General features: G+C 43.6%; 6 protein-coding genes across 13 annotated transcripts; 2 read left to right on the forward strand and 4 right to left on the reverse strand.

The window, feature by feature from the left end:
* Positions 1-2134: 2134 nt before the first annotated feature.
* Positions 2135-9508, reverse strand: LOC106586300 (putative methyltransferase DDB_G0268948). 3 transcript variants are annotated; one of them, XM_045707303.2, is made up of 8 exons: positions 9307-9481; positions 7870-7995; positions 6576-6791; positions 5477-5637; positions 4771-4984; positions 4392-4492; positions 3925-4062; positions 2135-2496 (listed from the first exon to the last, which is right to left on the reverse strand). In XM_045707303.2, the coding sequence occupies exons 3-8, from the start codon at positions 6684-6686 to the stop codon at positions 2406-2408; spliced, it is 816 nt and encodes a 271-aa protein (XP_045563259.1). In that variant the 5' UTR covers positions 6687-6791; positions 7870-7995; positions 9307-9481; the 3' UTR covers positions 2135-2405. The 3 variants fall into 3 exon arrangements, with proteins under 3 accessions (XP_045563259.1, XP_014028916.1, XP_014028917.1); XM_014173441.3 differs by lacking the exon at positions 7870-7995 and having other exon boundaries at positions 9307-9508; XM_014173442.3 differs by lacking the exon at positions 7870-7995 and having other exon boundaries at positions 6576-6773; positions 9307-9484.
* A 6705-nt stretch (positions 9509-16213) lies between these two features.
* On the reverse strand, positions 16214-19476 carry LOC145850257 (putative methyltransferase DDB_G0268948). The gene is made up of 6 exons (XM_082968972.1): positions 19268-19476; positions 18282-18442; positions 17644-17846; positions 17253-17367; positions 16794-16931; positions 16214-16575 (listed from the first exon to the last, which is right to left on the reverse strand). The coding sequence occupies exons 1-6, from the start codon at positions 19376-19378 to the stop codon at positions 16485-16487; spliced, it is 819 nt and encodes a 272-aa protein (XP_082825098.1). The 5' UTR covers positions 19379-19476; the 3' UTR covers positions 16214-16484.
* Positions 19477-21755: 2279 nt separating this feature from the next.
* LOC106586297 (putative methyltransferase DDB_G0268948) lies at positions 21756-25019 on the reverse strand. Of its 2 annotated transcripts, none has more exons than XM_045707305.2 (6): positions 24805-25019; positions 23819-23979; positions 23170-23383; positions 22786-22886; positions 22335-22472; positions 21756-22116 (listed from the first exon to the last, which is right to left on the reverse strand). In XM_045707305.2, exons 1-6 carry the CDS (start codon positions 24913-24915, stop codon positions 22026-22028), a joined length of 816 nt encoding a protein of 271 aa, XP_045563261.2. In that variant the 5' UTR covers positions 24916-25019; the 3' UTR covers positions 21756-22025. The 2 variants fall into 2 exon arrangements, with proteins under 2 accessions (XP_045563261.2, XP_014028908.2); XM_014173433.3 differs by having other exon boundaries at positions 23807-23979; positions 24805-25009.
* Positions 25020-27289: 2270 nt separating this feature from the next.
* LOC106586299 (putative methyltransferase DDB_G0268948) lies at positions 27290-37552 on the reverse strand. The gene is made up of 6 exons (XM_014173440.3): positions 37535-37552; positions 29356-29549; positions 28703-28916; positions 28316-28416; positions 27867-28004; positions 27290-27648 (listed from the first exon to the last, which is right to left on the reverse strand). The coding sequence occupies exons 1-6, from the start codon at positions 37550-37552 to the stop codon at positions 27558-27560; spliced, it is 756 nt and encodes a 251-aa protein (XP_014028915.3). The 3' UTR covers positions 27290-27557.
* Positions 37553-41659: 4107 nt separating this feature from the next.
* Positions 41660-51576, forward strand: LOC106586295 (uncharacterized). Of its 3 annotated transcripts, XM_014173430.3 has the most exons (13): positions 41660-41816; positions 42009-42317; positions 42519-42779; positions 43018-43335; positions 43448-43753; positions 43946-44041; positions 44390-45745; positions 48498-48821; positions 49059-49322; positions 49487-49786; positions 49974-50274; positions 50467-50562; positions 50937-51576. In XM_014173430.3, the coding sequence occupies exons 1-7, from the start codon at positions 41738-41740 to the stop codon at positions 44446-44448; spliced, it is 1428 nt and encodes a 475-aa protein (XP_014028905.1). In that variant the 5' UTR covers positions 41660-41737; the 3' UTR covers positions 44449-45745; positions 48498-48821; positions 49059-49322; positions 49487-49786; positions 49974-50274; positions 50467-50562; positions 50937-51576. The 3 variants fall into 3 exon arrangements, with proteins under 3 accessions (XP_014028905.1, XP_045563538.2, XP_082825100.1); XM_045707582.2 differs by lacking the exons at positions 41660-41816; positions 42009-42317; positions 42519-42779; ... (1 more) ...; positions 43448-43753; positions 43946-44041 and having other exon boundaries at positions 45596-45745; XM_082968974.1 differs by lacking the exons at positions 41660-41816; positions 42009-42317; positions 42519-42779; ... (2 more) ...; positions 43946-44041; positions 48498-48821 and having other exon boundaries at positions 45596-45745.
* Positions 51577-52573: 997 nt separating this feature from the next.
* Positions 52574-61012, forward strand: LOC106586294 (uncharacterized). Of its 3 annotated transcripts, XM_082968973.1 has the most exons (11): positions 52588-52729; positions 53843-53919; positions 54004-54327; positions 54565-54828; positions 54993-55292; positions 55473-55772; positions 57674-57775; positions 57894-57968; positions 58677-58760; positions 58852-58883; positions 60532-61012. In XM_082968973.1, the coding sequence occupies exons 3-11, from the start codon at positions 54099-54101 to the stop codon at positions 60565-60567; spliced, it is 1422 nt and encodes a 473-aa protein (XP_082825099.1). In that variant the 5' UTR covers positions 52588-52729; positions 53843-53919; positions 54004-54098; the 3' UTR covers positions 60568-61012. The 3 variants fall into 3 exon arrangements, 2 of the variants coding, with proteins under 2 accessions (XP_014028903.2, XP_082825099.1); XR_001324168.3 differs by lacking the exon at positions 53843-53919 and having other exon boundaries at positions 52574-52729; positions 58604-58760; XM_014173428.3 differs by lacking the exon at positions 53843-53919 and having other exon boundaries at positions 52574-52729.
* Positions 61013-144179: the final 83167 nt, after the last annotated feature.

A 144179-nucleotide genomic window follows, 5' to 3' on the forward strand; every position in this document is an offset into this window, starting at 1 on the left:
TTTAGGTTTTTTGTTGTCCAAGGCTACCTGGCTAATGCTTGCCCGCTAGCCTATCTTCCATCAATGGGCAACATTAGCTAGTTAAAGTTAGCCTTCTACATCGAGCTACATATTGAACTTCCATCCTCTCAGGTCAGTAGTACAACAATGTATGAATTAATGTTTAGATCAGAATCGCCGTTATAAATCATTGGCCAGTACGGAGAATTAAGTAAAACCACAAGTCCAAATCCCTATCTACATCCATGGCTAATTTAGGAAAGGCCCACATTTAGCTAGCTAGCGAGACACTGAAGAACAATAACACAACGAGATGCAACAATTCAAGTTGTTTCTGTCAATGACGTATGCGTTCAATTCGATTTGAAAAATACGACAAATCCAAGCTCGCTTCCCTTTTCTTCAGCCAGGACCATTCACACGTAGACAGGGGGCGCTGTTTCGCTCGCTCGGATCTTTCTTTTGTGAGATCCATTCAGCCTCTTGCGAATTGAAGGACAATTATGAGAGGCGAAATATACATTATTCTATATTTAGATTATTTTCTAGGTACATTTTTGGGGGAAGCTTGGCTTCCATTGGCATCCATGAATTCACAACTGCTCCTACCTTTTATTCAGAAAGGACATGAACTCTTTATTGAGCTGAGGGAGACTATTTTAAGTAGGAGGCAGCATGCTCCATACCTTCAAACAGACGATTGGCCATGCCACTGAGCTATACTACAGGAAAAAAAACAACAGGAATAGGAAATGTATTCCATGGTGATTGCCTACGGAGCTGTGAAGGGAACGGCACCTCCATACCTTCAGGCTCTGATCAGGCCCTACACCCAAACAAGGGCACTGCGTTCATCCACCTCTGGCCTGCTGGCCCCCCTACCTCTGAGGAAGCACAGTTCCCGCTCAGCCCAGTCAAAACTGTTCGCTGCTCTGGCACCCCAATGGTGGAACATGCTCCCTCACGACGCCAGGACAGCGGAGTCAATCACCACCTTCCGGAGACACCTGAAACCCCACCTCTTTAAGTAATCCTTCTACCCCCCCCCCCCCCCTTTAAAAGATTTAGATACACTATTGTAAAGTGGTTGTTCCACTGGATATCATAAGGTGAATGCACCAATTTGTAAGTCGCTCTGGTTAAGAGCGTCTGCTAAATGACTTAAATGTAAATGTATTCTCCAACCCAGAAATACACCTGCTATTCATAAGGTTTTTACACAAATTCAGGCAAGCTCTCTTTCTCACTGGGGTGTGGAGGCCACATTAAGGAATGTGATCACCAACACACTAATTTCAAGAGATTCCCTTACCTCACAAGGCCAGTTCCAGGGAAACCACTAGGCGCTTGGCCAGGCTAGTATGAGAGAGATAGAGAAAGGGGCGGTGCAGCGGCTTCATAAGGAATGTGGGTTGTTTGCTAATGAGGATGTTTATGAAGGGGACCAGGGTTACATGGGTTCAAAGAGAGCTGTGTAGTGTGTCAGAACCAATAAGAAGTCCCCTGGAGACAGGATGGGAGAGGGAGGGATCAGAACCTTGTTTTCCTATGAGGTGTTTTCCCTGTTGTGATTGATGTGGGAAAATACAAAAGCCGGATGAGTTCAGTTTCCTTACTCAGATAAAAACCCTACTACAACTGATCACTGAGCCATAAATCAACAACAACAGGCTTTGTACTGAGCTGCACTACCACTAGCTCACTGAAAGAGTTAATCATAAACAGTCAATATCTGATGGACTGGTCCAAGAACCAACCAAAGGTCTTCTTTCAGTTGGCATAATGTGATGAATTTGGTTGAACCCATGCATACAGCATATTAAAAGAAACCAACAGAAAATCTGGGGCAGTATGGCTGCGTTTAGACAGGCAGCCCAATTCTGATATTTTTAACAATCCCAAACACATCTTTTTCAGACCTGATCAAAAGACCAATTAGTGAAACAAATATCAGAATTGAGCTGCCTAAGTATCAAGTGTCTCACATTAGGAGTGCTAATCTTGGATCACATACCCCCTTGACCATGTTATATTTTTCATTGTGATCTAAAAGGAAAAACTGATCCTAAAACACACACTCCTAATATTACTCTGAAACACTTTATACAGCCCTGAAGTTAAATAATGTTCAACATTTACAATTGTGTCTGCAGACACATTTTATTGTCAATCTCAGGCAAGGAAGATACTAAATGTGGCAAGCATTTTGGTAATGATATTACTAAGGCTAATAGTTTGCTCTACATTACAATGTATAAAAGAAATGAGACAAAACCAAAGGGACTTCAATGACATCTTATGTGAACAGAATACTACTACTTCTATTAACAACAGCTTAAACATGATTGACACAAGCTAAAGACACATCTGTCTCCACACAAACACATTCACACTATAAAGAGTGTTCACTCTGGTTTAGACGCCAGGACACAGAAATACTCCAGCGTCACTTCAATGAGTGTGTCTGGTGATGTGACTCCCATCTCCTTCAGAAACCTGCAACAATATGACATCAATACATTTTATAAAATAATTCCATGTGGGATGGACCAGAAAAGTGGCATTAAAGTAAATAAAATAATTATTTGTTCATTTCCTCATACATTTTTTTGTTCATTTAATCTTTAGAGTCTAAGGGGGGGGGGGGGCTAATCTGACAGATGGAATTGTTTTAAATTGGTCATACCTATGGATCATTTAGCTATTTGATTGAGAATTTTAGGACCCCTTTAAGTATATAAAAAAATTATATGAATATGATTTGATAAAATATTTATTTTTGGAATTGTCTACTTAAACCGATAGAAACGCATTGAACAACATTCGTAAATGGCAAAAAGGACTGTCAAAAAATGTAGCAGAAGAAATAAGGTTTTGAAGTGTTTGTCCTAAATCTAAGAGATATAAAAAAAAACTCAGGTATTGCGCCTCCTGAGTGACGCAGCGGTCTAAGGCTGGAGGCGGACTCCCGATCACGGCTGTATTGACCCAGCGTCGTCCGGGTTAGGGGGGGGTTTGGCCGGCGGGGGGTCTTTACTTGGCTCATCGCGCTCTAGAGACTCCTTGTGGCGGCCGGGCGCCTGCAGGCTGATCTCGGTTGTCAGTTGAAAGGTGTTTTCACCAACACATTGGTGCTTCTGGCTTCCGGGTTAAGCGGGCGGTTGTAAGGAAGTGCGGTTTGGCAGGTCATGTTTCAGAGGACGTGTGACCCGACCTTCGCCTCCCGAGTCCATCGGGGAGTTGCAGCGATGAGACAGGGGAAAAGGGTGTAAAATACAAAAACCAGAATAATAATACAATAAAATAAAAAAATTAAATCTGGATTTTTTTTCTTATTTTTTACACATATTTAACCCATTTTTTGGGGTAGGTACAAAACTACCTGCACACTTCCATCCGTTTTTTTAAACCGGTACTGGTTACCTTCAGACGAGTCCCGTGACACTTGTGGGCGTCCATTAGTTTGTAGCCCAAACAGTCCGGACGTTATCAAACAGAATTTAGCACAGACGGTACTGACTTCAGGACGAGTCTCCTGGCACTTGTGGGGGTCGTAGAGCAAAGCGTAGAACACCATCGTGAGAGTGAGAGTCTATCCATACAGTGGTCAATAGTTTGTAGTTCAAACTGTTTGGACGCTACAGATTATTTTCGGGATGTCTCATGGTCTGACAAACACCGCTCTAGCTCTGTCACCTTTCACTGCAGATGCGGAAGTGTGACACTGGCGGATGCGTTGGATTGAGACGCATCCAATGCAAAAAACAGACACAGTATCTCTAGCTGCAACAGACTGACACACCGGTTTGTCATTCGACTCCACCGGGTTAATTAGTTAATTAGCTAATTAGTTCATTAATTCATCCATTCAGTCATTCATCCATTCATTCATTCATTCATCCGTTGATTGACCAGGGTTGTTACCTGTCGAGTGTTCTCTGCAGCAGTGCGGTGGCAGCATCAGGCTCGGCCCTCTGGAAGGCCTGGTACGTGGAGAAGGACTCCATGAAGCCCACTATGTTCCTCACTGAGATCTGCTGCTTCAGTGGGATACACTCAATCCTGAAAGAAGAACAGATACCCACACTGTTGAACTGAGAGGAGAGTCATAGTGGATACCCAAAGCTCCCAAGGGGGCCAAGAGGTTTAAGTCAAGTAAGTCATAATATTGAATACTCCTGCAGTTTATTGAGTACAACATTTGATTTTGACCACCTGAGAGTCACTAGGTGTGAGTACATTACTTCTGTATGTATGCATGTATGTACAAATGTATGTATTTCATTCTCAAATAGAAACTCGGAGACACAGGGTCAAAGTCACACCATGAGAAATGTTTTAATGTGTAACAGGCTGTTCTACTGGGTTCCCACAGAGGCTGTATGAGTTACCTCTCTTTGTCAGGGAAGGGGATAGCAGCATAAAGCTCCCTTAGTTTGGTGTTGGACACTGCTACCTGTGTGCTGGTGTATGGTAACAGCACCTTCTTGAACTGGGGATAGCAAAGTAAAATCTCAGTCAGGAAACAGTCAGGAAACATGGTACTTATATCAAACAAAGAATTGTGAGGGTGATCCCATGGAAATTAAACTATTTTTCACAAGAGAAATGTGTCAATATGGCAGCAAACAAACATTTTGTAAGCATACTGTATATGAAAACAATTGTACTTAATACCCAATGAAAATAAATATATGACACACTAAACCGATTAAGTGGCATTGGTTTGTCACCATAAAAATAGAATATCATTCTAGTTCTGTTTGTCACCTCATCACAGATGTCAGTGAGTCTGTCCCCACATGAGCAGTAATGGAGTCTGAAGTTATCAGCAAAGCCAAGCAGAGCCATGCAGCCGCAAGGCTTCAGGACCCGGCCTGCCTCCAAGAGGAACCGCTGCTGATCAAACCAATGGGCTGCTGAGGCTGCAGTCAGTAGGTCCACAGAACCATCCGGAAACGGCAGCTCCTCTGCTGTCCCTTTCCTGTACAGTAAGTATTAAGACACAGCCACAAAATGGAGGATTTCTACATAAACTAACGTATTAACTAGGGGCCTATTGAAAGTGGGGAGATACTGCTGACCTTTGTGCTGAGTGTAATTGACCGTCTCTGCAGATTGTCATCAGTTTCTTTTTAAACAACATACACATTGGTTTTACTAGCCATACACGTTGGTTTTACTAGCCATACACGTTGGTTTTACTAGCCATACACGTTGGTTTTACTAGCCATACACGTTGGTTTTACTAGCCATACACGTTGGTTTTACTAGCCAAGTGTGGACCAAAACATTTATTCCCATTCAAAATCCTATTATCCCTAAATCTAACCAAACTCTAAAATAGCCGTTTTTGTTAATGTATGGGGAATGGCAAAATGTCCCCACTTGTCACATTTTCCTTGTTTTACTATCCTTGTGAGGACTTTGACCTCAAAAGGATAGTAAAGTTAAACACACACATACATTCAAATACCTGTAGGTGATGTTGTTGAACCCTGCCACTGCCCTGGCCTCCTCCAGTTGGCACTCACTAATGTCGATGCCCACCACCTCCTGGAAGTGTGGGGCCATCAGGCGTGAGTTCTGCCCCGTCCCACAGCCCAGGTCCACAGCTAGAGCATGAGGCTGGGCTTTCTGAAGAGAGGGGACCAGTGAGACACTATATAACTAGCCTTCACTAAAGGAGAGTGATAGAGTATATGTGATGATCAATACAGATAATATACACAACTGTTCTAAAGTTTGGGGTCACTTAGAAATGTCCTTGTTTTTGAAAGAAAAGCACATTTTTTGTCCATTAAAATAACATCAAATTGATCAGAAATACAGTGTAGACATTGTTAATGTTGTAAATGACTATTGTAGCTGGAAACGGCAGATTGTTAATGGAATATCTGCATAGGCGTACAGAGGCCCATTATCAGCAACCATCACTCCTGTGTTCCAATGGCACGTTAAGTTAGCTAATCCAAGTTTATCATTTTAAAAAGGCTAATTGATCATTAGAAAACCTTTTGCAATTATGTTAGCACAGCTAAAGGGTTTTCTAGATATTCCCTAAAACAATATGCCGTTTCATGCTACATTAGTCATTTACAACATTAACAATGTCTTCACTGTATTTCTGATCAATTTGAAGTTATTTTAAAATGGACAAAAAAAATTGCTTTTCTTTCTAAAAACAAGGAAACTTCTAAGTGACCCCAAACTTGTGAACGGTAGTGTGTGTGTTATTATATAACACTCTGGTCTTTGCTAAATAGGTATTTCAAGCTTACGGTAATAACGTAAGATAATGGATGACAGTTTAGTGACCTATTGTCGCAATACTCAAAAGCATTTAGAAACAGGAAATGGTTTAGATAATGTTTATATCTGATTTAAAAATGTCATAATTCTGAAATATTTTGCAATAAACATGAAAGTAAAAAATGCCCTCAGACACTGTGTGGAAGCATTACACCAAAGACCTATCTTAGACAACCTAAGATTTGTCTTAGCTGCCAACTGTGCAAGTCTAACGTCATGTAGAAGACAGTCTATAACAGTAATATTATCTTTTCTTGGCACACCTTCCTTTCCAGGTACTGCAGGATGATGTCTCTGATCTCCTCTGGGGGTACAAAGCGGTACCTCTGGTAGATGGAGGCATGGTGTTTCTCCTCAAACAGCCGGTGGGTCATGGTGCTCTGCTGTCGTCTGCTCCGCTAGCCTAGTGCTCCTTCCAGCTTGCAGTGACTCAGCAGAGACACAGAGACACAGACACAGATCTGCTCCTTTACTAGGATCTGTCAATCATTACATGGAAGGAGGAGAGATACTGTATATAAGGAGTAGGACAGAGGCGTCTACTGGTAGTAGTCGCTCAGTCACATAGAGGAGAGGTTTAAAGAGACACCTGGGCTGCTAAGATCAAATAACTTGTCACCTCTTGACAAATTGCAAAACACTGATTTGTGTGTGATGTTCTTGTGTGGAACGATGTCCGATAAGGGCCACATGCGGACATGCCTATAGATAAACTAGTGGTTTAAAACATCTCATACATATTTCCATTTTATAAAAACAGTCAAAACGCCTGGCAAAGGTTTTATGCATGTACTGCATGCATTTATACTGAACAAAAATCTAAAAACACGCCGTGCAACAATTTCAAAGATTTGACTGAGTTACAGTTCATAAGGAAATCAGTCAATTGAAATACATTTATTATGCCCTAATATATGGATTTCACATGATTGGGAATACAGATATGGATCTGTTGGTCACAGGTATCTTACAAAAAGGTATGGGCGTGGATCAGAAAACCAGTCAGTATCTGGTGTGACGACCATGTCTCATGCAGGGTGACATCTTCGCATAGAGTTGATCAGGCTGTTGATCGTGGGATGTTGTCTCACTCTTTAATGGCTGTGCGAAATTTCTGGATATTGGTGGGAACTGGAACACGCTGTCCTACACATCAATCCAGAGCATCCCAAACGTGCTCAATGGGGAACATGTCTGAGTATGCAGGCCATGGAGGAATTGGGACATTTTCAGCTTCTAGGAATTGTCTACAGATCCTTGCAACACGGGGCCGTACATTATAATGTTGAAACATGAGGTGATGGTGGCGGCTGAATGGTACGACAATGGGCCTCTGGATCTCATCATGGTATCTCTGTGCATTCAATTTGTCATCGATAAAATGCAAATGTGTTCATTGTCCGTAGCTTATGCCTGCCCATACCATAACCTCACCATGGGGAACTCAGTTCCCAAGGTTGACATCAGTAAACCACTCACACACACGTGGTCTGCGGTTGTACAGCCAAATTTTCTAAAATGACATTGGAGGATTATGGAAGATAAACATTAAATTACCTGGCAACAGCCCTGGTGGAAATTCCTGTAGTCAGCATGCCAATTGCACGCTCCCTCAAAACTTGAGACATCTGTGGCATTGTGTTGTGACAAACCTGCACATTTTATCGCCAGCACAAGGTGCACCTGTGTAATGATCATGCTATTTATTCAGCTTCTTGATATGTCACACCTGGCAAGTGAATGGATTATCTTGGCAAAGGAGAAATGTTCACCAACAGGGATGAAATCAAGTTTGTGCATTTGGAAAATGTCTGGGATCTTTTATTTCAGCTCATTAAACCAACACTTTACATGTTATGTTTACATTCTTGTTTAGTGTAGATTATGCATTAAGACCAAAATTGTCAAACTAGACTGGGTCCTATGATGCAGCAATTAGGTTATCGAACAGAACATTGTCTAAACAATAGCAAAACAGAAGAACAAGTACAGACATTTAATTCGTCTTCTGAAAGTTTGCAATGAAGTTATACGCAATTGTAATGTCAAATATAACAAAATCACCTTACACAATGTAATGCAGCTTGTAAAGCTGTTTCTCATCTGAAAATTTCACCACAAGCAACATTGCCAGGACTGGTTGGTCTTTTAGCAGGTAGGAATACGAGACAATATATCCACAGGAAAGTAGAATTCAATAATATTTTCAAACCACTGGTAGTGCCTGAAACATGCAAACAGGATGAAAATGCATGTAACCCATGCATTGACATTTGCCGAGATGGTGCACGTGTTCACATGGTTCTGCACATCCTTCAGATGATAGAAATGTGAATACACTACCAACAACTTGAAAAGTTGATGTCATTATACTTTCCTGCGGATATATTGTCTCACATTCATACTGGCATAACTGATACATTTACGAAAGCTCAACACCCCTTGAATATGGCCGGTGTCAGTAAACCTCGGTGAAAAGTCGCAATTAAATTGTTGCCAGCAGCACAGTAACCAATGCTCTGGATAACATGAAAACAGCCTAGCCAGTCTGTTAGGGCAAGTAAAATGGTCAGAGTGAGGTGTTCTCTCATGTGTCTGTAAGTAGCGTTAGCTAGAAAGCTAGCCAGTTAGCTTGGCTACTTGACTGCGTTGTTTGGGCAGAACGCCCAGATCAACATTACTCCTCGGCCAGAGCGTCCACTGTGCACTCTGAACACATAGAGCGAAATGCTCTGAATTTACGAACCGACAATATGATAACATTCTGAAAATTAGAACGTCAAGAGCGCACTCTGGCACTCCAGATTGAATTTACGAATACACCCTCAGTTAGGTGGACGTAGGTACAGTAGAGCGTGGCAAGGATAAGGAGACTTGCAACAGATAGCGAAAACAATTGCTAGTTACATAGCTAGAAGATACTTAACGTTGATGAGGTTAGTTATGCGATATAAAAAATCACATAAACTAGCTAATGTCTGCACGGTTGTTTACCTGCTGTCTCACAGAAAGCGCTCCGTCCACACCCTAAGCAACGACACTCGGAAGCAAGCCTCTGGAAGTAAACTTCAGTCGCCAAACAACCTCACGAATATATAAAGACAAATGTTAATATTGAAACGTAAAAAAAGCTGCCAAGCAGCTGTAACAATTTCTTATTCGATGAGGTTTAACGGCGATTGGCATCCAACAAATGTTGCATTACCGCCACCTACTAGACTGGAGTATAACTCATAATTTTCTTTAAACATACAAATACCCTACCATCTAACGCTACACTCACAACAAATAATAAATACCATACTCCACTATTTAGTCCTACAACTACAGTCTTCGAGGGCCTGATTGGTGTCAACCCACTGTTCCCCGGGCGCCGAAGACGTGGATGTCGATTAAGGCAGCCCCTCGCACCTCTCTGATTCAGAGAGGTTGGGTTAAATGCGGAGGACACATTTCAGTTGAAGGCATTCAGTTGTACAACTGACTAGGTACCCCCTTTCCCTACTCACACCATTATTTTCAGGATCCCTCCCCCTTGACCCATCTTCCTCTACTTTCTTCACTGCCTCAGCATATGACGACTTCTGCACTACTCTAACCCTGGAAACCTCAACCTGCCTCTCTCTCACAGGACATTTCTGAGCCCCAGCCCCACGAGCACCCCTACAATTAACAAATACCACTACTTTTCCCAATGCTACACATTCTTTTGTCTCACGCCCTTCTGCACACTTCTCACACCTAGGAACCTCCCTCCTACACAATGCTGCCACATGCCCATAAGCTTGACACCTGTAACAACGTAATGTATTCAGCACAAAAGCTTGTACAGGATTATTGCTATATCCTAACATCACTTTGTCGGGCAAAGACTCAACATCAAAACTCAAAAGAACAGACAATAACTATTCTGTTTCTCCACTCACGCCACCCTTTCTGCGTTGCACCAAACAACGAGCATCACAAACACCGGGAATCTTCCCCTTCAGTTGGTCAGCTTTCACATTTACTTCTACCCAGTAATCACGCCTTTCAATGGCGCCCTTTTCTTGAGAGCAAAACAATTCTCATCTCTCGCCCGCATTCGTTTAACACGGAGCACCTGCTACCTCTGACCAGCAGAAACACAAACAATTATCACAAGACCACTTCTGGTTACCTTTACTGATTCCACATTACCCAACTCTGTTTTCACCCACCCTGAAACCACACATGGATCAGCCAAAAGGCAAGGATATACTTTTTCCACAACTTCATCTACTGTCACAGACTCATCTTTATCCTGACCCTCAGTGCAAGCCTCGGGCTCTGAGAACTTCACCACACCTACCACCTTCGATACTTCACCCTCCCTCTCTCTTAGACCTCCTCTGCCGCTCTTGCCTCCATTCCTCCTCCGTATTCCAAGTATAATTCTCCTTATGATAATACTGCACTTCTCCTGACATACATCTTGTTCTTGCCTTGTCAAGAGATGCGATTTAACCAGCTGTCACAATCTCCGTACAATCAGCGTGAAGCCCTTGGGATGTAGCGCTCAACAGTGCATCCCACTTGTAAAGCCAGCTGTAACAATTCTGCTGCCAGTGTCATTAAAGGAGGTGCAGGAATTGTTTCGTTCAATACTGTTGTCCGGCCAAATATCAAATGAAAACATTAGTTCTGCTAGACAAAGCAAAGAAAATAGGCAACACAGTTGGTCAAAATAAGTAACACATTATTATGTTAAGTTACGTGAAATCGCCCTAAGAATTGTTTTGGAAATTATGGTTTCTAGTTACATACCATGTAAAAGTTCCTATTAGACTAAATCAAAAGCCAAACCAAAGAGACAACATTTTACTTTTTGTTATTAGAAAAAGAAACCTTGCTTCTCCCCACCCATTCACAAAAGCTTACAGCCTCAGCTAACTTTCACACACTGGAAATTAACCAAACCTCACAATGCTACATAAGCCCTACTATATTCACACACACTGACACAAGACTTGCAGTGTTTGGGTTTCTGTACCAATTAGCCTATGTCAGTTCTGATGCCCAAGCAACAGTGCCCTCTTGCTCTGCCTGTCAAGGCCCGCATTTGGTGTCTCATGAATGGTGCTTCACTGTCTGTTAGTGCCAAGTGATACCTTTTTTGTTTTACCCAAGTGTTACAGGCAGCAGAGCTAAATAAAAACTCTGAGATTATGAGCATGAGACAATGGGAGCAATCCACGATCCAAAATAAACCTAAAAATAAAAAGTTCCGCGAGCCAGCACTGCTTTTCTATGTTGTTTTTGCCACTTGTTGGAATCAGATGAAGATGTTGGAGAGCAGTGTTGTTACACTTGGAAAGATGTTATCAGGAGGCTGGCCAGCCAGTTCCTCTTTGCATTTCATATCATAGGGCATCTGGAGCAGAGAATCCCTCAATCCTGAACCGCTCGTTCTAACAATGACACAATGGTCTTCGGCTACCCACCCTTTCCAAAGGGATAATTTCTTCAGCAAGGCTGCCACCCTTAGTATTCATTTTGGGAATGCTGATAAGAAGGGCCTCAGGGCAGTAGCTGAAATAACTTATTACTTCTTATCACTAAAATCCCTATTTTTCCATATCTGGCATGTGAACATTTAAGCATCTATAGGGTTTTCAGCAGTGTTCAGGCATTTCAGTCATTGCTGAAGTGAGGAATTTTTGTCAGTGTCTGATTAATTGCCATCCACTTCCATGATATACAGCCACAGAGCAGGCTAGGGGTCAGATTTATTATACATCTTTTGTTTTTATGTGTTAGCATTATTCTGTAGACTCTGAGGCCCCAATGACATTAAATATCCCAGAACTGAGGGTGTATCTATACATTCTTTACTCCTGTGGTCTGGTCCTGGTCTGGACTCATTCTGATCACCTGGTGTGACTGTGGCTCCAGAAGTGATGTGGGACTTTTGTCCCAGCTTGGCCCCCTTATTCAGAGAAAGTATGGATGCGAAACAACCCGCTGTTCCCTGCCCTATATCACACACAAACACACAAGCACGCGCACACACACTTTCCATGCTTTGAGTGGGTGGACATCCGGCACAGCACACTACTTATTTTGGTCCAGGAGTGGAACCCACTCTCTATTGAATGTTCTGGTTGACTATATTTTACCAAACATTGTGATGGACTCAAGGGGTATGGAGAGGCATATTTTCCTAAGGCAATGTTATTTACTGTTTCTTCTGTGAATGTTTCTACAGATGGAGGTAATTATGTCCCCCGCTATGCCCATACAGGTAGGACAAGCTCCTGTGAAATCCACTCTCTCTACATCTTACCACACACACAGATACACACATGCAGGCTTACACACACACACACACACACACACACACACACACAAAATGAAAACCCATGCTGGAAAGTAATCTAAAGAAGCTTGTATCCATGAAGCAAAACCTCTAGAGACTGAAAGTGCTATGCTAGGTACTTTTCCCAGTATATACTATTCCCTCTGCTTTGAGGCCCAATGTAAGGAATCAATGTCCTCCTGTCTCAGTGACAAACTGGGTCATTTGGTCTCTCGAGATTACTCCTCCGAGGGATCCTATTCTATCCACACACACACACACACAAACACACACACACACCTCATATCACAGGCTGTGTTTGTCTGCTTGTGAAGTACGTAAAACTGGAGCCAGAAAGACAAACTATATTAGATAAGATACCACTCATTGGCAAGCTTTAGTAATATAAATGTACACAGTAATAACAACTTCCTTAATTGTTCCTCATTAACTAAATATTGAAGTTTCCACAGGGGACACATCATAGTCTCAGTCATCTGTAGCTAGTCCTCTGGCTTGCAGGCTAGCAGGTAGAAATACCTGACTCCGACCACAACCTCAGTCTCTGGGGAGGTCACCTCCATCACAGCCAACAGTCTGAAGAGGACAGAGAGAGATGTTAGATGTAACGTTAAATGATGCCTTTACATTTCATATTATTCTGTACATACATCTGGGGAAGTTCCATTTAGTAAGATATGTTACGTTTCATATGGTATGTATTAATTTGTGGATGTCCATCACCCATTTCGTATTATATGTTACAAATTACACTTCTTGTTATATGTTATGAATTTACAAAACGTACAATAGTTACGAATTTGCAAATTGTATGATATGTTACGAATTCTAGCTAGGTTGCTAGGTTGCTAACATTAGCTAGCTGGCTAACGTTAGCTAGGCTAGGGTTAAGGAAGGGTTAGCTGAAAGGGTTAAGGTTAGGGTTAGGGGAAGGGTAGGCTTACTGTGTTATGTCTAGTCTATGAGACCTGGCTGTTCATCCACACACACTCTTGCCTAGACACAACTGTTCAACACAGAATGAGCAATGAGTTGGGGCCCAGGCAGAGGTTACGATAGGACACGAGGGCAGCATAAAACTGATGAGATAAAAAAAGACAAATGCTGTTGAAAAACACACAACAAATCTACTGTATGAATTGAGAATTTGTACATAACAATCAGGGCTACATAATACAGGCTATACTGAAGTTATTTGCTAGCCTAGTCTCAGATCTGTAGTTATTTGCTAGCCTAGTCTCAGATCTGTAAAGTTATTTGCTAGCCTAGTCTCAGATCTGTAAAGATATTTGCAAGCTTGGTACCAGATCTGTTTCTGCTGTCTTGCCAACTCCTAATGTCATTGACACGATAGGACTTGGCAAAACATCAAAAACCGATGGGAACCAGGCTAGAATTTGCACACGACTTTGTGGTTTCGTTCTTGAGATATAGTTCAGATGGCACTGTTCCAGAATAGTATCAGTAATTGTAGCTTTTATGTTTGCTCACTACAGGAAGACGTGCACGAGTTTGAGGAGACAAGGGTCCCATTGTCCGGTTTGGCTCTTGGCCTAATTTCACTGTGTCCCCATCAACAAAGGACTTTAACCCTACAGTCCCCTCTCCCATCACACTGTTGTTCTGTTACTAAAGGCAAGACTGTTCTGAGTCAGATGGACTTGGTAAATCCATGTCTATTCACCCTGAATGAAATGATTTTGTACCTACAAATCTTGTAAGTCTCCTTATAAAAAACATATTCTATGACTGTGATGTAAAGAGAGTTTGAGTCCACATTAGTGTTACTCAAAACAAAACATGACCCTCCAGTCTAGTCCACCTTCCTCCTCTCCCCTCTGTGGTTGGCTCTGACCTGTAGGAGATGTTAGGGGCGGTGACTCTGACCTGTAGGAGATGTTAGTGGCGGTGGCTCTGACCTGCAGGAGATGTTAGGGGCGGTTGCATGCTCCAGGGCCACCTCCAGCTGGGCAGGGCTCACGTCGGTCCCCAACACCGAGGAGAAGTGAGGAGGCCAGGAGCACAGTGCCCTGACCCGACCCACAGCCTACATCTACAACCAGGTCAAAGGGCTGCATGCCCCTCTGTCAAACAGGACAAATCCCCATCACACACCTGTATGAGACATTATTAGTACATGTGCACATTTTAAGGCAGGAGAAAGTATATTTACAATCTTTTTCTGCTGCAAAAACATTAAAAAGCTGGAATGAAACACGCATTGATATAATTCTGTAATGTATTGCAATAATATTTGCCTTTATAACAATACTGAACAAAAATATGAATGCAACATGCAACAATTTTACTAAGTTACAGTTTATATAAGGAAATCAGTCAATTGAAATACATTCATTAGGCCCTAATCTATAGATTTCACATCCCAATTCTATGGATTTCACATGACTGGGCAGGGCCGCAGCCATGGGTGGTCTTGGGAGGGCAGAAGCCCACCCACTTGGGAGCCAGGCCCAGCCAATTAGAATTTGTTTTTCCCCACAAAAGAGCGTTCGTTATTACAGACAGAAATACTCCTCAGTTTCATCAGCTGTCCGGTTGGCTGGTCTCAGACAATCCCGCAGGTGAAGAAGCCAGATGTGGAAGTCCTGGGCTGGCGTAGTTACATATGGTCTGCGATTGTGAGGCCGGTTGGACGTACTGCCAAATTCTCTAAAACAACGTTGGAGGCAGCTTATGGTTTGGAAATGAACATTCAATTCTCTGGCAAAAGCTCTGGTGGAGATTACTGCAGTCAGCATGCCAATTGCATTCTCCCTCAAAACTTGAGACATCTGTGGCATTGTGTTGTGTGACAAAACTGCACATTTTAGAGAGTATTTATATTGTCCCCAGCACAAGGTGCACCTGTGTAATGATCATGCTGTTTAATCAGCTTCTTGTTATGCCACACAGGTTAGGTGGATGGATTATTTGGGAAAATGAGAAATGCTCACTAACAGGGAAGTAAACAAATTTGTGCAAAAAAAATACAAAAGCCTGATGAGTTCAGTCTCCTTACTCAAATAAAAACCCTATTCCAACTGATCACTGAGCCATAGATCAACAACAGGCTTTGTACTGAGCTGCACTACCACTACCTCACTGAAAGAGTTAATCATAAACGGTCAATGTCTGAAGGACTGGTCCAAGAACCGATTAAAGGTCTTCTCTCAGTTTGCATAACGTTATGAATTTGGTTGAACCCATGCATACAGCATATTATTATTATTTTTTTTTTTAAAGAACATCTGGGGCAGTGTGGCTACATTTAGACAGGCAGCCAAATTCTGATGTTTTTACATCAGATCTTTTCACATCAGATATTTTTCACACCTGATCTGATTGCTCAAAAGACAAATTAGTGAAAAAAATATCAGAATTGGTCTGCCTGTCTAAACGCAGCCTAAGTATCAAGTGTCTCAGACTAGGATCAGATCCCCGCTGGCCATATTATATTTTTCATTGTGATCAAAAAGGCAAAACCGATCCTAAAATCCACACTCCTAATATTACTCTGAGACACTTGATACGGCCCTGAAGTGAAATAATGTTCAACATTTACAATTGTGTCTGCAGACATTTTATTGTAAATCTCAGGCAAGGAAGATACTAAAGGTGGCAACCATTTTGGTAATGATGTGACTAAGGTGAATAGTTTACTCTACATTACAATGTATAATAGAAAAGAGCAGACAAAACCAAAGGGACTTCAATGAAATCTTATGTGAACAGAATAATATTTCTAATAACAGCTTGAACATGATTCACACAAGCCTAAACACAAACTTAAGACACACCTGTCTACATACAAACACATTCACACTATAAAGACTGTTCACTCCGGTTTAGATGCCAGAACACAGAAATACTCCAGCGTCACTTCCATGAGTGTGTCTGGTGATGTGACTCCCATCTCCTTCAGAAACCTGCAACAATATGACATCAATATATTTTATAAAATAATTCCATGTGGGATGGACCAGAAAAGTAGCATGGATGACATTTTGTATATATTCGTTCATTTCTTTCTTAATTTATTTGTTCAATAATTTTTTATTATCTCATTAGTTCATTCATTCACCCATAATCCATTCATCCATCCATTCAGTCATTCATTCATCCGTTGATTGACCAGGGTTGTTACCTGTCGAGTGTTCTCTGCAGCAGTGCGGTGGCAGCATCAGGCTCGGCCCTCTGGAAGGCCTGGTACATGGAGAAGGACTCCATGAAGCCCACTATGTTACTCACTGAGATCTGCTGCTTCAGTGGGATACACGCAATCCTGAAAGAAGAACAGATACCCACACTGTTGAACTGAGAGGAGAGTCATAGTGGATGCCCTAAGCTCCTAAGGGAGCCAAGAGGTTTAAGTCAAGTAAGTCATAATATTGAATACTCCTGCAGTTTATTGAGTACAACATTTGATTTTGACCACCTGAGAGTCAATAGGTGGGAGTACATTACTTCTGTATATATATATATATATATATATATTTATTTCATTCTCAAATAGAAACTCAGAGACACAGGGTCAAAGTCACACCATGAGAAATGTTTTAATGTGTAACTGGCTGTTCTACTGGGTTCCCACAGTATGAGTTACCTCTCTTTGTCAGGGAAGGGGATAGCAGCGTAAAGCTCCTGTAGTTTGGTGTTGGCCACTGCTACCTTTGTGCTGGTGTATGGTAACAGCACCTTCTTGAACTGGGGATAGCAAAGTCAAATCTCACCAGTCAGGAAACGTGGTACTTATATCAAACACAGAATTGTGAGGGTTTGTTGATTCATACAGAAGATCCCATGGAGGTTAATCATATATTGTTCACAAGAGACATGTCTCAATGAACAAACATTTTATAAGCATTCTTTACATGAAAACAACTGAACTTAGCACCCACTGAAAATAAACATATGACACACTGAGCCGATTACGTGGCATTGGTTTGTCACCATAAAAATAGAATGTCATTCTAGATCTGTTTGTCACCTCCTCATAGATGTGAGTCTGTCCCCACATGAGCCGTAATGGAGTCTGAAGTTATCAGCAAAGCCAAGCAGAGCCATGCAGCCGCAAGGCTTCAGGACCCGGCCTGCCTCCAAGAGGAACCGCTGCTGGTCAAACCAATGGGCCGCTGAGGCTGCAGTCAGTAGGTCCACAGAACCATCCGGAAACGGCAGCTCCTCTGCAGTGCCTTTTCTGTAAGTATTAAGACAGCACCAATCATTGAGGATTTCTACATAAACTAACATATTAACTAGGGGCCTATTGAGAGTGGGGAGATACTGCTGACCTTTGTGCTGAGTGTAATTGACCGTCTCTGCAGATTGTCATCACTGTTCATTTTTAAACAACATACACCTTGGTTTTACTATCCAGGTGGGGACAACATTTCTTATTCCCATTCAAAATCCTATTTTCCCGAACCCTTAACCCTAAACCTTAACCCTAACCCCAAACCCCTAACTAAACCTTAATCTAACTCATAACCCTTACACATAACCTAACCCCTATGCCTAAAATAGGATCAACAAAATGTCCCCACTTGTCAAATTTTTCTTCTTTTACTATCCTTGTGAGGACTTTTGGACCTCAAAAGGATAGTAAAGTTAGACCACACACACGTTCAAACACCTGTAGGTGATGTTGTTGAACCCTGCCACTGCCCTGGCTTCCTCCAGTTGGCACTCGCTAATGTCGATGCCCACCACCTCCTGGAAGTGTGGGGCCATCAGACGTGAGTTCTGCCCCGTCCCACAGCCCAGGTCCACAGCTAGAGCATGAGGCTGGACTTTCTGAAGAGAAAGGACCAGTGAGACACTATATAACTAGCCTTCACTAAAGGAGAGTGATAGCTAGTGATAGAGGAAATGTGATGTTCAATACAGATATATATGTATATATTTTACACGCTGGTCTTTGCTCTATAGGTATGACACATTGCATGCTGAATTTCAAGCTTACGGTAATAACGTAACGGCTGTCGGGAGAGAGTGTAGACCAAGGCGCAGCGGAGTTAGTGTTCATCATGATTTTAATGGACGAAAGAACACTATACACAAAAACGAGACCACTGACAGCCAACCAGTACTGTCAGGTGCAATACGTAACAGAAACAATTACCCACAAAACCCCAACGGAAAAACAGGCACTTATGTGTGACTCCCAATCAGCAACAACCAACAACAGCTGTGCCTGATTGGAAGCCACACGGCCAAAATCAATGAAACAGACAACATAGAAAATGAACATAGAATGCCCACCCAATGTAACACCCTGGCCTAACCAAAATAAAGAACAAAAACCCCTCTCTATGGCCAGGGCGTTACAGATAATGGATGACAGTTTAGTAACCTATTGTCACAAGACTTAAAAGCATTTAGAAACAGGAAATGGTTGAGATATATGGTTTCTACATCTGATTTAAAATGTCATAATCCTGAAATGTTATGCAATAGAGGGCATTTTTTACTTTCATTTCTATCTCGGACACTGCGTGGAACCATTACACCAAAGACCTATCTTAGACAACCTAAGATTTGTCTTAGCTGCCAACTGTGCAAGTCTAACGTCATGTAGAAGACAGTCTGTAACAGTAATATTATCTTTTCTTGGCACACCTTCCTTTCCAGGTACTGCAGGATGATGTCTCTGATCTCCTCTGGGGGTACAAAGCGGTACCTCTGGTAGATGGAGGCATGGTGTTTCTCCTCAAACAGCCGGTGGGTCATGGTGCTCTGCTGTCGTCTGCTCCGCTAGCCTAGTGCTCCTTCCAGCTTGCAGTGACTCAGCAGAGACACAGACACAGACACAGAGACTGATCTGCTCCTTTACTAGGATCTGTCAATCATTACATGGAAGGAGGAGAGATACTGTATATAAAGGGGGGGATAGAGGAGGCTACTGCAAGTAATCACTTAGTCACATAAAGGAGAGGTTAAAATATCTACTATGACAACTGGGCTGCTAATTTCAAATAACTTGTCACCTCCACTATAGGAGATGGCAAAACATTAAAAAACCGATGGGAACCAGGCTCGAATTTGCACACGACTTTGTGGTTTCGTTCTTGAGATATAGTTCAGATGGCACTGTTCCAGAATAGTATCAGTAGTTTTAGCTTTTATGTTTGCTCACTACAGGAAGACGTGTACGAGTTTGAGGAGACAAGGGTCCCATTGTCCGGTTTGGCCCTTGGCCTAATTTCACTGTGTCCACATCAACAAAGGACTTTAACCCTTCAGTCCCCTCTCCCATCAAATTGTGGTACTGTTACATAAGGCAAGACTGTTCTGAGTGAGACGGTATTGGTAAATCCATGTCAAATTCACCCTGAATAAAATGATTTTGTACCTACAAGTCTACTAGGCCTACTTATATAAAAAAAATCTTTCACTGTAATGTAAAAAGAGTTTGAGTCCACGTTAGTGTTACTCAAAACAAAACATGACCCTCCAGTCCAGTCCACCTTCCTCCTCTCCCCTCTGGGGTTGGCTCTGACCTTTAGGAGATGTTAGTGACGGTTGCATGCTCCTGGGCCACCTCCAGCTAGGCAGGGCTCACGTCGGTCCCCAACACCGAGGAGAAGTGAGGAGGCCAGGAGCAAGGTGCCCTGACTCGACCCACACCCTACATCTACTGCCAGGTCAAAGGGCTGCATGCCCCTTTGTCAAACAGGACACATCAACGTCACACACACATGTATGTGACATTGTTAGTACATGCAAACATTTTTAAAGGCATTAGAATGTAAATAGACCATCTTTTTCTGGTGCAAAAACATTAAAAAGCTAGAACGAAACATGCATTGATATAATTCTGTAATGTTTCGCAATAATATTTTCCATTGTAACTATTTCACATCCATAGAAGACTGTAACCATTTAATCTGAGCATGCATAATCCATGATATTTGATTTAGGAAAACCAAGTCTGTATAATGTGTAACAGGTGTATGTCACTCCTACCTTTCTCTTCAGGAAGAACATGACCTCTTCAATGAGCTGAGACTCTGTATTTCCAGTAGGAGGCAGCATGCTCCTTACCTTCAAACAGATGATGGGCCATCCATGTCACTGAGCTATACTACAGGAGAAAACAACACAGGAATACAATGGTATTCACCAACCCAGAAAGAGACCTGCTTTTCATAAAGTTTTTACTAAAACTCCTGCAACCTCTCTTTCTCACTGGGTTGTGGAGGCTACGTTAAGGAATGTGATCACACACACCCTACAACACTCATCGCAGGAGATTCCCTTTCTTCACAGGGCCAGTTCCAGGGAAACCACTAGGTGCTTGGCCAGGCTAGTATGAGACAGGCCCCAGATAGAGAGAGGAAGGGGCAGTGCAGCGGATTCATGGGGATGTGGGTTGTTTGCTAATGAGGCTGGGCCAGGGTTACATGGGGTCAAAGAGAGCTGTGTGCTGTGTCAGAACCAATAAGACGTCCCATGGAGATGGGATGGGGGAAGGATCAGAAACTTGTTTTCCTATGAGGTGTTTTCCTTGTTGTGATTGATGTGGGAAAATACAAAAGCCTGATGAGTTCAGTCTCCTTACTCAGATAAAAACCCTATTCCAACTGATCACTGAGCCATAGATCAACAACAGGCTTTGTACTGAGCTGCACTACCACTACCTCACTGAAAGAGTTAATCATAAACGGTCAATGTCTGAAGGACTGGTCCAAGAACCGGTTAAAGGTCTTCTCTCAGTTTGCATAATGTTATGAATTTGGTTGAACCCATGCATACAGCATATAAAAAATAAAATAAAAATCTTTAAAACATCTGGGGCAGTGTGGCTACGTTTAGACAGGCAGCCAAATTCTGATGTTTTTACATCAGATCTTTTCACATCAGATCCTTTTCAGATCTGATCTGATTGCTCAAAAGACAAATTAGTGAAAAAAATATCAGAATTGGTCTACCTGTCTAAACGCAGCCTAAGTATCAAGTGTCTCAGATTAGGATCAGATCCCTGCTGTCCATATTATATTTTTCATTGTGATCTAAAAGGCAAAACCGATCCTAAAATCCACACTCCTAATATTACTCTGAGACACTTGATACGGCCCTGAAGTGAAATAATGTTCAACATTTACAATTGTGTCTGCAGACATTTTATTGTAAATCTCAGGCAAGGAAGATACTAAAGGTGGCAACCATTTTGGTAATGATGTGACTAAGGTGAATAGTTTACTCTACATTACAATGTATAATAGAAAAGAGCAGACAAAACCAAAGGGACTTCAATGAAATCTTATGTGAACAGAATAATATTTCTAATACAGCTTGAACATGATTCACATAAGCCTAAACACAAACTTAAGACACACCTGTCTACATACAAACACATTCACACTATAAAGACTGTTCACTCCGGTTTAGATGCCAGAACACAGAAATACTCCAGCGTCACTTCCATGAGTGTGTCTGGTGATGTGACTCCCATCTCCTTCAGAAACCTGCAACAATATGACATCAATATATTTTATAAAATAATTCCATGTGGGATGGACCAGAAAAGTAGCATGGATGACATTTTGTATATATTCGTTCATTTCTTTCTTAATTTATTTGTTCAATAATTTTTTATTATCTCATTAGTTCATTCATTCACCCATAATCCATTCATCCATCCATTCAGTCATTCATTCATCCGTTGATTGACCAGGGTTGTTACCTGTCGAGTGTTCTCTGCCGCAGTGCGGTGGCAGCATCAGGCTCGGCCCTCTGGAAGGCCTGGTACATGGAGAAGGACTCCATGAAGCCCACTATGTTACTCACTGAGATCTGCTGCTTCAGTGGGATACACGCAATCCTGAAAGAAGAACAGATACCCACACTGTTGAACTGAGAGGAGAGTCATAGTGGATGCCCTAAGCTCCTAAGGGAGCCAAGAGGTTTAAGTCAAGTAAGTCATAATATTGAATACTCCTGCAGTTTATTGAGTACAACATTTGATTTTGACCACCTGAGAGTCAATAGGTGGGAGTACATTACTTCTGTATATATATATATATATTTATTTCATTCTCAAATAGAAACTCAGAGACACAGGGTCAAAGTCACACCATGAGAAATGTTTTAATGTGTAACTGGCTGTTCTACTGGGTTCCCACAGTATGAGTTACCTCTCTTTGTCAGGGAAGGGGATAGCAGCGTAAAGCTCCTGTAGTTTGGTGTTGGCCACTGCTACCTTTGTGCTGGTGTATGGTAACAGCACCTTCTTGAACTGGGGATAGCAAAGTCAAATCTCACCAGTCAGGAAACATGGTACTTATATCAAACACAGAATTGTGAGGGTTTGTTGATTCATACAGAAGATCCCATGGAGGTTAATCATATATTGTTCACAAGAGACATGTCTCAATGAACAAACATTTTATAAGCATTCTTTACATGAAAACAACTGAACTTAGCACCCACTGAAAATAAACATATGACACACTGAGCCGATTACGTGGCATTGGTTTGTCACCATAAAAATAGAATGTCATTCTAGATCTGTTTGTCACCTCCTCATAGATGTCAGTGAGTCTGTCCCCACATGAGCCGTAATGGAGTCTGAAGTTATCAGCAAAGCCAAGCAGAGCCATGCAGCCGCAAGGCTTCAGGACCCGGCCTGCCTCCAAGAGGAACCGCTGCTGGTCAAACCAATGGGCCGCTGAGGCTGCAGTCAGTAGGTCCACAGAACCATCCGGAAACGGCAGCTCCTCTGCAGTGCCTTTTCTGTAAGTATTAAGACAGCACCAATCATTGAGGATTTCTACATAAACTAACATATTAACTAGGTGCCTATTGAGAGTGGGGAGATACTGCTGACCTTTGTGCTGAGTGTAATTGACCGTCTCTGCAGATTGTCATCACTGTTCATTTTTAAACAACATACACCTTGGTTTTACTATCCAGGTGGGGACAACATTTCTTATTCCCATTCAAAATCCTATTTTCCCGAACCCTTAACCCTAAACCTTAACCCTAACCCCAAACCCCTAACTAAACCTTAATCTAACTCATAACCCTTACACATAACCTAACCCCTATGCCTAAAATAGGATCAACAAAATGTCCCCACTTGTCAAATTTTTCTTCTTTTACTATCCTTGTGAGGACTTTTGGACATCAAAAGGATAGTAAAGTTAGACCACACACACGTTCAAACACCTGTAGGTGATGTTGTTGAACCCTGCCACTGCCCTGGCTTCCTCCAGTTGGCACTCGCTAATGTCGATGCCCACCACCTCCTGGAAGTGTGGGGCCATCAAGCGTGAGTTCTGCCCCGTCCCACAGCCCAGGTCCACAGCTAGAGCATGAGGCTGGACTTTCTGAAGAGAAAGGACCAGTGAGACACTATATAACTAGCCTTCACTAAAGGAGAGTGATAGCTAGTGATAGAGGAAATGTGATGTTCAATACAGATATATATGTATATATTTTACACGCTGGTCTTTGCTCTATAGGTATGACACATTGCATGCTGAATTTCAAGCTTACGGTAATAACGTAACGGCTGTCGGGAGAGAGTGTAGACCAAGGCGCAGCGGAGTTAGTGTTCATCATGATTTTAATGGACGAAAGAACACTATACACAAAAACGAGACCACTGACAGCCAACCAGTACTGTCAGGTGCAATACGTAACAGAAACAATTACCCACAAAACCCCAACGGAAAAACAGGCACTTATGTGTGACTCCCAATCAGCAACAACCAACAACAGCTGTGCCTGATTGGAAGCCACACGGCCAAAATCAATGAAACAGACAACATAGAAAATGAACATAGAATGCCCACCCAATGTAACACCCTGGCCTAACCAAAATAAAGAACAAAAACCCCTCTCTATGGCCAGGGCGTTACAGATAATGGATGACAGTTTAGTAACCTATTGTCACAAGATTTAAAAGCATTTAGAAACAGGAAATGGTTGAGATATATGGTTTCTACATCTGATTTAAAATGTCATAATCCTGAAATGTTATGCAATAGAGGGCATTTTTTACTTTCATTTCTATCTCGGACACTGCGTGGAACCATTACACCAAAGACCTATCTTAGACAACCTAAGATTTGTCTTAGCTGCCAACTGTGCAAGTCTAACGTCATGTAGAAGACAGTCTATAACAGTAATATTATCTTTTCTTGGCACACCTTCCTTTCCAGGTACTGCAGGATGATGTCTCTGATCTCCTCTGGGGGTACAAAGCGGTACCTCTGGTAGATGGAGGCATGGTGTTTCTCCTCAAACAGCCGGTGGGTCATGGTGCTCTGCTGTCGTCTGCTCCGCTAGCCTAGTGCTCCTTCCAGCTTGCAGTGACTCAGCAGAGACACAGACACAGACACAGAGACTGATCTGCTCCTTTACTAGGATCTGTCAATCATTACATGGAAGGAGGAGAGATACTGTATATAAAGGGGGGGATAGAGGAGGCTACTGCAAGTAATCACTTAGTCACATAAAGGAGAGGTTAAAATATCTACTATGACAACTGGGCTGCTAATTTCAAATAACTTGTCACCTCCACTATAGGAGATGGCAAAACATTAAAAAACCGATGGGAACCAGGCTCGAATTTGCACACGACTTTGTGGTTTCGTTCTTGAGATATAGTTCAGATGGCACTGTTCCAGAATAGTATCAGTAGTTTTAGCTTTTATGTTTGCTCACTACAGGAAGACGTGTACGAGTTTGAGGAGACAAGGGTCCCATTGTCCGGTTTGGCCCTTGGCCTAATTTCACTGTGTCCACATCAACAAAGGACTTTAACCCTTCAGTCCCCTCTCCCATCAAATTGTGGTACTGTTACATAAGGCAAGACTGTTCTGAGTGAGACGGTATTGGTAAATCCATGTCAAATTCACCCTGAATAAAATGATTTTGTACCTACAAGTCTACTAGGCCTACTTATATAAAAAAAATCTTTCACTGTAATGTAAAAAGAGTTTGAGTCCACGTTAGTGTTACTCAAAACAAAACATGACCCTCCAGTCCAGTCCACCTTCCTCCTCTCCCCTCTGGGGTTGGCTCTGACCTTTAGGAGATGTTAGTGACGGTTGCATGCTCCTGGGCCACCTCCAGCTGGGCAGGGCTCACGTCGGTCCCCAACACCGAGGAGAAGTGAGGAGGCCAGGAGCAAGGTGCCCTGACGCGACCCACACCCTACATCTACTGCCAGGTCAAAGGGCTGCATGCCCCTTTGTCAAACAGGACACATCAACGTCACACACACATGTATGTGACATTGTTAGTACATGCAAACATTTTTAAAGGCATTAGAATGTAAATAGACCATCTTTTTCTGGTGCAAAAACATTAAAAAGCTAGAACGAAACATGCATTGATATAATTCTGTAATGTTTCGCAATAATATTTTCCATTGTAACTATTTCACATCCATAGAAGACTGTAACCATTTAATCTGAGCATGCATAATCCATGATATTTGATTTAGGAAAACCAAGTCTGTATAATGTGTAACAGGTGTATGTCACTCCTACCTTTCTCTTCAGGAAGAACATGACCTCTTCAATGAGCTGAGACTCTGTATTTCCAGTAGGAGGCAGCATGCTCCTTACCTTCAAACAGATGATGGGCCATCCATGTCACTGAGCTATACTACAGGAGAAAACAACACAGGAATACAATGGTATTCACCAACCCAGAAAGAGACCTGCTTTTCATAAAGTTTTTACTAAAACTCCTGCAACCTCTCTTTCTCACTGGGTTGTGGAGGCTACGTTAAGGAATGTGATCACACACACCCTACAACACTCATCGCAGGAGATTCCCTTTCTTCACAGGGCCAGTTCCAGGGAAACCACTAGGTGCTTGGCCAGGCTAGTATGAGACAGGCCCCAGATAGAGAGAGGAAGGGGCAGTGCAGCGGATTCATGGGGATGTGGGTTGTTTGCTAATGAGGCTGGGCCAGGGTTACATGGGGTCAAAGAGAGCTGTGTGCTGTGTCAGAACCAATAAGACGTCCCATGGAGATGGGATGGGGGAAGGATCAGAAACTTGTTTTCCTATGAGGTGTTTTCCTTGTTGTGATTGATGTGGGAAAATACAAAAGCCTGATGAGTTCAGTCTCCTTACTCAGATAAAAACCCTATTCCAACTGATCACTGAGCCATAAATCAACAGGCTTTGTACTGAGCTGCACTACCACTAGCTCACTGAAAGAGTTAATCATAAACGGTCAATGTCTGAAGGACTGGTCCAAGAACCGGTTAAAGGTCTTCTCTCAGTTTGCATAATGTTATGAATTTGTTTGAACCCATGCATACAGCATATAAAAAATAAAATAAAAATCTTTAAAACATCTGGGGCAGTGTGGCTACGTTTAGACAGGCAGCCAAATTCTGATGTTTTTACATCAGATCTTTTCACATCAGATCCTTTTCAGATCTGATCTGATTGCTCAAAAGACAAATTAGTGAAAAAAATATCAGAATTGGTCTACCTGTCTAAACGCAGCCTAAGTATCAAGTGTCTCAGATTAGGATCAGATCCCTGCTGTCCATATTATATTTTTCATTGTGATCTAAAAGGCAAAACCGATCCTAAAATCCACACTCCTAATATTACTCTGAGACACTTGATACGGCCCTGAAGTTAAATAATGTTCAACATTTACAATTGTGTCTGCAGACATTTTATTGTAAATCTCAGGCAAGGAAGATAAAGGTGGCAACCATTTTGGTAATGATGTGACTAAGGTGAATAGTTTACTCTACATTACAATGTATAATAGAAAAGTGCAGACAAAACCAAAGGGACTTCAATGAAATCTTATGTGAACAGAATAATATTTCTAATAACAGCTTGAACATGATTCACACAAGCCTAAACACAAGCTTAAGACACATCTGTCTACACACAAACACATTCACACTTTAAAGAGTGTTCACTCCGGTTTAGATGCCAGAACACAGAAATACTCCCTTGTCACTTCCATGAGTGTGTCTGGTGATGTGACTCCCATCTCCTTCAGAAACCTGCAACAATATGACATCAATATATTTTATAAAATAATTCCATGTGGGATGGACCAGAAAAGTGGCATGGATGAGATTTTGTATTTATTTGTTCATTTCTTTCTTAATTTATTTGTTCAATAATTTTTTATTATCTCATTAGTTCATTCATTCACCTATAATCCATTCATCCATCCATTCAGTCATTCATTCATCCGTTGATTGACCAGGGTTGTTACCTGTCGAGTGTTCTCTGCAGCAGTGCGGTGGCAGCATTAGGCTCGGCCCTCTGGAAGGCCTGGTACATGGAGAAGGACTCCATGAAGCCCACTATGTTCCTCACTGAGATCTGCTGCTTCAGTGGGATACACTCAATCCTGAAAGAAGAACAGATACCCACACTGTTGAACTGAGAGGAGAGTCATAGTGGATGCCCTAAGCTCCCAAGGGGGCCAAGAGGTTTAAGTCAAGTAAGTCATAAAATTGAATAGTTCTGCAGTTTATTGAGTACAACATTTGATTTTGACCACCTGAGAGTCACTAGGAGGGAGTACATTACTTCTGTATATATATATATTTCATTCTCAAATAGAAACTTAGAGTCACAGGGTCAAAGTCACACCATGAGAAATGTTTTAATGTGTAACTGGCTGTTCTACTGGGTTCCCACAGAGGCTGTATGAGTTACCTCTCTTTGTCAGGGAAGGGGATAGCAGCGTAAAGCTCCTGTAGTTTGGTGTTGGCCACTGCTAACTGTGTGCTGGTGTATGGTAACAGCACTTTCTTGACCTGGGGATAGCAAAGTAAAATCTCACCAGTCAGGAAACATGGTACTTATATCAAACACAGAATTGTGAGGGTTTGTTGATTCATACAGAAGATCCCATGGAGGTTAATCATATATTGTTCACAAGAGACATGTCTCAATAAACAAACATTTTATAAGCATTCTTTACATGAAAACAACAACTGAACTTAGCACCCACTGAAAATAAACATATGACACACTGAGCCGATTACGTGGCATTGGTTTGTCACCATAAAAATAGAATGTCATTCTAGATCTGTTTGTCACCTCCTCATAGATGTCAGTGAGTCTGTCCCCACATGAGCCGTAATGGAGTCTGAAGTTATCAGCAAAGCCAAGCAGAGCCATGCAGCCGCAAGGCTTCAGGACCCGGCCTGCCTCCAAGAGGAACCGCTGCTGGTCAAACCAATGGGCCGCTGAGGCTGCAGTCAGTAGGTCCACAGAACCATCCGGAAACGGCAGCTCCTCTGCAGTGCCTTTTCTGTAAGTATTAAGACAGCACCAATCATTGAGGATTTCTACATAAACTAACATATTAACTAGGGGCCTATTGAGAGTGGGGAGATACTGCTGACCTTTGTGCTGAGTGTAATTGACCGTCTCTGCAGATTGTCATCACTGTTCATTTTTAAACAACATACACCTTGGTTTTACTATCCAGGTGGGGACAACATTTCTTATTCCCATTCAAAATCCTATTTTCCCGAACCCTTAACCCTAAACCTTAACCCTAACCCCAAACCCTTAACTAAACCTTAATCTAACTCATAACCCTTACACATAACCTAACCCCTATGCCTAAAATAGGATCAACAAAATGTCCCCACTTGTCCAATTTTTCTTCTTTTACTATCCTTGTGAGGACTTTTGGACCTCAAAAGGATAGTAAAGTTAGACCACACACACACACGTTCAAACACCTGTAGGTGATGTTGTTGAACCCTGCCACTGCCCTGGCTTCCTCCAGTTGGCACTCGCTAATGTCGATGCCCACCACCTCCTGGAAGTGTGGGGCCATCAAGCGTGAGTTCTGCCCCATCCCACAGCCCAGGTCCACAGCTAGAGCATGAGGCTGGACTTTCTGAAGAGAGAGGACCAGTGAGACACTATTTAACTAGCCTTCACTAAAGGAGAGTGATAGCTTGTGATAGTGTAAATGTGATGATCAATACAGATAATATACAGCACCAGTTAAAAGTTTGGACACACCAACTCATTCAAGGGTTTTTCTTTATTTTTACTATTTTCTAAATTGTAGAATATTAGTGAATACATCACAACTCTGAAATAACACATATGGAATCATGTAGTAACCAAAAAAAAAATCGGCTCCTCTATTATTATTGTAACTTTGTGCTCATTTTTGTGACTGTTTCGCGCCTTGCACTTTTTCCCTTTGGCTGGAGGTTTTGACGCAGTGGCGTCCATCTGTTTATTTGCCTCTGCCCAAATAAAGTGTACGCCTGTTCACAACTCTCTGCTCTCCTGCACCTAACTTCTCCTCCAGTAGTGCTCACCGTGACAGAATTTCACACCACCCATGGAGTCAGCAGGAGCCGGTAGCCCGGCCCGAGGAGTCGAGGAGCACATCCGGGAACACGCGGCAATGCTGCAACATCTCGGTGCCACGATGGATCGCGTTGTCCAGACCATGGACCGCTGGGAGAGACAGGAAGCCTCGACCAGCGCAGCCGGGGTTACCTCTACCCGTCCCTCCTGGATCCAGTCCCAGTGGGATGCGTCTCTCCCTTCCCAGGGAGTATGATGGGACCTCAGCACGGTGCCAGGGGGTTCCTATTACAACTGCATCTATACCTGGCCACCGTTCAACCAGCTCCCTCGGGAAGGGAGAGGGTGTCCGCCCTCGTCTCATGCCTCTCGGGGAGAGCTCTGGAGTGGATTGTCATTTCTCTTTGCTCATTTGAGCTGTTCTTGCCATAATATGGACTTTGTCTTTTTCCAAATGGGCTATCTTCTGTATACCACCCCTACCTTGTCACAACACAACCAATTGGCTCAAACGCATTAAGAAGGAAATCAATTATACAAATTAACTTTTAACTAGGCACACCTGCTAATTGAAATGCAAAAACGTAAAAACTACCTCATGATACTAGATGGGAGAATGCCAAGAGTGTGCAAAGCTGCCATCAAGGCAAAGGGTGGCTACTTTGAAGAATCTCAGATATATAAAACATATATTGATTTGTTTAACACTTTTTTCATTTAGATTGTGCATTTAAGACAAAAGTTGTGAACCTATGTAACGGTCTTCATCGTCCTCAGATGAAGGGGAAAAGAAATCAGACCAAAATGCAGCGTGGTAAGTGTTCGTCATTTTAATGTACAACTGAACACTAAAGGAACAAGCAAAACAAAAGAACAACCGAACAGTTCCGTCAGGTGCAAAACACTAAACAGAAAATAACCACCCACAAAGCCCAAAGGAAAACAGGCTGCCTAAGTATGACTCCCAATCAGCGACAACGATGTACAGCTGTCCCTGATTGAGAGCCATACCAGGCCAAAACAAAGAAATACAAAGCATAGAAAAAAGGACATAGAATGCCCACCCAAATCACACCCTGACCAAACCTAAATAGAGACATAAAAAAGGCTCTCTCAGGTCAGGGCGTGACAACCTAGACTGGATCCCATGATGCAGGGATTAGGTTATCGAACAGAACAGTTTCCTGAACAATAGCTTAAAACAATAACAAGTACAGAAACGTTTAAATAGTCTTCTGAAAGTTTGCAATGAAGTCATACTCAATTGTGATGTCAAATATAACAAAATCACCTTCCAAAATGCAATGGAGCTTGTAAAGCTATATGTGTTTCTCTCTCAGCTGAATATTTCACGTAAGCAAAGTTGCCAGGTCCCTCTCACAGTATTACCGGAAGTGTGCCCAGATTGTCCAAATAGCCATATGCATGCTGGGGCCTCAGTGTTAACCCTTGACTGTCCAGAATATTGAACCTATTGTAACCCTTGCTGATCCAGAGCATGTATAACATTGGAGATGTTTACATTTAAATTTACAGTAATTACGTGATGATAAGCAAGTGATTTAACCCCCCCCCCCCCCCTAGAAGCATGACTAAATGACCAAATAATTTCTAGAGGGAGTGAATGGTGGAATGTAGTGATGACAAACCAGCAATATAAGACAACATATAGGGCCATAGAAATAGGAAGGAACTGCACTGAATTTATTTGCAGCCTTTATGTTTATTTTTATTTTTTATGTTTATTTTTTGTTAGATTATGTTTCATTACATACACTTGTACAGAAAGATAAAGAAAATAATTATAAATGCTGACAATAAACATGAAGTTACAGTAGCTTTCAGTTTTATGTGTCCATGCCTTGATAGTTCAGATTTTAGTGCAATGTAAAATCTGTGTTCCATCATGCTGCTCATAATAGCGTCGTTCCACCAATTTGCTGCATTTTAGGAGTGTAACTTGGTTTGATTTCACCTCATTTTAACATTCTTTCATAAATAGCACATGTTCAACTTCATATAAACACTTTTACCCATCTCAAGAGGTTAAATAACAAAATGACTATAGTAAGTGACTGTTAAAGGGGCAATCAGCAGTTGATACATTGTCATGACGTTGGCCTCTTTTGGTACAGGGAGGACAGTTGACCCCTCCCTTTTGCACCACCACCCCCTACCTTCCCCCCAATCCACCCTGTGTGTAAAGGGTCGTAAAAACTCTAAAATTCCAGGAGAGTCTCTGGCCACATGGCCCATAGAGAGACACAGGAAATTCTTCCAACTCATAGAATTGGAGAGCCAAGCGACATTTTGTGTTCTGGAGAAGGTATGGAAGATTGGTGAAGAATCCAGCTACGAACTGATCCGCTTGGTACAATTTTGTGATAGTCAGAAGAGACAATATAGCCATATTACCATAAAACTGTTTATATAATAGCATCATAATGGTTGTATAGAATGTATTAATAAGGATAAAGCTTTTGTAAGACATTGAGATGCTATGTACTGATGTAATGTAATAGAATTGTATTTCTGTAACCAAATCTAACTCAGTCATAGGCACGCCCCCAGGGACCCATACAGGACCAGGCGTCATTTGACAAGCCTGTTCTATGGGCACTATAAAACACCCCCTGATTTACATTTCTTCAGACCAGGCCTACACTCTATGGCCAGAGGTTTGACCATCCAAGTACTCTACTGAAAGTGAACTATACCACGTGGTTGGTTAACTTTTAGACTATCGAGACCGACAGAATAAGAACAAGTCTTTGATTATAATTATTAGTCTGCAGCTAAGTAAATTATATCATCGAACGCGAAGACCAACGAAACAACCATTCTATGACGACATTAATGAATGTCGCTCTGAAAGATCTATTCTAACCGAGAGAGAGAGAGAGAGAACGCGGACAAAATTCCACAACAGAACAGAACTCTCGAACAAGGATCACGACGACACATGAGCGTAAATATATATTGATTGCAATTGTTCCCGAATGAGTGAGCCTTCAATTGTCAATTGTTAATATTAATGAACTCTGTGTAACTTCTCAGCTGACCGTTTATGACCCATTGTCTAACAGACCAGCCATGCTTGTTAGCCATTAGGGTACATTACTATACCAATCCTTTGTGACGATAATTACTGTTTGTATGTTTTTCTGTTAATTACTTAGTGTAGTAAATAAATGATTTTAAGACAATTGATGTATGGATGATTTTAGTAAAGACTGGGTTCGTGCAGATACAACAATTTACGACGTTTGGAATGAGACTGGACTAGAGGTAAAACACACCATTTAAACCAGAAGATAATCGGCCTATATAATAATATAGGAAAGTTATGTTAGGAAAATTATAACTTTGTAATCTGAATATTCTCCTTGGTGCCCCGATCTAGTTAATTACAATTAAACGATTAATCAGTTTAATCGCGTGATAATAATTACAGGGAGTTAATTGATAAACATGTCTTCCGTTTAATGGTACCCAAAGACACGACAACATCTATTTTTGGACTTGTAAATTAATGATATGTACCTATTGATTCTTGAAGAATATAACTTATAAATTCCTCATGAACTTAGTTGAACTGTCATACACCATCAGAACCCAAGATATAACCTTGCTCTATTCCAATGTTTGTAAACAAAGTACATTTTAACAAACACTATATAGCCTCAAAACACGGTTAAACGATCATTTTGATATTTGAGAGTGGTTACAGTTCTCCAGCCCCATCCCTTAGCTTTTTACTGAAACAGGGGCGGGGAACAGCTTTGTAATTGTTTCTACTGCTGATTGCCACTTTAAGTGGCAAATAAAGTAGCAGGGTTGACCGTAACAGGGTTGACGATTTAATTATTTATCTTAAAGTTTCACAAAAATTGCTAAATTGTTAAAAAAAATTCTAGCCTATCTATCTATGGGTAACAGAGTTGACATGTTACGCTCGACCTGCTCAGTTTTCCACCACAAAACACTAGCAAATTGCCAAAAATATTACAACCAGCTCACCTGCTTTCACACTAGGATTTGACTATGTTCAATGTTAAAAAAATATATATATTATAGTTTCACCATTTTAGAACGACAGTTCAGTTCACGTAAAAGGGTTGACTTTAAAATGAAGGACAGACGTAAATGAACCACTAATCACATGAAATGAATAATAATCTTCGGAAATAACTTTGTCAAAGCAACAAATGACTAGGGTTTTACAATTATGGTGAAAACAGAGATGACTATGATGATGACTATGAGCCACAGCTCAATAAGAATACTCTGGTGTATTCTGCTGGCATGTGTATTGGGCTATAATCATGGAATTTCTGCAGAAGTGAAGTCTCAGTTCATTGAATAAAACCTTCTAGCAATACAATTTCATTATTTGCTGAGGGGGGTCTTAAAATAAGTGTCCAGGGAAAATCTCACCGTTAAAAGTTCATATTCTGTTAATACCCAAATAATGTTATTGACTCATCCTTTACTCGTATTTGTGGCCAAAGCATAAATTGGAGAATGGACAGTTACTTTAAGAGTAATTCTTCCAAAGCAAAGTTTCAATAATTTTGCCATTCAAGTGGCCGGTCAAGTGATAGCATATGTCACTGAGGATTACTGTATAAGAAGTACATCAGTACCAAGCTGTTCTGCTAGGTTCATCTCCAGAGTTGCAGTTCAACGTCATCTCACTGATGTTGGAACTCTCTCTATACAGAGCGTAGGGAGGATTCTTTCTATCTGAGAAGACATAATAAAATATACATATTGCTATTAAAAGCATGCCCTGATTTATCCGTTCAACAAGAAGAGAAAATATAAGAAATTAAGAAAATGAAAAAAACTATAAGACATTTGCTGAAAATGTTACTCTAAAAACAAGGAAAACAATACTGACAAAAAATCTGTATCATCTACAAAGCAAAATAGTGATAATAGTAACTTTTATACAATTTCACAAGATACAAACAACACATTTTTCAAAGAGATAGGAAAATGTATTATTCACCATTTATGATATTCAGTGTGTTATAGACATAGAATATATCCATTCTGTAATAATATCTCCCCTGGCTGTGCTGATCAACGTTGTGCATGTTCATGTAAGTAGGATTGTTGTAGATGTGGTGTTAGAAGTAGCATTTCCATCTCTAATATGCTGCAGTGCAGTTGAATCTGGCAGAGGAGAAAACTCACAACTCACTCTCGGATCTAAACCAGCTGTCAATTTGGAAATAACAGACAAAACAAAGTAATTTGAATTGAATTACATAATAAATGTTGCAATTACTCTATGACGGAGATGACCGTGGACTTCAGAGAAGTTAGATATTACTGCACGGACGGAACTAGAAGCACAAGCATTTCGCTACACTCACATTAACATCTGCTAACCATGTGTATGTGACCAATAAAATGTGATTTGATTTGATGACCCATATGTACTTGAGTCCCTTCGCTCATGTCCTATAATATATAGATGTCGGCATATTACAATTGAAAAGGTTTAATATTGCCAGTCAACAAATGGAAACATTGAAAATATACATATACATTTGACAGTAAAGTTCATACTGAGCCAAGAGAAAATGGTTGGTTTGCTCTGAGAGAAAGAATAAACTCCATGTTAAAAATGTTTTTTTTTTTTTTTTTTTAAAGAACAAAACAGTTGTCTTTCTACAGATCTACACAACCTACTCCACATTTTCAAAGTGAAGGAAAGTTATAAAAAATGTTCTTAATTAATACAAAAATTAAAAAACAAAGATGTCTAATTGCATACTTCTTCACACCCTAGAGTTAACACTTGATGGAATCACCTTAGGCAGCCATTACAGCTGTGAATCATTTTGAATAATATTCTAAAAACTTTGCACAACTTTTAGTGCAGGGATGGGCCCTCGGATCAATTTCCACAAAAAAAAACTCAGTCGGGGAATTCAGTCGGGGTCTCAACTTACTGTTGCAAGTTAGAATAGTAGAATACACACGGCGTAATTTCTCTTGTTATGTCAGTCACTGACAGTCAGTCAATTAGCCCATGACAGCTAACATTTTTTGATTGCTAAGTTAATTTAGCGGCCAGCTATTTAGCTTGTTATTATGGTTGAATTACTGGCTGGGGGGACAATATTGATTTTTGTTAGTCAGTCTCACTCAGATACTAACTGAAAACATTTCTCTCCACCTTATCGCAACATGTGTAGAATTGCAGAAAATTAGCTGCAAAACATCTAATTTTCCTCTCCTGGCAAAATGAGTAGAATTGCATGAAATTAGTTCTAAAATAGCTAAATCTTCTCTCCGCTGGATGTGGGTGCACAGATTTTTTGTGGCCCCCACCCCTTCAAACCTGCCCATCCATGTCTTAGGGCAACATACTGTATGTCCACTGATTTTGTTCAAATTGCTCAAGCTCAGTAAATTTGCTTGGGAATCATTGATGGACAGCAATGTTGAAACATTGTTTCTTATTTTCAAGCAAATTTAAGTCAGGACTGAAACTAGACCACTCAAGAACACTCAACACCTGTTATAAAACCATTCTGGTGTGTCTTTGGCAGAAAAATAAGTGTAATTGTCTCACTGAAAATAAACCTCTATCCCAGGGTTAGGTTTTCATAAGACTGAGGTTGTCACGGCTGTTCGAAGGATCGGACCAAAATGCAGCGTGTTCGTAGTCCACATATTTATTTATAGTGAAACTAAATGCAATACATGAAAATACTTGAATACACACAAAACAACAAACCGTGACGCAGAGAGGAAAACACACTATTCAAAAGATAATCACCCACAAAAAAACAGGAAGAAAAAACCCCCACTTAAATACGATCTCCGATCAGAGGCAACGAGGATCAGCTGACTCCAATTGGAGATCAACCCAAACAACCTCAACATAGAAACAGAAAAAACAGAACTCAAACATAGAAATAGAAAACATAGAAAACCCAAAACACCCCCTGTCATGCCCTGACCTACTCTACCATAGAAAATTACATCTTACTAGGGTCAGGACGTGACAGAGGTGGGTTTTCCTTTAATTTTTTACCTGGGTTTTGCTCCTTTGATATTTTTTTTTATCCTGACAAACTGTGGAGGCAGTATCATGTTATGGGTATGCTTGTCACCGGAAGGGACTGGGGAGTTTGTTAGGATCAAAAGAAATGTGAATGGAGCAAAGCCCAGGTAAAACCTTATAGGATAAGGTTGGTAGAATCTTATTCAAAATGATTCATAGCTGTAATGGGTACGAAAGGTGCTTCGATCCACCAAGTATTAACTCTGGGGTGTGACTGAAGACATATGCAATCAATACAGCCTCATTTTATGTTTCTTAGTAATTTGGAAAATGTTCTATAATTTTTCTTTCACTTTCAAAATGTGGAGTAGGTTGTGTAGATCAGTAGAAAACAATTATCCTTTTTAGATGTCATTTTACGGCAGCAAAATGTGTGCACGACTGTATGCTATCAAGCCAGTTGCAAACATAAAAATTGCAACATTATTGAAACGTGACTTTTTAAGTGAATAATTACTCTTAAGAACTCCCATCTGCAAAGTTTTAAGTGGACATAGACTTACCTTCTGTAGAAAGTCCATGATTATATCCCGATACCCACAAGAGCAGGATCTGTCCACCCTCTGTCTGAAAGAATCATTGATAGGGTGGTTTCTGACAACACCCAAAACCCTCAACATGCAACATCGGTGAAGGTGGCTTCAGCATAGAGAGAACATCCAAACGGGGTATCAATGCAGGAGAATCCTCAGAGATTCTCATTCCGGGGTTTCAAGCTAGACCACTGAAGCCAGCCAGTGGTGTTGAGGTGTGAGGTGTCGGAGGTGAGCGGTGACCCTGTGACCCTGGCCTGGATGAGGATGGAGGGGAGCAGGGGGCTGCTGGTCAAACAGGACATCCTGACAGAGAGTCATGCCAACAGGATGCTCAGTGTGACCCTGCCCAGCCTCCGTAGTGTGTGGTGTTCACAGAGGGCATGCTCAGAACAACAGCCTCCCTGACCCTCACAATGCCCGACGATATAGGTACGTAGCTCACAGACACTTTATGAGTAGAACATTCTGTATAAAATGTTTTGCCTAAAACATTATTACAAAGAATACATTTACAGGTGTCTATAGCCATAGTTCCTATAGCCATAGTTCTAGCCACATCATTTGTACCTTTTGGAAAAGTAGCCTCCATTGAATGCGAGGCACTGGTGTCAACCCGTCATATCACACATGTATCTCTCTCTCCCTCTCCCTCTCTCCCTCTCTCTCTCTCTCTCTCTCTCTCTCTCTCTGTGCCATTGACAGAGAGCAGTCTGTAGCCTGTGATCATTGTTGCCTGTTTTGGGTTGGTGTGTGCCATTGCTGTGATCCTGATGAGATTTGGTGTTTTCCACAGGAGGGAGATCAGTAGCCACACTGATTTCTAACTTCTACTGTGTTCCTAAATGTAATGCTATTCTATGTTAAGATGGACCTGTCTCAAGTAATGTTTTGTTTCTACCTTGAAGGTATGACAGACCTACCACTGACTGAGATGAGAGAGACAAAGGTATCTACAATACAGTATACTTGCACAAAAAACTAAACACATTTCCAATGGATGCAGTGACACTGGCATGTTAGATGTAACTCTGTTTTTATCTTCTTCATTTTTGTAACTGTCTGTTTAAGACCAAGACATACCTGAGCTCATCTATGAAAACAATCCCAACTCTAACATTTATGAAACACCCACTAAGAACACATCATAAGTGTGAGCCATTCATCATCACACACTTAAAAAAGCACATCTACAAAACACATTTTTCAAAACAAATCAAATCAAATTGTATTAGTCACACGCGCCGAATACAACAGCCTTACAGTGAAATGCTTACTTACGAGCCCCTAACCAACAGTGCATTTTCAAAGAAATACGGATAAGAATAAGAGATAAAAGTAACAAGTAATTAAAGAGCAGCAGTAAAAAATAACAGTATATACAGGGGGGTGCCGGTACAGAGTCAATGTGCGGGGGCACCGGTTAGTTGAGGAAGTATGTACATGTAGGTAGAGTTATTAAAGTGACTATGCATAGATGACAACAGAGAGTGGCAGTGGTGTGGAGGGGGGGGGGGGGGCAATGCAAATAGTCTGGGTAGCCATTTGACTAGATGTTCAGGAGTCTTATGGCTTGGGGACCTAGACTTGGTGCTCCGGTACCGCTTGCCATGCGGTAGCAGAGAGAACAGTCTATAACTAGGGTGGCTGGAGTCTGACAATTTTTAGGGCCTTCCTCTGACACCGCCTGGTATAGAGGTCCTGGATGGCAGGAAGCTTGGCCCCAGTGATGTACTGGGCCGTTCGCACTACCCTCTGTAGTGCCTTGCGGTCGGAGGCCGAGCAGTTGCCATACCAAGCAGTGATGCAACCAGTCAGGATGCTCTCGATGGTGCAGCTGTAGAACCTTTTGAGGTTCTGAGGACCCATGCCAAATCTTTTCAGTCTCCTGAGGGGGAATAGGTTTTGTCGTGCCCGCTTCATGACTGTCTTGGTGTGCTTGGACCATGTTAGTTTGTTGGTGATGTGGACACCAAGGAACTTGAAGCTCTCAACCGGCTCCACTGCAGACACGTCAATGAGAATGGGGGTGTGCTCGGTCCTCTTTTCCTGTAGTCCACAATCATCTCCTTTGTCTTGATCACGTTGAGGGAGAGGTTGTTGTCCAGGTACCACATGCCCAGGTCTCTGACTTCCTCCCTATAGGCTGTCTCGTTGTTGTCGGTGATCAGGCCTACCACTGTTGTGTCGTCGTCAAATTTAACGATGGTGTTGGAGTAGTGCCTGGCCGTGGGGCTGAGCACGCACCCCCGTGTTGAGCACGCACCCCCGGGGCGGCCCGTCAGGAAGTCCAGGATCCAGTTGCAGTGGGAGGTGTTTAGTCCCAGGGTCCTTAGCTTAGTGATGAGCTTTGAGGGCACTATGGTGTTGAACGCTGAGCTGTAGTCAATGAATAGCATTCTCACATAGGTGTTTCTTTTGTACAGGTGGAAAGGGCAGTGTGGAGTGCAATAGAGATTGCATCATCTGTGGATCTGTTGGGGCGGTATGCAAATAGGAGTTGGTCTAGGGTTTCTGGGATGATGGTGTTGATGTGAGCAATAACCAGCCTTTCAAGGCACTTCATGGCTACAGAAGTGAGTGCTACGGGTCGGTAGTCATGTAGGCAGGTTACCTCAGTGTTCTTGGGCACAGGCACTATGGTGGTCTGCTTAAAACATAAAAGTTGTAAAAATAATTATGCTGTCTACATTCAGTGACTGTGATGAATACGCTACTGAGTGGATGATCTTATACACTCTTGTCATGCTTATGCTTTGTACCATACCGATAAAAAACCAAGGAGGGGAGCTTTTTGGACAACTCCAGTGGTAGCAGAGAAAGTACATAGACATATACTATCAAAGGCTTTCAGCATTGGATTGTCTATCAAATACATTTAAGCTATGTATGTATTATGTTTATTATGCTAATCCTGCTTCATATAACAATTTTTCATTATAAACTTTCAGGAATCAAACAGTATCAAAACCCATGCAATTTGAGCCATGGCTCTAACTTCTATTTTTTATTTTACCTTTATTTAACTAGGCAAGTCAGTTAAGAACAAATTCTTATTTTCAATGACAGCCTAGGAACAGTGGGTTAACTGCCTTGTTCAGAGGCAGAACAACAGATTTGTACCTTGTCAGCTCAGGGATTCGACCGTGCAACATTTCGGTTACTGGTCCAATGCTCTAACCACAAGGCTACGCTGCCTCCATTTAAAGGCCCATTTAAAACAGCTGATGAAACTAACACTGTAAAAGTTTTTTTTTTTTAAATGGATAAGTTTTAATTCCTGAAAGTTTCTGGTTGAAAATACAATCTGCAAAGGACCTTTTAATCAGCGGGTTTGAATGGGCGGAAGTTTTGGTTTTCCATCATGACATCACCATGTGGTAAATTGGTTAATAGACCAATAACAAAGAGTTCCAAAACGATCTGCCAATAACAGCTGTTTCAGTTTTTCCCTTCCCATGCAGACCACTCCCAAAAAGTGTTTTGTGCCCCTTTTAATGGAAATCTATTACAGTAAAAATCAAAATTGTTATCCAGAAATGATTTAATATAAATGTTTAAAAAGCTGCATTGTGCCTTTAAAGCTAATGAACCTTAATGGACGTAACCCCATTATAACATTGCTATGCACTTCACTTTACCATACTGTACCATATGTTTTTAATGAATCACTGTATAGGTCTGGTGATATAGATCATGTTAAATAAAATCGTTCCTAGTTTGAGTTGATTCTATTTCAATTCCAGTTCAATTCCAGTTCAAATTGTACCTTTTTCCCATGGTGTGTTTTTTGTTCAAGTTTTATTAACGTAATTGAGAATAAAACCACATACAATTTTCTGGGTCCATTCCATTACTGTAACTATACCTAAATTAGATTAGACTATAATTAAATTAGTTATCAGACAGCGCCTGGCTCGGCCATCCGACCATGGCATTCAATGGTCAAAATGGGTAACACAAATACCAACGGTTCAAATCAACTGAGAAAACCTTCACATTATCAGATCATGAGAACAAGTTGCTACAATGATGAATGCAATAGTGAGATGATGAGATGTAACTGAACAAGATAGCGGAAATTGTGCAAGCTGCTGTTTCAATGTAAGAATGTGCTATGCTCCTTCACTTTGTCTGGAGTTGTTTCTCAGATACTGGTGGAACCGGAGTTAAATGTCAGGTCAGGGTATGGACCACATTATGGTTATTCAGTGGTGGATCCTGTTATGCATATCAGGGAATTCTGCTGAGGGTGAGTTCAGTTTTTACTGTATGTATTTCATCATCATTATTTTGTTGCTCTGAACATCTTGTTTGTCCTTGATTTTTAAAACAAGGGGCTTTAAACCAGATTCACAATAAATAATCTGTGTATTTTGAAACTGTTATAGGGTGAATTGAAAATGTTATTTGACCAGATCTGTGTCTCATTGTCCACACACAGTGATGAAGAGGAGCATCTTCTTTATCTCTGGTCAGACAGAGAGTGTGCATCTGTCTGTGTCAGACCTGGCTCAACCTCACGAGTCAGAGTTCAGCTGGGAGTGGACCTCACATGATGGGAGATACTCAGAGATTCAAATAGCCAGAGCAATATCCTCTAGGCTAGTGGTTAGTCCACCTTTCACAGAGTACTTTTCTTGCAGCATAGACTATGACGTAACAGTGAAGCCGAAGTTTGAATGTGCAGGGGTGTTTTTGTTGGTAAGAACAAATGTCCCATTGGTTAAGATTGAGATCTTCGCCACAAAAAGTAAGTCAATTCTGTGTCTGTTTTGCACAGACAAGCCATCGTGAATCTTCCATAATGACAAAATAGCTTCCAATGATTAAATCGTTTCAAAAGCCAGCTTCCAGAATTAATTTCTTCACCGTAATTGTTCATTCACATTACTGTTTTAGTTTGGACAGTAAGTTTACATTGTAACCATTTTTAAATTCCATGTTTTTTCAGTTACACCTTCCTTTTGGCCTTCATTTCGTCTGAGTTCTGATGTGAGTGTTAGTTGCGAGGTGTCCAGCCTACCAGAAGGGGCCACACTGCAGTGGGAAAGAGAGGAAGGTCCCACTTCTAACACCACGCTGTCCTACAATAACACTGTCCATATGGTCATCCACAGTGTTCATCCGGACAGTCAGGGGGCATACTACTGCACTTTTAGACAGAATGGAACACTGTTATATAATGTCTCTAATGCTGTCAGAATTGAGGAAGGTACAAAATGTGTTCTTATCTAACTGAAATATCAAAACCTTTATGTGAAACCTGAATGTTTTCCTCTTGATCAGTAGTCATTGACAATCAATAATATTAGTCTCATTTTAAATGGATAAATGGTGATCACATTTGTTACATTTACAACAAAATGGACCCGTAATGCCATTTAGACTTTGGATTTAAATGAAATTAAACTTTCCCCTCTGACTGAACACCGCAATGGTTTTCTCCACAGTTTCGTCTGATGCCACTCTCACAATGTACAGAGAGAGCTCCAACAGCTCTCTGGTGACACTGCTTTGTATGACATCAGATAGGTACACCCATGCATTATGGTCCTGGACCCCACTATCTACAGCTAAAGACGTTCAGGTTGTGACAACTGCAATGTACGGATCCAATGACACATTTAATGAGAGATTTTCATACGGGGACTTCAATGGACACTACTTCCCTCTCTACTTCTCACCGGTGAAGTTTGAAGATTGTGGGAGGTTCAACTGCTATTTTGAAAACCTCCTAGTTGCCTCTATTAATGTGGTAACCCTAAAGGGTGAGCATTATCATTTTAAATATCCAAGGTGCATTTTTCAGAATAATCAATTTTACTTATATTTGAGAAAACAGATGACAGATCCCCAATGATCTCCAGATTTCCATTTCAGTCTCTGCAGTGCAGCCTAGTGGATTCCCCAGGAATCATCCGGTAGTGCTGAGGTGTGAGGTGTCAGAGGTGAGCGGTGACCCTGTGACCCTGGCCTGGATGAGGATGGAGGGGAGCAGGGGGCTGCTGGTCAAACAGGAGGTCCTGACAGAGAGTCACCCCAACAGGACGCTCAGTGTGACCCTGCCCAGCTTCCGTAGCGACCAGCTGCACTGGCAGTGTGCTGTGTTCACAGAGGGCATGCTCAGAGTAACAGCCTCCCTGACCCTCACACTCCCCACACAGACAACAATGTCTTCAATGACAGGTAACAACTTGTTATGATAGACTCTCTTCAATTTGACCTAATCTGTTCCAACCTATCTCAATCCATCCACATTTTTCCTCACTGGACCTCTGCTTTCTCCTGGCATAGGCCTAGTGTAACAAAATAAATAGGTTACCATGCTGGAGAGGTTCCTATGTTTAATATAATCTAACAGAAGTCTCTGTTTCTTAGGGATGGGCACCGAGACAGTGGTCAGAGGGGTGATTACAATGGCTGCCACCCTAGGAATTCTGGGACTTCTCGGGTTCTACTGTCGAAGACCAAACGGTAAGGAGACACTCCCTCTTGGATAGACTCTCCATAAAAAAAAGACATCCAACCCAATCCCAAAGAAATGGGACATTGAGGCACTATCTAAAATGTCTGCCTTAGACAGTACCAATCTTTCTCTTTCATTTTGCACCGAGGCAGAGCTAGCCTTCACATGGGACGTGGATCCTTCTCTGCATTAGAGCGCTTTTAAAGTCTCCAAACATATGACCAACTTTGATTTTGATTTTGTAACATACATGATCACCTTTCAGAAGTACTGAGTGGAAAACTAGTGAATTAGTGTGTGTAAATGACATCATTGCATACTCTTCTGGTTGATGTGTTGTTGTGTCTTCCATCCAGGCACCCAGACACAGAGACAAAAGGAGGAACATGCTCAACTGGAGGAGACTAGTGTATAGCCTTGTTGCTAGCCTATGGCCTGTGGCTGTGTTGAAATATAGCTTTCCCACCCATGTCTGTACCAACCAGTGACGTCTTTCACACGGAATTACCACATGACACACTGTGTTCTGTCAAAAGGTCTGGCAATAGAAACTTCATTGGTGTTAAATTAATGTGTTAATCACCAACAACCTTCCCATCAAAGACTAATATTGAAAACATGACCATGTTATGATACTGTAAGCATCTTTCCAAAAGAATAATTTACACTGAGTGTACAAAACATTAGGAACACCTGCTCTTTCCATGACATAGACTGACCAGGTGAATCCAGGTGAAAGCTATGATCCCTTATTGATGTCACTTGTTAAATCCACTTCGAACAGTGTAGTTAAAGGGGAGGAGACAGGTTAAAGAAGGATTCTTGAGACAATTGACACGGATTGTGTACGTGTGGCATTCAGAGGGTCAATGGTCATGACTAAATAGTCATGTTTTTACACTCAGTGTATATTATTTAGTTCATCCTAGAAATGTACATTTCCATTCATCCTCAGTCTGTAATGTTTGTACACAATAAATGGTGATGTTAATACTAGTTTGGCAACAGTGTCTCAGCTTATTTTACCATCTGATTGTCCTGTATTAGAAAAGCTTTGAATTTTGAATGGACTGTTGTAAGAGACTGACAATAATGTAGCAAGTTCAGCTTTTTGGTTTTGAAAACCTTTGGTTGCATTTGGACATCATGGTCTATGGAATTTAAAAAAATTTACCAACTGTTATTTGCTTCAAAAGGAAAATGTCTTGTTTCCATATTAATTATAATATCTGTAACATCCTTGTAATAATACTACTTCTATTATTTTTAATTGCACAGCATTTACATTATATTCTGCTACATGTTGCTAAACTGTGACATGTTTGACTATTGTTTTGATCCCATTGATGCCTATTATGACGGTGGTGTGGCATTGATAATTTAACCCTTAATCCTACTCCTTAATCCCTGCATGCTACATACAGTATATGGCTGATACCAGTAAAGTGAGATTTTATGAAGTCCTATGTCCTCAGATTTGCACTCATTTTAAATTGCATCACGTGTAGTTTTGGAACTTCTTCTTTTCTTCAGTCATTTCCTGAACATATTTATCAGAGACGTCAGTAATGATATGAGTTGGCTACTGAGTAGAGAGGGGAACAGAACAGTAACATACAGCAACATGGGGAAGTACAGAGGCTCTATGGGTGTAAGGTTGTTGTGGATCCTGCTGTGGATATCTAGATGCGGTCAGGGACTCTCAGCTGAACGTGAGTAACGTGTTTCTGGTTGAATTATTTGACATTAAAGAGTCACCATTTAAAGAGGTAATCTGTAGTTGCTACATCCATTTGGAGACCTTTAAAACCTGTTAGGGCTAGGGGGCAGCATTGACACGGCTGGATAAAAAACATACCCGATTTAATCTGGTTACCACTCCTACTCAGTAACTAGAATATGCATATACTTATTACATATGGATAGAAAACACCCTAAATTTTCTAAAACTGTTTGAATGGTGTCTGTGAGTATAACAGAACTCAAATGGCAGGTCAAAACCTGAGAGATTCCTTTACAGGAAGTGGCCTGTCTGACCATTTCTGGAACTTCTTTGCCATCTCTATCATTTACTAAGGATCTCTGCTCTAACGTGACACTTCCCACGTCGTCCATAGGCTCTCATAGCCCGGGAAAAAAGAGAATGTCGTCATTCCAGCCCCAGGCTGAAACACATTATCGCCTTTCTCAAGTGGCCCATCAAGAGACACTAGCTTATGCGCGTGACCCCGACCGCCCCCGCCTTTGGGATTTTTTCCTCTGTTTGCCGAAAAGGAGATCCCTGTCGGAATTTTACCGCTTTTCTACGAGAAAAATGACGTAAAAATTGATTTTAAACAGCGGTTGACATGCTTCGACGTACGGCAATTGAATACTTTGAATTTTATTGTCAGGAATTGCGCCAAGCGCGCGACACTTCTTTACTATTTCGGATAGTGTCTGGAACGCACGAACAAAACGCCGCTATTCGGATATAACGATGGATTATTTTGGACCAAACCAACATTTGTTATTGAAGTAGACGTCCTGGGTGTGCATTCTGACGAAGACAACAAAAGGTAATGACATTTTTATAATAGTAAATATGATTATGGTGAGTGCTAAACTTGCCGGATGTCTAAATAGCGAGCCCGTGATGCCTGGGCTATATACTTAGAATATTGCAAAATGTGCTTTCACCAAAAAGCTATTTTAAAATCGGACATATCGAGTGCATAGAGGAGGTCTGTATCTATAATTCCTAAAATAATTGTTATGCTTTTTGTGAACGTTTATCGTGAGTAATTTAGTAAAATGTTAGCGAATTCCCCGTAAGTTTGCGGGGGGTATGCTAGTTCTGAACGTCACATGCTAATGTAAAAAGCTGGTTTTTGATATAAATATGAACTTGATTGAACAAAACATGCATGTATTGTATAACATAATGTCCTAGGGTTGTCATCTGATGAAGATCATCAAAGGTGAGTGCTGCATTTAGCTGTCTTCTGGGTTTTGGTGACATTATATGCTGGCTTGAAAAATGGGTGTCTGATTATTTCTGGCTTGGTACTCTGCTGACATAATCTAATGTTTTGCTTTCGTTGTAAAGCCTTTTTGAAATCGGACAGTGTGGTTAGATTAACGAGAGTCTTATCTTTAAATGGCTGTAAAATAGTCATATGTTTGAGAAATTGAAGTAATAGGATTTTGAAGATTTTGAAAATCGCGCCACAGGCTGGCAGTGGATGTTACGTAGGTGGGACGAATTCGTCCCGCCGGTCCCATAGAGGTTAAATGAATGATATACACCAGCATAGCCGCGGGAAGTAGTTTGGGGTGGGATGCAGTAAAAAAAATTTAGCCAACAGGGGATGGGGAGGGGCTGAGAATGTTTTATCAAGGGGGTTGCATTTTTGTGTGAATTTTTAAGGATATTTTTATTCAGATTTTTCAGAGGGTGCTGCAGCAGCCTCAGCACCCTTACCTCCCGCGGCTGTGTACACCCGGGATGGGAAACTGGTGGCCCGCCCCTTCTGAAGGCCCTCGGATCAATTAAAGTAATACATTTAAAAAAGTAAAATAATTTACTCAGTCTGCATCTCAACCTACTGTTGCAAGTCAGAATAGTATAATACACAATGTGACATTTATTAAATTTGGTTGTGCTTCAGCAGTTTTTCTCTGATGCAGTCACTGATTGTCAGTCAATTAGTCCATGTCAGCTAAACAATTTTTTTATTGGTAAGTTAGTCTAGCTGCTAGCTATCTAACTTAGTAATCATGGTCCAAATACCGTCCGGTGGGCCCCCGTTGATTTTGTTAGTCAGTCTCACTCAGATATCATATTAAAAACTGCAAACATTTCTCCTCACCCTATGGCAAAATGTGTAGAATTGCAGGAAATTAATAAAAAAATATCAACCTGTAGAATTGTACAAAATAAACTCTAAAACATTTTTTTTTCTCTCCGCTGTCAAGATGGGGTCTGCTGAAATGTTTTGCTCACTATGTGGTGGTGGGGGGGGGGGTTATGCGTATGTGGTTATGCAGACCTGCAAGGAATTTACGTCCCTTCAGGATGAGTTCAGTTTTTGTGGCTCCCACCCCCATCAAAGTTGCCCATCCTGATGTACACCCATTGATTCTTGAAGATTTGAACTGCCTTATGAGCTGAGTTCAGCTGTTGTACCCCACCATTATCCCAAATATAAGTTGTAAACTATGTAAATATTAAAAACAGTTTTAGAAATATCTCCAGGCCCATCCCTCAGCTGTTTCCCAAATCAGTAGCAGGTTAACTGCTTTGTTGTTGTTCTATCAGCAGATTGCCCCTTTAAAGCATGACATACAACTATGATGAAACTATTGAAGAGTCGTCTGAGAAAGAGAGTGAGAGAAAATGTGAGATTTGAACAGTGAATAATATTAATATGAAGATATTTTGCAGCTTTTTGTCCTATCGTTTTGATTATCTTCCCTCCACAGAATTGTCAAAGGAGATATTTTTCCTTGCCGAGCCCAATAACACAGTCACTCTCCAAGTTTCCCCTGCAGTTCCGGAAGGGACAGCGCACCAATGGATGTGGACCTCACATGATGGCAGACACTCAAACACTTCAGTAGCCCAAATCACTTCATCCAGGAATAGAAATCCTTCATGGAACACACAGGCTCCTTTCTCAAAAGGAACAGGATATGATCTTTCTATCCAAACAAAATTTGAAAATGCTGGAGAGTTTGTGTTCATGCAAACCAAACCAGCTTCAGCAGTTCTGGCGAGATTTGAGGTGTTTAGTTTTGTGTTTAAAGGTATATTGATCATGTTCAGTTTCTCAATGTGTATAATTTGAATCATTTTAAATATCAATGTATATCGCCTTGTCAATATCAGAATAAGAGCCAAACTTTTGCTGTTGTAATCGCTTCATTATTGATTATCAAGCATTTTAGATTTGTAAAAATGTAAACCACTGATTTCCACTTTTCCGCTCGTTTCATCTACATTTAACAAATTGAAGTAAAGTAATATATGTCTCCTTTTTGCAGCGACACCAAACTATAATGTTAATGAAGTGTATCTTGGATCTGATGTGAGTGTGCGATGCGAGGTGTCCAGCATACCAGATGGGGCCACACTTCAGTGGGAAAGAGATGGAGATTCCACTTCTAACACCACGTTGTTCTACAACAGAACGGCCCATATGATCATCCACACTGTCGATCAGAATTACCTGGGGATATTCAACTGCAATTTCAGACTGAATGGAGAATTGTTGTTTACAGGTTATATTACACTGAATGTGCTAACAGGTAAGATTTATTAACATGAATGTAATACATTAATACATGAATTGACCAAATGTTAAATATTCAGGAATATGGTCCTCAATAATACAAAGAAAAGGGTGATACAATTGCACTATACAGGCCAACATTATCATCAGCATTTTCACTTTAATGTTTCTTTTTTCCAGACACATTTAATAAACCATTGATACATCTGTTTCGAGAGAGCAGCAACAGCAGTGAGGTGAAGTTGATCTGCAGGAATAGTTCCCCATACAGGAGAGCCGAATGGACCATGAGGAGATCAACAACATCTGTTACTCTGACTTCATCGGACAAAGTCAGAAGTGACCGATTCTCATCTCCCCCATTCAACGGATATGATTTCCCACTGCATGTCTCACCAGTGACATTTGAGGATAGTGGAACGTTCGAATGTTTCTATGATCGCCAAAGATTCGGCATGTTTAAACTCACAACCATTCGAGGTAACTTTGCTTTTGTCTTTTAACAATGAGAGAGCAGACACTCTGTTCACGTAGACGGTCGGTTACTAGGACAACCATACACTTTTCATTTAATCATTGAATTTAATCAGCTGTTCAGTACATTGTTACAGTTACTGCTCTTTCAGTCAAAGTATAGTACAGTACTTTTTTCTGTTCTTTATCTTAGTATCTGAATCTGGAGGGCCCCCTGGTGGCCAGCCCGTGGTGCTGAGGTGTGAGGTGTCGGAGGTGAGCGGTGACCCTGTGACCCTGGCCTGGATGAGGATGGAGGGGAGCAGGGGGCTGCTGGTCAAACAGGAGGTCCTGACAAACAGTCACCCCAACAGGATGCTCAGTGTGACCCTGCCCAGCCTCCGTAGCGACCAGCTGCACTGGCAGTGTGCTGGTGTTCACAGAGGGCATGCTCAGAGCGACAGCCTCCCTGACCCTCACACTCCCCACACAGACAACAATGTCTTCAATGACAGGTAACAACTTGTTATGATAGACTCTCTTCAATTTAACCTAATCTGTTCCAACCTATCTCAATCCATCCACATTTTTCCTCACTGGACCTCTGCTTTCTCCTGGCATAGGCCTAGTGTAACAAAATAAATAGGTTACCATGCTGGAGAGGTTCCTATGTTTAATATAATCTAACAGAAGTCTCTGTTTCTTAGGGATGGGCACCGAGACAGTGGTCAGAGGGGTGATTACAATGGCTGCCACCCTAGGAATTCTGGGACTTCTCGGGTTCTACTGTCGAAGACCAAACGGTAAGGAGACACTCCCTCTTGGATAGACTCTCCATAAAAAAAGACATCCAACCCAATCCCAAAGGAATGGGACATTGAGGCACTATCTAAAATGTCTGCCTTAGACAGTACCAATCTTTCTCTTTCATTTTGCACCGAGGCAGAGCTAGCCTTCACATGGGACGTGGATCCTTCTCTGCATTAGAGCGCTTTTAAAGTCTCCAAACATATGACCAACTTTGATTTTGTAGTGAACTAGAACTCAAATTAACATTATGAAGTAACATACATGATCACCTTTCAGAAGTACTGAGTGGAAAACTATTGAATTAGTGTGTGTAAATGACATCATTGCATACTCTTCTGGTTGATGTGTTGTTGTGTCTTCCATCCAGGCACCCAGACACAGAGACAAAAGGAGGAACCTGCTCAACTGGAGGAGACTAATGTATAGCCTTGTTGCTAGCCTATGGCCTGTGGCTGTGTTGAAATATAGCTTTCCCACCCATGTCTGTACCAACCCGTGACGTCTTTCACACGGAATTACCACATGACACACTGTGTTCTGTCAAAAGGTCTGGCAAAAGAAACTTCATTGGTGTTAAATGAATGTGTTAATCACCAACAACCTTCCCCTCAAAGACTAATATTGAAAACATGACCATGTTATGATACTGTAAGCATCTTTCCAAAAGAATAATTTACACTGAGTGTACAAAACATTAGGAACACCTGCTCTTTCCATGACATAGACTGACCAGGTGAATCCAGGGGAAAGCTATGATCCCTTATTGATGTCACTTGTTAAATCCACTTCGAACAGTGTAGTTAAAGGGGAGGAGACAGGTTAAAGAAGGATTCTTGAGACAATTGACACGGATTGTGTACGTGTGGCATTCAGAGGGTGAATGGTCATGACTAAATAGTAATGTTTTTACACTCAGTGTATATTATTTAGTTCATCCTAGAAATGTACATTTCCATTCATCCTCAGTCTGTAATGTTTGTACACAATAAATGGTGATGTTAATACTAGTTTGGCAACAGTGTCTCAGCTTATTTTACCATCTGATTGTCCTGTATTAGAAAAGCTTTGAATTTTGAAGGGACTGTTGTAAGAGACTGTGTCATGGTTGTCATATGATGGAGTGGACCAAAGTGCAGCGTGTGTATCGTTCCACATTTCATTATAACTGTGACACTATGCAAGACATACTAATGACCAAAACAACAAACCGCGACAAAGCGGTGGAACATACACTTACTCAAAACAATCTCCCACAACTCCTAGTGGGAGAAACAACAACTTAAAAATGATCCCCAATTAGAGATAACGATGACCAGCTGCCTCTAATTGGCGATCATCCCAAAAAATACCAACTTAGAAATACAACAACTAGAACCCCACATAGAAATACATAAACTAGACAAACCCCCAACGTAGAAAAAAGAAACTAGAACCAACATAGACATAAATAAACTAGACAAAACCCTCTGTCACGCCCTGACCTACTCTACCATAGGAAAATAAAAGCTTTCTATGGTCAGGACGTGACAGACTGACTATAATGTAGCAAGTTCAGCTTTTTGGTTTTGAAAGCCTTTGGTTGCATTTGGACATCATGGTCTATGGAATTTCAAAAAATTCACCAACTGTTATTTGCTTCAAAAGGAAAATGTCTTGTTTCCATATTAATTATAATATCTGTAACATCCTTGTAATAATACTACTTCTATTATTTTTAATTGCACAGCATTTACATTATATTCTGCTACATGTTGCTAAACTGTGACATGTTTGACTATTGTTTTGATCCCATTGATGCCTATTATGACGGTGGGGTGGCATTGATGATTTAACCCTTAATCCTACTCCTTAATCCCTGCATGCTACATACAGTATATGGCTGATACCAGTAAAGTGAGATTTTATGAAGTCCTATGTCCTCAGACTTGCACTCATTTTAAATTGCATCACGTGTAGTTTTGGAACTTCTTCTTTTCTTCAGTCATTTCCTGAACATATTTATCAGAGACGTCAGTAATGATATGAGTTGGCTACTGAGTAGAGAGGGGAACAGAACAGTAACATACAGCAACATGGGGCAGTACAGAGGCTCTATGGGTGTAACGTTGTTGTGGATCCTGCTGTGGATATCTAGATGCGGTCAGGGACTCTCAGCTGAACGTGAGTAACGTGTTTCTGGTTGAATTATTTGACATTAAAGAGTCACCATTTAAAGAGGTAATCTGTAGTTGCTACATCCATTTGGAGACCTTTAAATGAATGATATACACCAGCATAGCCGCGGGAAGTAGTTTGGGGTGGGATGCAGTACATTTTGTTAGCCAACGGGGGATGGGGGAGGGGCTGAGAATGTTTTATCAAGGGGGTTGCATTTTTGTGTGAATTTTTAAGGATATTTTTATTCAGATTTTTCAGAGGGTGCTGCAGCAGCCTCAGCACCCTTACCTCCCGCTGCTGTGTACACCCGGGATGGGAAACTGGTGGCCCGCCCCTTCTGAAGGCCCTCGGATCAATTAAAGTAATACATTTAAAAAAGTAAAATAATTTACTCAGTCTGCATCTCAACCTACTGTTGCAAGTTAGAACAGTATAATGTACAATGTGACATTTATTAAATTTGGTTGTGCTTCAGCAGTTTTTCTCTGATGCAGTCACAGATTGTCAGTCAATTAGTCCATGTCAGCTAAACAATTTTTTTATTGGTAAGTTAGTCTAGCTGCTAGCTATCTAACTTAGTAATCATGGTCCAAATACCGTCCGGTGGGCCCCCGTTGATTTTGTTAGTCAGTCTCACTCAGATATCATATTAAAAACTGCAAACATTTCTCCTCACCCTATGGCAAAATGTGTAGAACTGCAGGGAATTAGTAAAACATTATCAACCTGTAGAATTGTACAACATTAACTCTAAAACATTTTTTTTTCTCTCCGCTGTCAAGATGGGGTCTGCTGAAATGTTTTTCTCACTATGTGGTGGCGGGGGGGATTATGCGTATGTGGTTATGCAGACCTGCAAGGAATTTACGTCCCTTCAGGATGAGTTTAGTTTTTGTGGCTCCCACCCCCATCAAAGTTGCCCATCCTGATGTACACCCATTGATTCTTGAAGATTTGAACTGCCTTATGAGCTGAGTTCAGCTGTTGTACCCCACCAGTATCCCAAATATAAGTTGTAAATATTAAAAACAGTTTTAGAAATATCTCCAGGCCCATCCCTCAGCTGTTTCCCAAATCAGTAGCAGGTTAACTGCTTTGTTGTTGTTCTATCAGCAGATTGCCCCTTTAAAGCATGACATACAATTATGATGAAGCTATTGAAGAGTCGTCTGAGAAAGAGAGTGAGAGAAAATGTGAGATTTGAACAGTGAATAATATTAATATAAAGATATTTTGCAGCTTTTTGTCCTATCGTTTTGATTATCTTCCCTCCACAGAATTGTCAAAGAAGATATTTTTCCTTAACAAGCCCAATGAAAGAGTCACTCTCCAAGTTTCCCCTGCAGTTCCGGAAGGGACAGCGCACCAATGGATGTGGACCTCACATGATGGCAGACACTCAAACACTTCAGTAGCCCAAATCACTTCATCCAGGAATAGAAATCCTTCATGGAACACACAGGCTCCTTTCTCAAAAGGAACAGGATATGATCTTTCTATCCAAACAAAATTTGAAAATGCTGGAGAGTTTGTGTTCATGCAAACCAAACCAGCTTCAGCTGTTCTGGCGAGATTTGAGGTGTTTAGTTTTGTGTTTAAAGGTATATTTATCATGTTCAGTTTCTCAATGTGTATAATTTGAATCATTTTAAATATCAATGTATATCGCCTCGTCAATATCAGAATTAGAGCCAAACTTTTGCTGTTGTAATCGTTTCATTATTGATTATCAAGCATTTTAGATTTGTAAAGATGTAAACCACTGATTTCCACTTTTCTGCTCGTTTCATCTACTTTTAACAAATTGAAGTAAAGTAATATATGTCTCCTTTTTGCAGAGACACCAAACTATAATGTTAATAAAGCGTATCTTGGATCTGATGTGAGTGTGCGATGCGAGGTGTCCAGCATACCAGATGGGGCCACACTTCAGTGGGAAAGAGATGGAGATTCCACTTCTAACACCACGTTGTTCTACAACAGAACGGCCCATATGATCATCCACACTGTCGATCAGAATTACCGGGGGATATTCAACTGCAATTTCAGACTGAATGGAGAATTGTTGTTTACAGGTTATATTACACTGAATGTGCTAACAGGTAAGATTTATTAACATGAATGTAATACATTAATACATGAATTGACCAAATGTTAAATATTCAGGAATATGGTCCTCAATAATACAAAGAAAAGGGTGATACAATTGCACTATACAGGCCAACATTATCATCAGCATTTTCACTTTAATGTTTCTTTTTTCCAGACACATTTAATAATCCATTGATACATCTGTTTCGAGAGAGCAGCAACAGCAGTGAGGTGAAGTTGATCTGCAGGTATAGTTCCCCATACAGGAGAGCCGAATGGACCATGAGGAGATCAACAACATCTGTTACTCTGACTTCATCGGACAAAGTCAGAAGTGACCGATTCTCATCTCCCCCATTCAACGGATATGATTTCCCACTGCATGTCTCACCAGTGACATTTGAGGATAGTGGAACGTTCGAATGTTTCTATGATCGCCAAAGATTCGGCATGATTAAACTCACAACCATTCGAGGTAACTTTGCCTTTGTCTTTGAGAGAGCAGACACTCTGTTCACACAGACTGTTGGTTACTAGGACAACCATACACTTTTCATTTAATCATTTAATTTAATCAGCTGTTCAGTACATTGTTACAGTTACTGCTCTTTCAGTCAAAGTATAGTACAGTACTTTTTTCTGTTCTTTATCTTAGTATCTGAATCTGGAGGGCCCCCTGGTGGCCAGCCCGTGGTGGTGAGGTGTGAGGTGTCGGAGGTGAGCGGTGACCCTGTGACCCTGGCCTGGATGAGGATGGAGGGGAGCAGGTGGCTGCTGGTCAAACAGGAGGTCCTGACAAACAGTCACCCCAACAGGATGCTCAGTGTGACCCTGCCCAGCCTCCGTAGCGACCAGCTTCACTGGCAGTGTGTGGTGTTCACAGAGGGCATGCTCAGAGTAACAGCCTCCCTGACCCTCACACTCCCCACACAGACAACAATGTCTTCAATGACAGGTAACAACTTGTTTGCTGCACTTGCAGTCTGTGGTGTTCACAGGGGGCATGCTCAGTGCAAGCATTCCCCTCAGATTCAGTGATTCTGCTGGAAGATCAGAGTTCATTACATCAACATTGACTTTGAAAGGTAACACATGTCTGTAGATTACATTAGATCACTCCATCTGAATGATTGGAATCTATTAAAGATTCAGTTAGATGACATCATCATAAACAACATACTGTACATCATACAAGTAACCAAATCAATCGTCTCTGGATTGCCCTTGGGCCCCTGTTAATTTAAACTGTGATGAATTTAGAGTCTTAGTGTCACGTATACTCCCTCTCCGGCCTCTAGGTCATCAGGCTGCTGATTATCCCACACACCTGTCACCTTCGTCAAGCCCACCAGCTCCTCATGACACTCACCTGGACTCCATCACGTCCTTGATTATCTTCCCTATATCTGTCGTGGTGTTTGGGTTTTGTTTTTATTGTTTTGTTTATTTATTTATTAAAACACTCACTCCCTGTAATTGCTTCCCATCTCTCAGCGCCCTCGTTACAGAATAACACGTCACCTAAGGGAAGCATTTTTTTTGTGTCAATGTAAATGACACCGGGTCCGGGAGCCGCTACAGGCTCTCATGCCTCCGCCGGCTCGTCGGGCTCACATTCCTCCGCCGGCTCGTCGGGCTCTCATTCCTCCGCCGGCTCGTCGGGCTCTCATTCCTCCGCCGGCTCGTCGGGCTCTCATGCCTCCGCCGGCTGGTCGGGCTCTCATTCCTCCGCCGGCTGGTCGGGCTCTCATGCCTCCGCCGGCTGGTCGGGCTCTCATTCCTCTGCCGGCGGCGGGCCCCCTCCGCCGGCTCGCGGGCTCTCATTCCTCCGCCGGCTGGTCGGGCTCTCATTCCTCCGCCGGCTCGTCGGGCTCTCATTCCTCCGCCGGCTCGTCGGGCTCTCATTCCTCCGCCGGCTCGTCGGGCTCTCATTCCTCCGCCGGCTGGTCGGGCTCTCATTCCTCCGCCGGCTCGTCGGGCTCTCATTCCTCCGCCGGCTCGTCGGGCTCTCATTCCTCCGCCGGCTGGTCGGGCTCTCATTCCTCCGCCGGCTCGTCGGGCTCTCATTCCTCCGCCGGCTCGTCGGGCTCTCATTCCTCCGCCGGCTCGTCGGGCTCTCATTCCTCCGCCGGCTCGTCGGGCTCTCATTCCTCCGCCGGCTCGTCGGGCTCTCATTCCTCCGCCGGCTCGTCGGGCTCTCATTCCTCCGCCGGCTAGTCGGGCTCTCATTCCTCCGCCGGCTCGTCGGGCTCTCATTCCTCCGCCGGCTCGTCGGGCTCTCATTCCTCCGCCGGCTCGTCGGGCTCTCATTCCTCCGCCGGCTCGTCGGGCTCTCATTCCTCCGCCGGCTGGTCGGGCTCTCATGCCTCCGCCGGATCGCCTGGCTCTCACGCCCCCAGCCGGATCGCCAGGTTTCCGCGCTTCAGACGGCATGACCGGTTCGCTCCTGATCCCCGGGTTCATCCCCTTTGTCGGCGTCAGGGAGGGGGTACTGTCACGTATATTCCCTCTCCGGCCTCTAGGTCATCAGACTGCTGATCCTGTCACCATCGTCAAGTGCACCAGCGCCTCATGACTCTCACCTGGACTCCATCACCTCCTTGATTATCTTCCCTATATCTGTCACTCCCCTTGGTTCTTTCCTCAGGTGTTATTGACTGTTTCATGTCGGTGTGTTTGTGTTTTGTGTTTTTTGTGTTTATTTAATAAAAAACTCACTCCTTGTACTTGCTTCCCGACTCTCAGCACACTCGTTACACTTAGCAAATGGCGTCAGCTGTGTAGTAAGTACTCAGGTATCATATCCCAGCATGTTCTCTCTCATACTCTTTGTTCATGTCTTTTTGGTTACCACAGATAACCATCTGCAGACTGTGGTCATTGTGGCCTGCATTGCTATGGCTGTTGCTGGGGTCCTGGTTGGTGCTCTGGTGTTCTACCTGAAGAGGAAGAAGACAGGTAAAATACACTGATAATGACCACATTGCTGATCAAACTTGTTGGATTGCTACATCTTAAATTTAGGCCTATTTCAACAGTTGTGTGAACGTTTTTGCAATGATCGCTTTTTTCAAAGCTGTGACGAACCTACCACTGACCCAGAAGAATGACCCAGTCTACGATAACACCACAGATTCACGAAGAGTCCAAGGTATACACTTCTCCACTTTGGGTCTAATATGATGTACAATATAGATATGGCAGTGGAGACTCCTCAGAGGAAGAATGGGTGGACCATCCACTATTATTTATAGTGAAACATTAAAGTTATCCTTTTTGGATAAAATTATACAAAAAATATTCTCATCACCAAATAACTGATTTAAACACACTGTTTTGCAATGGTCTACAGTAGCCTCAACAGTACTCTGTAGGGTCACACCATGTTGTAGCCAGAGTACAGTTATCTTACATCGACTTCAATATAAAACCTAGGAGGCTCATGGTTCTCACCCCCTTCCATAGTCTTCCACAGTAATTATGACGCCTTCCGGAGGACGTCGTCCAACCTCAGAGCGCTTGCATCATTAACTAACATGTTGTCCATCCAATCAAAATATCAGAATGAATCTAATACTGAAAGCAGAAGCTACCGCCAGCTAGCACTGCAGTGCATAAAGCGTGGTGAGTAGTTGACTCATTGAGAGAGAAGACAATATTTGAACAGTTTATTTGCATGAAATTCACTGAGGATGGTCCTCCCCTTCCTCCTCTGAGGAGCCTCCACTGGTACAGTAAGGAGGAAGTAGAGATGACTTTCAAGATGACATTCGGAATGTTCCACAGTGCCAACCGATATAGGAAGTTACACAAAAGTTACAACTGTGTTAACATTTTGGCAAAAATGTTTTACAACCAGAGAGCCAGAAGGGTCAAACAGGTGAAGATGAGAATGAGGAAGTTCATTACTCTGAATTTGCTTTGGGTGAACCCAGGCTTGTCGGTGAGTAGTGTGTGTGTGTGGAAAAACAGAATGGTTTGTTGAATGTAACTTGTGTAGATGAAGCGTAACTATATGATTTTCCTTTTTTCAGATCCCAACAGAGTCACAGCAGGGTCAAATCAGGTAAGAATAGCACTTTGTTAAAATGATCATTTTGTTATTTATATACAGTACCAGTCAAGGGTTTTTATTGTTAATATTTTCTACATTGTAGAATAATAGTGAAGACTGCAAAACTATGAAATAACACATGGAATCATGTAGTAACCAAAAAAGTGTTAAACAAATAGAAAAATATTTGAGATTCTTCAAAGTAACCACCCTTTTCCTTGACAGCTTTGCACACTCTTGGCATTCTCTCAACCAACTTCATGAGGTAGTCACCTGGAATGCATTTCAATGAATGTGTGTGCCTTAAGTTAATTTGTAGAATTTCTTTCCTTCTAAATGTGTTTCATTCAATCAGTTGTGTTGTGACAAGGTATGGGGTGGTATACGGAAGATCCATATTATGGCAAGAACAACTCAAATAAGCAAAGAGAAATGACAGTCGATCATTACTTTAAGACAATGCGGAACATTTCAAGAACTTTTAAAGTTTCTTCAAGTGCAGTCACAAACCTTCATGCGCTATGATGAAACTGTCTCTCATGAGGACCGCCACAGGAAGGAAGACCCAGAATTACCTCTGCTGCAGAGGATAAGTTCATTAGAGTTACCAGCCACAGAAATTGCAGCCCAAATAAAAGCTTCACAGAGTTCAAGTAACAGACACATCACAACATCAACTGTTCAGAGGAGACTGCGTGAATCAGGCCTTCGTGGTCTAATTAATGCAAAGAAACCACTACTAAAGGACACCAATAAGAAGAGACTTGCTTGGGCCAAGAAACACGAGCATGGACATTAGACTGGTGGAAATCTGTCCTTTGGTCTGAGTCTAAAGTTGAGATTTTTGGTTCCAACCGCCATCACTTTGTGAGACGCAGAGTAGGTGAACGAATGATCTCCGCATGTGTGGTTCCCACCGTGAAGCATGGAGGTGTGATAGTGTAGGGGTGCTTTGCTGGTGATACTGTCAGTGATTTATTTAGAATTCAAGTCACACTTAACCAGCATGGCTACCACAGCATTCTGCAGCGATACGCCATCCCATCTGGTTTGGGCTTAGTGGGACTATCATTTGTTTTTCAACAGGACAATGACCCAACACACCTCCAAGCTGTGTAAGGGCTATTTGACCAAGAAGGAGAGTGATGGAGTGCTGCATCAGATGACCTGGCCTCCACAATCACCCAACCTCAACCCAATTGAGATGGTTTAGGATGAGTTGGACCGCAGAGTGAAGGAAAAGCGGCTAACAAGTGCTCGGCATATGTGGGAACTCCTTCAAGACTGTTGGTGACGCTGTTTGAGAAAATGCCAATAGTGTGCAAAGCTGTCATCAATGTAAAGGGTGGCTACTTTGAAGAATCTAAAATCTAAAATATATTTTGATTTGTTCAACACTTTTTTGGTTACTACATGATACTATATGTGTTAATTTGATGTCTTCGCTAATATTCTACAATGTAGAAAATAGTAAAAGTAAAGAAACCCTTGAATGAGTTGGTGTGTCAACTTTTGACTGGTACTGCATATATATATATATATATATATATATATATATATATATATATATATATATATATATATATAGTTACTATTTGTAATATCTGTCTAAATGTAGTGTGCTTGTTTTTTTAACTGGTGTTCATGTCCATACATACAGGAAAGTGCTGTGATCTATTCAACTCTCAACATATAAGGAAACATGTATTTTAGATGGATAAAATGACCTATGTTAAATCAAGATTGTGTTCCACATTTTAACAATTACTTAATGTGTATTAGTCTACAGAGAAAATTATACCACAATACTGATTGCTTTTGAAATTATGCCAGTTACCTTTTATTTTAAACCTATGAGATTTGTTCAATTAGTTTATTATACTGCTTTTGATTCATGTGTTTAATGATACAGTAATATATGCTTACTAAGACTGCTGTGTAAATACAGCAGCTAGCCCAATTGGAAGGTTTAAATTGTAGGAAGGCAATTTTGGTCTGAAATATTTTGATGGTTGTAACCTACATTGCAGCCATGGATGCAAATAATAGTTTTATATATTTGTAGTCTTTCATGCATGTGCATTTTGTATGTTTCGATATATAACATTCGATATATGTTTAAATAAAAATGCTTTTCATCATTTGATGTCTACTTATTGCATAGCTGAGTGGAGTTGGGTATGTTACCAGTAGATGGCACTGTTGGAAAGAAAATGTTTATTTGCAAGAATACATTACATGAGGTTTGAGAGGAGAATAATTCATTTCTTTCAGCCCTCTTTCCTTCTCCTTTGCTATTGCTAGTTCCTTTAGGGATTGCAGTGAAAAAGTAGTAATTCAATGCTTTTCTCTCCCAAAGGTATGTAGGCACACTAAATGCAATGAATAGACTGCACATCCAGAAGGAATGTCTTTATGCACAGACAGGTGCAGAGTAGCACCAAAATCCCTCCTGCTTTGTGCAGAGGTGTGTGTGTGTGTGTGTGTGTGTGTGTGTGTGTGTGTACGCAGACACACACACATGCTCGCTTATGTGAGCATGCTTGTGTGTGTGTGCATTTGGGAGCTATTGAAAAGATCCAAGGTCTCCTGAAATGAAGTCTTTTATACTTGATTTCGAAAGAGAAGGAATGGGAAACGAAACATGATTTCAATTCACACTGATACATAATGACTTGTGGAGAAAGTGAAGGCTGCAGGCGCTGAGGGGAGAATGAACCAAGGTGAACACATGTTCTGCCTTTCACCCTGCATGGTCTCCTTCACTGCAAACCTCTCATCTGCAATAGACTGGGTCCTAAAGTAGTCTTAGACCGGAGATTCTTCTGTTACATTCTGTGTTAGGACAATGCAAGGTAATAGTCATTTTTGAAATATCTATTGTGGAAATAATTATTTGCAGAAAACATGGTTTGTGTGAGAAACGTTTTATATTCATGTTTATTTTCACTTCATTTGGTATGAATGCTGTCCTCCAATAGGGGGCAAGCCAGTACAGTTTTAGAGTATTAACTCTTTGATCGCCTCACATATCTACACAAAAACACATGCTAACACACACACAAAGAGACCTATACATCTGAACATGCACATACAAAAACATGCACACACACACACACCACAGTATTCTGTATAGGAAAGCATACAGAGGTAGGAGAGTAGATGGATGAATGCCTATCAGTCGGTCTGTCTTCTGTCACCAGTGCAGCGTGTTCTCTATTTAAGGCAATGTTTACCCAGATCTCATCATGCACTGCTACCTTACAGACAGGCTGCCAGACACGCTCCTACCCTGATGCACTGTGTCTGCATCTCTGTCTCACTCCCACTGACACAAGGCAGGGTGTCCATCGGACCTGAACCCCCACACACAAAATAAGGGCTGCAGAGGATTGGAAAAATACCACTGTGAACGTGCGTAGGTATAATAGCACACTATAAACCTGCTGAGACGATGTTGGAAAATGATCAGTAGTGCTGATGAGGGGATATCTGTGACTGGGAAGGGACTCTTTATGTAACAGTGAAGCCACTGCAGATAACCTGGTTTCAAAACTCGGTTGGTCAAATAGTGACAAACGCAACAGCAGTCACCACTGAATGACCGTCCTACCGCTGAGTCTTTCAGCCTGTACAGAGCCCTAGTTTCAAGGAACACCGCAGTGAGAGTGTCCCTTCGACCGACATCCCGGAAATGAGGGAGAGAGTGTGAGTGAATGAGTTGTTCCGGGTACAGAGCAGGAGACATCCTTCCCTGCCAACTGCAAAGTCATTTAGCTCTGCTGTCTGGAGTGGAGGTGTGGTGACCAAACTCAACGCCGTGCTGATTTGTGTCTGAGTGCTTAAGGAGAAAGGAACGTCATGTGCTGGAATTACTCTGGCTGCCGCCCAAACAGCACCCTATTCCCTATGTAGTGCACAGGGCTCTGGTCAAAAGTAGTGCACTGCATAGGGAATAGGGTGCCATTTGGGTGGGCACTGAGTCATCGTCACAGTGATATTGTTGTAAAAGAACTGGGCTATATCTCTAATCTCTGTCTTGCTAATTGCCCAACTGGGATGACGCTGCTGGCGTGTTCTATTGTATTGTGTTGTATGATATCTGTGGTCCAGACAGACTGAGTGTAAACATGGATTACTCATTGGGGGTAGTGGGACACAGAGAGCCTCATACAGTAAAATGAGTGTTATTCTCAAGAAGTTAGACAAATGTGCCATGGGACATAGAGCATTGTGTCATTATTGTGTTATTATCGTGTTAGCGTTGTGTTATTCTGTAGAAGTAAATAAAACCCTGCAATGTGGGCTACTGTTGACAGGACGTCCATCATACTGTGGACACACAAAGGGCACCCTATTTCCTCTACAGTGCACTATTTTTGGCCAGGTGCCATAGGGGCCACAGTATAATGATAATCACTCCCGCATCCTGTTTCATGACCATCAATAACCAATAGACAGTATGACGTGTGATGTCTAGTCTGGGTATTTATTGCGTCTCTACCCTCAACCCTTTAAGACATCTTGGTATGGTCCAATATAGCAGCATGGGGGGGGCTTGTTAACAGTGAGTTGCTAAACCAGTCAGCTCCATTCTCCATTAGCAGGTGAACTAGGAAGTGGCCGGGTCGATGGCAATGTAGTGGCGAGGAGGGGGACCCTACGGACTCCCACACTGCTGTGAGTGTGAAAATATGGTCCCGCTGTCAGTCTATCTAATGTTCTCTCCCTAGACATGTCTTTGATATTCTCTTCCTCTCTGCCTCTTCTTCTCTCTCTCGTTTTCTTCTGTCTTTCTCTCTCTCTCTTTCACTCTCTCCCCTATTTTCCTTACTCTCTGTCACTTTCACAGATAGACACACACAATGATACACGTCTCTTTCCACAAGGAGTGCAAATCCACTTCACATTCAAATTCAGCCAATAGGACACTGATTTGATTGGACGTTATGAGTGTCACAGCCAGGGAAACCAAGACTATGACCATTGTGTGGCTGCATGCTGTTGAGTCATCATCGTACAGTCATTGCCTGTCTTCGCCCCTTTTCACCGTAGTAACTATCAGTCTTTCAGAAACTATCAAACTCTGAAAAAGGTCAGAAACTCCCTCATTCTTTTCTCCCTGTGATGAGTCTGGGTCTGAGCACTTGGACATTACAAAGGTTACCATTCAAGCACTAGCAGATAGGAGGGTTTCACTTGATCTGGGTCACTGCAGTGTTGCCATTGAATCGGACAAAGGATCTTGTCAGTCCAATTGGTGAATCACTCCAGTCTATCAATTTCCACTTGCCTTGTTCCATAGCACGGTGTAACCTAACTACAGTACACTGACTCTTCTCTGAGGAAGCCTCTACATCTACTCCTGCTCATCTAGCTTCCCTGCTTCCATACTACTCCTGATCCTGAGTCAGTATATGTATGGTCTCTGTATTACTGCTCCTTTGTCTCTGTGGCTTCCCGTCTCTCCCTATCTTTGCCCCCTTTCCTTCGTCATTCAGCTTCCACATGATATCTGATCACTGATGACAACATTCATTTATTCCTAGGGATTAGGTGAGTCCATAGCCATGGCTACATTTCACTGTGAATAATAACATCTAACATATGACTAATACAGAATTTCATGCTCCTCTTCCTCGAAATATGGATTTTCCACATTTCTCAATTATGGTTCTAATTTCCCAATTGTGCATGCTTCTGTAGATGGGGAATATTAGCTGGCCAGTATTACATAAATACACACTGCTTATTGCTGTGTTATCCTGCATCGAGCACTGTGCTCCAGGAACGATATGATTCCCTGTCCACGTGTGTGATGCAGCTTACTGGTACCGACATCTTGAGAAAAATGCTTTTTTAATGCTGCGAGCCGTGCTGCGCTGCATGTAGCAGAAGAAGCGATGTGGCTGTTTGTTGTTAAGTGTTAGGGGCCTATTATGTGTCATTATGCTTATGTCTCTCTCTTTCCCCATCAATCGGCCAGTGCCTTCCTCTCCTCTTCTCTCCTCTCCTTCATCCCTAGGGGCCTACATAGGCCCAACCTCTTATCAATCCATCCCTCTATCCCTTCCTCCTCCAGACCCCCCCCCCCCCCCATCAGCCCGACAGCATAGGGATTGGTTGTTCCTTTTGTCTCCATACTCCTCCTCTCTCTCCATCCTCTCATCCATTCTTTCATTCATCCTCTCATCTCCCTGTCTCTCTTCCTGACAAATGCTCCCACTCTCATTCTTTCTCTCTGCCCCTCTCTCTCTGTAACTCTCTCTCTCCTTCCATGTCTCAGTATCTTCATCCCTATCCCTCTCTCTCTCTGCATCCCTCTTTCCCTCCATTATTCTCTCTCTCCCCTCTCTTTCTCCCTCTCTCTCCATTTCTAGCCCCCCTCTCTCTCTTTCCCTCCCTGCATCTCTCAGTATCTTCATCCCTATCCCTCTCTCTCTCTCTGCATCCCTCTTTCCCTCCATCATTCTCTCTCTCCCCCTCTTTCTCCCCCTCTCTCCACCCCCTCTCTCCCTCTTTCGCTCTTTATCTCCCTCTATCGCTCCATCTCTATCTCCTCTCTCTCTGTCTCTCTCTCTCCATCTCTTTCTCTCTGTATCTCTTTATCCTGTTCTCCATAATGGGTTTTCTGTGGCAGTCCCTGTTGCTGCTGAAGGGACTAAAGCAGCAGTAGACGGGATATGTGGAAATGACTGAGAATTGATTTTCTCTGTGAGTCGAGCACAGCCAGCTATTAAGCAGGAACAGGATCTCTCATTAACATGAAACTGAGGAAGTTAATGTTGTGATTGCCCAGGGTGAGGAGGCATATGCCAGGGATCCACTTTCTCTGATTGGAGAACAGAGATGGGGTGTGTGAGTAGTGGGCTGTAGAATGTGTGTGCCGGGGTGTTTTTGTGGGTACGTACAGTGTATAAAATAAAGAGATTTTTTCCCCCTGCTTCTCTTGTTAACGTGTGTGTGCGTGTGTGTGTTTTGCGTCACAGCGGGGGAGTGTGTTTTGCCCCCCACTAATTTGATTTGGAAATAAAAAGCAGAGAGAGAAAGAGAAAGAGGTAGAGAGAGAGAAGCAGCGAGAGAGGCTTTCATAATTGGCACTGTTACCTAATCTGATAACAGTGAGCCCTGATACAACAACACCAACAAGCATAATGGCATTTTGTGAGCTGTTTTCCTTACCGTCATCTCAATAACAGGCAATCTCTCCTTTCACTCTCTAGTCTGTCGCAACTCAAACGTGGCTTCTTCTCTGTTTAATTATGAGTGTTTGGAAAACTGGCACTGACTCATCATTACCATGGATACCATGGTGGAGCTGATGATGAGTCCATGTTATCGTCCACCATCACCAATCCCAGGGGGAGCCTGCAAACACACACTTATGAACCCCCCACTGTTGTCATGTCAACAGAAGTAATGACAACAGTGGACTCGTTGTGCTGGACATAAATGTCTGTCAATGTTTTATGATGGTAGGAAATCAGACCCACCACAATGGTGGTGATGGTGATGTTTCACTGGGGGACTAACGTCATCAGAGACAGGCTCCTGTCCTGTGTGTTTATAGCTAACAGCTCCCACAGGGACCCTGAATAACGCTGTTTCTCTGTTTCTCTGTGTGTGCGTGTGCGTGTGCGTGTGCTGTGCGCCTGTCTGTCTGTCTGTCTGTCTGTCTGTCTGTCTGTCTGTCTGTCTGTCTGTCTGTCTGTCTGTCTGTCTGTCTGTCTGTCTGTCTGTCTGTCTGTCTGTCTGTATGTCCGTCCGTCCGTCCGTCCGTCCGTCCGTCTGTCCGTCTGTCTGTCCGTCTGTCTGTGTGTGTGTGCTTCAGGACCCTCGGTTTGGTACCTGAACAACCAATGACACAAATCACATCTCTGGTTAAATACAGCCCTGGCCTTGTCTAGCTGCTTATGTATTCACAGTGGTGATATACAACAGCTCACATATTGGAATCCAACCCTGTTCCTCATTAGAGCCCCAGACGAGACAGCACTACTACCAACCAGAAATGCCCTGTGATAAAATGTTCAGCAGGCAAGCCGTTAGACAACCCACTATCTCTCGGATGGACCCGGGAAGGGAGGGAGGAATGGAGGGAGCGATGCAAGGGAGAAATGGAGGGAGGGGTGGGATGGGGGAAGGAGAGATCAGATAGAGGGAGGGATGGGGGAGGGATGGGATGAAGGGGGGCAGTTGATTGGAAGGAGGGGGCTTTTACTTTGTCATCAGTCACTGGGCTGTGTGTGTGGATCAATAAGGCCCATTAGAAGCCTCTGTTCTCTGTGCAATCCCACAGGAAGGCCCTTCGCCTTGCTTTGCTCCGCAGCGCTATAGTGTTTAGTCCAAAGGCCCACAACTACACACGCACACGCCCCTGCACACACACACACACACACACACACACACACACACACACACACACACACACACACACACACACACACACACACACACACACACACACACACACACACACACACACACACACACATAAAACCCCAAATTATGCCTCCCACCCCCACACCCATCCTCACCCTCTCATCCACATACCCCCCCTCAGCCCCCACCAAATCAATCTTACTGATCAGCTCCCTGTCACGCCATAGCAGGGGGTGGGGGTAGGGGCCCGACCCACCGACACAGGTGCCCTTCCGTGTGTGTGATAAATATGTAATGGATTGGCTAAAGACGAGCGATGCATCACAGGCCCTAAAGTAATGTGCAATTGATGCGATTAGAATGGATCATCTCTAGGCACGCCGGGTGGGTAAGATGCATGGCTCCAGCCGGCCCTCGGAGGATGAGGGGTCTTCACCATTCCTCAAAGCTAAATTACTAAATATTTTCTGTGAAATTATTGCCATGGACATGAAGTGGGGACTGGACAACCTCATTCATTTAGTGGACATGATAAACTGGGGAAGTTTATGGACATCTTTGCGACATTTACATTGTACATTTAAATTTGAGTCATTTAGCAGAAGCTCTTACAGTTAGTGCATTCATTTTAAGATAGCTGGCTGGGGAGGAGGATTATTTAAGATACTGTTTGAAGAGGTAGGGTTTCAGATGATTTTGAAAGATGGGAAGGGACTCTGCTGTCCTAGCTTCATGGGGAAGCTGGTTTCACCATTGGGTAGCAAGACAGAGAACAGCTTGGACTGGGCTGAGCGGGAGCTGCCCTCTCGTAGGGGTGGGAGGGACAAGAGATCTGAGGTGGCAGAATGGAGTGCTCGGTTTGGGGTGTAGGGTTTGAGCATAATCTGAAGGTAGGGAGGGGCAGTTCCTCTTGCTGCTCCGTAGGTAAGTACCATGGTCTTGTAATGGATGCGAGCTTTGACTGTATACCAGTGAAGTGTGCGGAGGAGCGGGGTGACATGAGAGAACTTTGGAAGGTTGAAAACCAGGTGGGCTGCAGCATTCTGGATAAGTTGCAGGGTTTTGATGGCACAAGCGGGGAGACCAGCCAACAGCGAGTTGCAGTAGTCCAGACGGGAGAGGACAAGTGCTTGGATTAGGACCTGCACCGCTTCCTGTGTGACGTAGGGTCGTACTCTACCGATGTGCCTGGATTAGAACCTGCAGGAGCGGGTCACTGATTTGATGTTTGCAGAGAATGAAAGGTGTTGTCCAGGGTCACGCCAAGGTTCTTTGCAGGTCTATGAGCGGGCAGGCCTTCCCCGGGAGAAGGAGCAGTTCCGTCTTGTCGAGGTTGAGCTTTGGGTGGTGGGCCGTCATCCAAGTTGAGATATCTGCCAGGCATGCAGAGATGTGTGTCACCAACCTGGGTGTCAGGAGGGAAGGAGAAAAGTAGTTGAGTGTCATCCGCATAGCAATGATAGGAGAGACCATGTGAGGATATGACGGAGCCGAGTGACTTGGTGTATAGAGAGAAGAGGAGAGGGCCTAGAACCGAGCCATGGGGGACACCAGTCGTAACAGTACGTGGTGCAGACATAGATCCTCTCCACGTCACCTGGTAGGAGCGACCTGCCAGGTAGGATGAGAGGAGGATCTGATGGTTCACAGTGTCGAAGGCAGCAGATAGATCTAGGAGGATGAGAACAGAGGAGAGAGAGTCATCTTTGGATGCAAAGTCAGAGATGAATGCAAAGTAGCTTGGCCATTGTCTTGTCTTGAGGAGGAGTGGTATCACCTTTGTCACTCAGGGAGGATGGGAGGGAGAGGTTCAAACCTCTGACTCAAGCTGAAAACGACTGAGAAAAAATAGAAAAAAGAAAGATTGTAATGGCGCATTGGAGAAATGGAAATGAGTAGCAGTCCATAGCTAACTAAATCGCTAACAAAATGGCTACACGGACTATCTGAGTCAAATTTTCGCACTGTCTCTATGCACACTCACAGGGCCCTACACACTTACGCACACTGACACTCCACACACATACAAACATTCACTCCATCATTTGCTCGCACACGTAACATGCACATACATTTATACTGACTCTACACACACCCACTCACATACAGTAATCATATACTCTGCTGCTACTCTGTTTATCATACAGAATATCCTGATGCCTAGTCACTTCACGCTTATACATATCTACCTCTATCACTCCAGTGTCCCTGCCCATTTTAAATATGGGCAGGGACACTGTAACCGTCCTGTACTCTCTCCAACCCTCCCGTACCCTCCAGTGGCCCGTCCCAGCCTGATTGATGTCCTGTGCTGTGGGAGCCCATGTTGACAGGATGTAAAAACGACTGGCTACATCGCAGGGAGACAAATTTGAAAAAGGTTAATTGAATCAGTGGGCCTAATTTATTCTAATTATCAGTCTGATTAGAACTGCGGCCGTACTTTCATGACCACGTCAGAGAGAGAAAGGGTTGTATGGAGAGAGAGAGGATGGGGTGGCGGGGGGATGCAGGGTGAGAGGACGAATGGTGAAATGATGGGAGGAGAGGAGGAGAGGGTATGCTACATACTGCAGCATGCCAGCATTCCTGATGGACAGACACATTGTAGTAGCATGAAGCTGCAGATATGGAGAAGCTTGGCAACGGAGGAAGGGGTAGAAGGGTAGAGGGAGGGGTTAGGAGGGATGGAGAGAGAGAAAGGGAGGCAGGGGCCTGGGTGAATTTTGGGTATTATAGAAAGGCCTTTGTATGTCTGAATGTAATTACTTTCCTCCAAAGACGGCATGCGAACGGGGAGTTTTCTTTCATGACGGACACATCAAAAGGAAAGGAGAGGAGAGTACAGGGAACGTCATACAGGCAGCCCTGCTATATTAACCCTGGCTGGGATGTGGGATGTCATACCCCCCCCCCCGTCAGGCAGATTATAATAAGTCTAGGCAGAGTGGTGGTGGTGTTACCACTCTGTCTGACCCCCAACCCTTTTATCCCTGTTGTATTCTAAACAAGCCATGTCCCTGCCTCTGAATCCCCAACACATTCCCCCATTCAATCCCACTGCCTCGCCTCCATCCCCCTGTAACTGAGGAGATATACAGCACAGGTGTGTGTGTGGGGGGGGGGGGGGGGGGGGGGGGGGGTGCTTGGCCTGCTAGCCATATGATGGATGCCATCCGCTACGATGCTAATCTCACTGAGCCGAGACCAACTGCCAGTTGCAGGCCTGACCATCCATCTAACCTGGCCATCACTCGCGACTGTGATGTGAGGCACAAAATGGTGGCCTAGTGGCCCACGTCGGTGGCTCAGAGCTCAAGGGTAATAAAATCTGCAATGGTGGTACTTGGGTGACCTTCCATTCCACATTGTTAACACATCAGAGGATGATGGCCTCTGGGCTGCATCCCAAATGACACCCTATTCCCGATGCAGTGCGCTAAAAGTAGTGCACTGTGTAGGGAATAGTCCCAATGGCACCCTATTCCCGATGTAGTGCGCTAAAAGTAGTGCACTATGTAGGGAATAGTCCCAAATGGCACCCTATTCCCGATGTAGTGCGCTAAAAGTAGTGCACTATAAAGGGAATAGTCCCAAATGGCACACTAATCCCGATGTAGTGCGCTAAAAGTAGTGCACTGTGTAGGGAATAGTCCCAATGGCACCTTATTCCTGATGTAGTGCGCTAAAAGTAGTGCACTATGTAGGGAATTGTCCCAAATGGCACCCTATTCACGATGTAGTGCGCTAAAAGTAGTGCACTGTGTAGGGAATAGTCCCAAATGGCACCCTATTCCCGATGTAGTGCGCTAAAAGTAGTGCACTATGTAGGTAATAGTCCCAAATGGCACCCTATTCCTGATGTAGTTCGCTAAAAGTAGTGCACTGTGTAGGGAATAGTCCCAAATGGCACCCTAATCCCGATGTAGTGCGCTAAAAGTAGTGCACTGTGTAGGGAATAGTCCCAAATGGCACCCTAATCCCGATGTAGTGCGCTAAAAGTAGTGCACTGTGTAGGAAATAGTCCCAAATGGTACCCTATTCCTGATGTAGTGCACTGAAAGTAGTGCACTATGTAGTGTGCCATTTGGGACAGCACTGACCTTGTTAGGGGAGTCGATATAATTATCTTTCAGCGCTGTGAAATGACGATCACAGAACAGACAGAGGAATAAGAGTGACCTGCCTTTCCTGTGTGAGGCCAAGGAATCAATGTTATTTTAGAGGTGGAGGAGGTTGAAACAAAATTAGACCATAGCGACTGAGACTGCAAGTCAAGGACTCAGCGAAAAGAAGAAAAAAAAGACGTAAAGACAACAAATCTAGAGAGAGAAAGAGAGAGAATAGGCTTGGCTTTTCTTACTGTGCATAACCTGACACTGGCCAGACAGAGAATAGACTTGTCCGCTCAGTATAGCCATCAATCTTCCTAATAGGTTATCTGTTTTTATTCCTTCGCCTGCACGGTTGCCGCAGCTCGGAAGTCTTTTTAATGCATTTCTATTAGGTGCTATTTCAACATAGAGTGCCTACATCACACACAAACACACACACAGAAGGGGGGCACTGAGCCGTGTTGCCCCAGCTGTGCGGAATGAGAAAATGTATCATATATTGATTTTCTATGCCTGACTTGCACTTTATTCTGGTGAAGGACCAATGTAAGAGCGCCTCTTAGTGTGTGTGTTTGTGCTTGCATAAATGCATGTGTATACCTTTGTGTGTGTGTGTGAGACTCTGTGTGTACATGTGCGTGAGCGCATGTGTGTGCCCCTGTGTGTGTGTGCCTTTGTGCATGCATGTCTGTGTGCCTGTGTCTCTGTGTGTGTATGAGCGCCGAGGTTATCCCTGGGGAGAGTGCGGGTGGCGGTGGACTCAGGCTGGCTGTATTCACGTTCACACAGCCGGTAATGGGGTTAAACGTATTTATACAGAGCCACTGACCTGCATCCCTTCTCCCTTGTTATGGCCCAATTGAAACCCAGGACGAAAGCCCTGCTCTTTAGAGGCAGGAAAAAAGGAACAGGAGCCTAACCAAACATGATGACTGTTCCTCCTATCTCTCTCATTACGCACCAATGAGAAATAGTGAAAAGCCTGTAGTGCTGTATGTATGCTGAGGCCCAGTTAATTCTGGCATCACTATTAATAAATGGTTATCATTAGACTACCAAATGGACTGGCCCACTGCTATTTACTCCGAAGGAAGCGGCCCTGATATTTTTTGCTGATAAAGTGGCAGCGAAACACAGATTAGAGGCACAGTGGTTTCTTTATCGTTTAATGAGAAAAAACAGTGACTTCTCCCTCTCTCACTCTCTCTCATTTTTCTTTCCACTCAGCCTCTCGCTCCCTCCTCCTCCAACCCACCGGGGTTGCCATGACAATAGTCAGTCGCCGTGGCAACGGCTGGAGCTGACAGCTTGGAGTAGGGAGAGATAGAGCTATCTGAACCTTCCTGGCTCTTTACACCTCTACAGAGAGAGAGAGAGAGAGAGAGAGAGAGAGAGAGAGAGAGAGAGAGAGAGGGAGAGAGAGGGAGAGAGAGAGAGAGAGAGAGGGAGAGAGAAACAGAGAGAGTGTGAGAGAGAGAGAAACAGAGATAGAGAGAAACACACACAGAGAGAGAGAGAGAGAGAGAGAGCGAGAGAGCGAGAGAGCGAGAGAGCGAGAGAGCGAGAGCGATAACAGATAAAAGAGGGAGCTACAGGAAGCTACAGGAAGGAAAGGCAGCAGGAGAGGAAATGAAAGGGATAGAGAGGGGAAGAGGGGAGAGATAAGAAAATAGATAGACCTGTGTTGTCTTTTCTGGGCTGAAGGAAGCGAGCCTCTCTGGCTAGCCTTGGAAAGTGGGACAGCGCCTGAGACAGAGAGTGATATAGACAGAGGTCTTTGGAGCACAGAGTCACACATCTACAGACCCGGATAGAATAGCAGGCAGGCCACAGCTCCTTTCCCTTTACAGCCTTTCCTTAACACTCATCCACTCTTCATCTCTCTATCCACTCCTCGTCCCTCCATCACTCCATCCCACCATCCGTACACAGCCACAAAGAACAGAGTATCTTATCTCCCCAAAGAGAGCAGAATGAACAAAGTAAATAACACAGAAAATACAGGGGTTCTGTCTTTCTTCCTTAGGAGATGGTGATATGAACTAGGAGGCAGAAGGAAGGATGCATTTCTATTACGTGTTGAAGAAGTGTTACTTTGATTCTCATTGGAGGAGACCGTAATATGTTGTCTGTGTGTGTCTGTGTATGGAGAAGGCTTCCTGAGGGTTAGTCAATGCCTCCTCTGTGGTATTAGAAAGTGGTAACCCTGAAGGATGTGCAGGCACACACACACACACACACACACACACACACACACACACACACACACACACACACACACACACACACACACACACACACCTCCCCCTGCCTGTGTCCCTGTGCTGGTTCCATACACTTGCTGTGTGACTCTGCTGTTGTGTAATCTAATCAGAGCTCAGTAGCTCAGTTCAGCCTCTTCCTGTACTGCAGAGATAGCACAGCGCCGTCTGTAGCTACCACAGATGTTCAGGAGGAAGAGAGGAGGAGAGGGAAAGGGGGAAGAGGAGGGGAGGAGGGGGAGGAAAGAGTGTCTTCTGTAGCATCTCCCGTTCCCTGTTCAGGAGAGGGGGTGGGGTGTGTGTATTTTTTGTGTGTGTATGTGTGTGCATTATACTCAGGTGTTTGTGTGTGTCATTGGGTGGGTGCGGAGGGGGATTCAGGTGTAAGTGACCTCTCAACCTGATCCTGTTCTCGACAGTCACACCTCTGGACGGGCGCTACTGTGCCCTGTGTGGGATGGAGTTCCTTAAGGATGTTGCCTAATGGCCATCCTTCTGTCTGGCTGGCTGGTCCTAGAACATTGACAGCCAGATCGCTCAAGATTGACTTCAAAAGTGGCCGTCTGTCCATGTCCTGAAGATGTCAGGAAGTGTCTATAAAACCAGCTACTGGAGGCTATTATCATTAAGTAAACTTAGGTTTTGCCTGGTTGTTGTGACGAGGGTGGTGGATGGGCGTAAACCCATGACTGGGTGTTGTGGACGAGGATGGTGGATGGGTGTAATCCCGTGGCGTTTCCAATCCCAGTGCTACAGTAGGTACGAAATATGACGATGTCTAAAAATGATGTAGACAACACCACGCACATTAACATAGACAAATCGTAAACGTCCCTTGTCTGTCACAAATGTTGAATATACTGTATTTAAATATACTCTGGCGATTGTCCGTGGTATTGGTTCTAAATTTGAGACAAAATATCCACAGGAAAGTATGATTAAACCGACTTCAAAACTCGGGTCAATGTGTTCGGCAATCAAGATGTTTTGCTCATGACTGAAGGCACAAGACGGAAGTACATGAACATGAACCATACATACTAACCGAAGTCTTACAGCTGTTTACATGGATTTGCGCTTGTGCCAGGTGATCGAAATTTCAACTTCAGTACCGGTTATCTAAAAAGTCAGGTAAAAAATACTTTCCTGTGGATATTTTATCTCAAATTTCGAGCAGCTGAAGGACCAACCCCATGGACAATCGGCAGAGTAAGTTAAAATATAATTGTATTCAACATTCTGGCTTGTAGAGCACCTGAGAGGACCATTTCCAGAATCAAATAATGGTCACGTTCCAGACAGTGAATTTCACACTGACTGGTCCTCAGGCAATCCCAGTGATAGACACTCGTTTTAACCCTATCCCAAACATGAACTTATAACTTAACCATCTGGAATGAATGCCTAAACATATTGTTTTAACCCTATCTAAAATCTTAACCCTTAACTTCGAAATTTGACGTTTGGAGCAACTTCGAAATTTGTTCGGAGAAAGTGCAAAAACATCTAAGTCTGCAGTAAGACTGTGAGAGTTTGTTGAACATTGAGCATGCTACCTGGCCATCACACCACTCACTCACGAGAACAGGGTGTATTGCATGACCATACCATTACTGATTACCATACTGATTAGCTTGTACAGCAGGTTGCGCACTTATAGTGGTTATAGCCATGATTGGCATATAGGTTGTAAGGTTTGTAGTAATAGTCAGTAATGGTTGTGGTGATACAGTAGCTATAGTAGTTGAGGCACTGTTGTAGACCATATGTTAATGTAATTGGATTACTGTTGGGTTTTTCTTCAAGTTATATGGCAGGTTTGAATTGTAAAAATCATCAATGCATACAGTGCCTTCTGAAAGTATTCACACAACTTGACTTTTTCCAAATGTTGTTGCATTGCAGCCTTATTATAAAATGTATTACCTTGTTTTTTTCCCCTCTTCAGTCTACACACAATACCCCATCATGACAAAGCAAAAACAGGTTTTTATCAATTTCTGCACATTTATTTCAAATATAAAAAACATGAAATACCACATTTACATAAGTATTCAGACCCTTTACTCAGTACTTTGTTGAAGCACCTTTGGCAGTGATTACAGCATTGAGTCTTCTTGGGTGTGACGCTACAAGCTTGGCACACCTGTATTTGAGGACTTTCTCCCATTCTTCTCTGCAGATCCTCTCAAGCTCTGTCAGGTTGGATGGGGAGCGTTGCTGCACATCTGTTTTCAGGTCTCTCCAGAGATATTCGTTCGGGTTCAAGTCCGGGCTCTGGCTGGGCTACTCAAGGATAATCAGAGACTTGTCCTGAAGCCACTCCTGCGTTGTCTTGGCTGTATGCTTAAGGTTATTGTCCTGTTGGAAGGTGAACCTTTGCCTCAGTCTGAGGTCCTGAGCGCTCTGGAGCAGGTTTTCATTAAGGATCTCTCTGTATCTCTACAGAATTCCTTTGACCATGGCATGGTTTTTGCTCTGACATGCACCAATTGAATTTACCCCAGGTGGACTCTAATCAAGTTGTAGAAACATCTCAAGGATGATCAATGGAAACAGGATGCACCTGAGCTCAATTTTTTGTCTCATAGAAAAGGGTCTGAATACTTCTGTCAATATTTTTTAGAATAAGGCTGTAATGTAACAAAATGTGGAAAAAGTAAAGGGGTCTGAATACTTATGTAAATATTTTTTAGATTAAGGCTGTAATGTAACAAAATGCGGAAAAAGTAAAGGGGTCTGAATACTTATGTAAATATATTTTAGAATAAGGCTGTAATGTAACAAAATGTGGAAAAAGTAAAGGGGTCTGAATACTTTCCGAAGGCAGAGTTGAATAATACAGCAAATTTGATCATCTAAGTTAAATAACAATATAGTAAGATAATAAGACACTCGCTCATGTACTTTTATACGTTTTATTCTGGTATTATAATGTATATACACGCAAAGCTCTGCAGGGATGAAACACAACATGAGCTGTAATAAGTATTTTGTTTTTGAAATCAACCATGAGATGCTGTAAATGCTAAAAACACTTACCCTGTCTTCCACTCCTCCCCTACCTCTCCTTTCTATATTTCTCTTCCACTCTGTTTTGTTGTTTCTTTGTTTGTTTGTTATGATGCACAATGTCACCAAGCAGAAGGAGATGATGAATGGAGCACACAGAGAGAGAAAGAGAGAGAGAGAGAGAGAGAGAGAGAGAGAGAGAGAGAGAGAGAGAGAGAGAGAGAGAGAGAGAGAGAGAGAGAGAGAGAGAGAGAGAGTGCGCGAGAGCGAGCCCGGGGCTGTCCAACAGGGAGAGCAGTTTGCAGCACGTTCACTTCACTTCGTAACAGAAACCATTTCCGTATCGCCCTCCGGGGGTCACAAGAAACCATGTTACCAAACCACACATACACACACATACACACACATACACACACATACACACACATACAAATACACAACACCATTCCTCTCACCCAGCTCCCTAACAAACAGTAGTAGACCTAACCATTCTTCATACCACCCATCATTATCTGTGAGCTGTGCAATTTAATTGAGTCCCCTGCTATCTTGTTCAACACTTCTCTACTTGTCTTGTCTACTCCCAAAGGGTGAATCTTCACTCAGTCATAACGCTCTAAGATCTGTGAGTGAGCCAAATGATCTCTTTAGAATTGAAACCAGCTATAGGCTTTTGGAGAGACATCGTACAATACTATATCTCTCTGAGTTGTTTCTTACTGTGTCTTTCTCTCTCCCTGTACAGACTTGTTGAGTACTCATTTTTACAAAAAAAAACTACAAAAAACTGTAGCGTATCTCAGCAACCCTGGGGGCATACAGATAGAGAACTCAGGAGCACTCCTCACTTCCCGAAAGCAATTTAGGGACGGCACGATTAAGGATATCCAATCACACTAGGCACGCTTGCCTGAGGATGGCGAGAGGGAACCGGAGTCATTGGGGAGAAAAGCCAATTCCACACAGAGGGAGATGTAGAGTGGTAAAAGACACACACACACACACACACACACACACACACACACACACACACACACACACACACACACACACACACACACACACACACACACACACACACACACACACACACACACACATGAACAGAGGGAGATGTGAGAGGTAAAAAGCCTGAAGCAGTGAAACTACAGCTCTACCTTCTTCACACAGACACTCTGCTATCTGCTGTGGCCACAGACACCAACACTGCAGCCCACAATACATTATGGATATGTCCCAAACGGCCACCCCAGCTAACAACAAGCGTTCCCAGAACTTTAGAGAATGTTCCCTTACTAGTCTCATTAGGTTTTATACCTTATGGTTGATGTCTGCGCCCCAGGGGAACTCTAATTAGCGTAATAAAAATATCCACATGCAAATCAGTTTATGCTAGAGATATGTTTATTTTGTATTGGATGCATCTCAATCCACCGCATCCATCTATGTCGCACTTCCGCATCTGCAGTGAAAGGTGACAGACCATGAGACATCCCAAAAATCGGTGTTCTCACAAAATCGTCTGTAGCGTCCGAACGGTTTAGCCTACAAACTATTATGACGGTACAAGTCGGTACAGGTGATCTGCCTATTTCTGTCTGTAGCATCCAAACAGTTTGGGCGACACACTAATGAGACCCCTCGTTGAACTGGTGAGACTCTCACGAACATGTACTGCACATGTTAATTGTTTTCCTCTAGGATGCTCAGAAGACACCTCTGAAGGTCCCCTGTACCACTTGAAAAAACTAATGGAAGTATATATGGAGACTGTTTAGTGCCAAAAATAAGGGGTTGAATAATAACAAATGTTTCCTTATCTTTCTTATATCTCTCAGATCTAAAATGGCGCCGGAAGAAATGGCAGCAGTTTTACGGGCGCCCAACCAATTGTGCTATTATCTGTTTTTTCGCGTTATTTATAACTAATTTTGTACATAATGTTTCTGCAACCGTATCTTACGGCAAAAAAGAGCTTCTGGATATCAGGACAGCGATCACTCACCTCGAATTAGACCAAGATTTTTTCTTCAACAGGCAAGACGCACAGGACATTCTCCAAACAACCGACAGGGCCGACATCCACGTTATTTGCAAGAGGAAGCGACAGAGGTACAGAGGACAAAGAGCTGGATCCCTGGTCAGGACCCAGAAAAGGCGAGTGGGAAAGCTGCCGTTACCATCAATACTACTCACCAACGTACAATCATTGGACAATAAACTAGACAAGGTACGATCACGAATATCCTACCAACGGGACATCAAAAACTGTAATATCCTGTGTTTCACGGAATCGTGGCTGAATGACGACATGCATATTCAGCTAGCGGGATATACGCTGCACCGGCAAGATAGAACAGAACACAGTTCGGTAAGATGGGGGGGGGGGGGGGGGGGGTCTGTGCATATTTGTAAACAACAGCTGGTGCACGAAATCTAAGGAAGTCTCTAGACTTTGCTCGCCTGAACTTTTCGTGGCTGTTTATTTACCACTACAGACAGATGCTGGCATTAAGACCGCACTCAGTCAGCTGTATAGGGAAATAAGCAAACAGGAAACCACTCACCCAGAGGCGGCGTTCCTAGTGGCCAGAGACTTTAATGCAGGGAAACTTAAATCTGTTGTACCAAATTTCTATCAACATGTTAAATGTGCAACCAGAGGGAAAAACATTCTAGATCACCTGTACTCCACACACAAAGATGCGTACAAAGCTCTGCCTCGCCCTCCATTTGGTAAATCCAACCACAACTCTATCCTCCTGATTCCTGCTTACAAGCTAAAATTAAAGCAGGAAGCACCAGTGACTCAGTCTATAAAAAAGGGGTCAGATGAAGCAGATGCTAAACTATAGGACTGTTTTGCTATCACAGACTGGAACATGTTCCGGGATTCTTCCGATGGCATTGAGGAGTACACCACATCAGTCACTGGCTTTATCAATAAGTGCATCGAGGACATCATCTCCACAGTGACTGTACGTACATACCCCAACCAGAAGCCATGGATTACAGGCAACATTCACACTGAGCTAAAGGGTAGAGCTGCCGCTTCAAGGTGTGGGACTCTAACCCGGAAGCTTACAAGAAATCCTGCTATGCCCTGCGACGAACCATCAAACAGGCAAAGCGTCAATACAGGGCTAAGATTGAATCATACTTCACCGGCTCCGACGCTCGTCTTATGTGGCAGGGCTTGCAAACTATTACAGACTACAAAGGGAAGCACAGCCGTGAGCTGCTCAGTGACACGAGCCTACCAGACAAGCTAAATCACTTCTATGCTCGCTTCGAGGCAAGCAACACTGAGGCATGCATGAGAGCATCACCTGTTCCGAACGACTGTGTGATCACGCTCTCTGTAGCCGACGTGAGTAAGACCCTTAAACAGGTCAACATACACAAGGCTGCACGGTCAGACGGATTACCAGGATGTGTGCTCCGGGCATGTGCTGACCAATTGGCAGGTGTCTTCACTGAGCTTTACCTAGCAAAGACTTATAGATGACCTGGAGCCAGTGGGTTTGGCAACGAATATGTAGCGAGGACCAGCCAACAAGAGCATACAGGTCGCAATGGTGGGTAGTTTATGGGGCTTTGGTGACAAAACTGATGGCACTGTGATAGACTGCATCCAATTTGCTGAGTAGAGTGTTGGAGGCTATTTTGTAAATGACATTGCCGAAGTCAAGGATTGGCAGGATAGTCAGTTTTACGAGGGTATGTTTGGCAGCATGAGTGCGAAATAGGAAGCCTATTCTAGATTTAACTTTGGATTGGAGATGCTTAATGTGAGTCTGGAAGGAGAGTTTACAGTCTAGCAAGACACCTAGGTATTTGTAGTTATCCACATATTCTAAGTCAGAACCGTCCAGAGTAGTGATGCTAGGCGGGCGGGCGGGTGCGGGCAGCGATCGGTTGAAGAGTATGCATTTAGTTTTACTAGCGTTTAAGAGCAGTTGGAGGCCATGGAAGGAGTGTTGTATGGCATTGAAGCTCGTTTGGAGGTTTGTTAACAGTGTCCAAAGAAGGGCCAGATGTATACAGAATGGTGTCGTCTGTGTAGAGGTGGATCAAAGAATCACCCACAGCAAGAGCGACATTGTTGATATATACAGAGAAAAGAGTCGGCCCGAGAATTGAACCCTGTGGCACCCTCATAGAGACTGCCAGAGGTCCAGACAACAGGCCCTCCAATTTGACACACTGAACTCTATCAGAGAAGTAGTTAGTGAAACAGGCGAGGCAATCATTAGAGAAACCAAGGCTGTTGAGTCTGCCGATAAGAATGTTGTGATTGACAGAGTCGAAAGCCTTGGCCAGGTCGATGAAGACGGCTGCACAGTACTGTTTTTTATCGATGGTAGTTATGATATCATTTAGGACCTTGAGTGTGGCTGAGGTGCACCCGTGACCAGCTCGGAAACCGGATTCCATAGCGGACAAGGTACGGTGGGATTCGAGATGGTCGCTGATCTGTTTGTTCACTTGGCTTTCAAAGACTTTAGAAAGGCAAGGCAGGATGGATATACTGTAGGTCTGTAACAGTTTGGATCTAGTGTCTCCCCCTTTGAAGAGGGGGATGACCGCAGCCGCTTTCCAATCTTTGGGAATCTCAGACGATATGAAAGAGAGGTTGAACAGGCTAGTTATAGGGGTTGCGACAAATGGCGGCGGATCATTTTAGGAAGAGAGGGTCCAGATTGTCTAGCCCAGCTGATTTGTAGGGATCCAGATTCTGCAGCTCTTTCAGGACATCAGCTGTCTGGATTTGGGTGAAGGAAAAAAAGGGGGGGGTGGGGCTTGGGCCAGTAGAAACTCATGATTGAGGTATTTCAGCAATTTAAGGGCTTTCTGTATAGTTGTCTAATGTTGGTGGTGCATGTTAACCTGTTTTAATTATACTCCTGAATCACTGTGATCAATAAAATAGTTTATCTTCAGTGTACTTTTAACAGAGCTGAGATTTACTTCAAAGTGCATGTACCCCATTGCTTTCACCTATAAAGTTGTTGCATCTACATATGTGACTAGAAAGGAGGGGTTAGGGTTTCTTCTGGACAGGGTCTAACTTTATCCCAATAAGGGGTATCTCTAGGACATGTTCTTATTGGGCCAGTATAGTTAGGCCCTGTCCTGTCCAGAATAAACCCTACTGCTCCTTCCGAGGCACTTGTGTAGATCTGGAACATTTTCCACACACAGTCTGTGCCTGTATTTAGTTTTCATGCTAGTGAGGGCCGAGAATCCACTCTCACATAGGTCCGTGGTTGCAAAGGGCATCAGTGTCTTAACAGCGCAATTTTCCAAGGCAGGATACTCTGAGCGCAGCCCAGTCCAGAAATCTGGCAGTGGCTTCTGATTAAATTCAATTTTCACAGAACTGCTTGTTGCAATTTTAATGAGACTCTCTTTTTCAGATGTCGATAAGTGGACTGGAGGCAGGGCATGAAAGGGATAAAGAATCCAGTTGTTTGTGTCATCCGTTTCGGGAAAGTACCTGCGTAATCGCGCACCCAACTCACTCAGGTGCTTCGCTATATCACATTTGACATTGTCCGTAAGCTTGAGTTCATTTACACACAAAAAATCATACAATGATGGAAAGACCTGTGTGTTGTTAATGCAGACAGAGAAGAGCTCCAACTTCTTAATCATAGCCTCAATTTTGTCCCGCACGTTGAATATAGTAGCGGAGAGTCCCTGTAATCCTAGATTCAGATCATTCAGGTGAGAAAAAATATCACCCAGATAGGCCAGTCATGTGAGAAACTCGTCATCATGCAAGCGGTCAGACAAGTGAAAATTATGATCAGTAAAGAAAACTTTAAGCTCGTCTCTCAATTCAAAAAAACATGTCAATACTTTGCCCCTTGATAACCAGCGCACTTCTGTATGTTGTACAAGCGTTACATTGTCGCTGCCCATATAATTTCATAGTGCAGAAAATATACGAGCGTTCAGGGACCTTGCTTTAACAAAGTTAACCGTTTTCACTGTAGTCAATCAAATGTATTTTTTCACTGTAGTGTCCAAAACGTCTTTCAAGCTGTCAGGCATTCCCTTGGCAGCAAGAGCCTCTCGGTGGATGCTGCAGTGTACCCAAGTGGCGTCGGAGCAACGCACGCACGTTACCACTCCACTATGTCTCCCTGTCATGGATTTTGTGCCATCAGTACAGATACAGCATGAGCAGCAGCTACGTTTGGTTTCATACGGACCGTTAGTGGAATTCCCGCGAGAGAGTAACGGTTAATGTAATTGGATGTTAATTATTTGACTAGGCTACCTGTATTTGACATTGTGTTGTTTTTTCGCTCAACACTAGATGGGTTCATTTTATTCTTGGCAGTGAAACGAGGCTACTCAGGCGAGAAAAAAACCTCATCCAAATGTATAGCCCAGTTGGAAAATATAAATGTACTGTTTGTGTAGCCCTTTTTAATTAATAAATTTTTTTAATGTGAACCACATTTTTATTTGGCGTACCCCCGACGGCATTGCGCATCCCCCAGTTTGGGAATACCTGGTGTAGTATATGTGTTAGTATCCCTCAACTTGCCAACAGACAAAGATCTATGAATGGATCAGTGGTTCACCAATCATAGCCTAGATTGTCTCGGCAACAGTAACAAGGCGTGACGTGGGGGGGGCGTTTCTTTGGGACCATCAGGTGACGTCCTGACAACTGATACACAGAAATGTTCTTTCAACAATCCCATGAAATGGCAACCATGTTCTGTTTATGTTTGGTGGGACATGGATGGAATATTCTCCTAACCCACAGAAAATTGGACACATGAATGTTCTTGCAATGTCTCATGAAACGTGTCGAGAACATTAATATTGGATATTCTGAAAACATGGTAACCACGTTCTGGGTATGTTCTGTTTGACATTTAGGGAATGTTCTCCTAACTCTAACGCCAAACATGCTAAATAGGTTTGCAGAAGGTTTTTGCTAACATAGAATGTCCCCCTAACTAACTGAAAACTGGACATTCAAACTTTACAGGTAACATTACAAAAATGTTCTCTCACCCTAGATTTGTTAGCTGGGACTCTATTCCCTATGGACCCTGGTCAAAAGTAGTGCACTATAGAGGTGGCATTTGGGAAGCAAACTATAAGGCCACTTCTAAGATTGCCACAAAGGGACAAAGCCAGGCTCCTTCAGGAATAAAATATCACTCTCCGCTCACTGATTGAAGAGCACTCCTCACACTGGACTGCACATTGGTAATGAATTTGCATTTTGCATTTGGATGCGGGCCATGCTGTTTATGCAACTGTAGGCTATATCTGCTGTTGCTGGTAGCCTACATCTAACAGGTTGAAGAAAAGGCTGATAGCATAAATGCACAGTTCACACATATTTAGTCTAAATCAGTATTTGTGTGTTGTAGAAATTTGGCGTCCATTGAACCATGTCATTGGTAGTGTCATTGGACAAGCTGACAGGGTGACAGCAGGGTGACAGGACAGTACGAGGGGTCAGTGATTCCACTCTGATTCCTGGAGATGAGATAGGCTTGGCTTCCTTCCTTCCTCTTGGTCGCTGATCTCCCTATCCACTGGCAGTAGCAGCATCGGAAACAGATAATCAATGGAACCATCATGGCCGCCAGAGAAGCCTGTCAGCATGACTCAGCTCCCAGGCTTTAGTACCACCTCTGACTCTCTCTCGCCACCCCTCCATCCCTCCGGCAACTCTGTCCTCCTACACCCCACCCTTCTCCCTCCTCTCCTCCTTCTCTCTCTGGAGGCGAATCGATTCCTCCTACACTTAGAAAAAAGGTGCTATCTAGAACCTAAAAGGGTTCTTCGGCTTTCCTCATAGGAGAACCCTTTGAAGAACCCATTTTGGTTCCAGGGAGTTCCCTTTAGGATTCCATGTAGAAGCCTTTCGACAAAAGGTTTTACATGGTACTCAAACGAGTTCTACATGGAACCAAAAAGGGTTCTACCTGGAACCAAAAAGGGTTCTACCTGGAACCAAAAAGGGCTCTCCTATGGGAACAGTTGAAGAACCCTTTTGGAACCATTTTTTCTAAGAGTGTACCTCCCATACAGCCTTGGTCTATTTGAATCTCCTCTGAGCCCGGCCAGATACTGTACTGCTAGACATTAACACACAGATACAAAGAAAATACTATATCTCCCCAACGTACCTGCATGCCCCAGACACATTCATCATGTACCCAATCCATACAACAACCCACTGCCAATACATACGCCTCTGCAGTCTGGGTCATCAGGTGAATGGATTTAATACACACAGGATGTGTCCCAAATGCACCATTTTCCCTATATAGTGCACTACTTTTGACCAGAGCCCTATAGTAAAAACCATTAAAAAAGACTGGTCTCTGACTATAGAGTTCCCCTGTATTCATCCTGGCCTGCCTGTCGTTTCAAAGCTGCCAGTGAGTCACACTGCTACACAGGGTTAATGGGGTGACTAGTGCCCTGAGCTGTGCTGTACAGTACATCTCCTTGCCTCTAGGAGGCAGTGTGAGTTTGGTAAGCACAGGGTGAAGTAGCCAGCTGTGGTGACTGACTGGTGGACAGTGGGTTGGGATTGGTTGTGGTAGTGGAGGTGGGAGGTAGGGGCTTGGGATATGGGGGGCTGGCTGGTGAGCTATGGACCGGTGCTAGTGGAGGTGGTTCGGGGTTAGGAGGGAGGGTTGGGAGGGGGTCTGTTGCTTGGCATGGTGCATGGTGCTCTCTCAGTGGGGAGCATCTCTACCCTAGCCTAGTAGCAGGCTGTTTCTGCTGACCCTTCCATATTCTGCCCTGCCAGGCCGCAGGACCGCAGCACTGGCTGCTCACTCGCTAGGAATCTCAATGAGGGCCGGCTCCCTCCAGGGCTCCTCACTTCCCTCTTCATTCCCCCTACTGCCTTCCCCTCCTCCTTACCCCTCATTACCAGGACTCCTCATTCCCCCTTCATTTCCTACTGCCTTCCCCTCCTCCTTACCCCTCACTACCAGAACTCCGAACTCCGCACTTCATTCCCCCCTACTACCTTCCCCTCCCCCCTTACCCCACACTACTAGGGCTCCTCACTCCCTCCCCCCCCCCCCCCCCCACCCCCGCCGGCCCACCTCTCACCGCCAGGACTCCTTTCTCCCTCCTTACTCTCCCCTGATCACTCACACACTCCTCCTTACAGTGTGGGGGGCAAGGGGTTTGATCTTTAAAGATGCAGCAGGGGACGAGGGTTGGTGGGGGGAAGGAGGGTAGTCAATGGGAACATGGTCAGTAGACTGACAAGCAGGCTGAAAGGGGGTCGAAGTGGAGGGGAGGGTGGTCAACGTGTGTGTATGTGCGTGCCTGCTTGTCTGCCTGTGTGTGTGTGTGTGTGTGTCTAATCCAGTATTGGTTCTATAGAGTTTGCTTTGGTTGTTGGAGCGGCTGAAGGGTCTTTATTACGTCTAGATGCTGCAACTCATAGTTCTGCATGTCATGTAACTAACATTACGTCCAAAATGCCACCCTATTCAATATTTAGTGCACTAAGTTTGACAAGGGCCCATTAGTGCACTCACTATACAGTATAGGGAAAAGGGCATGGAGATCGTTCAAAATTTACATTGAAATTGGACGTCTACCATGTCCTGAGGATAATGTCTTCCAAACCGGCCACTAGGGGCAACAGTGAGTGCTATTACCATGATGTGTTGTGGACAAGGATGGCAGATGGCAGATAAGTGTAATCCCATGACTCTTATCCCATGACCTTTGAAGGTTGCATGTTCGATCCCAGTTGTGTTTTTTTGTTTGAACCTTATCCTAAACCTTTAACCTTACCTTAACAAACCGTAACCCTTACCTTAGCGTAAACTTAACCCTTAACTTTGAAATTCTACGATTGGAGAAATGGAACGACACAGAGCAGCAGGATCAACAAAAACCCTTTGAAATTTGAAGTTTGGCGCAACTTCGGAATTTGACGTTTGGAGAACGTGGATGAACATCTAATTCTGCAGTGAGACTGTGAGAGCTTGTTGAAAAGGTACCATTTGGGAAGCAAACTAAGCCCTCAGTTCTTCATACAGTATCTCAGTGATGTAAATCGTAATCATGAACGGAGACAACCATATGTATGGAATGAGATATCATGTGGATGCTACGACATAAGGTTGCACAGCGTGGTTTCTAAATGGTCCTGCTGGGCTCATCATTACAGATACACTCTTACAGTACACAGATACATTGTCATTATGTCCACACTGTTTAATCAAAGCTGCAAGTAAACACTCTTTATTTTTACCCCTTCAAATACATGCGGACGCCCTCACGCACGCACACGCACGCATGCGCGCGCGCGCCCGCACGCACACACACACCACACACACACACACACACACACACACACACACACACACACACACACACACACACACACACACACACACACACACAGGCACTCATCATTAAAATTACCTCCACTGTGAGTATAAGCATTCTAATGCAGCACTGACTAAGTTTCTCTCCCGCTCTCTGTCTCTCTCTCTCTCTCTCTCTCTCTCTCTCTCTCTCTCTCTCTCTCTCTCTCTCTCTCTCTCAATTCAATTTCAATTCAAGGGCTGTATTGGCATGGGCAACATATGTTAACATTGCCAAAAGAAGTGAAGTAGATAATAAACAAAAGGGAAATAAACAAAACAAAGTAACATTAAACATTACATTCACAGAAGTTCCAATAGAATAATAAAATAGAAAATGTCATATTATGTCTATATACAGTGTTGTAATGATGTGCAAATAGTTAAAGTACTAAAGGGAAAATAAGAAACATAAATATGGTATGTATTTACAATGGTGTTTGTTCTTCAAATTTCTTACATTTCTTAATTCAAAGACTCAAACATGGACACTCTTACTGACAGTTGTGGCTGTTTTGTGTGATGTATTTCTGTCTCTACCTTCTTGCCCTTTGTGCTGTTGTCTGTGCCCAATAATGTTTGTACCATGTTTGTGCTGCTACTGTACCATGTTGTGCTGCTGCCATGTTGTGTTGCTACCATGCTGTGTTGTCATGTGTTGCTGCCATGCTATGTTGTCATGTGTTGCCGCCATGCTATGTTGTTTAATAGTTGATTCTAAGATTTATATTTGATCATGTATAGGTTTTTGGTGTTTGTTCTTTGTTATAGGGCCAAAAAGATTGGAGAAGTTGTTTATCCATACATCTCCATTTTGGATAGATAACTCTTTGTGTTGTTGTTTGTTTAGTGTTTTCCAATTTTCCCAGAAGTGGTTAGAGTCTATGAATTCTTCATTTACGTTGAGCTGATTTCTGATTTGCTGTTCCTTCTTTTTTCGGAGTATATTTCTGTATTGTTTTAGTGATTCACCATAGTGAAGGCGTAGACTCAGGTTTTCTGGATGTCTATGTTTTTGGTAGGTTTTTCAATTTCTTTCTTAGGTTTTTGCATTCTTCATCAAACCATTTGTCATTGTTGTTCATTTTATTCAGTTCTCTGTTTGACATTTTTTTATTTGATATGGAAGCTGAGGTCAAATATACTGTTTAGGTTTTCTACTGACAGTTTTCACCTTCACTATTACAGTGGTACGTCTTGTCTAAAAGGGATTCCATTTGTTGTTGTCTAATAGTTTTTTGGTAGGTTTCCACACTACTTTCCTTCCGTCTATAGCATTTCTTAATATTATTCATTTCGTTTGGCTATGATGCCTCATGATTGAGATGCTCTGTTCAAGTAGACTGTGATTTTGCTGTGATCTGATCGGGGTGTCACTGGGCTGACTGTGAATGCTCTGAGAGACTCTGAGGTCAGTGATAAAGTAGTCTACAGTACTACTGCCAAGAGATGAGCTATAGGTGTACCTACCATAGGAGTCCCCTCGAAGCCTACCATTGACTATGTACATACCCAGTGTCCAACAGATCTGCAAGAGTTGTGACCCGTTTTTGTTGGTTATGTTGTCGTAGTTGTGCCTAGGGGGGAGGGAATGCTGTCACCTCCAGGTAGGTGTTTGTCTCCCTGTGCACTGAGGGTGTCAGGTTCTTGTCCAGTTCTGGCATTTAGGTCGCCACAGACTAGTATATGTCCCTGGGCCTGTAAATGATTGATTTTCCCCTCCAGGATGGAGAAGCTGTCTTCATTAAAGTATGGGGATTTTAGTGCTGGGATATAGGTAGCTCTCGCTCTCTCTCTCTTCCTCTCTCTCTCTCTCACACGCACGCACACACCTCCCTAATCTCCCTAATCCTCTTACTGTTTGTGTCACACTGACACACATTCCTCTACACACACTGAGGCCTCTCTGCTTCCCTCCCTGCTACTACTACTGCTGCTAGATGGAGGCTCACACCCCTACATGCTCCCCCATCAATTAATCAATGGTAATGTAATACTCACCCCCAACATGCATCCTCTCTCTAAGGTGCATCCCAAATGGCACCCTATTACCTATATAGCGCACTATTTTGTGAATATGGTGCCATTTGTAAGTAGTGCACTATGTAGGGAATAGGGTGCCATTGGGGATGCATCCTTAGTCTAAGCCCCCACCATCACAATGTAATTGTAACGGCCCAATGTAGGTCCCATGGACCGCGCTAACACCCAGTCAGGAGTCTCAGGGTCCTGCTCTACAGGCTGTAATGATATTGAAGCATGAGGACAATTTACCAGATACACCAGAGGAGAGAGGGCTTGAGGAACAAATGGGGACCAGGCCTTAGAGAGAGAGAGTAGAGAGCCAATCACTAATAGGCTTATCATTGTATCCAATGACACAGAGAGAGGACGGGGATGGGGGAAGTCAGGTAGATGTTAAACAGGCTGATCAATATCATCACAATATCGTCATCGATGACACTTCAGGCAACCCTATGTATAGAGAAAAGGGTGCCATTTTGCGTGTGGACATTATCTATTCTTTCAGAATCCAAATCACGTTATTCACCAAGTACATTTACACATACCCAGAATTTGACTTAGTGAATAGGTGCTGCCAGCAAATGACAATGTACTAACAGCTACAGACACAAGTCGTACCTTGGTCAACATACAGAATTTACAATATAGACACATCAAACTCTGAAGTATAAACTGATTTATTGTGAGGATATTCAATTTACAGTGGGGATATACTGAGTGTACATTATGAACACCTGCTCTTTCCATGACAGACTGACCAGGTGAATCCAGGTGAAAGATATGATCCCTTACTGATGTCACTTGTTAAATCCACTTCAATCAGTGTAGATGAAGGGGAGGAGACAGGATAAAGAATGATTTTCAAGCTTCGAGACATTAGAGACATAGATTGTGTACGTGTGCAATTCAGAGGGTGAATGGGCAAGACAGCATCCCTGTGGAACGCTTTCGACACACAGTAGAGTCCATGCCCTGACGAATTGAAGCTGTTCTGAGGGCAAAATGGGTGCAACTCAATATTAGGAAGGTGTTCTTAATTTTTTGTACACCCTGTGTATGCAGATGAGCATATAAAGTGCATTTCCAAACCACTCTAATGTACTTTTAATGAAATCTGCATCAGCGCTCATTAACAATGCATTGAACAGAATGCTCAGTTGGACATCAGACCTCAAATTAATGTTCAAAACAATATGGTGACGAAATGTGCAACGCATGAATAGGCTAGGCCTGTGGTTCCCAAACTGTAGGTCGGGATCCACTTGTGGGTAGCAGCAGGGGTCTATTTTAAATTTAACTAGGCAAGTCAGTTAAAAACAAATTCTTATTTACAATGACAGCCTACTGGGGAACAGTGGGCTAACTACCTTGTACATGGGCAGAATGAGAGATTTTTACTTTGTCAGGTCGGGGATTCGATCCAGCAACCTTTCTGATACGGGACCAACACTATAACCACTAGGCTACCTGCCACCTCCTTGTGTGTATATATATATTGTGTGTATATATATATTATTTTATTTTATTTTTATTTTTTTCCTGGATGTAAAATTAGATATATATATATATGATTTTACATCCAGGAAAAAAATAAAATAATAATAACAATATATATATATATATATTTTTTTTTTCTGGATGTAAAATCAGTTTCAGTGTAAACATAAATGACTAAAAGCAAATTAGAAGTATGTAGAAAAGATAATAAACCTATACATTTTAAATAATAGCCTATAATCTTTGAGAGTTTACAATCACCAAAATAAAAGCCAGACAATCAAGCTCCCATTGATTGTGTTATAATGTTTGAGCATAAGAACACAGCACTAGCCATGTCAAAATGTGTAGAATTGCGGGAAATTAGCTTACAAATTGTTGAATTGCAGGAATTTGCTTTTAAACTGCAACATTTTCTCTCTTCTGCGAAGATAACGGGGTCCCGGACAGAATTCAGCCGCGTAGGCAACTGACTGCATCCATTTCCCCCTCTCATGCCCACAACTAAGTCCCTTTTTGATCCTGAAAAAAGCTGCCATTAGCTAGGTTTCCATCCAATTGGCCACAGATTTTCCTGTGAATATGCTGAAAATTGCATAAATACAATATGCACATTTTCCCACTAGAGATGTTTTTCCATCAAATTGACTTGTTGCAGAGAAAAGGCTGTGCGTGATGACGCAGTTAAATTCCCACGCACCGAATAAAAAATGCAAGTAAAATGGTTTTCATGGCACAAAATAATGTGCGTTATGTAACTCTAACCAACAGCATGCGGGGCGAAGATACAGTACTGTATCTACATGCTGTTGGCTAGATCACACGTATTGCCTACACATGAGATTATCATGAACAAAAGAGCAAGATTATTTTATTTGTCAAACAGCAGACAAGCACTGATTATCATGTCACCAGAATAAGACCCTCGACATTTATTGGAAAGTAGCATTAAGCCCATCACCTTGCACTTTCACCATTCTGTGATGTTCGTCATCATTCATTTAATCTGCCCCCTAATAAATTGACCACACAACATGTCATCGCGTGACTCTAAGTTCACTTCGATATGGTGGCTATTATATCAATATTTTCATTTTACCTACACAAAAAGATCCCACCCTGTCTAGCATATTTAGTTTTGTCGACATTTGGAAAGTTTACCGTTTCCATCAGGCCTGTCATGGCATGTTTTACTCAACTTTACTCGCATAAAAAGGTTGGATGGAAACCTGGTTATTGATACAAATAACTTCTTAAAATTGGTCACAAGAAGTCATACTCAAATCTACATTCAGTAATTTTTTTATACATTTTTTTATCCCCTTTTTCTCTCCAATCTTGTCTCATCGCTGCAACTCCCCAATGTGCTCGGGAGAGGCGAAGGTTGAGTCATGCGTCCTCCGAAACATGACCTACCAAACCGCGCTTTTTCACACCCACCCGCTTAACTCGGAAGCCAGCCGCACCAATGTGTCGGATGAAACACAGTTCACCTGACTACCAAGGTCAGCCTTCAGGCACCCAGCCCGCCACAAGGAGTCGCTAGAGCGCGATGAGCCAAGTAAAGCCCCCCTCGGCCAAACCCTCCCCTAACCTGGACGACCCTGGGCCAGTTGTGCCCCGCCCTATGGGACTCCCGATCACGGCCGGTAGTGATAAAGCCCGGGATCAAACCCGGGTCTGTAGTAATGCCTCTAGCACTGCGATGCAGTGGGAGCAAGACGAAGGAGCTCATCGTGGCCTACAGGAAAAGGCGGGTCGAACAGGCCCCGTTAACATCAAAAGGGCTGTAGTGGAGCAGGTCGAGAGTTTCAAGTTCCTTAGTGTACACATCACCAACGGACTATCATGGCCCAAACATACCAAGACAGTCGTGAAGAGGGCACGACAAAACCTTTTCCCCCTCAGGAGACTGAAAAGATTTGGCATGGGTCCCCAGATCCTTAAAAGGTTCTACAGCTGCACCATCGAGAGCATCCTGACCGGTTGCACGCCTGGTATGGCAACTGCTCGGCATCTGACCACAAGGTGCTACAGAGGGTAGTGCAAACGGCCCAGTACATCACTGTGGCCAAGCTTCCTGCCATCCAGGACCTATATAATAGGCGGTGTCAGAGGAAAGCCCATAAAATTGTCAGAGACTCCAGTCACCCAAGTTATAGACTGTTTTCTCTGCTACCGCACGGCAAGCGGTACCGGAGCGCCAAGTCTAGGACCAAAAGTCTCCTCAACAGCTTCTACCCCCGAGCCATAAGACTGCTTAACAATTAATTAAATTGCCACCGGACAATTTACATTGACCCCCCCTCCCTTTTGTACACTGCTGCTACTCGCTGTTTGTTATCTATGCATAGTCACTTCACCCCTACCTACATGTACAACTTAACTCAACTAACCTGTACCCCCACACTCTGACTCGGTACTGGTTTACCCTGTATATAGCCTCGTTATTGTTATTTTGTTACTTTTTATTCTTATTTTTTACTTTAGTCTACTTGGTAAATATTTTCTTAACTTGAACTACACTGTTGGTTAAGGGCTTGTAAGTAAGCATTTCAAGGTAAGGTCTGCACTTGTTGTATTCTAAAACTATAGTATTCTAAACTACTGGCACACAGCTTGGACACCCATGCATACCCCACAAGACATGCCACAAGAGGTCTCTTTGCAGTCCCCAATGCCAGAACAGACTATGGGAGGCACACAGTACTTAATAGAGCCATGACTACATGAAACTCTATTCCACATCAAGTAACTTACGCAAGCAATAAAATTTGATTTAAAAAACAGATTAAAAAACACCTTATGGAACAGCGGGGATCTTGAAGCAACACAAACATTGGCACAGACACACACACACACACACACACACACACACACACACACACACACACACACACACACACACACACACACATACATACATAAGAGAACATACGCACTATACATACACATGGATTTAGTACTGTAGATATGTGGTAGTGGTGGAGTAGGGGCCTGAGGGCACACAGTGTGTTGTGAAATCTCTGAATGTATTGTAATGTTTTAAAATTGTATAAAATGCCTTAATTTTGCTGGACCCCAGGAAGAGTAACTGCTGCTTTGGCAGCAGTTAATGGGGATCCATAATAAATACAAATACATATGTGAGCTCTTTCTTTTTGTAACGCCTACAGGAAGGGGGAAAGTGGGGTAACAGACAGAACCTCATACATAAAAGCTACATGCCAAATGGCACCATATTTCCTATGGTGTCTCTACTTTTGACCAGAACCGATATGTAGTGCAATACGTTTGACCAGGGCCCATAGGGTACCCATACGGCTCTGGTCAAAAGTAGTGCACTACAGGGAATATGGTGCCATTTAGAACTCACACATAACCTGCCTGTAATACTAAGGATTGTCCTGCATGGGCGATTCAGACTGGGGGTATACAACTCTGACACTGGGATTACATTTTATGGTGCTCTGAGTTGTGACTCCTCAAATGTTTTTATCAGGTTCAGGTTGAGAAAAAGATTCACTATACAGTATGTGGAAAAAATATTTTTGTTGTAATATTTTAGCTGTGGCACTTACTTTGTGTCAAATCTAAAAGAGAGATGGAAGGAGTGCAAAACAACGAGAGGGCAATAGAATGCAAGGGGTAGAGGGAAGAGGAAATGCAAGAGATTCTGAGAAAAAGATGAACAGTGAAGGAAGGATAGGATGGAGGGAAAATAAAGAGGCATGGGTGGAGCAAGAGAGAGAGAGAGAGAGAGAGAGAGAGAGAGAGAGAGACACAGAGAGAAAGAAAGAGGCAACCAATGGTCCAGTAAGGTCAGCTGTCTGCTGAAGGGAGGAACTCTCTGTCTGTCTGTCCATTGGCTGTGATTGATGGACCAGACCGAGAGAACGTTATCAGGTTAAAGTCTGGCAGGAAGTGTTTTTCTCCAATCAATAACTCATCCTGCACTCCCTAACATCCCTAACTCCATCATCAGCCATAACTAACATTTCAATAACAGACAGAAGGAGTTCCTCTAAAAGAAATGTCTTGTTGGGAAATCATTGTTGATCTCATGAATAGTGACTATCAGAAGTGTTATGTGACCATTTCAGAGACAGTAAATTTTCACTTTTTTTAACAGTGAGAGGGATGGAGAGATGAAAGGGATGGAGGGATGGGGCACTGAGCAGCAGAGATAAGATCAGTAGAAAACAACAGACATGACATCATTATTTTATTCATGAATCCTGACCCCCTAGATTTCTGCATGATGGAGAAAAAAAATCAGTCTGTCGCCTCCTTCTTCCCCTCCTCTTCTTTCTCCTCCTCCTGCTCCTCAACCTCCTCCTCCCCTTCTCTTCATCCCATTCTCCCCTTATTCCTCCCCACTCTCCTCCCAGGTTAGCGTTTTTTGTCATGAATCTTGTTCTGGAGGCAGCCATACAATGGCCACTAGTTGGCACAGCCATAATGTCATACAATCTCATTTGAAACCTAACCCTAACCCTAAACTTAACCACACTGCTAACCCTAATGCCTAACCCTAACCTTAAATTAAGACCAAAAAGCTCATTTTAGTTTGTTGCATTTTTACAATAGAGCCAATTTGACTTTGCAGCTGGCCTATCTTTGGGGAAATTGCTCAGTTCTGCCTCCAGGACAAGACTCATGACAATAAACCTTAACCTGCCCTCTCCTCCTCCTCCTCTCCTTCCCAAATTCATTTTTGAGAGCTGTGGGGCTGGCATGCTGCTCTCCCTGTCAGTGCGTGTCATGGCCGTGAGCGGGTACTAATGTGAGCAGACAGCCAGGTTCACTGATACAGACAGACAGAGCCATTTTGGCTCTACTCTCGCCAGTCGCCACACCACACTGCATGGGCTCCATTTGCTAAAGGAGATGACACGTGGCTCGGAGACCCCCCTCATCTCTCCACACACACACACACACACACACACACACACACACACACACACACACACACACACACACACACACACACACACACACACACACACACACACACACACTGGGCTTTATTTTCAATTTTCGGCTGGCGCTAAGGCAGCTAAGTGCCAAATGCACATTAGTTGGCAATTTCGGCATTTAAAAACTGTCGCTCCTGCATTTCCCACCCCTTGCACAGCTAGGCAATTAACCTGTCTAATATCAGCTTGCTTGCTCTGTGCTCTGAGGTGGGAGGGGTAGCAATATTTGAGGTGTGTGCTTGAAAACAAGTGTAAAAGGGACAATTTCATGCAGTGCATATCAGGAGATTTAAGACTTGGTAATGGCATGGATTTTGCGAGTGGAAGCCAACCTATCTAGCTGTGATGCGCAGGGCCCTTATGCTAACGAAACAAGAGAGGAGACGTGCTTTTTGGGCCGGTATCCCCCATATTGATAAACATAACATTTAAAAAAAAAAGTTTTATTATTCATTAGATTTAAGACTAAGTATAGCCTCCTCACCCCTCAATGAAGGCTGTTTATTTTTCTCCACCCCAATATGTTCGCCAAGTAGCCAAGCCTATCAATAAAGGGTTTGGCTCGTGAGACTGCTTTGAAATAAATCTTAATCACCAAAGCTTTATTAAAAGATCAAGTTTAGGAGCAGCAAAACAGTGAGTGGGCATCACTTTTTAATCAATTATTTAATCAATTACATTATTTTAGCCAGCTCCCGTTTTGGAAGTGGGAATAACCCCTCCATTTAGGTTAGCTGTGTCTATATGACCATCATGAGATGAGAGATGAGATGATGCTGGTGACCCTCGTATTTAGAAGTTATTTTCCTGTAAAAATAGCTTGTTTTTAGTTTCATATGATTAAAAACCAAGGCCTCTCTAGGCTACCCTTACCCTAGGCCAATAGCCTGCTATACAAAAGGCTGGTTCAACAGCACTGCATCGCTTCTTTTTTTATCCTGACGATTTTATGATATCATGCTTCTGACCCCAACCTATATAAAAAACATATTGCTTGTTTTTCACTTAATTTGATTAAAACCAAACGTATTAGAATGATTCACCATCCTGACATTTAAATGAGAAATTCCATGGCTCACACGCAATGCAACTTACCAGCCTTCTGCTATTTCTGGAGAAGTATGAATGCGATCTGCAGGATTGTCCCATCATGTTTATAAAACATTAGATTGGGGAGCAGTAGAATGGTGAGTGGACATGCCCCCTTTCTCTTCATATTGGATCTTTGTCCAGCTTCTGTGAACAGTTTGGATGTGTGTTAAACCCTCCATACTCTGCCTTGCCTTAATATGTGACTCATTTCAGGAAACTAGGCGTATGTCCCGCATCACTACTTCACTACTTCACAAGATCCGTTTTTTGGGGGCAGAATGCCTTCTGGAACCTGTGAACTTTCATGTGCCTTAATAACAAACTTGTATGCCATCTGCTAACACAAATACAATTGTTAAATTATGAGCCTAGTTGGTTTAGTCACGGAAATGCCCACGGAGAGTAATTATGGTGCCTGTAACTGTATTTAGACATAGTCTACTTAAAACAAGTTGTTGTTTAGTTTTGACTGGAATTTGATTAGAATTATTCACTCTCTTTTTAGGACTTTGTGAATTTAATATAGTTTTTTTTTGACAATGTTTGGCATGTCCATGGCTCATCCATAATGCAATTGCCAGTAGGTCTAATCCCTATATCAGTGTGAATGATGAATGCTGTCATCACACTCTAGTGGCCTCATTGGTGGAATGTTATAAATACGTTTCATCATTTCAGAATTAATCAACATTTTCAAAAATCCGGTGTTTCTATGTCAAACGTTTTATTTTTATATTTCAGTCTTCTGTGATGTATTTAAAGTGTAATATTGAGATGAAAACTCCAAATGTAGTACATTTCAACTCTATATCTGACATGGTACAGGTGTCTTCTTTTTTTTAAGTCCATAGCCATGTGTGTGAGGTGTTTACTTTTGTTTCAAAGTAGATTTATCTATGTCTACCAATAAACACTTGGTGTGACCCTGATTTAGCCCACTGCAGTAAAAGGTTAACAATATATTTCCATATGGAAGCTATGCAATTACTTAGAACAATGTGGACTGCAAGCATGTTCAACGTTTTTAGCAAATATAGGATAGGCCTACATTTTGTTATTTTGTTTCTGTAGGCTATTCAACATGTGGAGGGGAGGACTGTTAATGAATTACAAAAGAGGTATGATATGACCCTCAACTACACGATTTGATCTGTAAAATTCACCCTGAGGATTGAACCCTGTAGGGATCTTCATGCACCATTGACCTCAGTAAGTAGTAGAAGAAGAAGAAGAAGAAGAAGAAGAAGAAGGTAAATCAAGGGCCTATACCGGCCGGTGGGGGAAATGGGGCTGGTACAGGCTATATTTAAGTAATAAGGCCCGGGGGGGTGTGATATTTGGCCAATATACCACGGCTAAGGGCTGTTCTTAGGAGTGACGCAACGCGGAGGGCTAGGACACAGCCCTTAGCCGTGGTATATTGGCCAAATATCACAAACCCCCGAGGTGCCCTATTACTATTATAAACTGGTTACCCACGTAATTAGAGCAGTTAAAATAAAACGTTTTGTCATACCCATGGGTTGTGATATACCACGGCTTTCAGCCAATTAGCATTAAGGGCTCGAACCATACAGTTTATAAATCAGCATCATTTTCCAAATGTGGTTTGGCTTTTGGTATATACACTAACACTGGTATAGCAGAAGCACACTTTTGACAACAGTCAATAATGATGACACTACGCTGCCATTGTAATGATGCATCTATTAAGATACCTAAATATGAGCTCTTGCATAGCATGACATGAATGCGCTATAGATATGCTATGGATCGATTTCATTAACCTGTTAGCACATTTCGAAAATGCTTATAGATGTGACATAAATGCGTTATGGATATAGATCTTTACCATTATTCGTCAAAACCCAGCTCTGTCATGCCACCGTCAGTTACTTCGCCCATAATTTCTGCTGTGAAAATAGTACAAAATATTTCTTACACACCCCCAGACCTAAATCCCTACCGCCAGAGCTAAGAATTACCATTGTGTTAGGTTTGTTAAACTAGACTAGAACCCACACACCCTCTGCTGCGCTCGCACACAGCTGACAGACCCTGACCCGGGTGCTCATAACTCACACTACTTCAAGAGTGCAAGGGGTCGGAGAGGGGCACTGTGGGTTGCCATGGCTACGGTTGCGTAACCAATGACAGTGCCAGTGCGCATTGTCTCTCCAGATATTTGAACACTGAACACCATGTCTCTGTCTGCATGTACTGTATGCAGTGGGTGGTGGGATTATTGATTTGTTGTCTGCAGTAGCGTAGGGTAAACGCAAGATAAATGCACCTTTTTTATTTTGAGCGAGGGCTTACCCATTCAAAGTATAGGGAGCTTTACTTCATTCACCGCAAATTGTGATCAGAGTTTACCCAGTTTTAACAATGCATCACTAGTTGTCTGTAGTCTTTTCAAGGTCCTGGTACAGTCTCTGACCTTTTCAAATGTAAAGAGGATTTCAAAGGCCATTTCTCTCTGGTATTTAGAAGTACTGTAGATGAGGACCTGTTTGCGCTATAGGGCTGCTGCTCTGCCAGTCTTGCAGCAGTCTCCTGATGTCTGTAGTCTAGAGAAGCCAGCCACAGCTCACACACACACACACACACACACACACACACACACACACACACACACACACACACACACACACACACACACACACACACACACACACACACACACACTCACTCACACAGAGAGCCCGATATCCCCTTAATTTGCATCAGTGATTTAAAAGCCTCTCCAAAGCCGGCGACAAGCGTACACTCATTAATTAAAAGCCCCCCTCCACCCCTTCCCGGACACCGCTCCTCTGAATGTACTGGGCACTGCTGACTTATTCCAAATAAATTTACACACAGCCATAAAGCCTGTCCTTCAGGATAATCCCTCCACAGTCCCCCCCCCTTTCTTTCTTTCTTTCTTTCTCTTCTTTCTTTCTTTCTTTCTTTCTTTCTTTCTTTCTTTCTTTCTTTCTTTCTTTCTCTTCTTTCTTTCTTTCTTTCTTTCTTTCTTCTCTTTCTTTCTTTCTTTCTCATTCTCTCACGTTTGCACACGCACACACTATTTTCTTTCCTCTATCACTCGTCTCTCTCTGTCTCTCTCTGTCTCTCTCTGTCTCTCTCACGCTCTCTATCTATCTCACTCTCTCTCTTTCTTTCACTCTTTTTCTATACTCCCTCTTTCTAACCACCCCTTTTAAACCACCCTCCACAAACCCCCACCCTTGACAGTCCACCCCACTCTCACCCCCAATCTCCAACCCACTGTCATGACATCCATGATAACATTTACATGTGCCTGCCGGTCCACCCCTGTTGGTCACAATGTCCTTTGGCTCAGATCAGGCTAGGGACAGGGTGGGGGCCAAAGCAAGCTGATCAGTAGGCCAGCGGTCACTTCTCCCTGGCTGGGAGTGAGTGGATGGGGGAGATTGATGGGAGAGACGTGCTAAAGCCTGTCTGAGCCCAAGGAGAGGGAGGAGTGTCTCCAGCCTCTCACCTCAGTGCTCCCCAGGCAGCCTCCTCAGCACTTTCCCCCACACAATCCCACTCCCACTCCCACACCCACAGCCACAGAGCTACCTAGATACAGTACAGGGAAGAATGAGGTGAGAAAAAACTGCAGGTGTTTGAGTTAAGTATATGTGTGCCTGTCTGCCTAGTGCCCGGAAGTGTGTCTGATGTGGTGTGTGTGTGTGTGTGTGTGTGTGTGTGTGTGTGTGTGTGTGTGTGTGTGTGTGTGTGTGTGTGTGTGTGTGTGTGTGTGTGTGTGTGTGTGTGTGTGTGTGTGTGTGTGTGTGTGTGGTGCCTGCCTAGTAGTGTGTGTTTGCGTGTCCGTGTGTAAATGTGCATGTGCGTACGTACGTGCACTCATGTACGAGTTTGTGTGAGTGTTTGCGTGTGTGTGTCAGTGTGTGTGCCATAAAAATGTGTCGGGGAACAAACTGCAATGGCAGGGCTTTTGTTGGAGTCCCCCTCGGGGCAGCAGACTCACATGAGTCAGCAGCCAGTCGGATTTACAGCAGATTGATTAAATTAGCATTCGTTCCGGGACCAGAATATCAACTCATCCTGTCCCCCGTCCCGCCTACCATGACACCGACCACTGCCAAACCCCTGTCACCCCCCTCCACCATCTCCTGTCGAAACAAGCACCTCCTCCACCCCAATCCCCCCCCCCCCCACCATGACTGGGAAATTACTTATTTCTCAGTGACAGGGAGCAAAAATGTATTCTGCGGCAAACAACAGAAAATAAAATAAATGGACCTAAAGGAGACAGATGCCACAAATGTATCTGTTTTGAAGGTCAGTGGAGAGTGAGACCAAGAGAGAGAGGGCCTGGACCCCAAATGATCAAGTATCAACTGGATGTGGTGAAGGAGGAGAGGAGGAAGGGAAGAAAAGAGCTCTCTGCACTTCTTAAACAAGGTCTGGGGGCAGAGCAAGGCTGGGTGACATGCTTCTTAAACAAGGCCTGGGGGCAGAGCAAGGCTGGCTCTCTGGCTTCTTAAACAAGTCCTGGGGTCAGATCAAGGTAGACTCTCTTGCTTCTTAAACAAGGAGCAGAGCAAGGCTGGCTCTCTGGCATTATAAACAAGGCCTGGGGGCTGAGCAAGACTGGCTCTCTGGCTTCTTAAACAAGCCTGGGGTTAGAGCAAGGCTGGCTCTCTGACATCTTAAACAAGGCCTGGGGGCAGAGCAAGGCTGGCTCTCTGGCTTCTTAAACAAGTCCTGGGGGAACATCAAGGCAGACTCTCTGACTTCTTAAACAAGGCCTGGGAGCAGAGCAAGGTTGGTTCTCTGGCGTCTTAAACAAGGCCTGGGGCTGAGCAAGACTGGCCCTCTTGCTTCTTAAACAAGGCCTGGGCAGAGCTGGCCTGACTCACTGGCTTCTTAAAGAAGGCCTGGGAGCAGAGCAAGGCTGGCTGACCTGCTTCTTCAACAAAGCTTGCTGACCTGCTTCTTAAACAAGGGTATCTTGGCTCTCTGGCTTCTTAAACAAGGCCTGGGAGCAGAGTAAGGCTGGCTCTCTGGCTTCTTAAACAAGGCCTGGGGGCAGAACAAGGCTGGCTCTCTGGCTTCTTAAACAAGGCCTTGGAGCAGAGCAAGGCTGGCTCTCTGGCTTCTTAAACAAGGCCTGGGGGCAGAACAAGGCTGGCACTCTGACTTCTTAAACAAGGCCTTGGAGCAGAACAAGGCAGGCTCTCTGGCTTCTTAAACAAGGCCTGGGGTTAGAGCAAGGCTTGCTCTCTAGTTTCATAAACAAGGCCTGGGCGCAGACCAAGGCAGGCTCTCTGGCTTCTTAAACAAGGCCTGGGGGCAGAGCAGCCCTGGCTTTCTGACTTCTTAAACAAGGCCTGGGGCAGAGCATGGCTGGCTGACCTGCTTCTTAAACAAGGCCTGGGGGCAGAAGAGGGCCTGCTGACCTGCTTATTAAACAAGGCCTGATGGCAGAGCAGGGCTGCCTGACCTGCTTCTTAAACAAAGCCTAGGGGCAGAGCAATGCTTGCTGACCTGCTTCATAAACAAGGCCTGGGGGCACAGGAGGGCTGGCTGACCACAGCAATTAAACATTTTAAGGCCAATTAATTTGTTGAAGGAAACAAGATCAATTAGGCAGGAAAATAACACAGGCAGGCAGCCAGACAGGCATGCAGTAACAGGCCTAGCTAGTCTCTCTCTTGTTTCCCTTTTTTTGTTTTCCTGCTGCATTGTACATTCTAACTCTCCTGTGGGGAAATAAATGCAAACACAAATGGCCCTTTGCCTTTCTCGAAAGCACAGTTTTTATCTATGAATATTTAATCAAATTAGCAAGATTCTCTTTGAAGAGGAAATTCCCGTTTAGTACCATGCTTGTTTTTCCCTCATCTCAGAGAGCTGCGTTACGAATGAAAGGCCTTCACTTACTCACCATCATTAGTGTCCAAATGTAAAACGACAGAGGAGATGAACATTAGAGGGAGGGAAATTCTGGTAAAGCTATCAGGATGAATGTTTGATATTTAGTATCATCCTTGTGTCCCTTATCTGATGGAGCAGAGTTGTAAATGACCAATCCCTTCCAAGAGCTCTATGGGTAAAATTGAGGAATATTAGAGGCTGGTGGATTCAGGTAAAGCTAGAGCATCAGGAAAATATTTTAGGATGAATGTTTGATATGGTAGGTATCAATGGAGGTGAACGTTAAGCAGGAGAAGGTAGGTGGAGGGAAGGTGGAAGAGATTTGAGGTGGGGGTGAGGTGGGGGGAAGGTGTAAGGGATTTGAGGTGGGGGTGAGGTGGGGGGAAGGTGTAAGGGATTTGGGGTGGGGGTGAGGTGGGGGGAGAACCATGCTGTGGCTTGGTAATCAGGAGACAGAGGTGATGTTAAAGGTGATTTTGCAGGAGGCATGTGGCTGGTGGTGGGAGATGCTATCTGAGTGGCTACATCAGAGGTAGAGGATAGCAGGAATAAAAGACAAACAGAGGACGCAGACATGGACACTGTGTGGAAAAAGATCAGAAGGATGGAATGACAGACACAATCAAGGGGGAAAACCAGGCAAAGAAAATGGGGGTAGGGAATAAAGGGAGAAGGGGAAAGGTGGAGGGAGGGAAGACGAGAAAGAGATTCCTGTTTCGGGAGAAGCAAATCGTTTAAATGACATGGTATCTTGCAGCTGCCGTAGCAGAGGGAGTAGAGGGTAGCAGGAGCTTTGGTGGCACGCGTCTGAGGATTTGGGAAATGTAACAAATCAGCCTAAACCAAACAGCAGCTAATCCTGTGTGGATCCAGGAACAGTTGGATTTCAGTGGCCTCCAGGCCCCGTCACCCCGGGTCTAGGGGCAGGGAGGGAGGGCTGGGAGGGGGGCAGAGAGAGGGGGTGCCCCAAGCACGGCTTTACTGATAACTAATACCGCACTAAGGTCAGGACAGAATCAGAATTTCAAAACAGACTAGATATATAATACTCTTATTGGGATCTTAGCCTTAGTATTCTCCTTTTTACATCTGTCAAGGACAATTTGAATTATGTTCTTCCTGAATTCATTAAATGCCAATGCTGCTAATCCATAGTATCACATGGCTAAATAGCATTATAACCATTCCTTGTCAATTCATAATTCATCTTTCAGTATATCAGTTCATTATGCATCTTTTAATGTACCATTTCATGTTACCAAATATGTAATAATGGGATCTACAGATGTAGGGTGTTAATTTGAGCTAGTTTACTGCAGCATGAAAAATCATCCTTAAGCAACAGGAAATGTGAATTATTATATAGGTTATTATTAATGGACATTTTTGTAGGGGTTGATACATTTTTCATAATGGAAAATCAAGTCTGAAATTTCAAAGTGGAAATTACACACTTACAAAAGTATTTTCAAACCTCAAATAACCAAACATAAAAATAATCCTGCAACAAGGTGTTCAAATGAAGATACTACATCTGTAAATGTCATTATAGATCTGGTTGAGGCTATACTAAACACTAGATAAATATTTGCTCTTGGTGAATGAATGGGCAACGGCACCAATGTCCATATACCTCACCTCATTGATTTTGTGTTGAAAAAAAATAAAGCGAAAGGGGTTGGAAGCTAAATTGGGAGAAACCGTCAGAAGACAGAAAATAATCCCCAAATGAAACATTTCAGGCCATCACCTCCCTTTGGCTATTAATTTTGACATCTTCTACAGATGAGCCGGATGGTTATATATGGCCAGGTATGGTACAGGTTGCGTTCGATAACCCTTAATGTTCACATAACACTGCTGGGAAATGGATTCAGATGAACATTATGAGGCCCTGTGTCAATAAAGAGCCTTGTTTATGATTTTTTTTTGTTTCTACTGCTGCCCCAGTATTCATTGGAGGAGCAGCTACTGGTGTGTAACTTGCCCACTGATGGATAAGGTTTAAGTCTCTCTCGCTTTCTCTCTCTCTCTCACCCGAGGAGCTGCAATGTGTCTCAGCTGCTGTGGATGCGTAGGCAGAGTACAGGGTGTGTAGGCAGGGCCAGGGGTCCATTTGAACAGTTGTTAAGACAGCTGCCTATGGAGACATTTGTCGTCGGGTAGATTCTGGACATTGTTGGGACAACATCCTGTAGCAACATGCTGGAACATGGATAACATTGTTGGAACAACATATTAGAGCATGCTTAAGATGTTTAAGCCTCGGATATGTGCTGTCTAAAGATCAAGGACACCGGTATTTAACCGCTCACCCTTCACCCTCACCACTCCTTACCCATCGCCTACTCTTGGGCTACCGTCCCTCCTACACTCGCACGGAAACTGGAAAGTCCCATGTACAGTGTACTCACAATCAGAACCTCACTGGAAGAGCACTGTCAGAGAGGCCCAGAGCCAACGTCATTAAATACCCACATGGCTCTACCCTCTACCCTCCAGCACCGATGGATCATGCCTTGTTTATCGATCCAACATGTTATGCTTGTCACGTCCTGACCAGTTAAGGGGTTGTTTGTTATTGTAGTTTGGTCAGGGCGTGGCAGGGGGTGTTTGTTTAGTGTGTTTCGGGGGTTTTTGGTTTATGTTCTATAATTTCTATTTCTATGTGTTTATCTAGTTTTTCTATTTCTATGTTGTGGTTTTGGAACGACCTCCAATTAGAGGCAGCTGGTTGTCGTTGCCTCTAATTGGAGGCAATATTTAAGTGGGTTAGTTTTCTCTTGTGTTTGTGGGTGGTTGTTCCTTGTATAATCTGAGCACCTTACGGGACTCTTTTCGTCGTTTGTTTTGTGTAAGTGTTTTTGTTGTTTTTCCCTCAAATAAAAGAAGATGATAAATATACCTGCTGCAGTTTGGTCCACTCCTTACCACGAACGTTACAATGCTTCTCCTAAATGACCATCCTGTTCTGTTTGGAACAGCAAGCACTGGGCCGAGCCTGGAATGGGGGCCTGTAAATCTATCCCACTGATCAGAACATAACACAGAACTGCTGTTGATGATACTACCGTGGTATAATGTATTGCCTGGCGGAAGTAATAGACCTCAGCCATCATGCATCGCCATCACCACGGTTTTGGGAAGTTTCCCAGCTCTGAATGGAGGGAGCCTCATTTGACATGCTGCTGGCCCTGGCCAAAAGTTCTGTGTGGTGGACCAGATGTCCGGACAGAGTGACCACATTTCCATGCACAAATCTATCTGAATGAATAGTAACGGGATCATTGGCCACTGGGCTTGTTGTCAAGCTGCTGGTGTTAGAGGCTGTGTAGTGGTCTGTGCATGTGGATGAAGTGGCCATTGGGCTCGTTATCAGAGAGAGAGCTACCGTCTCTGGTCTCAGACGCCATCGATGAACTTCGTGCTTTTATTTATTTATTTATTTATCTCCTATTAGACGAGACGGGGGCTTTTCGGCTATCACAACGCAACCAGACATTTCGACGTTTAGAGTGGTTGGCTTGAATACCAACCAACGCATATGCAAATGGCCTTCTTAGTATGCCGGTGTCATATTGTTGCAGAGAATATCAATCAGAGCTTTCGACGGGCCAAAGTGGTTGAAGTGCATTGTTATAGTAGTAGAAGAGAGAAGGAGAGTGGGGCCCTGACAGAATCAGCCATGTGTCAGCCCACTGCCATGCGGCTGTGAAACGAGGCCAACGCAACACCGAACAACATCCCGTCTGTCAATCTTCAAAATCAGTTTTTTACATCTCAGTGATAGCTGACTCCCATGACTCCCATACTGCCTAATGTTTTCTGTCTAATGTTGTAATGTTGAATAAGGATAATGAATGCCTTTATCGACTTTTGGCCTCATTTCAATAACAAATGAAGAATCTTCAGAGAAAGCTTATTCACATCAATGTTGTAGCTACATTTACGTAGCTGATATGTTCATATTGTAGTTGTATGTTTGACTGAATGTGTGGAAGGCAAGCTGTAATCCGTACTATTCTCTGAACCTTTTCATCTCTCTCTCCTCCCCTCTCTTCCACACAGATTTTGTCTACCCACCTCCCTCCTCTCCCTTCTCCCTCCTCTTGTCTACTCCGTACCCTTGTCCAGATGTAACCCTAACACGGTTATCTCCATAACAACCCACATAGTGCATCATCTCTGTACAATGTCAACTGTTCTCGTGCCTCTCTCTCTCTCTCTCTCTCTCTCTCTCATCTCACTCTTTTCTCTCTTCTTCATCTTCTCTCTCTCCTTTTTCTACAGGGGCGGACTGGGACCAGAAATCAGCCCTGGCATTTCTAACACACCGGCCCATTTTTTCCTTGAGGCCCCCATATGAACGAAATAATAATCATTTTGTGCAAAGAACACAAGTTAGACAGGGTCACTGGGCTAAAAATGGACCAGCCCATCTGGGATTTGCCTGAAATGCCAGATGGCCAGTCTGTCCCTCTTGCTCTCTCTTTCCCCTCTCTTTTCTACTCCCCCCTCCCTCTCTGTCTCTCCTCCATCTCTCATTCTACCATCCCCCTCTCCCCCACTCTCCCTCTCTAGCTTTCCAGAAACCTCCTCTTCTTGACCCTGCCCGTAACCCAATTAAAACCCCCACATTAAGCTGAATGAACAGGAGGGAGATTCAATTAGCCCTGGAAGCTGATGAAGGCCAATGCTGCCTGTGTTTAGAGTGCAACTGGCTTCCTCTCATCGCCTATCTCTGCACAGACAGAGTGTTTCGAGGTCAGGGAGGATGAGGTGAATTGAAGGAAGGAGGGGGCTAGTACATGCTAGACTGGGTGAACCACACAGGGCTTCCTTCCATGTGTTTGTTGGTCTGTTAGGAAATACATACTAAGTGGCCTTGCGCAGTGCTGAAGATGGAGATGGGATATGAATAAACTAAATTGTTCTAGCAATGTCCTCACTCACCTTCTCCAGTCCATTCTATACCAGAGTCATTGATACAGCACTGAATGTTATTGCTCCTTGTTCTAGATGGAAGGCTAAATGCAGCACTCCTTCCATTCTTAAACACTCACTCATAGACTGGGAGAATCTCAATTGCATACTCCTTGCGTTCTCTCTCCTCTTTCCTCGCCTCCTTCTCAAAACCCAGGAGAAGGTCAGAGGGGAAAGAACTCTGGCTTTCTCATCTAATTGCTTTTGAGAAGGAGGAGAGGAGAGAGAATGCAAGATGTATGCAATTGAGATTCTCCCTTTGTCTAGAGACAGGAAGTAGAGCTGATGGGTTTGGGTTCACAGGTCATGGTGTGTTATGGTCAAGAGTGTCAGGAATAAGCAGCTCTTAAGTGAAGTGTTATAGTGAAGGTGCTTATTAGGTTTTAGTTGAGAACAGCAATCAGACTGAGGAGGGAAGTTTCCATTTAACGTATTGACATTACTCTTTAGTATCATCTGTGTGCAGACCCTTTAAAAAGCCACCGAGACATGCTCTTTATCTATATACAGTAGCTGGGAATGTGAGATTGGAAAATTGATGAATTGAGTGGCTTTGTGACTTTGTGACTGGGGCAAGAGCCACACACAGGATGCGTCCCAAATGCCACTCTATTTCCTATATAGTGCACTACTTTTGACCAGGGCCTCGTCAAAGGTAGTCCACAATATACGGAATAGGGTGCCATTTGGGATGCATCCATCGTCTTCATTCCCACTCATCCAGTGTTTCCATCTGTAGTCTGGGCAAAATAATGTTCCCTCTGCTCCCTAGTCTCTGATGGCAAATGGGGAAAGAAAATCCATTTATTCTGAGTGGCCTGGAGGGTCCGGAGGGGAAGAGAGAGAGAGAGAGAGAGAGAGAGAGAGAGAGAGAGAGAGAGAGAAAGAGAGAGGGACTCCACCACCCAGGCCTCCTGTCACTTTACCTTCTACCACCACTCCGCATTGGGGGGAAATGACCCTGCCTAGGGCAGAGGTTATGATCACACACACTTCACCTCACTGCCTGTCTACAGTACCTCAGCCCCACCACACCCACCACACACACCACACACCACACACAACACCATCCCCCTCAGGCACTACACACAGACAACCCCCTAACCCTACTGACAATGCTCCTCTGGATTTCAAAATTGGATACACTTTTTTTTTGCCTCAAAAATTGTACTCCCCCTACATAGCTAACTCCCTACCTGGGTAAAATCCCTCACTGCCCAGGGGACTGTGACAGGTTCCTTCCTAGGTTGACTGGCCTCACAATCCTCAAACCTGGGTGGCATACAATATCTTTATTCCCTTTGGCACTGTGAGAATGGAGAGTACCCTGATCCTTTTACACAGAGCAGGGGTGGAGAGGAGTGTAGCCGACACACTGATTCCCTGGCCCACCCCACCCGTTCTGTTATGCCCCAACAGCTTTTCTAATACACACAGTCTGTACCCAGGGGGACCGAGAGGCATGGGGCGGCAGGGGAAAGGGGAGAATGGTTCCATGTCCTCTTTTTTTTATCACACTCCTCCGTGGTGTGCCGAGATGATCTCTCTCGCCCCCTCCTTCCTCCTCTTCCCCCTTTCAATCCCACCTCCATCCCTCCATCTCTACATCCCCCCTAGCTCCAGAATCAGCAGACTCCACAATATCCCAATATCCCCTGCTTCTCTCCTGGGGGGAAGAGCTTGGCGGTGAAGGGTGTATTGCTACCTGCCTGGCATGCTGACCAAATAAGATAAGGGAGTCACTGCAAATGTTTGTCAAACAGGACAGATCTTATGTTCATGGGTAGGCTACAGTATATAGTGCACTATTTTCACCTGTGGGCGGGGGGTTACGACTGTATATATGGGTAAAACCCCATAGCACAAACCCCAGACACCCTATTGGATATAATAGGGGGAGGGGGGAGTGATATGTCCGACAGTGCTTGATCCTTCACCCTGTATCTATGGCTTTAGAATTCTGCCTGTAGGGACGCAGGTTGACCTACAGTATATTGACGTGAGTTGTCCTGGAGGCAGAACTCAGCGATTTTCCCCTTAGCTAATTTGTAGAAATCCCCAAAATGTGCTTTTTGTTCTTCATTTAAAGTGGAACAGTCACACCGTTTTAATAACTTTGCAGATATGAAACAAACAGACAATCATAATATTAGTCAAATATATCAAACCCCCAGTTTATGCTACAAAACCAACTTCATGAGAGGTTTCAAAAATAGGTTGTTTGACTCAAAATTCGATGACGGCATTGTTGGCAGAATAGATGCATGCAGTTCAACACATGATTAATATAATTCACCAATACATTTCTTGTTAATCCAGCACGTATTTCTATCAGGTTGTAATTCACAGCTGGCCTGTTACATTGTTTGCTCCCTTCCAGCCATTCGGGATGCAGTTTCAGTTTCAACGACTCAATATTTTGGACAAAACTGATGAATGTAACCAAGGCTGGGAATGTCAATACAATCAAACTAGCAAGGCCAATGATCACAAGTCAGTCATAACCTGGCTAATAGGCTAGCTTATCTATTTAAGTAGCTATTTATTTAGCAAGCCCAAAATATGGAGGATAACGTTAGCTAGCTAGCTGCTGGGAAGATGTCATGTCATCGGTTGAGTGGATAAGTGGATGACTTTTCCCCCGATATCATTTTTTCGGTGGCTACAGCTAGAAATACAGGTGCCATTTGGTTAGCTAGAATAAAATGTGAATGACTTTGCTAGCTAGGTAGCTATGCTGGATTTGAACGACTGTTATCCACAGTTAGCATATCTCTTAGTTGTCAATCAAATGTATTTGGCATTGATCAAATGGGGGGCAAACAAGTTCCCACTCAGTTGTTAAAACGTGGGTTGGGACAAGCATGCATTGGGAGGCAAGCTGCAGAATGGTGAGCAGGCTACTATTCCCCATTGTTTATCTGTGCAATTTTGACGGCCAACGAAAAGCTGAAAAGTTTTAAGAGGAATAGTACAGAGTGTGATGGACTCAAGGTGTGTGTTAGTAAGGGAGAGTAGAGAGAAAGAGAGACAGGGCGGCGAGAGGAGACAGATAAAGATGGAGAATTGGCAGTGATGTTATATTGATGGGACTAGAGCACTGGTTCTCAATCCTGGTCCTGGGGACCCAAAGGGGTGCACATGTTTGTTTTTGCCCTAGCACTACACAGCTGATTCAAATGATCAACTCATCAAAAGGCTTTCATGATTTGAACCAGGTGTGTAGTGCTAGGGCAAAAACAAACATGTGCACCCCTTTGAGAACCACTGGGGGAGAGAGAGAGAGAGAGAGAGAGAGAGAGAGAGAGAGAGAGAGAGAGAGAGAGAGAGAGAGAGAGAGAGAGAGAGAGAGAGAGAGAGAGAGAGAGAGAGAGAGAGAGAGAGAGAGAGAGGAGAGAGAGAGAGAGAGAGGGAGGTTAAGGAAGGAGATAAAGATGGGTAGTGGTGTTCCTCTGTGCTGTGACTGAGGATATAAGAGAGGGATTAGGGAGAGGGAATGATCTGAGGCAGAGGGTTTTAGCAGCATGCCAATTGCCAAGGCAAGCCTTAGAGCTATAAGCCTGACCCTGACTCTCAGACACACTGAACCGGACTAGACACTATGATATAGAAACGTATATGTTTACTACTGGCTACGAAGGAACAACATAAAGTATGTAATAACATACAGTAGCATTATCCCCCTACAGGTTAACATCCATAAAATGTATGCACCACCCTTTTCAGGCTCAAACTAGTTTGGGTTATCAGATAATTATCAATTCATGTTGTAAAATTAATCTAATCACCTTCTATTGAGCCTAAATTAGTTTGTCATTCCCAAGGAAACAGCATGGTGGGTAAGAATAGAAGTTGATCCTAAAACTATCCTTAAAGTCATCGCAATACCAATAACATTGGTACTTTTCAACTCAGCTAGCTAAAGATCCCTACCTCACCACAAAGACCAGAGTCAGACTGCCTCCATTGCCACTGGGGGTGGGGGGAGGACAAAAATTGATCAACTGTTGCAGCATATCTTTTTATTGATGCGATATATTCAGAGAGTTACATTGAAGTTCTTAAGGCACTTTGCTGCACCTCCTGAGAAGAGAAGAGGGATCGGAGGGAGGAAAAAACCTTGTGTTATTACATTAGCAGGGCTGAAGTAATCTGAGAGAGTGTTCATAAAATAAGCGACCATAAAACACAGAGCAGACCGAGGCGGCGGGCAGGGAGGCAGGCGGGCAGCAGACCTGGGTTCAAATACCATTTGAAATCATTTCAAATAATTGATCTGCATCTGATTGAGCTTGCTGGCACAATGGAACCAGTAGAATACGTTAAGTATTTGACGTTAAGAAGTGAGAAGTAACGAGGCTCCATCGGTGCCGAGGTACTGGCCACAGACACAATGGAGGCATGGAAATTAGGTCACCTCAATGGTGAAGGTAATTGGTGATACGGGAGGAGACAACGATGCTGAGGCAGACGACCGACCTACCGTCAGCCTGGCTGGGGATCAGAGGGAGGGAGGGAGGGAGGGGAGAGAGGAAGAAAGAGAAAGAGTGTGTGTGTGAGAGAGAAAGAGAGACGGGAGACTCCACTGACTTAAATCACACTGTCAGCGAGGTGCTGAATTCTCCCCTGAGCTAGAGAGAGAGAGGGAGGGGGTGAGACAGAGGGAGACAGGGAGAAGAGATAGAGAGACAGGGAGGGAGAGAGTAAGCCATGGTGTGAGAGACTTGGGGGGAAGGAGCGATAGAGTAAGAGAATGGATGCAGGAAGAGATAGAAAAAGAGATTGGAAAGAAGGATAGAGAAAGAAAGTGTATGGGCTGAGTGATATGGATGAGTTGAGGGCTTTGCCATGGGCAACTAAAGTGTAGAAAACAGCTGAAAGATAAGGAAAACCAGGAGCATGTTGGATAATATCTAATAAAGCCATATGAAAATTAGAGAAGAAAAATTCAGGAGAAACACAGAAACAGGGAGAGGAGCCAAAAAAAGAAAGAGGGTGGACGATGGAGAGAAAAGGAGAACAACTATGTAGGACTATGAGAGCGCTAGAAGAGGAGAATAGAGAGTGGGAAGGAGGGATGAGGAAAAGAGAGACGTTTAATCTCCCCGACACGACAAAAGACATAAAAAGGAGAATAAAAGGAGGGATGGAGAATGAAAGGAGGGATGTAATGTCACGTGGGACCCACAAATTGGGCCTGTTGAAACATTTATAGGACATATTACAGCTTCATTGGGAGGGGACCCCATTAAATAGGAAAACACAGCAAACAGTGCATGATTTATGACTGGGGCCTTTTGGTAGTGTGCTCTACTTTATTCATACTAGCTACATGATTAAACTAATATCGTCTTTGTGTGTGAACAGCATTTTGAATTAACAAGACAAAACATTGATATGTTAATACCACACACATACAGTATGTTGTGCTAATGACCTACCACTAGCTTTGAGTAAAGCCTGTGTGTCAATGTACGCTGCTGACTCAACATTATAAACGTCAGCTACCACAGCAAGTGAATTCACTGCAACACTTAACAAAGAGCTGCAGTCAGTTTTAGAGTGGGTGGCTAGCAATATGCTAGTCCTATGTATAAAGAGTTTACTTCCAAAATGCTATATCCACCAATTGCTCATGTGTTTGTAAAATATTTGTATTTATTTTTGCAAAACGCTAAATATCCATTGTTTAGCTGGAATGGAATGTTTGTATACTGTATTATTGACTGTGATATTTGATTGTCTCACCTAGCTATCTTAAAATGAATGGACTAACTGTCGCTCTGGATAAGAGCATCTGCTAAATGACTAAAATGTCAAATGTAAATGTTTACATACAGATCTCATATTACTGTATTAATTAATATTTTAATTTAATATATATTTACAGTTGATGTCGGAAGTTTACATACACTTAGGTTGGAGTCATTAAAACTCGTTTTTCAACCACTCCACAAATGTCTTGTTAACAAACTATAGTTTTGGCAAGTCGGTTAGGACATCTACTTTGTGCATGACACAAGTCATTTTTCCAACAATTGTTTACAGACAGATTAAGCTAGTTAGCATTGACTTGCAAAACTACCTCTAACTTCCTTCAGAAACTTCTACATTAATGTGGATGCTACCATGATTACGGATAATCCTCAATGAATCGTGAATAATGAGGATTGAGAAAGTTAGAGGCATAAATATTCAACTACACACAATATACCCTAATGACAAAATGTGTTTTTCAAAATTTTTGCAAATGTGTTGAAAATTAAATATACCACCCGAAAGTATTGGGACAAATTCACTTATAAACAGTGCATTCAGAAAGTATTCAGACTCCTTGACACGTTACAGCCTTATTCTAAAAATATTTAATAGTTTTTCGAAATGTTTGCACATTTATTAGAAATAAAAAACGTAGTATTCAGACCCTTTACTCAGGACTTTGTTGAAGAACCTTTGACAGCGACTACAACAGAGTCTTCTTGGGTATGACGCTACAAGCTTGGCACACCTGTATTTGGGAAGTTTCTCCCATTCTTCTCTGCAGATCTTCTCAAGCACTGTCAGGATGGATGGGGAGCGTCGCTGCAAATCTATTTTCAGGTCTCTCCAGAGATGTTAGATCGGGTTCAAGTCCGGGTTCTGGCTGGGCCACTCAAGGACATTCACGCCTCGAACACACCGACTGCGTCATTACGTTTTGATACACCAGAAGTACATTCATTTCCAATGGAACGCTGCGTTTGCCTTGCAGCATTGCAAATCGAATGTATGCATGAAATTGTATGCGTAGACTTGACAGAAAGTAGCAAAATGTTAATGTTTAATGTTTTGTTGCACACGTATCCATAAAACAAATGTGGGATTACATAATAAAAACTGTTTAATTGTATCATTTCTTTACATTTTTTTATTCATTTATTTGCCAAGTATATTATTTATTCGATGACATCCACAAATGAATTGTGAGAGCCTATAATATAATTTCCCTCCAAAATGCAGGTTATTTTAAGAACCACCCACCATTGCATTTTTCCCCCAGATTACTTTATGTATCATTGTCTCTCTTCATTTGGAAGCTATATTTAAGTGACATTTGGGAGTAAAGACCACACCTTAACCCCTTCCCTCGCACATTAACATCAGTATTATACATTTACATTTTAGTCATTTAGCAGACGCTCTTATCCAGTAGCGAATGTATACATTTCATACATTTTTTTTTTGTACTGGACCCCCGTGGGAATCGAACCCACAACCCTGGCGTTGCACACACCATGCTGGCGTTGCAAACACCATGCTCTACCAACTGAGCAACAGGGAAGGCTATACACACCTGGCATGGTACATCAGGTGAGCAGGAGCACTAATTAAGGTTATACGACATACAGTTAGTACGATAACAAAGGGAAAGGGTAACCTAGGGTCCATACAAATAGTATAGTTTACCATCATGCTCACTGGCCTGACAAAATACAGGTGGAAAAAAAACAAATTAGGAAGAGAATTTGTTTTTACTTTCATCTTGTCTTAGATCTGCAAAGGTGTAGGGAAGAAATAAGCAGATTAAGTCTAAATGAGATATGAATAAACAACTGAAACAACTGACTATGAAAAAATTATAATTTAATAAGTATTCAAGTACAGGAAAGAACATGACAGGTATGTGTGTTGTAAAAATGTTTTAAAAAATGAATGTGTAGCCTGTAATCTGTAAGAGAACAACAAGAGCATGTATTTTTGGCACAACTGCAGACAGATACAGGGACTACTCATAAAGCCTAGACGTAGTAGGGGAACTTCAGACATGGCCATTAAGAGAGAGAGGAAAGGGCACTGGAGATCTGAGGTACAGAGAGGAGTGGAGAAGAGGTGTGTGTGTGTCTCTGTCTCTGAAAAAAAGAAAATAATAGGTAGCCATAACACAGCTAAACAAACAAATGGCCCCTGGACGTCATGGACCAGTCGATGGAAAATAACTTCACAAAACGTTTCAACACCCTGGTTTTCAAGTGGTTTTAAATGAAAGAAATATATTCACCTTTAGTCTTGTAAGAGACCAACAAGAGCATCTGTGAATTCTCCGGTGTATGAGTTTCAATTCTCTCAATTCAGAAATCTATGTAACACTAATAATGAATGCTATCCTAAGACTTTACAAACAAATGACTTTATGAATTAAATGAATTTAAAGGGAACTGATGTGTGTGAAAAGAAAGGTACAATGAGGGAGGTCAAAACAACAACCAGACAACTCCTCTCCTCTTCCTGTCCTTCCTGTGAGCTGGTCGGCTAAATGGACTCCATCTCTGGATGGAAAGAGAAAAACAACACATACAAGCTTAACATAATATAACACCATAAAAGGTGAGATTTATGTTAACTAAATACTGCTTGTATAGTGTAATTAGTGGGATAAATATTGGAATAGTGTGGTAAAGTTGGTAATACTTGCTGTTTAGTCATGGAATTTGTATTTCAAATGAGAAGATGAATATGACAGGCAAATATTTAGACAGCAAACTGTTATTTTAGGATATTTTCGAACCCAGAAACAACAGCTATACATTTGCCTCATATTAATACCTACATAACTATACTGTAAAAATGACCTACTTTTCTTCACTGTCGCAACACTTATGACACTACCTGTGATGTGGAGAAATATAAAACGTTCCATTGAACTCGGCTTCGAAAAGCAGCTGATACATTTTATCCTTGACTGCTGCTTTTCTTTGCTGAGGCAGCCTCTTCAGGGTTGGCACCAGGCTCATGGTAAAGAGGGTCTCTTCATCCTCCTTCCTGTGAGCATCAGGTTGGGCTGCATCCTTCTCAACGGCTTGGAGGAGCCTCTGCTGAAATGAGTTGAGTGGATCTGGGGGTTGGTACCTCCGATGACGCCTGGTGTGACGTTGTTCCTCTTCGTTTCTCTCTCTGTTTGTCTCCACGGCCACATCCTGTTCAACGAGGTCCTCAGTGGTCACTGCCGTGAGGTTCATAATAATCTCAGGTGGTCCTAGATCCAGAGGTGCTTCCTCCATTTCATCATCTTCCATGGCTGCACCGGTGGTGGTCATACTTGTGGATGATGTAGACGTTGTAGAGGGTCTCGCTGCACCGGTGGAGGCGATGGTCGCACTTGTAGGTGACGGTGAGGGTCTTGATGCACCGGTGGCGACAACACTTGTGGATGACGTAGTGAAGGGTCTGGCTGTAAAAATGCCACTCGTTGCCCTAGGCACAATAAATGGATCCAGAAAAGAAAGAATGTGGCAGAAGCGCCAAGGCTGCTGGCCTGAAGCTGCTGACCCAGACCTCTTCTCTTTCTCTGCCCCTCTCTCTCTCTGATACCTGTCCCTGAGTCCTCTCCACTTCAAATCAAATCAAAAATCAAAATCAAATCAAATGTATTTATATAGCCCTTCGTACATCAGCTGATATCTCAAAGTGCTGTACAGAAACCCAGCCTAAAACCCCAAACAGCAAGCAATGCATGTGAAAGAAGCACGGTGGCTAGGAAAAACTCCCTAGGAAAAACTCCCTAGAAAGGCCAAAAACCTAGGAAGAAACCTAGAGAGGAACCAGGCTATGAGGGGTGGCCAGTCCTCTTCTGGCTGTGCCGGGTGGATATTATAACAGAACATGGTCAAGATGTTAAAATGTTCATAAATGACCAGCATGGTCAAATAATAATAATCATAGTAGTTGTCGAGGGTGCAACAAGCACGTCCAGTGAACAGGTCAGGGTTCCATAGCCGCAGGCAGAACAGTTGAAACTGGAGCAGCAGCATGGCCAGGTGGACTGGGGACAGCAAGGAGTCATCATGCCAGGTAGTCCCGAGGCATGGTCCTAGGGCTCAGGTCCTCCAAGAGAAAGAAAGAGAGAAAGAGAGAATTAGAGAGAGCATATTTAAATTCACACAGGACACCGGATAAGACAAGAGAAATACTCCAGATGTAACAGACTGACCCTAGCCTCCCGACACATAAACTACTGCAGCATAAATACTGGAGGCTGAGACAGGAGGGATCAGGAGACACTGTGGCCACATCCGATGAAACCCCCGGACAGGGCCAAACAGGCAGGATATAACCCCACCCACTTTGCCAAAGCACAGCCCCCACACCACTAGAGGGATGTCTCCAACCACCAACTTACCGTCCTAAGACAAGGCCGAGTATAGCCCACAAAGATCTCCGCCACGGCACAACCCAAGGGGGGGGGGGGGGGGTGCCAACCCAGACAGGAAGACCAAGTCAGTGACTCAGCCCACTCAAGTGACGCACCCCTCCCATGGACGGCATGGAAGAACACCAGTACGCCAGTGACTCAGCCCCTGTAATAGGGTTAGAGGCAGAGAATCCCAGTGGAGCGAGGGAAACCGGCAAGGCAGAGACAGCAAGGGCGGTTCGTTGCTCCAGCCTTTCCGTTCACCTTCACACTCCTGGGCCAGACTATACTTAATCATAGGACCTACTGAAGAGATAAGTCTTCAGTAAAGACTTAAAGGTTGAGACTGAGTCTGCGTCTCTCACATGGGTAGGCAGACCATTCCATAAAAATGGAGCTCTATAGGAGAAAGCCCTACCTCCAGCCGTTTGCTTAGAAATTCTAGGGACAATTAGGAGGCCTGCGTCTTGTGACCGTAGCGTACGTGTAGGTATGTACGGCAGGACCAAATCGGAAAGATAGGTAGGAGCAAGCCCATGTAATGCTTTGTAGGTTAGCAGTAAAACCTTGAAATCAGCCCTTGCCTTAACAGGAAGCCAGTGTAGGGAGGCTAGCACTAGAGTAATATGATCAATTTTTTTGGTTTATTTAGCACTAACTGAAGTTTATTTAGTGCTTTATCCGGGTAGCCGGAAAGTAGAGCATTGCAGTAGTCCAGCCTAGAAGTAACAAAAGCATGGATTAATTTTTCAGCGGCATTTTTGGACAGAAAGTTTCTGATTTTTGCAATGTTACGTAGATGGAAAAAAGCTGTCCTTGAAACAGTCTTGATATGTTCTTCAAAAGAGAGATCAGGGTCCAGAGTAACGCCGAGGTCCTTCACAGTTTTATTTGAGACGACTGTACAACCATCCAGATTAATTGTCAGATTCAACAGAAGATCTCTTTGTTTCTTGGGACCTAGAACAAGCATCTCTGTTTTGTCCGAGTTTAAAAGTAGAAAGTTTGCAGCCATCCACTTCTTTATGTCTGAAACACAGGCTTCTAGCGAGGGCAATTTTGGGGCTTCACCATGTTTCATTGAAATGTACAGCTGTGTGTCGTCCGCATAGCAGTGAAATGTAACATTATGTTTTCGAATGACATCCCCAAGAGGTACAATATATAGTGAAAACAATAGTGGTCCTAAAACGGAACCTTGAGGAACACCGAAATTTACATTTGATTTGTCAGAGGACAAACCATTCACAGAGACAAACTGATATCTTTCCGACAGATAAGATCTAAACCAGGCCAGAACTTGTCCATGTAGACCAATTTGGGTTTCCAATCTCTCCAAAAGAATGTGGCGATCGATGGTATCAAAAGCGGCACTAAGATCTAGGAGCACGAGGACAGATGCAGAGCCTCGTTCTGACGTCATTATTAAAAGGTCATTTACCACCTTCACAAGTGCAGTCTCAGTGCTATGATGGGGTCTAAAACCAGACTGAAGCGTTTCGTATACATTGTTTGTCTTCAGGAAGGCAGTGAGTTGCTGTGCAACAGCTTTTTCCAAAATTTTTGAGAGGAATGGAAGATTCGATATAGGCCGATAGTTTTTTTGAATTTCTGGGTCAAGATTCGGCTTTTTCAAGAGAGGCTTTATTACTGCCACTTTTAGTGAGCTTGGTACACATCCGGTGGATAGAGAGCCGTTTATTATGTTCAACATAGGAGGGCCAAGCACAGGAAGCAGCTCTTTCAGTAGTTTAGTTGGAATAAGTTCCAGTATGCAGCTTGAGGGTTTGGAGGCCATGATTATTTTCATCATTGTGTCAAGAGATATAATACTAAAACACTTTAGTATCTCCCTTGATCCTAGGTCCTGGCAGAGTTGTGCAGACTCAGGACAATGGAGCTTTGGAGGAATACCCAGATTTAAAGAGGAGTCCTTAATTTGCTTTCTAATGATCATGATCTTTTCCTCAAAGAAGTTCATAAATCTATTACTGCTGAAGTGAAAGCCATCCTCCATTTGTGTCAGGTAGCAAAGTAAGATCGGCAACAAAAACGCACAGCAGCGTAAACAAGTCTGCAAGTTGTGACCGGAAACAGGAAACAGTAACCCAACAGTAACCCAACACTTCCTCCTACAGTCTTCTTCTACATAGACATGAACATGATAAGCCAAACCACTACCTAGCATAACAATAGTCATTAGATAGCTATCATGGACATGTCACCTGCTGTACACATAGACACATCCACACGGTTATCTGACCAAATTATCAGGGTACAGTAATATCTACCATTTCTATTTATCTGACATACACACTCACACTCTTTCAAACATGATTATTTGGTAAAGTTATCAGGGTAGTAACTAGCATAATTTATTTGACTATTTCTTTCACACACACACCTCATTGGCTAGGTTAGCTAGCTAGCTAGCTAACTAGCCACATCTAGCACAAGCTCACTACTAAACTGACCTGACAATCCTACTATCGTGGACACTTGTCTCCAAGCAGCATTTTTTGTGTTTATGTCCCTGTAGCTGTCAGCAGTTGTGTCAAAAAGACACGGTTTTGAGGATACTGTGAAAATGATTCTCTCCTCCATGTGTCCGACCGCAGGCGACCATCTGCAAAAGATACCTGCATCAGTATAGTTGCCTAGCTGCGCAAAATGTTATGCAGCAGTGATGCAATGACACAATCGGTGTGTTCGAAGCGTCAGAGACATGTCCCGAAGCCACTCCTGCGTTGTTTTGGCTGTGTGCTTACGGTCATTGTCCTGTTGGAAGGTGAACCTTTGCCACAGTCTGAGGTCCTGAGCGCTCTGGATCAGGTTTCATCAAGGGTCTCTCTATACTTTGCTCCGTTCATCTTTCCCTCGATCCTGACTAGTCTCCCAGTCCCTGCCACTGAAAAACATCCCCACAGCATGATTCTGCCATCACCATGCTTCACAGTAGGGATGGTGCCAGCTTTCCTCCAGACATGATGCTTGGCATTCAGGCCAAAAAGGGTGGAGACGAGTTCAATCTTGGTTTCATCAGACCAGAGAATCTTGTTTCTTATGGTCTGAGAGTCCTTTAGGTGCCTTTTGGCAAACTCCAATCGGGCTGTTATGTGCATTTACTGAGGAGTGGCTTCTGTCTGGCCACTCTACCATAAAGGCCTGATTGGTGGAGTGCTGCAAAGATGGTTGTCCTTGTGGAAGGTTCTCCCATCTCTGCAGAGGACCTCTGTAGCTCTGTCAGAGTGACCATTTGTCACACCCTGATCTGTTTCACCTGTCTTTGTGATTGTCTCCACCCCCTCCAGGTGTCACCCATCTTCCCCATTATCCCCTGTGTATTTATACCTGTGTTCTCTGTTTGTCTTGTGCCAGTTCGTCTTGTTTGTCAAGCCAACCACTGTTTTTGTGTTAGACTGGTTTTTGACCCTTGTCTGTCCTGACCCTGTACCCACCTGCCTGACCACTCCGCCTGTCCCTGACCCTGAGCCTGCCTGCCATCCTGTTCCTTTGCCCCTGTTGCTGTAATAAACATTGTTATTTCGAAACAGTCTGCATCTGGGTCTTACCTTGATTCCTGATAGTTGGACTGGCCATGACTGACCCAGCAGACCTGGGCCAGCTGTGCAACACCATCTCCACCCAGGGAGCCACCATCGTGCACAAGGAATTGCTTCGTGGGCTTGTGGAGGGGGTCCAAACGTTGGCTGAATGCCATGAACGGGTGTTGGACAGTTTGCTGGAGCAATTCCACAGGTTGTTTGGGAGGCCGCCTACCACTGTGGTAAACCCACAGCTCCTCAGCTGCTAGCAGTGCTGTCTCATTGGTCACTCAACCTTCTCGGGAGCCCTGCTTACCTCCTCCGGAACGCTTCAATGGAGAGCAGAGCACCTGTCAGTCATTCCTAGCTCAGTGTGCCCTCGTCTTCAAGCTTCAGCCCTCCTCCTTCCCCTCGGATCGCTCCAAGATAGCCTACCTCATCACGCTGATGTCCGGGAGGGCTCTCACCTGGGCTACTGCCGTGTGGGAGCAACACCTGGCCATATGCGCATTGGGTTCTTGGTCACCTCCCTGACCAATGCCCTTCTCCCCTGATTGCTCAGTTTGGTCGGGCAGCCAGCTCTAGGAAGTCTTGGTGGTTCCAGACTTCTTCCATTTTAAGAATGATGGATGTCACTGTGTTCTTGGGGACCTTTAATGCTACAGAGCACTATGGACAATTCCTTCGACCTCATGGCTTTGTTTTTGCTCTGACATGCACTGTCAACTGTGTGACCTGATATAGACAGGTCTGGGAAAATGGTGCCGGAAGGGATTGCTGCCGTTTTACGGACTCCTAACCAATTGTGCTATTTTGTGTGTTTTTTTTGCATTGTTTGTAACTTATTTTGTACATAATGTTGATGGTACCATCTCTTACGACCAAAAAGAGCTTCTGGATATCATAACAGCAATTACTCACCTCGAATTGGATTAAGATAATGAGTTTGATGCAAAGGATATAATGGTGCTCCCGGACAAGGCCCAAATCCCCGTCATTTGCATGAAGAAAAGAAGGAGATAACGGGGGCGCAGATCAGGATGCCTTGTGAGAATTTGTCAGCGAGTGGATAACCGACCTCTACCATCCGTTCTATTGGCCAACGTGCAATCACTGGAGAATAAACTGGATGAGCTCCGTTCAAGTTTATCCGACCAACAGGACATTAAACACTGTAATGTCTTATTTATTTCACCTTTATTTAACCAGGTAGGCCAGTCGAGAACAAGTTCTCATTTACAACTGCGACCTGGCCAAGATAAAGCAAAGCAGTGCGACCCAAACAACACAGAGTTACACATGGAATGAACAAACGTACAATCAATAACATAATAGAAAAGTCTACATACAGTGTGTGCAAATTAAGTAAGATTAGGGAGGTAAGGCAATAAATAGGCCATAGTGGTGAAATAATTACAATTTAGCAATAAACACTGGAGTGATAGATGTGCAGAAGATGAATGTGCAAGTAGAGATACTGGGGTGCAAAGGAGAAAAAAATAACAATATGGGGATGAGGTAGTTGGGTGGGCTATTTACAGATGGGCTATGTACAGCTGCAATGATCTGAAAGCTGCTCTGGCAGCTGATGCTTAAAGTTAGCTTAAGGGCTTTTTGCAATTCGTTCCAGTCATTGGCAGCAGAGAACCTGAAGGAAAGGCAACCAAGGGAGGAGTTGGCTTTGGGGGTGACCAGTGAAATATACCTGCTGGAGTGCGTGCTACGGGTGGGTGCTGCTATGGTGACCAGTGAGCTGAGATAAGGCGGGGCTTTACCTAGCAAAGACTTAAAGATGACCTGGAGTCAGTGGGTTTGGCGACGAATATGTAGCGAGGGACAGCCAACGAGAGCGTACAGGTCGCAGTGGTGGGTAGTATATGGGGCTTTGGTGGCAAAACGGATGGCACTGTGATAGACTACATCCAATTTGCTGAGTAGAGCGACATCATTGATATATACAGAGAAAAGAGTCGCCCGAGAATTGAGCCCTGTGGCACCCCCATAGAGACTGCCAGAGGTAACAGGCCCTCCGATTTGACACACTGAACTCTATCTGAGAAGTAGTTAGTGAACCAGGTGAGGCAGACATTTGAGAAACCAAGGCTATTGATTCTGCCGATAAGAATGCGGTGATTGACAGAGTCGAAAGCCTTGGCCAGGTCGATGAAGACAGCTGCACAGTACTGCCTTTTATCGATGGCGGTTATGATATCGTTTAGGACCTTGAGCATGGCTGAGGGGCACCCATGACCAGCTCGGATACCAGATTGCATAGTGGAGAAGGTACGGTGGGATTCGAAATGGTCGGTGATCTGTTTGTTATCTTGGCTTTCAAAGATTTTAGAAAGGCAGTGCAGGATGGATATAGGTCTATAACAGTTTGGGAGGGTGATGACCAGGGCAGCTTTCCAATCTTTAGGGTTCTCAGATGATACGAAAGAGAGGTTGAACAGGCTAGTAATAGGTGTTGCAACAATTTTGACGGATCATTTTAGAAAGAGAGGGTCCAGATTGTCTAGCCCTGCTGATTTGTAGGGATCCAGATTTTGCAGCTCTTTCAGAACATCAGCTGTCTGGATTTGGGTGAAGGAGAAGCGGAGGGGGAGGTTTGGGTAAGTTTCTGCAGGGGGTGCAGAGCTGTTGGCCGGAGTAGGGGTAGCCAGGTGGAAAGCATGGCCAGCCGTAGAAAAATGCTTATTGAAATTATCGATTATCGTAGATTTATCGGTGGTGACAGTGTTTCCTAGTCTCAGAGCAGTGGGCAGCTGGGAGGAGGTGCTCTTATTCTCCATGGACTTTACAGTGTCCCAAAACGTTTTGGAATTAGTGCTACAGGATGCAAATTTCTGTTTGAAAAAGCTAGCCTTAGCTTTCCTAACTGACTGTGTATATTGGTTCCTGACTTCCCTGAAAAGTTGCATATCGCGGGGGCTATTCGATGCTAGTGCAGTACGCCATAGGATGTTTTTGTTCTGGTCAAGGGCAGTCAAGTCTGGGTTGAACCAAGGGCTATATCTGTCTTAGTTCTACATTTTTTGAATGGGGCATGCTTATTTAAGATGGTGAGGAAAGCACTTTTAAAGAGCAACCAGGCAATGTAGGGAATAGGGCTCTAATTGGGACTCAGGTATTGTCTCCTTGTGGGCTGCTCTGACAGTCAATAACACCAAAGAACCTGCAGCCATTACTTAGCCATAAGGCTGCAGCAGACCAATCTATTCTGCATAAATATGACTGTTACCAATAACTGAGCCCCCACCCACACACACGCACATACACATGCACGTGCATGCGAAGACACACACACATGCACGTGCATGCGAAGACACACACACACACACACACACACACACACACACACACACACACACACACACACACACACACACACACACACACACACCTATCAAGACTTTACAGCGTGATAGCTAGAGTTGGATAATGAAGGTATTGAGAGTGTTATTAACGTCTGTGTAGTAACTAAGCATCACTGTCTGATTGCTCTATATAACGGCCATTGCCTCCATATTTCAGCATTTAACAAACACCCAATTGAGCACTTATGTATTTGCCTATTGACAAGTCTCTTTGCAGGTGGTGCGCCGCTCCAACACATCCTCATAACAAGCTACTGGATCAAAGTAGGAGATATGAGAGGAGATATTGCTCTATATTCCTTAATCATGTTGGTGTTTATGCTCCAATAAAATGTTTTACTGCATGTTTTATTATGGCTCCAACAGGTTATAAACATGTTATTACATTGTAACAGCTGGTGAACTGAAGCGGACCGGGAGATAATTGTCCCAAGAGTGAGTTGTGAATCCCCTCTCAGTGCTGCCAACAAGCCCCCTGGACTTGGCAAAGCTCTCCCCCCATTTAAAAGCACATTTCTTCTCTCTCTCTCTCTCTGTGTGTGTGTGTGTGTGTGTGTGTGTGTGTGTGTGTGTGGTGTGTGTGTGTGTGTGTGTGCGTGTGTGTGCGTGTGTGTGTGTGTGGTGTGTGTGTGTGTGTGTGTGTGTGTGCGTGTGTGTGTGTGTGTGCCTGTGTGTGTGTGTGTGTGTGTGTGTGTGTGTGTGTGTGTGTGTGTGTGTGTGTGTGTGTGTGTGTGTGTGTGTGTGTGTGTGTGTGTGAGCGTGTACGTGCGTTCATGCGTGCGTGCATGTGTGTGTAGGGACCAGCAGTACTGAGTTGGACCTGGATCAGTGCCTTCAGTGTTTATTTGGCCTCCATTATCTTTTATTTGCAGGCTGATGCTTTCTCTTGGCAAGCAAGGGCTAGGCAGTAATTCAGCATCACACTCTCTCTCTCGCCATCCACCGTCTGTCTGTGAGGGAATGCAGCCTGCCTCCCCGCTATGCCAAGCCACTTTAGTCTTTATACATATTAATGCGCATAAGTATACATAAAGTCGTGCATACAGTACATAAACAACACAACTACATCATTCAGACGTTCACATGTTTGATATGAAGAGTTTATTTCCAAAATGCTTTATGCACCAATTTTTCACATTTGTGTTTTTTTCATCAGGAGTGATTGGTTATGGATAACCTTCATGTGTGTAAAATATTACTGTTCTCAGATCTTTTATTCATAGATTTTAGATGTGTTTGAAAATATTTTTTTTCTCTAAACGCTACACATCCATTGTTTATCTGGAATGGAATGTTCCTCTCCTGTATATTGACTGTGATATGTGGTTGTCTCACCTAGCTATCTTAAGATGAACGTCCTTCAGGCCTTTCCAGACTACGATTTTAGCCATCTTATGCCACAATTTTGCCGTCCCAGACGAAACGTCCACGTCTTGGGCAAATTCTTAGGTTCTAAATGATTGCCGGAACTCTTGGCTCGTTCAACGTGACAGGGTCTAGGTCTGCTGATTAATTACCACCAGGTGAGGTCGTAGGCTCCAACAAAGTTCTGACAGTTTCCGATTGTTTTTCCGTTATCGTGTAGTGTGGCTGGTGTTACAAGCCGATCCCGGCCGCCACTGAATATACACGCAATAATACGATTATTTTGAATAGTCCTGTCATTGTAAATAAGAATATGTTCTTAACTGACTTGCCTACTTAAATAAAGGTTAAATATATATTTTTTAAACAGTTTACTTGCTGTGCAACAAGAACAATTTCCATAATAATCGTGTTTACATGACACCAGTGGCGATTTTAGCATGTCAATCTTGGTGGTGCAAACATGCCAGCAAAGCCACTACACAACACAACAGAGCACTAAACAATACATTAATTGTAAAAGTGTAAGGCCTCTGGGCGTAGCAGAGAGTACAAGGTAGTGCTTTAATAGACACAACGGCGAACACAAGCCACCCCACAGAGATACTGGGTGCACACGAAAACAAAGTGCCCCAAACACTGGGGACTGAAACAGTCCGAGGACACCCACGTACAAGCACCTCAAAACATGAGCGTGCACAGAAGCAAATTACACAAAAACAATCCCGCACACAGAGCAGGCGGGCCTACTGGCTAAAATAGCCCAGCTAATCAGCCCAACACAGAACAGAAATGGGGAAAAAAGGGAATCAGTGGCAGCTAGTAGGCCGGTGACGACGACCACCGAGCACCACCCGAGCAGGAAGGGGAGCTACCTTCAGTAGGAGTCGTGACAAAAAGACTCCAGCCACCCTAGTCATAGACTGTTCTCTCTGCTACCGCACGGCAAGCGGTACCGGAGTGCCAAGTCTAGGTCCAAGAGGCTTCTAAACAGCTTCTACCCCCAAGCCATAAGACTTCTGAACATCTAGTCAAATGGCTACCCAGACTATTTGCAGTGCCCCCCCCCCCCCCCCCCCCCTCTTTACACCACTGCTACTCTCTGTTGTCATCTATGCATAGTCACTTTAATAACTCTACCTACATGTACATATTACCTCAACTAACCGGTGACCCCGCACATTGACTCTGTATCAGTACTCCCCTGTTTATAGTCTCGCTATTGTTATTTTACTGTTGCTCTTTAATTACTTGTTACTTTTATTTCTTATTCTTATCTGTTTTTTTTAACTGCATTGTTGTTTAGCGGCTTGTAAGTAAGCATTTCACTGTAACGTCTCCACCTGTTGTATTCGGCGGTGCATGTGACTAATAAAATGTAATTTGATTTGATTTGAATTGCACTATAATGTTTACAAATGGTGCCCACAAACTGTTAGGGTCTACATAAAGCTGTCCCAACAGCAGAGTCCCAATAGCAGTCCCAACACCTTACCACTGCTACACTTGGCTATAAGAGGAGCCTTGTCTGGCAGCGAAACAGTTCATTCAGCCTCATTTACTGCCTTTTAAAAAATATAGCTGATATGGCTGACTTGCTTAAACAAATGTGGTGTCTACTGACAATTGAGATGTACAAACTATGACATAAGGGGACAACGAGCAGATAAGAGGCAATCCATTATTTCGATTAAGACATTAATGAGCGAGCAAGGACGGTCGTAGTCAATATAACTATTTCTTCAGCACTTTTGAAATGTACAGCGACAGAATTCGGAGGGGCTAAATTATGAGGGGAAAAGGGACCAAATTGTTAGGAAGAGGCACATGGGCTACTAACAGCTTACTACACAACATACACTTAGTATTACTTTCTTAACTACAGTATACATATCTCCCTGGCATATTTCTTGATTTATGCAGCAACATACAATACATTTTTGGACTCACATTGTTGTGCTGAGCTCACTTGAACAGGAAGGTGGCGAGGCAGTCCTTCGTGGGCAAATTTTGTCATCAAAGTCTGGCATTCTCTGGATTTATGGTGCTTTCAAGACAACTGGGATGACGTCAGTGATCTTCAGGTTGGATCTCTAGAAAGAGACCTAAGTTCCCAACTTGCAATTCCGAGTTGGATGACCGTTCAAAACGTATTTTCCCAGTCGGAGCTCGTTCTCTTCCGAGTTCCCAGTTGTCTTGAATTCACTGGAGTCTGAGATTTCCCAATTCCGAGTTTCCAGTTGTTTTGAGCACAGCAGAAGTCATGCAGGATTGACAGCATGGCCAATGTTGAATGTTTATCCTTTTAAGCTTTGAAAAGAGACCCTTAAACCCAGACTTGGACCACACACCCACTCCACTGAAGAGCATGCTAGTGATTACTTTGCAGTGCTTGCAGTTAGCCACTGATTCCTTCCAAACCACTCATTGTTGAATTTGCAATTTAAAACTTGTTTATGTCTAATGGCCGATGAGCACCAATATACGTTTTATCTATCATTCCTTTTCATTATTTCTCTTCATAAGACAAGGATTGAAAAGGATTTGCCAATAGATTGTCGACTTGATTCATGATGATGACTGCTGGCTTGCTAGCTAAGATTTTGAAAGTATGATGTTGACATGATAAGTCCAATCAAAGCTACTGTAGATATAACGTGATTTGACGTAATTTTATCTGTGACCAATGACCTTGAGCCTTCATGTAACTCTATGGCAGCACCCAAGGGGCTTGAATTTTTTAGCTCTACCCATAGATTTTGAGGTGACGTAGTGTCCCCATGAGTGACAGAACACTGAGCCAATCACGGTGCAACTATAGAACATTACCAACCCCTATGCTCCGTATTTTCCTCTGGCTACCACACCACCACAGAAAGCACTGAGCTAGGCTGAAACACCTGCATTTTGGAGCTGCCTTACTCAAGAAAGCAAAAAAAGACCAAGTTTGTATGCAGCTTTATTTACTCAATTATATATTTATTTTTTTACATTGTTTGCAAAATGATATGTGACACATATTAATGCCAAAATAACATGCAAAACAGGCAACAACAACAACAACAAAAAACAGGTGGGGCTCAAAACAGATGAAGCTCTGATGGGATTTTGATAAATGCACAAAATCGGCAATCAAAATAAACAGAAGCCTATTTGATTCTGAGTTATATAAAGTTTGCATGTGACAACTATTTCTAAGATGCATACTTTCAGTTTTTCCGAACTCACTTCCCTCGCGCATAAGCATAGAGTGAGGATTGCGCTGCTGGTGCTGGCACATGCGCAGATCAAACACCCTGCTCTAGCTAACATAGCCAACTTTGGCTGACGTGGCCTCGCAAGCCAATAGCAGAATGTGATGACAGAACTGAAGCAAATTCTATAATCTGACCAGGATGATATCAAGATTGTAATTCGGTAACATCGCACAGTGTGACATGATAATCGTAAATGACTGAATCCGACGTACATGATTATTTGTCTCTCTGAAAAAGAAACCATCAAGTGATATATTTTAAACAAATACACTTATTTCATTGAACAACCCCATGCCATGATTAGATAGTGAAAAAACACACCAATATTTTATAATTTCTTTAAACAATAAAAGATAATTTACCAATATTAATGATAATGGATATATAGCATTTTGGAATGAAACTCTTCATATATTCTTGTTACACAGATGGTCCTTATGAAAAACACACACACACACACACAGGGATTTGAGATTTCAGGCTTGTTCGGGGAAAACCCACTCTGACAGTTTTGAATATGCAAATGTCTTGAGCACAAAAAGGAGCTTGACAACCTGTTATTACAGCATGCCATGGGCTCCGGTACAGCAGCCAACAAAGAGAAGAATGGAGGAGGGGGAGAGAGAGAGATGGAGAGCAAAAGTAAGCGACAGGAAGAGGAATAAGGGCACGCAGCACAGAGAAGACAGAGTGAGAAGACAGAGTGAGAATAAGAGGTACAGAGGGGTACAGAAAAGGAGGAAGAGAGCCAGAGAAACGAGACATAAGGTTATGAAGCAGAAGAGAGAGAGCTGCAGAAATCAAGTGAAAGTAAACATGAGTATGAAGGAGAGACAGGGACAAGAAAACTATAAAGGGAAACCAGTGGGAGAAATAGATAGAGGGGGAGAGATGGAGAGAGATGGAGAGGGAGGGAGGGAGGGAGGGAGGGAGGGAGGGAGGGAGGGAGGGAGGGAGGGAAAGAGAGAGAGAGAGAGAGAGAGAGAGAGAGAGAGAGGGATGGTGCAAACTTGCAAGAGGAGATAATGGCAAGTAGAGGGAGAGAGGAAAGAGCGAGCCCTCAGAGACACAGCCAGAGGAGCTTTGGAGTGGTGGTGCTGCTGGTTGCCTAGCGGCCTGGACAGTTGCCTGGGAGATACGTGACGCTGGGGCAGGCAGGGGGAAGCAGGCAGGGGGAGGTAGGGGGGATGAAGGAGGGCTGATAATGTAGCTATTGGGGTTTAAAAAATTGCAGGAATACTACTGTAGCCAGGAGCAAGGCAAGCACAGGGACAGACAGACAGACAGACAGACAGACAGACAGACAGACAGACAGACAGACAGACAGACAGACAGACAGACAGACAGACAGACAGACAGACAGACAGACAGACAGACAGACAGACAGACAGACAGACAGACAGACAGACAGACAGACAGACAGACAGACAGACAGACAGACAGACAGACAGACAGACAGGCGTCTCAACATCCCAGAGCGGCTGGAGAGGAGAGGACGTGGTGGGGACAGTGACTTCTGCAGTGTTCCCTTTTTAGATCCCCAAACTCATTTGCTGACTAGAGTCTGGCCTGGGCTGCAGACACACAGACAGTGGTGAAGGTCGCTCGCTCCGTTTCCAGTGCGTTGTAGTTTGGCCCTGCCGTGGCTTTTTGTCTGCCTTGTGTATTTAACCCCTCTCAGTGAGCCAGACCAGAGAACGGTCAGACCCAAATGTCAAATGGTAATTTAGAGGGAAGAAGCTGCAATAAAAATAATAGATCTCACATTTTCTGGTCATTCTGTAAAGGTCAAGGGAAAATATGAAACGCCCTGGGAAGGGAACTGCAGGGAAGACCAAAGGGAGGAATGAAGCTGGCACAATCACAAACCTTCCAGATGACTTTGAAAATGAAAAAGCAGCAGTTAGTTTCAAAGACTGGGCCAGACTTCTCTTCTTTTTAACTATTGTTCCCGTTCACTACTGTTCAATCATTGTGGGATTCAATCAATCAAGTTTTTTAAATAAAATTATCCTTCAAAAGTGGAACTAAAAGACGGCTTTGGCCAAAACAAACCCCATCTACACTGTGATGATAATGAAGAACAAACATCTTGAATTAAGATCTGTCATTGACTCGAGAATTTTGCACGTGCCAATGGGCCAAATTCGGACTACGTATTGAACCATTTCAATAATGAAATAAATTGCCATCATCATTCCTGGCACCTACTAATTAGGGGTTTGCTGTGGTAACACCCCCCTCTGTGAAGCTTGGGGCAGTGGGGCAGTCTGCAGATTCTGCATAGCAACACACACACGTTAGCACGGCATTAGCTCTGCTCCTCTCTTACTAAAACAGCAGTCTGCCTCATTGGCCGTCCCCGTCAATTACCCGCGGACGCTTCTTTAGCCGCGGTGTGAAAGAGTTGGGGCAGTGGGGGGCTCAGCCATGGCCATGGTGGGGGGGGACGGGACTCTTCTCTATCTTCCTAACCTGCATCCTGGCTGGTCCCTATAGGCTTCCCTGGCTCCTGGCTCTGTGTGTGTTGAGTGTGTGATGACAGAGAGAAGGGAGAGAGAGGAGCGAGAGGAGCCGTGCTGAGGAGGGCACAGAGGGGCACCAGACCCACCAGAGGCTTACAGGCTGATTATAGCTCTCATGATAGACATGTCATTTCTATATGTGGAACACACCACACACACACACACATCACCCCCATTGAGTCCATTATGTCAATGCCAATCGCTAATAAGCCCAATAAATGTATTTGAAGAAATCAACAAATCTCCACAATGTCATTGGTTTATTGTCATTATAATACAATACCATTATAATACAAAATCCTGCCAGTAGCCTCACCTAAATGATCAGATATTCTGTGATGACGAGATAGTGTAGAAATATCAACTGAACAGTGGACAAATCTAAGAGCTTCCTACCATTTCTAAATCCCTCATCAATGTACAGGTGTCTCCCCCACTCCTCTCCTCTCCACCATGGCCTGGTCCTGTATGGTGTCTCCCCACTCCTCTCCTCTCCACCATGGCCTGGTCCTCCTCTCCTCTCCACCATGGCCTGGTCCTGTATGGTGTCTCCCCACTCCTCTCCTCTCCACCATGGCCTGGTCCTGTATGGTGTCTCCCCACTCCTCTCCTCTCCACCATGGCCTGGTCCTGTATGGTGTCTCCCCACTCCTCTCCTCTCCACCATGGCCTGGTCCTGTATGGTGTCTCCCCACTCCTCTCCTCTCCACCATGGCCTGGTCCTGTATGGTGTCTCCCCACTCCTCTCCTCTCCACCATGGCCTGGTCCTGTATGGTGATGGTGATCATGGAGCGTGTTCATCAGCTCATCACTGAGCTCTCTCCTCTCCTCCTCCCACTTGTGACATTTGGAGAGATAATTGCCAGTGAGCTGCAGCCTACTAGGCTAATGTCAACAGGCTGGGTGATGTCATGGCTGATGAGAGCACCGCTGCAGCACCGACTCATGAAGGATGTGACAGTCTGTCGCTGTGACCCCGATGACCCCCCCTTCTCCTTTCCTTTATCCCTGTATTCTCCACCCCTCCCTTTCCATTCCTCCCTCCCTCTATTACCCCATCCTTCCCTCTATTCTCCGTCTCCCTCCATCTCTATTTCCCCTCCCTCTCTCCCCCATTCCTTCATTCACCCACTCTCTCCCTGTCCTACCCTCCATCCCTCCCTCCACACCCTCCGCCATCCCACCCTCCCTCTCCTCCTGAGTGAGCCCTGGAGAGGCAGGTCCAGACCCAGACAGAGTCCCAGGCAGGGTGACAGTCAGTCAGGCTAGGGAGCCCAGCTCACGGTGGTGCCGCCTGCCTGTCTGCTTGCCTGCAAGCCTAACGAGGTCCCACAGGTCATAAAGTACACAGCGGGTGGCAGCGGTGCAGGCCACTATAGGGGAGTGTGTGTGTTTGTCTCAAACACTCTGCCTCGTCTCCCTCGTCTCCCTACTCACTGAACAGGGTCAAAGAAAGCATGTGTGACTACAGTGGAGTATATCCCTTATATATGTCTCATATGACAGGGACTGTGTTAGGATCAGGGATCATATTAAATCTATTGAATTCACAGCGCTGATTATAAACAACTGTGTGTCCACTGTTGAATGCATGCAGTGTCTCGATGTAGCTTATATTTTGACCACTGCCCATTGGTCTCAGCTGAGTCGGCTGCAAAAACTCCAGATTATGGGGTTTGAACTAGGAATCTCATATCTATCTTAGTGCTTTCTGTGAGCCGGGTGCTTACCATGTCACCCAGCCAGACCTATTGAGGGACCTAGCAAATGTCAAACAGTCATAAAAAGAGGGGAAAATGCCCGTCGCAATAAAAACAGCAATGAATAGACCACCCATTTGCGGGTCACTGGCTGGAAAGGTCAGGCGGCTTTAAACATTACCCACCATTTCCACACACACACACACACACAGACACAGACACACACACACGCTATGGCTGGGTGGATGGATGGTCAACTGACATTACAGCTGTCAGACTACACCAGGATGGACCAGGCAGCTGAATTGATCTATCTGGCTTTTTATTTTAGGGATGGTCTTGGTTTTATAGAATGCAGTGGACACAGTCCAGACCACATCTGTCACACATGGTCATGTCAATATCCCAGCTCTAGAAAGAACATATGGATTATGGGAATTATGCCAATTTGATATGTATGCGTACAGTATACAGTGTGAAGTGCTGCTGACCAGAGTGAAATTAATTTCTACCTGAGTGGACAATACATATCGTATAGACAGACCCAGTATATACAATTGACAAAAACCTCCAGCTTATTGAGGCCCTGTGGCATCACAGATATACACTGAATGCAGAAAACATTAAGAACACATTCCTAATATTGAGTCCCCCCCTTTGTGCCCTCAGAACAGCCTCAATTCTTCGGGGCATGGACTCTACAAGGTGTTGAAAGCGTTCCACAGGGATGCTGGCCCATGTTGACTCCAATACTTCCCACAGTTGTGTCAAGTTGGCTGGATATCCTTTGGGTGGTGGACCATTCTTGATGCACACATGAAACTGTTGAGCATGAAAAATCCAGCAGTGTTGCAGTTCTTGACACAAACCGGTGCACCTGGAACCTACTACCGGACCCTGTTCAAAAGCACTTAAATCTTTTGTCTTGCCTATTCAACCTCTGAATGGCACACACACACAATCCATGTCTCAATTGTCTCAAGGCTTAAAAATCCTTATTTAACCTGTCTCCTCCCCTTCATCTACACTGATTGAAGTGGATTTAACAAGTGACATCAGTAAGGGATCATAACTTTCATCTGGTTTCACCTGGTCAGTCTATGTCATGGAAAGAGCAGGTGTTGTTAGATTATATACACTGACTGTGTACAAAACATTAGCTGAATCTCAAGCTTTTTGACTCTCAGTATAAACCGGTGTCACAGGTTCATACAATAAAAGTAGCCTACATCTAAAGCCAAATCTACTTCTGCTCCTTCTGATTGCTTACGGATGTTTTCAACAGCAGTTTACTACCTCCGTGTTTCTTTGTGTTTCCCTGCTCCTTTGTTCACCCTCTAGCCAAATCAAAAAGTTACGCTTCATTAGAAATTGAAGGTTACTTGTTGTTAATGAGAGGCCCAATTAGGAGGCTACAAAGTGCCAGCCTCGCTGGAATTACCTCCTCTACAAACACTAAATCACCTTGTTGAACCACAGCCAAGTTTCCACAGCAGTTATGCAGCCAGCCAGCCAGCCAGCCAGCCAGCCAGCCAGCCAGCCAGCCAGCCAGCCAGCCAGCCAGCCAGCGACAGACAGACAGACAGACAGACAGACAGACAGACAGACAGACAGACAGACAGACAGACAGACAGACAGACAGACAGACAGACAGACAGACAGACAGACAGACAGACAGACAGACAGACAGACAGACAGACAGAAAGGCAGCACATGTGGGCAGGCGATTGGGCTGTTCCTTCCTGGGTCCTGGCTCTCAGATCTGATTGGCTGTTTGTCCCAATTGTCTGCCTACCACTCCAGAACCATAAACCAAAAACACAGTGAGGAAAAGGGTTTGCAGTGACTTGAATATATTTTTGAGTAACACAAGTATCATAATTGTGTAGAGAGAACGGTGTGAGTGATGAGAATATGGCTATAACCAAAGGTTGACCCATGTACCTGCTGTGGCACTATCCCATTGGAACCATTACCTTGAAGTGAATAGAATAGAATAAAATAGAATAGAAAATAGAATACAAATAGAACACTAACTTGCCAATTAATAGTGGTTAATTGGAATAAGACTTTAAAGCATTCTGTAAATCCTGCTGTAAAACAAACAATAAGAAACTTGAATCTGTCCTAGTAACAAACAAATGAGTGATTATAATCACTGCACACCAGTTGGTGTTTTATCATGTTCAACAGCAGCAACGTCATTTCAAAGCTAACTAATGAGGAAGAGATGTCAAAATGGAAGTGGGGAGAGATGCCGTGGGAGATTGTGTGTGGGGGGGGGGGTCTGCTATAATTGGAGAAAGGAGGAGTGAAACAGGGAGAAGGAGAGAACCAGGATGAGAGTTCCTAATAATGTCTAATTATAATGCCTGAATCATAATTTTTCTCTCTCTCCTGTCATTATTATGCAACATGAGACTATAGAGAACCTGTTCCTGGAGAGGAATGGGCAGGCCAGGAAAGGAGAGGAGCTGTGGATGATAAAGCAGGCTTGAAGCAAACAATGTCCAAATTACTGGGTGCTAAGGACCAAGGAAAAGGGTAAGAGGGGGGCTGAGACACCCTACTTTTATTTGATTTAACCTTTATTTTGAGAGGGAGTCATGCTGAGACCAAGGTATATTTTACAGTGAGCCCTGTACACATCAATATACATTATACACATCAATATTCGCATCAACATGCACATCAATATTCACATGAATATTCACATCAATACACGAAAAGCAAAGCACAATGATAGAAAACAAACACATTCTTCAGTAAAAATGTCAATGAGCCTTTTGAATTGCCCTAGAGGCACCAATTCATCCAATTGTAGAGAGACTTGGAGATTATTCCTCATCAAGTCAAGCTACATCACGTAAATACCCATCTGCCTTCTATATAATCACACACACACACACACACACACACACACACACACACACACACACACACACACACACACACACACACACACACACACACACACACACACACACACACACACACACACACACACACACACACACACACACAGACACAGACACTCTGTGCTTGCCACTGTTTGTGACGCGGTGACAGGGCCCTGTCTATGCATGGGAGCAGGTGACGGAACGGGGAGGGAGGGGAGGAGGGGGTGATGAAGTGCTCAGCCTAGGAGCAGCAGAGCGAGACGCATCCTGACAGAGGCTGTGTCACACACAAGCGCATACGCAAACATTTATTTTTATTTTTTACAAACCCTTATATTGCCCCTCCTACCCCTCTGTCTCTCTCTGAATTAGTGGATTGTACTATTTTTCAGACATCTGTGCCTGGGTGGTAGTTAGTGGATTGGACCAACTCACCACCCCCTCATTTCCCACCATGGCATGGCATCCCAAACATTCCCTCCTAGGCCCCCCATTACCCTCCATCAGCCATGGGCCTCCAAGCCCCTTGGCACAGCCAGTGAGAAGGGGTGGTAGTGGTGATGTTGTGTGGAGGGCATGGGCGGGGGTGGAAGGGAGCACTGAGTGCTAAAAACTGGATATCAGTTGATATATTGAGGTTTTGGGATCTAAGGTTTGCTTCCTTTCCTCTTTCCTTTGCTCACTCTCCCTGCCACGCTCCTATCTGCCTCTGACTCTACTCTCTCTCCTTCTTCCTCTACCTCCCTCCTTCTGTCTTATTTAACCCAGCATAAATGTCATAAATTAGGCTAAACGGCAAATAAAAATATTTGTTCTCCTTCTCTCGCTCTCTCTCCTCGACTGTCTTTCTCTTCAGAGAATGCCCCCTCCATCTCTGTCTTTGTCTTTGTCTCTCTCTCTCTCTCTCTCTCTCTCTCTCGTCCTCTCTCTCTCTCTCTCTCTCTCTCGCTCTCTGGTTCTCTCTCTCTCGTCCTCTCTCTCTCTCTCTCTCTCTCTCTTCTCTCTCCGTTTCTCTCTCTCCTCCCTCTCATTTGTTTCCCACTTGCTCTCTGCTCATCACTATTCAGTTTCACTGTCTTCTTCCTCTCCTCTATTATTTTCACCTTACACACATTTTCCCCACCCTCTCATTTAAATGTTCACACTCTCTTAATGCTCATCTCTAAATATATCCCTACCCATAATTCCCTTTCACACCCATCCCTCTCTTTCTCCCTCCCTTTATTACCCCATTCCCTTATTCTTTCCTTACGCCCTTATTCATAATTCCCTTATTCTTCTGTTGGCTCTCTGTCTTCCTTTCTCTTGCTCTGTTTCTCCTTGCTCCCTTCTCCCCTCTTTTTCTCCCCCCTCTCTTTCTCTCTTTCCTCTCGTTCACTTTTTCCATCATCTCTGAAACATGGCTTTTCTTTTAGGCATCAGGCCTCTCTCTATCACTGCCTCTCTCTCGCTCTCTCTGTCTCTATCCTGCAGATAGGGCAGTGAGGTTGTAAGGGGGTAAGGTTATGAAGCAGGGGCAGCCACCAGAAGACAAGCCACACTGACAGGCAAATCTGTCTGCGAGATCTGAGGGGGACGGCACAGTGACAGGGTGCGATTCTGGGCCCAGGCAGGGAACAGGCAGCAGGGCCCCCGCTCTCTCCATGATATCTGGGTCCAGTCACAGCAGCTGAAATGGGACATAAAACCGCTCGGCTGTGGAGAAATAAACCAACATCGGGTGCGGCAAAAGCAAGGTGTCGAGGGAAATGGTTTCATCAAGTCAAGCTCATAAAAGGCGATTTATGGGCATTGGGCTTTGGGCTTTGGCCAAGGCTGTGGCTCTGCTGCTGTGCTCATCCTCTGCTTCTCTGTTTGTGAGAGTTTGTGTCTGGCGCGGGCTCCTGACCGCTGGTTGTGTTCACAGGGGCGTAATGAAGGCCAGGGTTGTAACTCAGACAGCTGAACAAAGAGAAAAAGGAACTCAAACCCAGTAAAAAGATATATATACAGTAGAAGGTATTTTAGCGGCAAATGATTTCAACACAGTGAGGAAGGTGTCCTGTAAAACATCAAGGTAGATTTGTTACCTTGGTGTTAGTGTGGACAGACTCTTTCTCACCTCCACATCCCTCTATCCCTCCATCCCCCACCTCCTCCTCTCACTCCCCAGGACACTGACCTGTGCAGGCAGGGAGAGGAGAGCGAGCTGCCATGGAGCCTGGGAAAGAGAGAGAGAGAGAGAGAGAGAGAGAGAGAGAGAGAGAGAGAGAGAGAGAGAGAGAGAGAGAGAAGAGCAAGATAGGGAGAGAGTTTTTTCAACAAAAAAAAATATTTCACCTTTATTTAAACCAGGTAGGCTAGTTGAGAACAAGTTCTCATTTACAACTGCGACCTGGTCAAGATGGAATAAACAAAACATACAGTCAATAATACATTAGAAAACAAAAAGTCTATATACAGTGAGTGCAAATGAGGTAAGATAAGGGAGCTGAGAGGGAGATAGGGAGAGAGAGAGAGAGAGAGGAGAGAGAGAGAGAAAGAAAGAAAGAAAGAAAGAAAGAAAGAAAGAAAGAAAGAAAGAAAGAAAGAAAGAAAGAAAGAGAAGAAAGAAAGAGGAAGAGAGAGAGAGAGAGAGAAAGAAAGAGGAAGAGAGAGAGAGAGCGAAAGAGAGCGAGAGAGAGAATGAAGGAAAGAGAGGGAAAGAGAGAACTTCCCACCACCTTCCTCTTCACACCTCTCAAACAGAGCAACACACGAGGCATGACGGCCACAGCCATTGCGTGCAGGGTCACTTCGGATCTCACCAGAGACCATCCAACAGCCCCTATCCCCCCCATCACCCCCTCCAACCCCGCCAAACCCCCACCCCCCTGGGCCTTGGTGGTGTCTATCACTCGTCACACATTTTCACTCTAACAGACAGGGGATACATCCGAAATGGCACCCTAGCCCCTATATAATGCACTATTTTGTACCAGGGCTGTAGTAAAAAGTAGTGCACTACCAAGGGAATAGGGTGCCATTTGAGACGCTGCCAGGATTAACAGCAGGACAACGACAGAGCTGACCCCCAACTCTCTGATTGGAGCTCTGTAGTATATTCAGCAGATATTTTATTTTCTCCACAAATAAACAATGTCCAAATTGAATAGAGTTCAGTAACAGGCTAGCAGGCTCTTGCAATATACAAGATTGCAATCATTCAACACTCCAGAGCCAAGCAGGTGGGAGAGCATCAGCTAACTTTTTCTCCTGTCAACCTCCCCCGCACTCTTTCTTCTTTCCTCCCTCCCTCCCTTTCCCCACCTCCTCCCCATCTCTCTCCCATCAACCTCCACAACCCGCAAGCCCACCCCTCCCCCTCCTCCTAACTACCTCCTCCCCCTCTCTCTACCTCTCTCCCCCTCTTTCTCGCTCTCCCTGAGATTTGACATGCAAATGAGCGGCTATTTGCATCTACCTGACTAAACAAACTGAAATTAGGGGAGACAATCAGAGCACATAAGGAGTGAGAAATTAGATCTAAAAACACTTCTCCCTAGGCTTATAAATAATGCACCATTGTGTGTTTGAATCACTTCTAGCTGCTTATATTAAAAGCACACAGGTTGGCTTGTGAGTGCTGACAAGGAGAGACTAGGCCTTTACACACACACTGTTATGGAAAGCAGAGACAGATCAGAGCGCTATATGGGCCCTGGTCAAAGTAGTGCACTAAAAAGGGAACACATCCACTAAAGCACCATTTGGGACACATCCACTAAAGCACCAAGCACCTTGTCCTATCACAGCCAGCATTGATTTGGACATAAAAGCTGTCCTCTCCTGAGATTACAGCAGATGTTTGTTCATTATGGTATAGTAACACCGACGTGAGCAGTCAAGGAGAAATACAGTACAATACAGTACAGGCTTTAAGATGCACAAGGACAATACTTAAACCTAGGATGTGTCAAAAAGCAGTGCACTATATAGGGAATAAAGTGTCATTTGGGACACAGGCCTGTAGTGACCCAGATAAATGGAGGTCCGAAAAAAATAACTCCTCCTTGGCTTGGACTGGAATGTCTGGTTCTACTTTTAATTAGAGAATAAATTATGCGTGACTCCCTGCACCTGGCCAGGCTACACAAGAGCAGAATGCAAATTGAACTGAGCTTTAATTGGGTGGTAAGCACACTCCTTCTTCACCTACTCCTCTCCTCCCCTCCTCCTCCCTCCCTTCCATCCCCTTCTCCCTCCAACTCTGCAAGTTAATTTCTGACAACTAGCACCTGGAATTTTTCAAACAAGAAGTGAATCAAAACAAAACTAATTTCGTTCCCGTCTCGTCTCAGAGGTGTCAAACTTCAAATGGAAGCCGCTCCTCCTCAGATCTACGTCAACGCTAAGCGGTGATTGGTTAAGGTGAAAGGTTGCCGCCGCTCGAGACTGAAATGGTATGGGGGACTCGCTTGGTGACTTTGTAGCTGTGTGTTCAGTCTGGGAGTCTCTGTAAAGCTCCACACACACACACACACACACACACACACACACACACACACACGCACACATTCCACTGATTGGCGATTGCCTTGGCTGCGTAAAGCCAGCGGAGGAGAGATAGAGATGGAGTGAGATGTGTGAAACAGAAGCCTCGTTTACACCTGTTTCTAGCATGTATCTGTTGTCCTGATCTTGTCCATATTCTGATTTTGCCCACATTTGTCGACAGGTGTAGACAATCAAAAGGCATGTTGTGATCTGATTGTGATTAGATCTTCCTGACCACCTCCAGATGTAGTCGAAGACCCATCTTGTATGGATATCCTTGAAGTGTAAACGAATCCGGACAACTAACACGTATAAATATGGCCAAATCGAATCAAATTCTATTGGTCACATACACATATTTAGCAGACGTTATTGTGGGTGTAGCAAAATGCTAGTGTTCCTAGCTCCAACAGTGCAGTAGTATCTAACAATTCACAACAATTCACACAAATCGAAAGGTAAAAGAATGGAATTAAGCACTATATCATTATTAGGACAAGCATTGTCGGAGTGGCATTGACTAAAATACAGTAGAATAGAATACAGCATATACATATGAAATGAGTAAAGCAGTATGTAAACGGTGGCAGGTAGCCAGGTTGCTGGATCTAATCCCCGAGCTGACAAGGTAAAAATCTGTCGTTCTGCCCCTGAACAAGGCAGTTAACCCACTGTTCCCCGGTAGGCTGTCATTGTAAATAAGAATTTGTTCTTAACTGACTTGCCTAGTTAAATAAAGGATAAATAAATTAAAAAAATATTAGTAAAGTGACTAGTGTTCCAATATTAAAGTGACCAGTGATTGCATGTCTATGTACATAGGGCAGCAGGGTTGAGTAACCGGGTGGTAGCCGGCTAGTGATGGCTATTTAAAAGTCTGATGGCCTTGAGATAGAAGCTGTTTTTCAGTCTCTCGGTCCCAGCTTTGATGCACCTGGGGTGAACAGGCCGTGGCTCGGGTGGTTGATGTCTTTGATGATCTTTTTGGTGTTCCTGTGACATCGGGTGCTGTAGGTGTCCTGGAGGGCAGGCAGTGATGTGTTGGACACCACCCTTTGTAGAGCCTTGCGGTTGCGGGCGGTGCAGTTGTTGTACCAGGCGGTGATACAGCTCGACAGGATGCTCTCAATTGTGCATCTGTAAAAGTTTGTGAGGGACTTAGGGGCCAAGCCAAATTTCTTCAGCCTCCTGAGGTTGAAGAGGTGCTGTTGCGCCTTCTTCACCACACTGTCTGTGGGGGTGGACCATTTCAGATTGTCAGTGATGAGTACTCAGAGGAACTTGAAGCTTTTTACATTCTCCACTGCTGTCCCGTCGATGTGGATAGGGGCGTGCTCCCTCTGCTGTTTCCTGATGTCCACGATCAGCTCTTTCATTTTGTTGACATTGAGGGAGAGGTTATTTTCCTGGCACCACTCCGCCAGGGCACTCATCTCATCCCTGTAGTCTGTCTCGTCATTGTTGGTAATCAGGCCTACTACTGTTGTGTCATCTGCAAAGTTGATGATTGAGTTGGAGGCGTGCATGGCCACGCAGTTGTGGGTGAACAGGGAGTATAGGAGGGGGCCGAGCAGGCAACCTGGTGGGGCCCCTGTGTTGAGGATCAGCGAAGTGGAGGTTTTGTTTCCTACCTTCACCACCTGAGGCTGGCCCGTCAGGAAAAATAAGGCCCAATTGCACAGGGCGGGGTTCAGACCCAGGACCCGAGCTTATTGATGAGTTGGAGGGTACTATGGTGTTGAAGGCTGAGCTATGATCAGTGAGCAGCATTCTTACATAGGGATTCCTCTTGTCCAGATGGGATAGGGCAGTGTACAGCGCGATTGCGATTGCATCGTCTGTGGATCTATTGGGGCGGTTTGCAAATTGAAGTGGGTCTAGGGTGTCAGCTAAAGTAGAGGTGATATGATCCTTAACTAGCCTCTGAAAGCACTTCCTGATGACAGAGTGAGTGCTACTGGGAGATAGTCATTTAGTTCAGTAACCTTTGCTTTCTTGGATACAGGAATGATGGTGGACCTCTTGAAGCAAGTGGGGACAGCAGACTGGATTAGAGAGAGATTGAATATGTCCGTACACTCCAGCCAGCTGGTCTGTGCATGTTCTGAAGATAAGGCTAGGGATGCCATCTGGGCCGGGAGCCTTGCGATGGTTAAAATGCTTAAATGTCTTACTCACGTTGGCCACGGAGAACAAGAGCCCATAGTCCTTGGGAGCGGGTCGTGTTGGTGGCACTGTGTTATCTTCAAAGCGGGCGAAGAAGGTGTTTATTTCAGTTGCTATATTAGATATGAAAATAACACATTGGTATTATAATGCAATACTTTTCGATGTATGGATAATGTGTTGCGACATTGGAGATGCACACAGTTTTTACTGTCTGCATTAGGGCCTAAGTGTCATTTGTATTTATACTACGCAATAATTGTATTTTTTTACACACATCCAGATACTCAGCTCGTTTGTGCGGTGACTTAATTTGCATACATAGAGGGACCAGTGATTCTGGTGACAATGGGCCTGATTCCGATCTAGGAAATGATGCCTTTCTTACTCATCCCTTTCCTAAACATTTTTCAGTAGTTGGTATTCAGACTTACCTTATTAAGGTGCTTAACAAGCTTTGCCGGTCTGGTTCCTTTGTACGCATTGAATAAATGTAATTCAACCACTGTAAACCCTCACACTTGCTGGCCAACAGATTTTCTCATGGAGTTTTCAGTAGATTTATCTTAAGCCATCCCTTTAAAAATTATGTACTTTTTCGTTAGAATTTTGTCTACAGACCTAATAGACTAAGTGAGAGAACGGATTCAGGATATTATGATGAATTGTAAATAGTAATTTATTTTACCCCCTTTTTCTCCTCAATTTCAATCTTATCTCATTGCTGCAACACCCCAATGAGAGGTGAAGGTTGAGTCATGCATCCTCTGAAATATGAACCACCAAACCACATTTCTTAACCTGGAAGCCAATGTCTTGGAAGAAACACCATTCAACTGAAGACAAGGAGTCGCTAGAGCGCAATGAGCCAAGTAAAGCCCCCCCCCCAGCCAAACCCAGACAACGCAGGGCCATATTTACACCGCCTGGTCACAGCTGGTTGTGACAAAGCCTGGGATCAAACCCAGGTCTGTAGTGACGCCTCAAGCACTGCGATGCAGTGCCTTAGACCACTGTGCCATTCGAGAAGCCCTGTAAATAGCAATTTCTATTAGCTAATTCCTATTATGGTTTCTGTCAGATGAGAGATAAATATGACCGCTTGTGTTACCTCAATCTTTCCTTAGATAACGCTTAAA

This window comes from Salmo salar, chromosome 25, assembly GCF_965601325.2.
Source record: "Salmo salar chromosome 25, fSalSal1, whole genome shotgun sequence".
NCBI classification, from domain to species: domain Eukaryota; kingdom Metazoa; phylum Chordata; class Actinopteri; order Salmoniformes; family Salmonidae; genus Salmo; species Salmo salar.

Excerpts from the sequence above, each read along its gene's own strand:
- LOC106586300 (XM_014173441.3), bottom strand. The coding sequence starts at position 6,686 with ATGACCCACCGGCTGTTTGAGGAGAAACACCATGCCTCCATCTACCAG. Across the intron at positions 4,493-4,770 it reads TCACTGACATCTGTGATGAG|TTCAAGAAGGTGCTGTTACC; the intron begins GTGACAAACAGA and ends TGCTATCCCCAG. Across the intron at positions 4,063-4,391 it reads CCCTTCCCTGACAAAGAGAG|GATTGAGTGTATCCCACTGA; the intron begins GTAACTCATACA and ends TTCTTCTTTCAG.
- LOC145850257 (XM_082968972.1), bottom strand. The coding sequence starts at position 19,378 with ATGACCCACCGGCTGTTTGAGGAGAAACACCATGCCTCCATCTACCAG. Across the intron at positions 17,847-18,281 it reads TTCAACAACATCACCTACAG|AAAAGGCACTGCAGAGGAGC; the intron begins GTGTTTGAACGT and ends TAATACTTACAG. Across the intron at positions 17,368-17,643 it reads TGGGGACAGACTCACATCTA|TTTGCTATCCCCAGTTCAAG; the intron begins TGAGGAGGTGAC and ends GTGAGATTTGAC.
- LOC106586297 (XM_014173433.3), bottom strand. The coding sequence starts at position 24,915 with ATGACCCACCGGCTGTTTGAGGAGAAACACCATGCCTCCATCTACCAG. Across the intron at positions 23,980-24,804 it reads TGCAGTACCTGGAAAGGAAG|AAAGTCCAGCCTCATGCTCT; the intron begins GTGTGCCAAGAA and ends CTTTCTCTTCAG. Across the intron at positions 22,117-22,334 it reads CGGCAGAGAACACTCGACAG|GTTTCTGAAGGAGATGGGAG; the intron begins GTAACAACCCTG and ends ATATTGTTGCAG.
- LOC106586299 (XM_014173440.3), bottom strand. Across the intron at positions 28,917-29,355 it reads TTCAACAACATCACCTACAG|AAAAGGCACTGCAGAGGAGC; the intron begins GTGTTTGAACGT and ends TAATACTTACAG. Across the intron at positions 28,005-28,315 it reads CCCTTCCCTGACAAAGAGAG|GATTGAGTGTATCCCACTGA; the intron begins GTAACTCATACA and ends TTCTTCTTTCAG.
- LOC106586295 (XM_045707582.2), top strand. The coding sequence starts at position 45,607 with ATGAGTTGGCTACTGAGTAGAGAGGGGAACAGAACAGTAACATACAGC. Across the intron at positions 48,822-49,058 it reads GTTTAGTTTTGTGTTTAAAG|CGACACCAAACTATAATGTT; the intron begins GTATATTGATCA and ends TCCTTTTTGCAG. Across the intron at positions 50,563-50,936 it reads CTACTGTCGAAGACCAAACG|GCACCCAGACACAGAGACAA; the intron begins GTAAGGAGACAC and ends TCTTCCATCCAG.
- LOC106586294 (XM_014173428.3), top strand. The coding sequence starts at position 52,591 with ATGAGTTGGCTACTGAGTAGAGAGGGGAACAGAACAGTAACATACAGC. Across the intron at positions 55,773-57,673 it reads AACAATGTCTTCAATGACAG|ATAACCATCTGCAGACTGTG; the intron begins GTAACAACTTGT and ends TGGTTACCACAG. Across the intron at positions 58,884-60,531 it reads TCACAGCAGGGTCAAATCAG|GAAAGTGCTGTGATCTATTC; the intron begins GTAAGAATAGCA and ends CCATACATACAG.